This window comes from Jaculus jaculus, chromosome 4 (genome assembly GCF_020740685.1).
Source record: "Jaculus jaculus isolate mJacJac1 chromosome 4, mJacJac1.mat.Y.cur, whole genome shotgun sequence".
Classification (NCBI taxonomy): Eukaryota; Metazoa; Chordata; class Mammalia; order Rodentia; family Dipodidae; genus Jaculus; species Jaculus jaculus.
In genome coordinates, this window is record NC_059105.1 from 88,781,026 (window position 1) to 88,925,204 (window position 144,179).

Consider the following 144,179-nt stretch of genomic DNA (forward strand, 5'->3'; position numbering starts at 1 on the left):
CTGTTGGCAATTACAGTCAATTCCCAATGATTCATGAGTTTTATTATAAACCAGATTCCCACAACAGTCATAATGACCCTAACACACCAACTTCCCAAGAGGTCTGCCTGCTTCAAAAAGAAAAAAAAAAGTATTAAGACTTACACAGTTCAGTAAAACTCTACCCTTCTCATCTAGTAGTGCCGCTGATGAAGCATTTCTGAAGGACAGGAAAACATTACAGGACTAACATATCCTTTGGATCCTATCATAAATGCATACTGGTTAGGGCTATCCACAAGCGTTAAGATGGGCTGAAAGCAACTGCTAACTTACCAGCAGAGCGCCAACTCTTAAACCCCACATTACTTCACAGGGCACCTAACAGGGCCACATGCTTCTGCCTCAGCTCAAGGTCCTTCAGTATCATAGCAAGTATGTAACACCAACACCATGAGGACTTAGGCATACTTCAACAAGGGAAAAGTATCTTGTAGCGTATGTGCATTTGAACAGCAGGATGACCAAAACTGGGAGGATCCATATTGGAAAGCAGTTCAGTTCAGTGGCAGTGATCACGCACCAGACTGGAAAGAACTATCTTCTATGCAACAGAAAACCGACCAAGTACAGCATGTGAGCGCATGATGTTCCTTCCACTAGGCGCGTTTCTGGACACTTAATCTCATTTCTCTTTGTCATCTCCTTTAGAATTTTTAAAAAGATTTTTTCCAATGATTTAATATAAAAATTCATTTTAGCTCATGGGAAGCATAAACAAAAACATTTGCTCTGTTTTATAAAAACGGACTCAGTAACACTGCTATCCTTTGGTTTCTACAGTCAAAATTGATTTGTTTTTAACTCCAGTTCCCTTTTAGAAAATTCTCATTTTCTATAAAAATAAGACAATTAAACTATGTGTAAAAATAGTTACTCTGAAATCCATTCGTTTCATGACACTATATGTAATGAAGAGGAAATTGGAAATTATCTTCTACTGTTTAAGAATCAAAACTTTTAGTGAGAATTTACTGCTGGAAATGCTAGAACACTGGATTAACATTTTGTTGGCATTTTTTGAGACAGGGTTTCAAAACAGCCCAGGCTGGCCTCAAACTTACTATATAACTAAGGGTGACCTTGAACTCATGGCCCTCCTGCTTGCCCACCATAAGGTTAGAACTGCATGCATCACCATATCCAATTGGTATCTTAAAATAATCACCCTGGTATCTGAAGAATACCAACTGCAATACAGTGTTAATGGATAGAAATGTTCATAGGGACTACCAGCTAATTTCAAATTTAACAAATGGCTTAACTTCATCATTAAAAAGTCAGCTGAGACTCATGCCTATAATCTCAACATTTGGAAAGCTGAGGCAGGAGGACTGCTATGAATTCCAGGTGTACCTGAGTTATACAGTGACTTCTAGGCCAGACTGAGCTATATATCCCAGCTCAAAAATCAACAAAAAACATTACTTGAAGCTTACGTACATTTTCTTAAGTGTTTTTAGAAGAGTTCTTTAAAATAGGTTATTTGAATGTGAGGAAAATTGACATCATAACCAGGAATTCCAATAAGAATGCATTTTTGCAAAATAAAATTATTCAAACTCTTATATTTTGGTTTTCCGAGGTAGAGTCTCACTCTAGCCCAGACTGACCTGGAATCACTATGTAGTCTCAGGGTGGCCTCAAACTCATGATGATCCTCCTACCCCTGACTCCTGAGTGCTGGGATTATAGGTGTGGACCACCACGCCCTACCCTGTTACAATATTTAAAGAATCAAACTAATCAAACTCCTTTAAATTCCATTTTACAACGAAATGGTAACTTTCGACGACATAACGTAACAGCAAATTAGTCAACTGAAGTCCTCACTGGAATGACAAGCATGCCATTCAATCAATTTCAGGAGTAGTGTTTTGTTTTGAAATTTGCTAAGAAAATCACAGGCAAGACTTAGCTGAAGGCTGAATGTACTTCTAATATTTGAAAACCTAATTTGGTATCAACAAAAAGCAAAACAGAATCCACATGCCCACAAAAAAACATTAATCAGCTTCATTAACAAGGCTCTTTTACACGTGAGTCCTTAACTCTTAGTTGTGCCTATTAATAAATCATCCATATATTTTTTTAAAGGCCCCAAGAGCAAAAATTGTACCTTCAACTTTCTGAAAAACTTTAGGGGCTGGGACTACAGCTCAGTGGCAGAGCACTTTCATAGCCAGACCCACTGTGAATCTAGGCTCCAGCCCAGGGATAAAAAGGGCATGGTTTTGGGCTGGAGAGATGGCTTAGCGGTTAAGCGCTTGCCTGTGAAGCCTAAGGACCCCGGTTCGAGGCTCGGTTCCCCAGGTCCCACGTTAGCCAGATGCACAAGGGGGCGCACGCATCTGGAGTTCGTTTGCAGAGGCTGGAAGCCCGGGCGTGCCCATTCTCTCTCTCTCCCTCTATGTGTCTTTCTCTCTGTGTCTGTCGCTCTCAAATAAATAAATAAAAATTAAAAAAAAAAAAAGGGCATGGTTTCCCCACCTGAATACCTTCCCAGTGACTCTCACAATCAATGTTTACAAAACTCCTAGCCTGGGTGACAAATTGCCTCTGAAAATCCCTTACATTTAATGAAACCTCAGCCTTTCTCACTAAATTAGTCAAAGCTAGGAGGAATGTCATTAAGGATGAAATGTTAGCTCATTTAGAGTTTTTCTTAAGTCAACTGAGCCAGCTTTCCAGGGAAGGTCTCACTCTATACCAGGCTGACCTGGGATTCACTCTGTAGTCTCAGGGTGGCCTCGAACACACAGTGATCCTTGTACCTCTGACCCTGGAGTGTGGCACCATACCTGCCCTGAACTTATTTTTTATTTTCCTTTCTTTACCTAAAAAATCTCCAACTAGTCAGGCGTGGTGGCACAGGCGTTTAATCCAAGCACTCCAGACGGAGGTAGGATTTCTGTGAGTTCAAGGCGAGCCTGGGCTACAGCAAGATCCCAACTTAAAAAACAAACTAGCAATATATTCAGAACCCCATCATTTTGGCCAATGCTTTTTTTTTTTTAAAGACAGGTCTCATTCTGTAGGCCAATTACCCTGTCTCAGCTGGGATTAAAGGAATGAGTTGCCATGTCCGGTTTTTTGTTTCTTGTAATTCCAATTATTAATATATTTTAATGTGCTTTAAGTATATAGCTCTATTCCTGAGTACCTTCAAACAGACTAAGAGTCCACAGGCAGATGGATGTGGTGGCTCATTCACTCAGGAAGCAAGGATAGAAGAATCACTATGAGTTCAAGGCCACCCTGAGACTATACAGTAATGTTGAGGTTAGCCCAGACTAGAGTGAGACACTACCTCAAAAAACCGGGGAAGGCAGCCGGGCGTGGTGGCGCACGCCTTTAATCCTAGCACTCGGGAGGCAGAGGTAGGAGGATCGCCGTGAGTTCGAGGCCACCCTGAGACTACATAGTGAATTCCAGGTCAGCCTGAGCCAGAGTAAGACCCTACCTCGAGGGAAAAAAAGAAAAAAAAGAAAAAAAAAAAACAAACAAAAAACCGGGGAAGGCAGGGAGGAAGCCCATGGGCAATGCCAACTACTGTACTTTTAATCTTCAAGTTAAAAAAAAAATTAGCAGTATTATCACTAATAGTGTAAACCTGTCTCATCCTGTACTATTTCAAATTCAAAATCAAGCACTGCACTATTCACTGGGAGCTTCCAAACTCACTGAAGTAACAGCACCTTCAGTAATGGACTCATGTAAATGTTAAACATTTAAATCCACTATGAAAACCAAAACAGATTCCACAAGTTATCAGAAATTACACACTTCTTCTATTACATACTTCTAAGTCGGGCATGGTAGCTCACGCCTTTAATTCCAGCACTCGGGAGGCAGAGGTAGGAGGATCACCTTGAGTTTGAGGCCACCCTAAGACTACATAGTGAATTTCAGGTCAGTCTGGGCCAGAGTGGAGACCCTACCTTGAACCCCCCCAAAACAAACAAACAAACCAAAAAAGACTTTTCTGTTATATATACTGGTGAAACAGATTCCAACTTGGAACATTAATGCTCTTTGAAATCTTAGCAGTCATTCAGGAGGAAATGTGCAGAAAATTTTAAGGCAAGTGTACTGAAAGCAAGGTAACTCAATGGCATACCTATAGCCATAGCAAGAATGAAGACAAAAAGCTGACCTGTTGCCTCGCTGAAGCATAAATTAATGTATCTGTGCTTTTCTCAAATTCAGTACTAAGTATTTCAGTGAGATTTCCTAATGTACTTTTTAGCTGTGTAGAAATTAATTCCAGTAGCAAGTTTTTAGTTCACATACAAGTTAAGGGATGCAGAAGGAAATGAGCTACTTTTCATACTGTACTATGTTGATGTCACAGTACTCCACTACCATTCCCTTCTTAATATCTCCTCTCACTAAATGTTCATTTGTTTCTCTTTACTTTTAATACTGTGATGAGTAATGTAAACAATTATAATTTTTTTCCTTTGAAGTAGGGTCTCACTTTAACCCAGGCTAACCTGAAATTCATTAAGTAGTTGTAGCGTATCCTCAAACTCACAACGATCTTCCTACCTGCCTCTGGAATTAAAAGCATGCACCACCATGCCTGGCCCTATAATTGTTTGTAAAACTAGTTTATTTCTACAATCCTCAGTGCAACAATAATCATCCTTGGAATCAAAAATATCTAATGACAGATTGATGATTATGAAGAAAACCACACAAACTTTAATAAAGACTGGCAGGAAGTCTGTGTTGGACAAAGGAGACTTAGAAGTGACAAACTTTCTACAACTTAATGTAGTGTTCAAGCAGTAGTTAGGTTTTAAATTAAGTTTGAAACTAAGATCCCTTACAGATCCCGATGAGAACAAAGAAGATATGATCTCAGTTAAAAAAAAAAAAAAAAAGATGTAATAAAAAGTGGGCATTGTGGCACACACTGCAAACTCAGCATTCAGGAGGTCGAGACAGGAGGATAACATGTTCAAAGGCAGCCTGGGCTATCTAGGGATCCTATTGCAAAAACAAGTATGGGAAGTCAGACATTACTACTAGTTGATAAACTTTACCAATGGTTTAATATACACCCTGCTTTTAAAAAAGGAAACCATATAAAAAGGCAGGTCCACATTCCTTCCAAGTGTTTTTTTCAGTACATGTGGAAAAAACACAAGGTACTCTATACTTCTTATAATACAACTTGTAATAAAAATATTCAGACAAACTCTCCATTAAGAAGAAACATGAGGCACATTTCCAGTGGCTGGTATCTTCTTCCGAACCAAAAGAAAAAAGGAGGGGTGCAACATGAATAGTGAAGTTGTCAAGTAACATTTTCTGTCTCAATAATTTTAATCATTATGGACCCTTCAGAAAATAAAGTCATGCTTAACTACGGCTATGAACAAAATACAAAACATCTGTAATTTTATTTGTAGATAAAGAATCTATAAATATCCACAGCAAGTCCATGAAGCACTTCCACTGCCCAAATGGATATTTCAATATTAAATATATACAAAATGTTTCTATTCAACAAAACCAAGATATTCACAAAACGCTGCAGAAAAACTCATGCAATTAATGAAGGTTGAAATTTATAAATTAAAAACAGTATTCTATACATAATGTACAGTTGTGCACTTACAAAGTAAATACTACGCTGCTTAAATTTTCACTGGAAAATGCAAGGCTGCAATCTTAGTAAATTCTGCACTAAACCATTAAGAATACGAACATTTTGGTATTTTTCTCAAAAGTTCTCCAAAGTAGTCATCTGAAGGAAAAAGTTCCATTCTTTTGCACCTGATAAGTGTTTAACCAAGAACCAATTTCCTAAGCCTCAGGCACAAACTGAGTAATTTTTAAAAGTATAAACACCTCTATCAGCTCAGCAAAATTCAAAAATTTCAATTTTACTCAAAATATTATGTATGACAAGCTTCACAATATATGCACTAACTTAAGAAAGTATGAAAAACGTATGCACATTTCTACTGCTGCTTTCAAATTTCAACAACATTTAAACTTCTTGAGAAACAATATACAGTAGCCATGAAAATATGGTTGGGGAGGATTTAACTAATGAATTTACTTAACAGAGTAATTCATTGCCTTGTAGTATTTGTTACTGTCAAATTTTCAAACAATTTCCTTTTAAACTGTGCAGTATTTGAGAACTTGTTTTATCAAAAAAAATCCAGTGATGCTTCAAACATTCACATCTAAGTGGAATCTTCACAGGTTGGTGATCTCCAACGTGACTGTAGATTTTTTATTATCGAGTTTGCCATATAGCCGAGTTTCTCATGTATTTCAAAGAGCTGGCTTCCCGAGTAACTGTAGAGGTCTTCTGAATCCAGCTGCAACGCAAGAGCACTGACCTGTGCCACGAGATTTTTAGGTAATGGGGTTGCTAAAGGAACAGGGTCCATCAAATCTGAGAGAAGAAAAAAAAAAATCAAATCCAAACCAGTTAAGAATTGAATTATATCTCCTATCAAGTTAAAAGATGTTAAAAGTAGCCCAGTTTTAAACATAGAAAGGACAGTAACAAACGTCAGGAAAATCACTCAAAACTCATTACTCTGTACATGTTGTTACTGGAACAAAATAGGCAGTCTAACTTTATTGGATCTTGATGGACTACTGTGATGACAACTAGAGAAACTATATACATTTAAACTCAAACATGTGCGTGTGTGTTATGTATGTATTTACTTATTTATTTTTGGAGGTTGGGTCTTGCTCTAGCTCAGTCTGACCTGGAATTCATTCTGTAGTCTCAGGGTGGCCATGAACTCAGGACAATCTTTTTACCTCTGCCTGCTGAGTGCTGGGAAGATATGGCTACATTGTAATTTTATCACACATTTAGCATCAAGGAAAAAAGACAACTTGAATAAGCTGTCTTAATGAATCACTGTCAAAATTAACTCAAAGCATAAGGAAAACTTTTTCTTAAGAAAGTTTGCCTTCAAAATGAAATCAATGCACTCTGTTAAACATACCTGAGGTCACTCTTTCTTCATCGGTCAACAGAGGTTTATTTTCTACTCCATTTACTGCCTTTTCAGAAATATCAAAAACTGGAATCTCTTCAAGTCCACGAGATTTCACCTTGATTATACATTCAAATCAGTAATAAGCAAACCCAAAACTTATGTTTAATAACAACAATAATAACACAAACATAAGATAAGAGCCTATTACATGAAATATCTGGTCAATAGTTTGTAATTAACTCAGTTCGTTCAGCTAATAAATAAACTAGTAATTACATAAAGATAGTATTATCTAAAGTGGATCAGAAATTTATAGTATTACATAATAGATACCCCAAGAAACAATGGTAGCTGAGGAAACAAGTTACACACATTCAGGGTTGTGGGGAAGCAAAATCTCAGCAGAAATCACTATGGTTAAGTAGTAAGTAGTTATCTTTAAATACATCTTCAGAGCACTGACAGAGCTCATGATAGAGCACTTGCCTAGCGTATACAACTGAACCCAGGGCCAAAACATTCACAGGGACACCCATGCTTTACATTGGTTAGGAAAATACTACTTTCAGAAAGTTACCATGACTCAACAACTTTTTGTTGTTGTTGTTTTTCAATGTAGGGTCTCACTCTAGCCCAGGCTGACCTGGACTTCACTATTTAGTCTCAGGGTGGCCTTAAACTGTCACAGTGATCCTCCTACCTCTGCCTCCCAAGTGCTGATGTTAAAGATGTGTGCCACCACACCCAGTTCAAATTTTATTCAATGAATATATCCAAAAAACATGAAAACACATGCCCATGCAAATATGTGAATATTCACAGCACTTCTTATAAGAGCAAAAGGAGAAAACCCCAATCTACGTCCATCACAGTTGAGGATAGCTAAAATTAAACATGGTCCATTCATACCTGGAATACTGCTGCTCAGCTTTTAGTTTGTTAATACCCTATTGTTAACATCCAGAGTATGCAAGTGTACAAAGAAAATGCCTATTATTGGTTGACTGCTTTGGGCTAGGGGATGGAAAAGAGTAGCAGCCAGTAATTTCAGGGCTTCTTCTTAAACATTTTTATTTCAAGTTTCATGATTAGATCATGAGGATGGGTGTTAAAAATCTGTGAATACACAGAAAGCTACTAACAACTGCATGGGTTAAATGTATGTGAATTGTATCCAAATAAACCTACTTACAAATATATGTACATCTATTTAAGCATCAAGTATATAAAGCTAAATATATAAAAATAAATATGTATATAAAATTTTCAGACATCTTCTTAGGGCCCATGAACACAACAAAATGAGTCAATAATTCAGTAACTCCACCCATCAAGATTAGAAAGTACTAGTATGGATTCTGCTTTTTTTTCCCCTCCCTTTAAGGCATGCACCACCATGCCCAGCTGGTTTCTGATTTTGACTTGCCGAACAGGTTGTTGAAAATTAGAAATATAATGTCAAAATACATGAAGGTTTTAGGAATACTAGTCATGGAAGCAAGCCCCAGTTGGTGGAAATGAAAGGCGAACAGAGTTCAACTGAAAGACTAAGCTTTTACCTGCTGCTCGTGGTACAGTCTGAGAGCCTTTTTTACATTGGACACTTTTGGAGAACGGATAGGAAGGGTTTTTATTTCAGATGCTGTAAGTGTACTCAAATCACCAATTGTTTTTATATTCTTGGCTCTGATAAGTTGTCCTAGACCTCTTGCCCTGAAAAGGTAAGAAGGACAAATAAATTACAGTTTTTCCGATGAGCTATTTTTAAAATTTCTCTATCAAAACTCAGGTCACAGTAAATTTACTTACATAGCCCACCTAGACCGCAGTGTGATGGGCACATATATGGTAAATTAAAAATTTCTATCTGGAACCGGGCGTGGTGGCACACGCCTTTAATCCCAGCACTCGGGAGGCAGAGGTAGGAGGATCACCGTGAGTTCAAGGCTACCCTGAACTCCTAGTGAATTCCAGGTCAGTCTGGGCCAGAGTGAGACCCTACCTCGAGAAAAAAAAAAAAAAAAAAAAATTCTATCTGGGATGTTTTACCAGACTCAATTATAAGCTGTGGCAACATAGTGACTATTTGGTGCCTTCTGCTTTGTACAAGAACTCTTAATTCACTGACTGATTTGAGGGCTTCTTGCCATTGAAAACAAGCAATAGATGCTGGTACCACTTCTTGCATTATGGCTTTCATGGATGGCTTGGGGACTGAACCTGGGCAGGCAAGTGACTTTAACTGCAGAGACTTATGTATATGTTTAGTACAAATTATTCCTTGGAGGAACTGAAGAAATGTACTAAAAGAAATTACCTGTCTCATAAACTTCCTTTAACAATACTCTGAAATGGTGATAAGAACAGTTGACAAGCAAGCATTAAATTTTTTAAACTTTCCTGAGACACAAAAACCAAGAAAGGACTCCCAAAGTTTACCTGTGTGCTTCTTGTATGTCACTTAACTTATTTAGCGGTGCAATTTTGGTGGTTTAATCTTTACAGACTTTAGTTTGTATGCATAAACAAGATAATGTAAACCAAAGGACTCAAGTAGCAGGCCGGTATTAGGCAGTTATCTCTTTAAGATAAATGCTGCAGGTGGTGTGGTGGCACAAGCCTTTAATCCTAGCACTTGGGAGGCAAAGGCAGGAGGATCGCAATGAGTCCAAGGCCACCCTGAGACTACAAAGTGAATTCCAGGTCAGCCTGGGCCAGAGTGAGACCCTACCTCTTAAAAAAAAAAAAAAAAAAAGTAGCGTGGCTCATATAATAATTAATGCTACTATCACCTTTGGTTAGAAAAGCTTCTCTTCAGTTGATAGTGACTACTGGGGATATTCAAACCTCATAAAGTACTGAGAATTGACAGTTGAAGGTTCAACACTTAATGAGGCATCTCTATCAAACCCTCCAGAGCTGAGAGACCATTCCAGAAGAAGTGGTAGAAAGAATGTAAGAGCCAAAGAAAGAAGGGTGCTTTGAAATGCACTGTATTCATGACCACACAGGAGCTGTCATTACCTATAACACCTGTATAATACAAGCCCTCCTCCCAAAATATAATGTTTAGAAGCACAGCTAGTTGGAAACAGGGGTTCAGTAGAGAGAAGCTAGGAGAGGAGGGAAAGGGGTTATGATTAGGGGACTTTGAATACATGTATGTATGAAGGTTATCAATAAAAAGTTAATAGAGGCAGGAATTTAGCTATGAGTTTCAGGCCATCCTATGTAGTGAATTCCAAGTCAGTTTGGGCTAGAGTGAGATCCTACCTCAAAAAAAGTGGTAGGGTGTGGTGGCAAACACTTTAAATAGCACTGGGGAAGCAGAGGTATGAGGATCATTGAGCATTTGAGACCAACCTAGGACTACGGAGTGAGTTCTAGGTCAGTCTAGGAAGAAGAAAGAAGCCAAAGGACTTATGTTTGGTTCCCAGGACCCACATAAGCCAGATACATGAGGTGGCACATGTGTCTGAAGTTCATCTGCAGTGATTAGAGGCCCTGGTGTGCCCATTCTCTTTTGTCTATATCTCTTGCAAGTAAACAAACAAACAAAAAACTGGGTGTGGTGGCACATCCCATTAATCCCAGCCACTCAGGAGGCAGAGGTAGGAGGATTGCCATCCTACATAGTGAATTCCAGGTAAGCCTGGACTAGCGTGAGACCCTATCTCAAAAAACAAAAAGAGAAAGAAAGAAAATGCTAGTGATGTGTATCAGCAGCTGTGGATTGCTTTGCTTGTGTAGCAGGTGTAAAGCCCTAAATTCAATTAGTGCTACATGCAGAAAAAAAAAAATCTCAATACTGTAAAACTGGTCATAAGGCCATTATTTGTTGAGTTTGGAGAGATGGCAGAGGTTAAGGTGCCTGCCTGCAAAGCCTAAGGACCGGGTTCAATTTCCCAGTACCCATGTAAAGCCAGGTGCACAAGGTGGCCCATTCTCTCTTATCTGCCTTTATATTATCTCATAAATGTTTTCTTCTTTTTTTCCTGAAAGCCCATGATTTGAGAGGTCATAAGATTTGGTCAGAGATACTTCTTGGAGTAGTCAGTGGTAATTGCAGAGAGACTTGTAACTCTGGTGAAGAGCAAGTGACCACTGAATGCTCAATCATACATCTTTATCACCCCCTCCAAGGCTCAGTAAAGACTGAAGAATGGACAAAAAGACTAGAGGAAGGTGGGAGACTGCTGTGTGTATCCTGAATTCAGTACTGCACACTCTTGAACTGAGAGCAGCTCTGCTTATTAGCACAAGATCTGTACAAGACTGGGCGAATCCATATCCTATCATGGAGCCCATCACTTCCTAAGGATTATACACAGTGGGTTGATGGGAAAGGAGTGACACTTTCTTCAGTGGTCTTAGTTTTGGTAAGGTATGCACACTTCTGGACAGAAACTCAATGAAACACTAATGAAAACTCATTAGGTAGCAACAGAAGGGGACTTAAAAGTACAAGGGGAAACTGGGCATGGTGGCACACACCTTTAATCCCAGCACTCGGGAGGCAGAAGTAGGAGGATCGCTGTGAGTTCGAGGCCACCCTGAGACTCCATAATGAATCGCAGGTCAGCCTGGGCTAGAGAGGGACCCTACCTCAGGAAAAAAAAAAAAAAAAAGTACAAGGGGAGCAAATTGGGAAGAAATCAGTGGAAGAGGAGAGGAAAATGGAAGAGGGTGTGAGTATGATTGAAATACATTATGTACATGCATAGAAGTATAATAGAACTATTATGACTAAAATATGCTAATAAAAGCATTATTATTATTATTTATCATTTGACAAGAGAGAATGGGCAAGAACTCAGGCAAACAAACTCCAGACACATGTGCCACTTGTGCATCTGGCTCATGTGGATCCTGAGGAATCCAACTTGGGTCCTTTGAACTTGCAGGCGAGCACCTTAACTGCTAAGCCATCTCTCCAGCCCACAAAAAACATTTAAAAAATCTTTAGTACATTGCACCTGAAATATGTACTGGCAAGAAGGTTACATAAGTACTTACCACATATTTGACGTAATCTGAGGTAAAATGATGTCCACTGGTGCTGCACAGTTCACCAAAGCTGGGTAAACACTTTCGGACGGGGACAGCAGGCATTCTTTGGTCATTTCTGTAATCTTAGAATAAGTTTAACAATCAGTATTGAGCAGAAGTTGCCTGAATAAACATGAAATATGAAGTTACATGAAAACTAAAGCACTTCTTACTAAACACTTCTTTGAGCTCTTAAATTTAGAGCTCCGTGATCCTGGGGACAGAAATCCTTTGGATGCAGTGGCATTATGCTAGACAGAAGGAGAGAAAAAGACACTCAGAACCCTAGACAACTATAATTTTACAATTTATTTTTACAGCTAATACTGCAGTCATCTTTTTCTTCTGATATCAGGAAACGTAAGGGAAGTAGGTAAGTAATCACTTGTTGGGTCATCACTGCCTCTTGGCACTTCTTCACATCAACTTTCCATGAAGTGCAGACACATACCCAACCCAAAGAAGACTGCTTCACGACCTTCAACGCATTCACATCCACTCTGTGTGCAAAGATACAATGTGTATTTTAAAGCCTATGGCTTACCTTAGATTGTACAGTAGGTGAGGTTTTAACACTTTTTATTATGGGAGAACTATTTGAAGAATGAGACCTAACAAGAGAGCAGCGCCTATCAATGTCATCTGCTAATCCTGCTTGGTATATTGGATCTGCAAATGAGACACGGCGAACCTGAAAACACAGGTCAGGTTTTCATTAAAAAGATGGTATCACAAATTTTCATTAGAAGTCGAATAGGGTTTACAAGCTTATTTTAGTAGCAGCTCACTTTCACATATTACTAATTATAGTACATTCAAATTACATCTTAAGCTAGCTCTGCACAATTTAGATTACAAAACAGGGACAATTGTAGAAACTTAAGGAAACTGTATGTAACAGCTATTAACTGTATTTTGTGGGAGGTTTGGTGGTACATGCCAGTAGTTTCAAGAATCAGGAGGCTGAGGCACAAGAATATGCAGTTTGAGGGTGGCACTGAGTTATATAAAATAAGGCATTATGACAAAAGACAAAACCCTGTATGGTTTTAGTAACCCATGAATTTTTATATAGAGTACAGAAAATAAGGTAGACATAAAAGGCAGTAATGATTGGCATTTAGTATTCTGTCCAACCATTTAAATATTTTATTTGGGGCTTGAGAGATATTTTAGTGGTTAAGACGCTTCCTTATGAAGCCTAAGGACTCGTGTTCAATTCCCTAGTACTCATGTAAGCCAGATACATGGTGTTGCATGAGTCTGAAGTTTATTTGTAGTGGCTGGAGGCCCTGGCATACCATTCACTCACTCTTTCTTTCAAGTAAATAAAAATAAATAAAACTTTATTTGGTGTGTCTGTGTTTCCTTGTGCACTTGCCATGGAGCACATGTAAAGGAGAGAGACAACTTGCAGGATCAGCCCTCACTTTTCACCTCCTTTAACGCAGGGCTTCACATTGCTCCCCACTGCTTTTGTTGGACTAGCAGGCCCCCGAACTCACAGCAATCCCCCCACTGCTTTTGTTGGGCTAGCAGGCCCCCGAACTCACAGCAATCCCCCCACTGCTTTTGTTGGGCTAGCAGGCCCCCGAACTCACAGCAATCCTCCTACCTCTGCCTCCCGAGTGCTGGGATTAAAGGTGTGCGCCACCATGCCCGGCTGAGACACAGTCTCTCTTGCTTGGAGCTCATCAATTAGGCTACACTGGCTAGTCAGTGAGGCCCCAGAGTCCTCCTTTGTCTTGACTCCCAGCACTGGGATTAGAAATGTGTGCACCACCACATGGGTATTGGGATTCAAACTCCTCATGTTTGTGAGCCTTGCCCAATAGCTATCTTTCCAACCTCAGTGCGACAATGCATAGGTCACACTTGAGCAGGGCCTAATGGCTAATGCATGCCTTTAATCCCAACACTTGAGAGATGGAGGTAAGAGGAACTCCAATTGTGAATTAGAGGCCAGCATGGACTACAAAGTGAGTTTCCAAATCAGCTTAGAATAGCATTAAACTCTGCTTCAAAAACAAGCAAGAAAAAAGTTCAGGACTAGACGTAGTGGTAACGGAGCTTGCTTGCAAAGCCTAAGGACGCAGGATCAATTCCCAAAACCCACATAAGCCAGATAACACAAGGTGGCACATGCATTTGGAGTTCAGTTGCAGTGGCTAGAAGCCCATGCCCATTCTCTCACTCAATCTTCCTCTTTCTCTCTCTCTCACACATACTAATAAGTAAGTAAAAGATCTGCTATTTTCTTTTAAAAAAAGAAGAAAGTTCAAACTTGAGAACTACACAACTGAGTTATATGAGGTGAAAGAAAATCCTGTTTTAAATGATTTTGTTTTGGGTCATAATCACAGCTATTCTCCACAGCATGGAGAACATCACTATTACATTAACCAGGGAACAATTTTTATCTTAACCTCCCTTGTGGTTAATTTGGCCTTCTCCTGATCCTGCTGCCTCTTCAGCAATTTTCTGCCAGCAAGAGCCATTGTTATCTTCTAAATGGATTAATCTCTGAATACTCAGGACAAGAATGTTCAATATATTTTTGAAAGTGAAAAGATTACAAAGAAAAGCCTTAAAAATGAGCCTACTGGCCAGCGGTGATGCCACTACCCAGAATCTCAGCAACTCAGGAGGCAAAGGCAGGACTGACCAGCCTAGACCACATAGTAAGGTTCCTACATCAAAAACGGAAAAAGGAACTGGAGAGATGGCTTAGCAGTTAAGGCACTTGCCTGCAAAGCCAAAGGACCTAAGTTCAATTATCCAGGACCCACATAAACCATATGCCCAAGGTGACATATGTGTCTGGAGTTTGCAGTGGCTAGAGACCCTGGTGCACCCAGTCTCTCTCTCTCTCTCAAATAAATAAATAATTTTAAGGGGGGGGGGCCTCAACATGGTTACGTATGCATTTAGCCCCAGCACTTGGGAGGCAGAGGTAGGAGGATCGCAGTGAGTTCAAGGCCACCATAAGACTACATAGCAGATTCTAGGTCAGCCTGGGGGTGGGGGTGCTTGTTGCAGCCAATCATCACTGTCATATACAAAAGCAGATCCAACTTCAAAATTAAAATGTAAAGTGTCAAATAAACATCTACTTTACTATAGAGGATCATTTTTTTTGTGTAAGCATGGGTTACTTCTTTTCATTCAGTCAATAAACTGCAAAACGAAGACCCACAAGCAAAAGCAGTACGGAATAGCTGAGCACAGGACATGAGGAATATTCTAAATGAGGGCCTGAGGTTGTACCTCAGTGGTAATGTACATCCCATGCATGTGCAACAGACTAGATTCCCAGATGATCAAAAGAAACAAAAAGATGGGATGGGGTAGCCAGCGTGATGACATGCACCTGAGTCATCCCAACACTGGAAGCAGAGGTAGAAAGTCTGTAATGCTGTCTCGAAACACTAAGGACTGATAGCTTAAGTATGTAATCCAAGCACTATGGGGCTGAGGCAGATTGCCACAAATTCCAGGCCAGTCTGTATTGAAATGAGACCCTGACTTAAAAAAAAAGAAAAAAGTTATAGCCCAGATTGACAAAGTCATAGTCTATGAATTTTTTTTTTCCAGCTAGGTAAGAGTTCATGTACAAACTTTAAGGGAAAAGTTATGTTCCAAAACATGAATGTAAGTGCTGAACTCATTTTGTCAATAGTAGTTAGTATTGCAAGGCTTGCTAAATCTATTTCCAGATAGTGTATTAAAAAGCATGAGGAGCAGAAGTCCTAAGTATCTTGGCAGTTGTGCTAAGTGAACAATGTGTACACCTGTATGAAGTTCTTTAGGGCTGGAAGATGGTCTACCTAAAAGTTCCAATCTCCTTCCTATTCTTTCCATAATCACCATAGCAAGACATCAAAAAATGCATTCATGTTTCACTATATGGACAACATTCCCACCAAGTATTAGACTCATTAACATTCAGAAACATTCCTCCTACCTTGTTAAGAGGGGACACGATCTCATCTTCTTGGGATCTTTTTAGTCCTCTCTTTAAAATGCTGATGGATGGAGAAGCCAATGGAGACCAGACACAGCGGGCCTGTATGCCACTGGGACTTTCATTTGCTGACACAAGTAAAGGATCGAGTTCTCGGGATTTTTCAGGAGATGCATTGTTTTCTGACATCAGTTCAGAGACAGTCCTTTCAGATGACAGAGTGTCTGGTAATTCCTCCACTGTCTCTGAAGTATGGTCAACTTCCCGCAAAATGTCATTTCTCACTAAGATTTTATTATCATTAAATTGTTCAGATTCAAGTTCAATGTTTGGTTTTGTTTTATAAGCACCAGCATTTCCATCTTCAGCACTCACTTTAAGTGTGTTGGGAACAATCAATCTCTCCATTTCAGCTTCTTTGGATCTAGAGGTGTTAGTAGTCTTGTCCATAACCTCCTCAACACTGACAGCCTTAGAATTCACCTGGCCTATCACTGTTTCTTTGTCAACCTCCATTTCAGCACTGGTTTCCTTTGATGAACCCACTTCAGATTCACTACCCCCCCCCTGGTGTACCCCACTAGGTATGTGCTCAGAAATCTCAGTGTGCGCATTTATTTTGACCGGTGTGCTATTACCAGGAAGACCAACACATGAATTAGCAGCTGTAACTTCAGTAATCTCTTCAACTGTGCCTAACTGGGGTTCATCACTTTTCTTTTCCTCTGTTGCCACTTCTTCAGAAATATCAACTTGGGCACCCTCTTTCTCAGAAAAGCCAGACTCGTCTATATTCAATTCCATGGCCTCTACTTCCTCTGGTTTTGGTTCTGCGAGTACTTGGCATGCATTTTCTTCACCAATGATGTTCTGTTCTCTTTTCAGGATAGCTTCTAGATTTTCTTTGGTGTATGTAGAATGTTCCTGTGAAATATCCTTGGAATCTCCTAAACACTGGTTCACAGCTTCATGTTCCTCACTGGAAGGCTTGTGGCCTTCAGGGGAGCCTTCACTAGAATGTGTAGCACAAGTTTTATCTTGCACAGCCACTATCTCAAGAGGAAGAGGTTTTGGTGTATTCTCTTTTGATTCGCTTTCTGGTATGATTAGCAAACCATTAGCATTATTCTCCTCTTTAAGATCCAAATGAAAATTCACACTGGGTTGTTCACCAGCAAACTTTGCTTCTGAATACTGATTAGCTTCACAAGTTCTGGACACAGTCCCAGGTGTTAGCTCATCTGTCTGTGTTTCAGAACTCTTTATGTCAGAATTTTCTGTGGTCTTTAATCCAGTGAATGACTTTTCCTGAGGTTGTGATTTTTGCCCACAGCAGTCACAACCTTTAGATTTCCTCACTCTCCTGCTTCTCTTGTGCTGGCATTCAAGTGTTTGGATACGTTTCTCAGAAAGCACAGGTGTGCCTGGTGTCCCTGTTTTTGAAGATTCTCTTGCACTGCTATCTGAATCACCCTTCTGAAGTCTCTTACATGCATTTCTAGTCCTTAGGTTTGATTCTGGCACAGGTGGACTTGTAAACGAAGACTCTACACTTTTGCTAGCCTTACTTTTTTCCTCAAACGTATTTGGCACATCAGTAACTTGCAGTGAAGCTGAAGACACGGCCGAATCCTGAAGGGGTTCAGAAATGCTTTCATGTTTTTCACTAGTCTGAGCGCTTATGTCTACATCAACTTCAGGAACTGCTGTACAATCCTGTGCCTGACTTTCAGTTTTTACACATTCCTCAACTACTTTTTCTTCTTGTTCTTCAATTTCAACACTGTCACTGCTTTTGTTTTTCCATTTTCCAGATCTTTTCTTTCTAGACATTTCTTCTTTTGCCTCCGAACTATCAGATTCTGAGTTTTCAATGCTGGAAAGCAATCCCTGAGATGCTCTTCTTGTTTGATAGCGTGTCCGGCTCCTTAAAGGTTTCTCAGACAACTTATCTATAATGTCCTGGCCACTATCTCCCTCAGAACCAATATTTTCAAGGTCTGGTTTTCTTCTACTTTGGTCAATTTCAGCACTAACACAGGTTTCACCTAATGTTTTCTCATGTAAATTATTTCCTTTCTCAGTTAAATTTTCCTGTATTGTTTGTCCAGAAATTAGTATTTGCTTAGGTAACTTGTCATCATTCACATGCATGGGACCCTTCTGTGGTGGTTTTTCTTCCTTCCGTCTCTCTTTTTTTTGCTGACTGTTTTCTTTATCTTGGCTATCAGTGGAAGACTCTACTAACTCTGAGCGCCGCCTTGAGGACCTTCTGAGGGTTTTTGGATTTGGAACTATTGAGACTTGACTGTCTTCATTTACTGTTTGATCTGTTGGTATGGCTACTGGGGGTGTGTTTTCTTTGGAGTCCAAATTTGTGACTATGTTTTTCTCTTCTGTAGTTTTATTTTCCATTACAGCATTTTCTATCGCTGGCTTGGGTTTTGTATCTTCATATTCTTCAGTAGAAAGATGGTCTTGACTATCTGGCACACCTTCTGTTTGGCTGGGCAAATCAGGTGAATTATTTTCTAAAGTTAGCATGCTTTCAACAGATTCCTGGGTATGTGCCTCCTGTTCAGACTGCACTGAAAGCTTAAATTTTTTATTCCCTGACTGTTCAGTTCTACTACATCTCCGGCTTGATCTCTTAATACCATTCACTAATTTTTCAGAACCGGATTTTGAGTGAGTTACTTCTCTTTTCCTTGTTTTTGGTGGAGTATCTGTTTTAGTTGTGTTTTCCTGGTTAGTTCTTACTGTAATAGTGGATGACATATCATTCAAAGGCGATGGGCTGAAAGGTCTATTTTCTGAACCATCAAACTTCTCCAAAGTAATAAAGGACTGCCTCCTACTTGTAGGCTGTGGAGGAGTTCCAGAAATAGTGGCATTAGAAACTGAGCTATTGGTGGTCACCAATGAACTTTCTGAACTTGATGCACACTCAGCTGACATTTTCTGGGATGACACCGATGTGTTTTTCTTGGCACTGTTACAACTGTTTGGTATTCCTGGGCTGGTTTCAACAGCAGAACTGCACTCATCTGGTAAAGAGCCCTTTTGAAAATGTCCGTCCACGCCACAGCTTCCCACGACATCACTCTCTGTTTGATCCTCCTTCATAAAAAGCACATACATATAGCACATTACACAAAGAACAACAAACCTGACTTTCAAGATAAACTTAAATATACAATTTTGGTAATTTAAGAGCTAATCATTAACTTTCAATACACCAAAAATATTCCAAAACTACTGGCAAATAACCACTAGCATGTTCTTAACTGTAAATGCTCAGGCCAAGAATGTGTGGCATCCATGTAATTCCAAAACTTGGTAGGCAGAGGTAGGAGGATCAGGAGTTCAAGGTCATACAGCTTGAGCTATATGGCTTTTCTGCATTCCTGTCTCTTGAGTTGTATATAATTTATTTTAAACATACACATAATTCTATTAATGTGTGACTAGAAGTTAGATTATATAATAAATATTAAAATTAACAAAAGTTAAGACTTATAAACAACATTCCAACAATTAAAAAGGTTTCACAATAGAAGGGTTATTTTACAAATATCAAAATGTGAAATTTGGCATTACCTTTATCACCGTCTTGGAAACGTCCCTTGGAGTTTCTGTTAATGAGGAACTTTCCCTAAAACAAAATAATTGTAAAAATTGTAAAAACTATTTTTAATCATTTACTAATTTTAAAACTAGCTATGAAAAGCTCCATACTTACATAGATTCATCCTGGCTAAACTGGGCAGAAAATAAAGTATCTTGTGAAACATCCAAGTTATTATACAAAGCAGGGATGTCATGCCTAAAAAAGTAAAATTTACACAACTTTACAACTTTAAAATTTAAATTTACAACTTTAAAAAACTCTAGTGATAGTGTTGGAGAGATGTCTTAGTGGTTTAGGCTCTTGCCTGCAAAGCCCAAAGACCCAGGTTCAATATCCCAGTACCGACATAAATCAGATGCACAAGGTGGCTCATATGTCTGGAGTTCGTCTAAAAGTGCCTACAGGCCCTAACCTTTCTCTCTACTTTTTTCTCAAATATATGAAAATAAATATATTTTAAAAAATTTAAAAATATTGCCGGGTATAGTAGTGCATGCCTTTAATCCCAGTACTTGTGAGGCAGAGGTAAGAGGACTGTCCTGAGTTTGAGACCACCTGGAAACTACATAATGAATTCCAGGTCAGCCTCTAGCGAAACTACCTCAAAAAACCAAAAATCTAGGCTGGGCATTGTGGCATACACCTTTAATCCCAGTACTTGGGAGGCAGAGGTAGGAGGATCACCTTGAGTACAAGACCATCCTGAGACAACATAGTGAATTTCAAGTCAGCCTGGACTAGAATGAGACCCTACCTTGAAAACCAAAAAACCTAGTGATAATCTTACAATTAAAAATTAAATTGAGGACTGGAGAGAGAATCCAGCACTTGAAGGTACTTGTTTGCAAAGTATGAAAGTCTGACAGCCAAGGACCAATCCCCTGTAACCATATGAAGCCAGATGCAATGTGGCACATGTGTCTGGAGTTTATTTGCAGTGTCAAGAAGCTCTGTTGTGCCTTGTCCATTTCTCTCCCCACCTCCAAAAAAAGAAGAATAAAAATATTTTTTAGGGGCTGGAGAGATGGCTTACTGGTTAACCCATGCAAAGCCTAAGGACCCAGGTTAAATTCCCTGTAACACACATAAGCCAGATACACATGAGTTTGGAGTTCATTTGCAGTGGCTAGAGGCCCTGATGCATGCACTTGCCATCTCATAATTGAGCTGGGACTAGTGGTATACACCTTTAATCTCAGCACTCAGGAGGCAGAGGTAGGAGGATCACTGAGTTCAAGCCAGCCTGGAACTACAGAGTGATATCCAGGTCAGCTTGGGCTAGAGTGAGACACTATCACAAGAAATAAAGAGAAGAAAAAAATTTAACTTTATTACTCTACTAAACAGTCTTTCATAAATGATATAAAATCAAGACCTAGATAGCTATTTCCCCTTCCAACTTAACCAGGTAAAAGGATTAAGTTTAAAAACATTTGGCTTATGTGATCTAGGCTTTGATATAGAAAAATATTTGGCATAGTATTAGATAGATTTAAGTATTACCACTTTTTTCTTCCAAGGTAAGATCACGCTGTAGCCCAGGTTTACCTGGAAATCACAGTGATCCCCCTACTTCAGCCTCCCAAGTACTGGGATTAAAGACGCACGCCACCATGACCAGCAAGATTTAACTATTATGAAATGTCATTATGTACAGTTCATCTTCTGCCACTAAAATTCAATATATAAACACTGAGTGCAGCTCAGCAGCTGAATGCTTGCCTACCATGTACAAGGTCATAGATTAGGTCCTGAACACTACAGAAACACAGTTTAGTAAACACATTCTTAGTACACGGCACGAAATCTAAGCATAAATACAAACCGTTTTGTTTTGAGTACTTCCTTCTGGTGTTCAGTTAGTATCCTTTCTTTTGCCACTTTCTCTTCTGTAGGTATAAACACAAAATCCGTGGAGTTTTCTTCTTCCAAAAGCTTATCACTCTTTACTTTGGGAGTTGAGTCTAGTTTTAGCTGTAGGTGTTAAAAAAGGTAATTGCACATTTGCGTTTCTAAATTATTTCCCAATATTTCTGTTTCCTGATAAGTCTCGTGAGTAGTTTTTCAATAAAGAATATGAAGTTTAGCTGGGCATGGTGGCAACTGCCTTTAATCCCAGCACTTGGGAAGCAGAGGTAGGAGGATCGCTGTGAGTTCAAGGCCACCCTGAGACTACATAGTGAATTCCAGGTCACCCTGGGCTAGAGCAAGATCCTACCTCAAAAAAACTATATTATAAAATAAATGTAAAAGAACAGGAAGTTTGCAGTTGGGAATGGTGGCCCATGCCCTTAAATCCAGCAACTAGACAAGAGGTAGGAGGATCACCCTGAGTTTGAATCTAGCCAGGGGACTATAGGTAAGATGCAAGTCACTGTGGGTTAGTGAAAGCCTACCTTAAAAAGAAAAAAAAGAAACAATAGGAAGTTTAAAATTCACACCATACAAGCTTTTGAAAAAACAGACAAACCAAAAAAAAAAAAACAAAACAAAACAAACAAAAAAAAAAAACCTAAAGTCTCACTATATATTTCTTTTTGGCCTCAAACTTCAGATTCTCCTGTCTCAGCCTGAGTAACTATAAGCAATGCTGGGAATTACCTTAAGCTTAAGTATTTTGCACATTTATTTCTCTGCACTAAGAAAGAAAGAATGGGCTGGAGAGATGGCATAGCAGTTAAAGCACTTGCCTACAAAGCCAAAGGACCCAGGTTCAACTCCCCAGGACCTAAGTAAGCCAGATGCACAAGGTGGCATGTCTGGAATTTGTTTGCAGCTGCTGCCCTGACATGTCCATCGTCTCCGTCTTCTTCTCAAATAAATAAATAAAATTATTTTTAAAAAAGGAAATGTCGGGGCTAGAGAGATGGCTCAGTGGATAAAATGCTTGCTACTCAAACCAAAGTACGAAGTTCAATACCCAGATCCCACATAAGAAGAAGAGCCCTGGGGGCTTCTGCAATACCAAAAAGGCTGAAGGCAAGATAGGGGGTGAAGGTGAAGATTTTCCAGAAGCTTGTAGTGAAAACAACAAAGAATAGCAGAGAAAGAATTGAGAAACTCTGCCTCAACTGAGCTGAAACTGGCCTTTGTGTGTCTATGTATAAGCTTACATAAGCGTGCACAGAACACACAAACCACGTGATTTTAAAAGATTTTTTTTAAAGGGGAGACTCTTCATCCATGGCTTCTAGATTTATATGCAATTCTAATAGTCCATCTAGAGCTCAACCATTACCCCATAATCCCTTTCCATAACTTTCTCTTCCAGTGAAGGGTTGTATAGTTTATCTGGGTGTGGAGGAGCATGCCTTTAACCCCAGCACTTGGGAGGCAGATGTACGAAGATTGCCATGAGTTCAAGGTCACCCTCAGACTAGTTAATTTCAGGTCAGCGTGAGCTAGAATGAGAACCCACCTCAAAAAAACAACAAAAGTTGTAGGTTTTAAGTTACAATATATTTCATTTTAAAAATTTTAATATTAAATATAATTTTGGAAACATACTTTGGCTGGTGTTTTCACATTTTCTTTTTTATCCTTTTTCTGTACCAAAAATGAATCTCTTTTTCCACTGGATTTTCTTTCCATGCCACTTATCTTGACATCTAACTGTGAATTTTCTGTCTGTTTTATTAAAAAATAAATATTTGGTTAAATAAAACTAAATTTTGCTTCTTTTGTTTCAGATTCTGAAGTACAATTGAATGAATACAGATCACATATTATATAAAATTCTTTTTGTCTATTCCAGTCTACTGAAAACAAAGTCACTGCTGAATATGCAATTCAAAAACTGTCTAGATTTTATAGTTTTTCTACATTTAATTTTATGAATTCTAGAAATAAAGCATGCTACAGACACATTACAAAATAAATTATAAAATAATAAAGACAATATGAAAAATAAATCTAAGAAAAAATAAACACTGTAGAACAAAGATTGATAAATTACACAGGATGAAAAATTTTAAAACACCAAGCTTGTATGTATAACCTCCTACTGCCATATACATGGGCTAGGTGTGCTAAGTGGTAGAGTGCTTATTTAGTTAGTATACTCTATCACTCTAATAGTGGAGTGCAAGACTAGATTACCAGCACCATAAAACACAACAAAATTTAGTAAATAAATAATCTTAGTTCTAAAAATAAACTTATAAATTACTGCATGAAATCTAAGCATAAATACAGAATTCAAGATTAAAAGCCAGAATGTGTATCTTTTAAATGGTACATTATAATGAATAAATCTTAGCAACTTACCCTGTTTTATGAGGTGAGAATTACTTTAGCCAATCCTAAACAACTAAATAAAGTCCTACTATATATATCATTTCAGCAAACAGAAAACCATTTCCTAAGGAAGCCACACTTCATGAGTATATGGTACCCATTCCTTGCCTCCTCTCAACACCTACACCTTGAGAGAGCAATCAAATATTATCAAAGTAAGTTTGGTCTGGTCTACATTGAGACCCTACCTCAAAAAATCAAAAACTAAAAAAAAAAATAAATGAATAAATAAAAATAAAAATAAATAAAAAATTGTTTGGTCATAAATCGTACCATTACAGCAGAAATGTTATTTCTGACTAAGAAACTTGATGCTTAAAACACAAACAAAAAAACGGCTAGAGAGATGGCTTAGCAGTTAAGGCACTTGCTTGCAAAGCCAAAGGACCCCAGTTCAATTCCACAGGTCCCTTATAAGCCAGATGTACAAGGTGGCACAGGTGCCTGGAATTCATTTGCCCATTCCCTCTCTCGCTCTCTCTCTCTATATATATATAAATAAAAATATATGAGAGAGAGAGATAGAGGGTGGAAGGAAGGAGGGGGGGAGAGAAAATAGCTGCACGTGGTGGCCCATACCTTTAATCCCAGCACTGGGGAGAAAGGGTAGGAGGACTACCATGAATTTAAGGCCAGCCTAGGATGCAGATGAGTTCCACATCAGCATGGGCTAGACTGAGACACTACCTTAAAAAAAAAAAAAAAAAAACTAAGAGATTGGAAAAATAAGGTCTAATGTACTTTGATGTTGACTAATAACTAGTATTTTGATTATGAAATTAATTTTTCATTGTTTATTCATATATTAAAAGTTACAATCTTTATTTAGCAAATAGTACATATAAAGGACCTGAATTTCAAACAAAAAATCTTGGGATGGATAGATAGATGGTTCAGCAATCAAAAGTACTTTCTTGGTTCAATTCCCCAGTACCCACAGAAAGGCAGATGTACAAAGTGCTGCATGCCCATGCACCTTGAGTTTGTAGCAGCAAGAGGACTCGGCACACCCATATCCTTACTCTCTTTCTCTCAATGCACTCAAACTAACATGAACCTTTTTGTTTTATTTTTTTCTTTATTTTTAATAAGAACATTTTTAAAGGAAAAGAAAATTACCAGTTAACTTTTGCCCTTAAGTTAAACATGGTGGCATACTCCTTTAAACCCAGCACTAGGGAGACAGAGGCAGGTAGGAGGATTGCTGTAAGCTCAAAGGCAGGCTAGGATTACAGAGTGTGTGCTAAGTCAGCTTGGACTAGAGAGAGAGCCTATCTTGAACAAAACAAAAAACCCTGTGCCCTTGATTTACTTCAAAACCACACAGGGGTGGGTGATAGTGCACACCTGTAATCCTTGCTTGGAGACTGGAACAAGAATAAGTTGCAGGCCAATATGGACAGCTTGGAGGCCTTGTCACAACTTAGAAACAGTGTGGGGGTATTGAGGGTATAGCATCAGTATAGGGAACCAATGCTCAGTTACAGCATGACAGGTATTTCTGGCCAGAGCACTGACATCATGCCATAGATTGCTTTCCTGTTCAGGTTTTACCTGTTGCTCACAACAAACTACTCACACATAACTCAAAAGTTAAGAAACCACCAACTTACTGTGTTGGAGTAGGGTCCACTGGATTCCTCCATCATTTCAACATCCTCCAAACCAGGCAATAGAAGCAAAACATTTTCTTTGGCTTGTCTTAGTACTGGTCTTTAAAAAGTATACAGACATATATACCTTCAGTTAGCAATGATAATGTCAGCACAGCACTTGACTATGATGAGACAGAGTCTCATGAATCCCAGGCTGACCTTGAACTTCAGATCCTCCCTCCTCCAGAGCTCCTGAATACTGGGAATGTAGACACCATGATTCCCACCCAGGGCATTGTGCATGTTAGGCAAGCACTGTGCAACAAATCTACAACTTTAACTGTAATTATAATTTTTAAGCAGCAAATAACATCTGGCTTAAATACTGTCTATATTTAACAGTTTGTGAAAATTTTCAAACAAGTGTTACATTAGTTATCCATGCATAACTGTAACAATCAATTTTCTGCTGGTTTCTTTTATTGTTATTTTTGCCTGCCGCCCCACCCCCGGGTGTGTGTGTGTATAGATGTGTATGCATGCACTTGTGTGGAGGCCAAATGCTGATGCTAGGTGTTCTACTCAATTGAGCCCTTTTAATTTTTTGAAACAAGTTCTCTCACTGAATTCAGGTTCAACTAGACAAGCTAGCCAGCCAGCCTCCTATGTCTGCTTCCCCAGCAATGGGATATAAGTGCATGCCACCACACACAGCACTTTATCAGGGTGCTGCAAGCTGAATTCAGGGCCTTGTGCTTGCAATAGAAACCACTTTGCCCACTGAGTCATCCCGACAGCTTTGTTAAGGCTATTTTAAAAAAAATTCTTTTTGCTATTTTGAGGTAGGTTTCACTCTAGCCCAAGCTGACCTGGACTTCACTATGTAATCTCAGAGTTACATCAAACTCATGGCAATCCTACCGCTGCCTCCGGAGTGCTGGGATTGAAGGTGTACACCACCACGCCCGGCATGTTAAGGGTAATTTTAAGTTGCACTTATTGGTTCGGAAAATAAAGCTAGCCTAAGGCCTACAGAGGCAAAACCATGTCTAATAATTACCATTTACTCCAATAAAGTAACTAAACCATCCTGTGCAGTTGTTCCCCACAAGAATTTTGTTAAAATAACCACCTAAACTACCTCAACAGAACAAGCAGTGGTAGTGATAAAAAGTTCTGGTTGGCTTACTTTAACTCCTCAGGATAAACCAGCGCTATCACTTTAGCAAATGTGGCATTCCAGAACACAGCACTCTGTTTTCGAATCTGTTTATTCTTGTGCAGGAATGTTATGCATAGTAATGGGGACAGTTCTTCAAGAAGTTCACTGTCATAAGCTCCAGTATAGCTGAATTGTAGACAAGCAATCATTTCTCCTAGTAATTTTTCTAACTAGGAAAAATGAAACACATAAAAGTATACTCAATACCAACTTTGCAGAACATGTTATACACACACACACCTCTTTATGAACTGACCAATTACTGGGTAAATTTTAAATATTGATGTTGCAACTTCATTTTGAGGTTGTTTTCTATTACAAAAAATATTTCTTATCATTTGCCAAAGAAATTAATAATTATTTATAGGAGATTTATTATTAAAAACTTAGGGCCAGCATGGCATGGTGGCACATGCCTTTAATCACAGCACTCAGGAGGCAAAGGTAGGAGGATTGCCAGGAGTTTGAGGCCACCCTGAGACTACATAGTGAATTCCAGGTCAGCCTGGACTAGAGTGAGACCAGACCCTACCTCAGAAAAAACAAACAAACAAAACAGGGCCAGGTTGGAGATGATTTAGTGGTCAAGGCACTTGCCTGTGATGCTCAAGGACCAAGGATCAACTCCCCAGAACCCACATGTGCCAGATGCACAAGGTGACACATGCAAACAAGTGGCGCGTGTGTCTTGATTCAAATGGCTAAGGCCCTGGCATGCCAATTCTCCATCTCTTGTAAAAAATAAAATACAATAAACGCACTACTCATCCAAGAGAGATTATACTTGAAATATATGGATTATGATTTTTCTGTATGCACATTTGTGTATGTCCATGCACACAGCAGAGACTGACAGGGAGAGCCTGGCATCTGAAGCCAAGCTGAATGCTTTCCTAGCAAGCAGCTTTAACTGCTAAGCCATCTTGCCAGCCTAAAATCATATGAATTTAAAGTAACATATTAAATTTTTAAATACCCTACTTTTACTGTGGCACTATCATTTAATATTAACAATGGAATATAACCATCCTTTCAAAAATCAAAATGTTTAAGGAAGATTAATTATACCTAGCATTTTTTTTTTTTCATCAAGAAAGTCTATTTTTGTGGACAATTGTCTATTTACCTTGTTATTCAGACAACTATACACCTTAGGAATTTCATTAGGCCTAGGAAGAAACACATGTTAAGAGAGTTACCATTTATATTTTATGATCTTAACACTGTACTACCTAGCAAGTAAAGCCTCAAAATAGATAACATAACTATAAAAATAAGTAGCTATAAGTAAAGTAACATAAACTATCCCAACACTTAAGAAAAATTTGCCTTATGTACAAAAACCTCCATCTTTATAAAGTGAATCATACAAAATATTTGGAATAGAAATGAGCATGGTAGCAAACACCTTTAATTGTAGTACTCAGGAAGCTAAGGTAAAAGGATCCTAGTGGCTTTAATGCGAACCTGGAGCTACACAGTAAGTTCCAAGTGAGCCTGGGTAAGACTCTCCTCGTATACTTGTAATGAGGTAATAAATTTTAAAAAAGCCAAGGTATTCAGTTCAGGGGTTTTGAGGATGTGCTCTGTACAATCTGTTCCTTAAATCCTTCTCCATGAATGTACTTTACAAATAATAGCTATTATGATTGAATAACACAAACAATTCAGAAGGGCAGAGCACTGCATTTGCCCAACATCTGGGTTCAAAGTGTAGTACCACCCAAAACACCACCAAAAAGGAATTCAGAGGAATCCTTTCAGAATGTATTTTCCCTTCCAGGTTCTAGGGCATTTTACTCTTTGCAAATAGAAAAGTTCATAAACACTAATTCAATCTTCTGGAGTACAATTCCAAAATTAAAGGAATATCCTTTAAAGCAACATTTTCACTTTATTAAGACTCTTGCTGTACAAAGTGGCCAATGCCAGCAATGCTTTATGTATAAGTGTTAAAACTGTGTTATTATAAAAAGAAAAAAAAAAGCTGTGTATTATGATGGAAAGAAACTAGAGAACCACTGGGGTCTAACAGAAATTGGGTAAAAACTTCAACTGCACAGTTACATGTTAAATAGGTCTTATATGCACAGTGCCTCAAGTTCCTGAAGTATGCTTGCTTTTTGATGGTGGCTTTTGGCTTTCTCTCTCTGCTTGGACCTATGAAAGCAAGCCAGCTTCTTCTGCCATGAGGGAACTTACCCTCTATCTTCAATAATTCTCTTCCTCCATAAAAGTGCCTGGTTTGGAGGTTCATTTCAGTGACCTGAAGCTGTCTGATACAGAATGTATACTTGCATATATAAGCAATTATAAAAAAATGCAAAGCTGAAAACTTCAAGGGGAATACACAAAATAAGACTTCCAAATTCTACCTCAAAATTCTGTATTACTTCAGTTGTTTTAAGCAAAGAATATTTTAGTATGTCCTTCATAATATGACAAAAAGACAACAAAATTATTATTACCTCTGTTTAAATAACATATATTTAATTACAAGTTAGTAAGCTGAAAGTACTTACTTTGGGTTTTCATACAATAATGCCAAGGGTCTTGAAAAAGTTGCAACTACTTTTCGTATCATGGAAGACAAAGAGATATGTCCAAATATATTGGAAAGCATGTTGATGATGGAGTTACCAACAGCAAGCAGTGCGTCAGAATGGTTTTCCTTGAAGCTCAGTGTGTGGAAAGAATGGATCACTCTCACAATAAGTTTAAATAAAGAAGCCAATTTCCCTAGGGGTTCCTTCTTCTTTTTGGACCAATCCGAAGACCTCTGGGGTGCTAAGACATAATTGATTAAAAACCTAAGAAACTTTGAAAATGTCACTGTTCACTTTTATATCTCATTTTAAAATGCTAAATATCAAGCTGGACGAGCTAGCACATGTCTTTAATCCCAGCACATGGGAGTGACAGGCAGGAGGATCGCTGTGAGTTAGAGGCCACCCTAAGAGTACATAGTGAATTCCAGGTCAGCCTGGGTTAGAGTGATAACCTATCTCAAAAAAACAAAACAAATAAATAAGACAACAACAACAAAAAAACAAAATATAAAAAAATGGTAAAAGTCAGTGGAGGGGGGATACAGGAAGGAAAAAAGGCAGTGCTGTGGGAGGAGATTATGATCATAGTACAATGTCTGTATGTATGGAAGCTTGTCAGTAAGAAAGTTAACAAAACATTCTGCTAGCCAATGAAAAGCTAAATACATTAAGCACACATGTTCTTGATTTAATTGATGCCTTAAATAACCTTGAAAAAAGATGTACCATTAATGAATTCATATCACTAGACTACACAGTGAATTCCAGGTCAGTCTACAGTGAGACCCTACCTCAAAAACAAACAAACAAAAAAACCCTAGAGTGTTAGAGGTTATAGAAATGGCTGAGAGATTAAGGTGCTTGCTTGCAAAGCCAACTGTGTAGGTTCAATTCACCAGTAGGCATGTAAAGCAGATTCACAAAGTGGTGCAGTTCATCTGCAGGGGCTAGAGACCTTCGTGTACCCATTCATATTATCCCCCCCCTCGTTTGCAAATAAATAAATATTTTTAAAAACTATTGGTAGTTTGAATTGTAACTGGCAGGGACTCACTCCAGCCCAGTGGCATCAAATTCACAGCAGTCCTCTTATTCATCTACCCTAGTACTAGGATTAGAGGGGTGACTCACAAAATAGAATGTTTGAGGTCCATACATCCCTAACAAATAAAAAACAAAGAGAAATCCTTAAAAAGAATACAAGGAAATTACTACCACTTCTCAAGCTTTAACAACTACATCAAATTTTACAAACAGTGATTTTCCCTGTACTCCCCTTAGATTACTCCTCTCCAGATTCTAGCTACAGGAGGAATAAATCCATAGTTCTCTGCCACATTAGAGTCATATCAATTTGAAATACTTTTCTCTTACACAACTAACTCAAACTAGTAATATCAGATTTCAGAAGACTTTAATTCTGGGTTTATTAATCATTAGTATCAGTCAGCCTGGTGGAGCACACCTTTAACCCCAGCACTCGGGAGACAGAGGTAAGAGGACTGCTATGAGTTCAAGCCCAGGCTGAGACTAGAGTAAATTCCAGAATTCCAGGTCAATTTGGGCTAAATTGAGACCCTACTTTGAAAAACCAAAACCCCCACCCCCAAAAAAAGAAAGAAAAAAGAAAAGAAAAATAAATAGTATCATGATGAAATGAGAATCAAGTTGCTATAAAATGAAGTCAACTTTCTTTCCCAGAACTGGATTCTTAAATCATGATCAAACAGTGGAAAATGATAAGCATGTTGAAGATAAAGTGATAGGATGTCAAGAGACTATCAGAAGACTTATTGCAACATGACCATCCAAACCATAAATACACTTAAGAGTAAGGGCAATCTCTTTCTCACTGCTAATGTATGTTAAGTACAACGAAAGTAAATGTGTGATATTACAAACCAACCAAAAATTCCCAGCTGCATTCAGCTGTAGAGATCCAGAAGCAATAATATTTCCATAGCAGTGATAGAACCCATTTTTTATACTCCAATCTATGCTAAAATGATTATTTCTGGGGAAAATGTCTGATTCTAGGATGTGTAAAGGTTATTGGGTAGGAACTGGGGATGTAGCTCAGTGGTAAAGTGTTTGCCTAGTAAGCCAAAGTAGTTGTTCAATCCCCAACACAGGAAAAAATAAAAGTTTGTTGGAAACTATTTCAAAGGGGATACTGATGGCTAAAATCTGGGATGCTTTGAATTCATTATAGCCCAAATAATAAAATAAAAATCGAAGAGTCCACACCTGTAGAAATATCAATTTGAGCTGTTACCTTATTTCAATACAAATTTATTTATTTATATACCAGCCTGGCATGGTGGGGTTTGCTTTTAATCTCAGTACTTGGGAGGCAGAGGTAGGAGGATCTCTGTGAGTTCAAGGCCACCCTGAGACTATGTAATGAATTACAGGTCAGCCTGACCTAGAATGAGACCCTACTTCAAAAAACAAACAAAAAACCAACTTATATACCTACATGAAACTGACTGCACAGAAATTACTACCTTCAGTGGAATATGATGGCTGTGCCTATAATCCAACCACTCAGGCTGAAACAGCAGATCAATACAAGTCTAGGATACCAAGTGAGAACTTGACTCCAAAAACCAACAAAATCTCAAGCAAGTAGCCAAAAAATAAAAAGGAAAAGAAATCATCATACTGTTTCAGGTAAAATACATCAATGAGTAAGTAATGTTGACTCATGAAATGCATAAAGAACAAGGTATTTTGGGACTGGTCTTGCAGCTCAGCGCATAAAGTGCTTGCTTAGCAAGTACAAAGCCACTCACAGGTACCCAATCTCAGGACCACACAGGTCAGGAGATGAAGAATGAGGATGGAAATCTAACATTAGCCTAGGCTGCATGAAAAATCAAACAAAACTAAAGCAAGATATTTACACTACCACATATGCTATTTTACATACTATTAATATGCTCTCTTAAGCATTTATCACTGAAGTATTTTAAGTATTTGCCACAATAAGCCCTCTGATTGTTAAGTATGCACTTATTAACTTTCTATTTCTGTTCAGCCATTTCATATAAAGGGAGGACACTGAAAAACCCTCCCTCTTAAGATCATGGCGCCTTTAATCTATCCCACAAGCATAGCCACTAAATTCTATTAGGAGAAGTTGTGGTAGTCAAATGGGAAAAAACATTATACTAGAAACTTGGCACATACTGAGTTTGATTCTCAGCCTTCTGGATAAGACTAAGTGTAGGAATGGTAACATCATCAGGAATAAGGAATGCATTAAAAGAACCACACTAGGGACTGAAAAGATGGCTCAGAGGTTAAAGCACTTGCCTGCAAAGCCTAAAGACCAAGGCTCAATTCCCCAGCACCCACATGAGGCAGTTTGACCATATATCTCCCAATAGAATCAGATGTTTTTTAAAAGCTTGTAACTTGGATTTCCAGCAGTCTGGCTGGAAGAGGTGTCACTGGGAGGTAGATTCTGTGGTCCAGCCTAAAGGTATACAGAGTAGTCTAAATTTTGCCTGGGTCCCTGCTATTTTGTGCTTGCTTGTGGAGCTGGTATGTGGTTTTTCTCACTGCATGGATCTGTTAAAGGGGGCAGCTTCAAATAAATCCTTTTCTCCCACAAACTGTGTCTGTTTGGAAATTAATCCCAGCAACATGAAGCTGACTACACTACCATGTAAAACTAGATGCACAAAGAGGCATATGTATCTGGAATTATTTATATTGGCTAGAAGCGCTGGTGTACCCCATTCTGTGTCTTCTCTGTGTGCAAATAAGTGAATAAAATATTTTTTAAAAAAGGCCACCCTGAGATGACAGAGTTAATTCCAGGTCAGCCTGGATCAGAGTGAGACCCTACCTTAAAAAAAAAAAAAAAAATTAGCTCTATGGTATTCAGACAAAAAAAAAATATGAAAACTGAGTTCACCCTGAAGATACACTTAAAGTACAGTCAGTCTTCAAAAGTGCTCCACCAACAGGTGCAATAATAGCATGTCTGTTATGAGGGAACCAACCATTCTCTAATTGGACTGGAGGAGGCCCACTCCATGGAAGAGAATACATGCCTGATACCTATGATGGGGCAAAATCAAGAGCCCTAACGGTATAATGCCTGCTAGTCTCTGGCTAAATGCATATATTATGCTCATCAAACTGCCTGGTAGGTGTCTACACACTTTTCTTATAGTTCATACCCATATATTAATGCTACTATCACTTTTGGTCAGAGAAGTTTCTCTTTCAGATGGTGATGACTTCTGGGATGACTCAGAAGTCACCATAGTGCTAAGAAGTGACAGAGGAGTTCTCAGCACAGAAATATCTTATCACACATTCCAAGACTCAGGGTCCACTGGCGAAGAAGTGGTAATAAGAATGTAAGACTCAAAGGAAGGATAGGACTCCTGAATGCCCTCTTCCAGACACAAATGGCCTGAATATCCATGAACTTGGCATGCCTGGCATGACCTATGTAAGACCAGTACAATAGGAGAAAATGATGATGACATCAACATAAAGGAAAAGAATGATGGAGACAGGGAGTGTGAAGATGATGAAGAGTGTGAAGTATGATGGAGAGTGGAGTTGTGAAGGGGAAAGTGGGGGGAGGGATGATCATGGTTTTATGGAAGTTGTCAATAACAAACAATTTAAAAGTGTTCCATGTCTTGGAGGTGGCCATACGGATGCTGGAGAAGGATGACTGCAAGAAGCAGGATGCCCTGGTGTCTCTGTGGCAGCAGCTTGAAGTCCTCAGGGCTCTCAAGCATGAGCTTGCCTTTAAGCTGCAGAGTTCAGACTTAAAGTGAAACAGAAAAGTGAATTAAACACTCGCTTAGAAGAGAAGACCAATCAGATGGCTGCTACTATTAAACAACTGGAACAAAGATTGCGCCAGGCCAAGCGAGGCTGCCAGTCTGCTGAGCTGGACACACAGCTGTTCAAGCAGGACTTCAGAGACAGCTTGCAGCTGGAAATGGAGGAGCTCACCAGGCAGTGGAACCAGCTTGAATTAGAACTGAAGCAAGAGAAAGAAATATGGATGTACAACAGCCAGAGCCTTGCAGCAAAGGGGTCCCAGAAGCCAGAGCCCAAGGATGGAAAGCACAAAATTCAAGAGGAAAATTAACGTGCTGTGGCTGAGCCTGCTTCTCTAAGACCAGTGGGCATTCCAGTAGAGAAGAGCACATCTGGGAAAGGACAGGCCAGCAGGTACCCAGGAAGGGCGGCAGGTGGATCTCAGAGGTAAAGCGTTATGCTTAGTCCTGGAGTCCCTCCTCACTGTCCCTTCGCCAAAACAAAGTCACAGTGGTAGCTTTAATGGGAGAACACGGATGTTGGCCGAGGTATAAAGGTGACGCATACCACCCATGTGCCAGGCGCTGCTTGTCCCCTCTTTACTCCCACTACCACCTCTTTAAAATGCCTTCACCGAACTGTGAACCCAAACTCAGGAAAAACAGATTAAAGATTAACATACATTTTGAATGTATTAAAAACATACTGTAAAAATTTCAGGACCAGAATTATGTGGTCGGCCTACAAAGGCTTTCATATCTGAAAAGAACATTATTTTTTCACATGATGGCTTCGAAAGTATCTGCCCTTTGCAGAATCTCCTGCCACAAAACAAGCCTTGTTTCTTGCCCAGTCCCTCCCTCCACACCATGAAGGAAAGAGCAAGACATGCAAAGAAACAGGAAGGTTTAAGCAAAACTAAGCCACACAGAGATTACAGCAAGTCTACTCTGTGCTAATGGCCTGGAGCAGTTAGCTCAGTGTTTACTAAAGTGTCCCTTCAGTACAGAATCCTTACTCAGAAACAGGATCAGGACCCCTGGTGGGAAACATCTCTTCAAATCAAAAGGTGTGGGAAAGTGGATAGAGCATTTCCTTCCCTCTCACAAGGGAAGAACTTGTGGGATGACTTTGATTGCGTTGTATGAAGACAGAAGAGGATCTGACTCTGTTTGCTGGTTTAGAATTCTGGGGTGGGAGCACCCTGAAACATATTATCTGATAATTCTGTCTCTGGAAAGAGTATAGTCTGAGGAAATTGTTATTCCAGAAATCTGGCCTGTTGGCAAACTAAAGGTTACGAGTACTGGGGTAAAATAACAGAATCCTGAAAAAGAAAAGAAAAGAAAAAGTTCCATCTCTAAAGAACATAAGACAACACTGAAGACATGTTCTAGGTTGTTGACTTGTCCACAACATGCTTAAGACTGAGTGAATAAAATAATCCCAGGGCAGTCTAGAGGAATGGCTTAGCAGTTAAGACATTTGCCTGCAAAGCCAAAGGACCCAGGTTCGATTCCCCAGGGCCCACGTTAGCCAGATGCACAAGGGGGTGGACGTGTCAGGAGTATATTTGCAGTGGCTGGAGGCCCTGAGGAGCCCATTCTCTCTCTCTCTCTCTCTCTCTCTCTCTCTCCTCTGTCAAATAAAAAAAAAAAAATTAAAAATAATCATAGGCTGAGGTAAATGATCCCAATAAGAGGGCATCCTAAGCTACAGAGTTCTAGGTGGCCTGGCCTAGAGTAAAGCCTTGCCTCAAGGAAACAAACAAAAACATCTGACTTTCTATAATTTGACTCACAATTTAAATTAACCTATTAAGGACTGGTTAAATTTTCAGAATTTTAAATTTCTTACAAGGACTGGAGAAATGTCTCAGCAGTGACCTGAGTTTGCTCACCCCCAATACCCATGTCTGTAGTTCGTCTGCAGCAGCAACAGGCTCTGTTGATTCTCTCTCTCAAATGAATGGATAGAATAGGTCAGATACTTTTTAAAAATTCTATATTTTTATATATATATATTTACATATGCCTCTGTAGCTTAGGATGCCCTCTTATTGGGATCATTTACCTCAGCTTATGATTATTTTTAATTTTTTTTTTTTTATTTATTTGACAGAGGAGAGAGAGAGAGAAAGAGAATGGGCTCCCCAGGGCCTCCAGCCACTGCAAATATAAAAAGGCTGACCTGGAATTCACTATGGAGTCTAAAGGTGGCCTCAAACTAATGGCGATCCTAACTCTGCCTCCTGAGTGCTGGGATTAAAGGTGTGCAGCACCATGCCCAGCTAAAAATTTTTTTTAATACTTTATTATTTATTTGAGAGAGAAGGGTAGGCAGAGAATGAGCACAACCCAAGCCATCTAGCCACTGCAAACAAACTCCAGATATGTGAGTCATCTTGTCAATCAGGCTTATGTGGGTACTGGGGAATCAAACCTGGATCCTTAGGCTTCACAGTCAATGCCATAACCTTTGAACCATCTCTCTTTAGACCAAATAAATTAAAATACACAAAATAATTTTTTGGCAGTTAGCAAACAGCTTTTGTCCAGGTACTTTGCAAGTTGAGGTAGGAGGATCACTGTGAGTTGAAGGCATCCTGGGTTAACAAAGTTCCAGATCAGCCTGGGCTAGAGTGAGACCCTACCTCCAAAACAACAAACAAACAAAAAACATAACTGACTATCGTCACAATTTTTTTGTTCTTTTATATTTGAGAGCGACAGAGAGAAATAGGCAGATATAGAGAGAGAATGGGTGCTCCAGGGCCTCCAGCCATTACAAAAGAACTCCAGATGCATGTACCACCTTGTGCATCTGGCTACCGTGGGTCCTGGGGAATTGAGCCTTGAACCAGGGTCCTTAGGCAAGCACTTAACCACTAAGCCATCACTCCAGCCCAAACTTCACAATTTTTAAAAAGTATTTTTATTTGAGAGCCGGGTATAGTGGCTCATGCCTTTAATCCCAGCACTCTGGAGGCAGAAGTAGGAGGACTGCCATGAGTTCAAGGCCACCTTGAGACTACAGAGTCATTTCCAGGTAAACATGGAACCAAGTGAAACCCTACCTTAGGGAAAAAAAATTATTTGTGTGTATTTGTGGCGGGGGGTTATGGGCACACTCGGATCTCTTCTTACCATAGACAAACTCCAGATGTATGCACTACTTTGTGCATTTAGCTTTAAGTTTACTGGGGAATAAAACAAATGCTGGTAAGTTTTACAAAGGCCTTTAACCAGTCAGCTATCTTCCCAGCCCTCTTTTCAATTTTGATATCAATTCCATAACTGAAATAATACAAAGCTTCCAAGTAAGAACATTTGAAAGAATGGCTAAAACCCTATTATGTGGTAACGTGAATTGTTATGCAATCTTCTGATTAGAACATTTATCTTTTGATGTTGTAGAAAGTGCTACAGGCATGCAGGGCAAAGTGGCGCACAACTTTGATCCCAGTACTTGAGAGGCAGAGGTAGAAGGATCTATGTAGACTATATAGTAAATTCCAGGTCAACCTGGGGTAGAGTGAGAGCCTACTTAAAAAAAAAAAAAAAGTAGTAGAAACATTGTGTATGTACAGGACAAAGGGAGGGAAAATGCATGGAAGTTTCTAACCTAGCAACTGACAAAGACTATAAGTTCATAATTAAGTTGGGGAAAAAAAATTCGGATAAAGAAATAAAGGTAAATAAGATACTTACATTTAATTTGGGGCTGATATTTAATATCACATGGTGAGAAGTCAATGCACTCAACCATGACAGTAATAACATGAGCAATCCTGTCCAAGAATAACAAATTCTAGGAAAGAAGAAGTACCATAATTAGTAGCTTCTAGGAAATTAAACAATACTCAATAGTAAGCAACAAAAAAATACGTTCTCTTAAGCCAGGAGTGGTAGCACATGCCTTTAATACCACCACTCTGGAGGCAGAGATATGAGGATCACCGTTAGTTCAAACACTCTGTAGTTGAATTCTAGTTCAGCCTGGACTAGCAAGATCCCACCTCAAAAAACAAACAAAAAACTCTTACAATGAAAATAAAAAATATAGTTGTAACTGTTCTGTGATAAACACAATAATTTATGCTCCTCAAAATTAAGAGCAAACAACTAATCTTCATATCCAAAGATTCACCGTCAACCTATGAATTCAGTATATAATTGTAAAACTTATAATTATTTTGGGGGGGAGGAGGTAGTACTTGGGATCAAACCCAGGGCCTCACAGCCTATGCAAGGTTTGTACATTCCAAAGCTATGCTCCCACCCAAACAAAATCACACTTATCAATTCTTGAAAATTATACAATATTTATTAAATCCAGTGAAGACAAACATCACACAAAAAAATGGCTTATGCTTCTCTAGACAAGTCTTCCTCCTCAATCCAACTGAAAAAAGAAAAAAAAAAAAAAAAAAAGATTCCTCAAAGACTATTTATAAATGTAGGGGAGACATGGAAGCTGAGATAGGATATCTCCATGAATGTGAGACTGGCCTGGGGCTTTAAAGTGTCTATGTCAGCCTGGGCTAAAATGAGATACTATCTTGAAAAACAAAAACAAAAGCGTAGGGGAGTAAAGCAGATAGAAATTAAAAACTGGAATGCATAAAATAAAGGGGACTGGTATAGGATGAAGCAAATTCTGATTTGTACACCAGCCTGGACTTCACCACAAATCCCTGTATCAAAAACGCAAGGATAGCCAGACATGGTGGTGCACGCCTTTAATCCCAGCACTTGGGAGGCAGAGGTAGGAGGATCACTGTGAGTTTGAGGCCACCCCGAAACTACATAGTGAATTCCAGGTCAGCCTGGGCTAGAGTGAGACCCTACCTCGAAGGGGGCAGGACTAAACAAAGTCCTAGATTCTATCTTCAGCACCACATAAAGCTGAACATGTTGAAACACACCTCTAATCCCAGCACTCTGGAGTAGAAGTAGGTCAACCTCAGCTATAGGCCTATCTAAAATATATAAAAACTCTATTTCAAAAACAAAAACAAGCTGGGTGTGGTGGTGTACACCTTTAATACCAGCACCTGGGAGGTAGAAGTAGAGGTAGGAAGGGCAGCCTGGGCTAGAAGCTACTAATTATGCTACTACTTCTTTCTTAGAAAAAAAAAATCTAATAAATTGTTACGGGTTTATACATTGTTATTCCTTCAACTTGGAAAGGACATTTATTGTCAAGCAGTATTGCCATGCTATAATGGCAATATACTACTATATTTGGTGTTTACTGCATCTCTTTCTAGCTGTGGTTAATCTACACTCTCAACTCCACTGATGAAAACACCTAAGGACACATTTCTCAGAAGGTATCTGCATAACTGTACTGGGAGGGAAGAATGGACAAAGTGAACACATAGACACACATATGGATGTGGAGATGCAAGCAGCTTACATGTCAACCTATGATGCTTAATAAGGGAACCAAACTTTCCAGAAACTGTATATCCTTCGTGAATTCTGGATTCTTCTTGGATTCTGAACAAAACTACTTCTAAAACAAAACATCCAAGAAGTTGGCTTCAAAGATCTAACAGGTAAGTATGAGGAAGTAAATTCAGGATAGTCAAGCCTTAAACTAGTAAACAAAATGGAATAGGCACAAGAATGCACAAAGTCAAATAGTACATGATGGACCTTCAAGATCAGAAAGAGAAAAGTGGCCAAACTCACAGAAAGGGCTTCATCTTCTGAACACAACATTATCTTCGAAGAAAGTTCTTCACAGCACAAATTCTCTTCGGCTGTTGCCACCAAAGCAGCACAGCGAGCAAAGGCTCTATATAATTCTGACCACGTTTTAAGTAAAGTCTTCATGGCAGCCTAAAAACAAAATAATTTTATAAATACATACCGATATATCAAACAGGTAATAAAAACAATGAAATCTAAAGTAGAGAACACTAGTACAAAGGGACCTTGTAATAATTCCCCCCAAAAGTTCAACATGAGAATATCCAAGTACCAGCAATTACCAAGGGACAAAAGAACTCTCCTATTCTTTCCCCCTACATTAACAATGAAAACACTTAAAATTATACCAATTATTTGCAAGAAAAAAAATTGCAAATTCCCTACCCACCAAAATGTGATAAGGGGCTGGAGAGATGGCTAAGCAGTTAAGCGCTTGCCTGTGAAACCTAAGTACAATGATTGTGATGGGGAAGTAATATGGAGAATGGAATTTCAAAGGGGAAAGTGTGTGGGGGGGGGAGGGAGCGAATTACCATGGGATTTTTTTTATAATCATGGAAAATGCTAATAAAAATTTAAAAAAAAAAAAGGAAAAAAAAGTGATAAGGGGCTGGAGAGATGGCTTAGCAGTTAAGCGCTTGCCTGTGAAACCTAAGGACCCTGGTTCGAGGCTTGATTCCCCAGGACCCACGATAGCCAGATACACAAGGGAGTGCATACGTCTGAAGTTTGTTTGCAATGGCTGAAAGCCCTGGAGTGCCCATACTCTCTCTCCTCCTGTCTGTCACTCTCAAATAATAAAATAATAAAAAGAAATGTGATAAGACCTTACCATGGGAAATCTCTGTACTGAAAAAATATGGTTTACTGGCAGAATCAATGCACCATAGATGGCACTGAAATTATGTTCTAAGGCATCCCCTTGATTCACTTCATTGGTCTGAAATAAAGAAAACAATGAAGTTAGGTAATTTGCCATGACATTCTAATCATGATACCACTACTTACTATATGCAACAGAGTTATGAGTATGTTTGTAATGAATATATTCATGAGATGTTGCACTTGAAACCTGTGTGTCTGGTTTTACATGAGTACTGGGAAATGAACCTGGTTGCATTAGTTTTGCAGGCAAGCCCCTTACTGCTAAGCCAACTCTCCAGCCCAGATGTTGCACTTTCTTTACCTTTGGTACCTGAGCATGACTTAAGAAGACCTCTGCAGAGTAATCAAGTTAAGATGAGGCTATGCTGGTGTGGGGTGAGGTAAAATCCAAGGAATGGTACTTTTGAAAGAGGAGAAAAATTGTGCTTGCCGCACAACCACAATTACCTGAGTTGAATCCCCAGCACCTGTGTAAAAGCCAGGTGTGACGCAACATCAACCTCTGGTCTCCGTGCACACCCACCCCTATGCACATGTATGCATGCAAAAGCAACAGAGAGACAAGGGTGTGGGGGGTGGGGTGGGGGGGAGAGAAGGCTGTGTAGGCAAACAGAAGACAAGGGGAAGATTTTACCATGTGAAGATGGTGCAGTTACGTGGCTATAAATCAAGGTCAGGATTGCTAGCCCCTCTTATGAACAGATTTATTCTTCAGAACTTGGGAAGGATCTAGCTTTGCCTAACTTTTAATTGTGTACTTCTGGTCTCCAGAATTGTGAGAACATAAGCTCCCATTGTTAAGGCTAGAGACAGAACTTAGTAGTACAGTGCTTGTTTATCCTTGGCATAATCCCAAACAACAAATATAGCCACAAAACACAAAAAATTCTTCATTTTAGCTGTCTGTTTGTCCTAAAACAGAATACCAAGGTGATTGTGAAGGGTCATACCTATAATCCCAGCATTCAAGATTACTGCCAAAAGCCCAAGGCCAACCTGGGGTAAAGCTGAGTTCCTAGGAGCCATGATACAGAGTGAGACCTCGACTCAAAATAATAAAAAACAAAGATAACAAAAAGAGTAGAACTATAGAAAATGGAAGCCAGCTTACTCTTGGAAAGTTCCAGGACAGTAAGGGCTACACACACTGAGACCCTGTTTGAAAAGTAAGTAAGGGCTCCAGAGATGGCTTAGCATTTAAGCTGCTTCCTGTGAAACCCAAGGACCCAGATTCGATTCCCCAGTCCTCATGTAAACCAGATGCACAAGGTGGCCCATGCATCTAGAGTTTGTTTGCAGTGGCTAGCGGCCCTGGCACACACATTTTCTATTTTCTTCTCTCTCAAATAAATAAATATGCAAACAGAAAAGTTTAGATTTGGAAAGAACCATGTATCATACCTGATTAATCCAGCCAGTTAATGGAGTGACTATACTACTCCACATTCTCCAGAGGTGCTCCTTGTTTTCTATTTGCTTTGCATTTTGATTAATAACATTTAGTACAGAGTCACTAAAAGCTAGTGGTGAAGTTGGACCAGAAAGCACACAACCTACAAGAGTTTCCAGATTGAGAAAAAACCTAAAAAAAACCATGAATATCCATAAGCACTTTATGAAGATACCAATAACATCTTAACAAAATTCTAAAACTCAAGGAAAACAATAAATGATAAATTTCAAGTTTTTCTTTTTTGAGACAGGGTGATCTGCACACAGTTCAGGCTGTCTTTTCTGTCATTCTCCCATACTCCTGGGTCTAGGATCATAAGAATGTACCACTATGACAAGTTTTTAAAAAATGATTAAAAAAAAAAAAAACTGGGCACGGTGACACACATCTTAGATACCAGCACTTGGAGGCAGAGATAGGAGGATGTCTGTGCATTCAAGGCCACCCTGAGACTACATAATGAATTCCAGGTCAGCCTGGACTAGAGCAAGACTATACCTCAAAAACCAAAAATAAATAAATTAATTAATTAAATAAATAATAATTTTTAAGATTGTGGCATGAGGCATGGTAGCACATACATGTATCCCAGCACTGAGAAATCTGAGGCAGGAGGGTAAAGAGTTCAAGGCCAACCTGGGCTACATACCAAACTTCAAAAAAGAATTTTTTTAACCATTTTAGCATGTTTCTTACATCTGTAAATCCAGCGTTAAGCAGACAGTGGAAAGCTTGCAAGAGTTTAGAGCCAACCAGGGCAACAAAGACCCATGGTTGCCATGGCTGTCCCTGTGACCTCCACACGTGTCCAAATACAAACAGACAAAATAATGAACACCAAATATATGAATTACTATATAAATAAAAAAATTTTCATTCATTGCCTCTTTCTAACAAAAATAACAAAACCTGGGCTGGAGAGATGGCTTCCTGCGAAGCCTAAGGACCCAGGTTTGATTCTTCAAGTCCCACATAAGCCAGATGCACATAGTGGCACATGCATCTGGAGTTCGTTTGAAGTGGCTAGAGGCCCTGGCCTGCCCATTCTTACTCTCTCTGTCTCAAATAAATAAATAAAAATAAAATCTTTTAAAATAACAAAAACTGAGATGGTGGCAGGTTCCTATAATCCCAGCACTTGAGACAGAAACAGAAATATCAGACACTCACGGACCATCCTTAGCTGCATTGGTAGTTTGAGACTCTTGAGGAGTGGCAGAACATTAAAATTTCAAAATAAGTCACAAACTCACCTTTCATCTTGTAGGCCACATTCCAACAGGTTGTTGTTGAAAATTAACTGGATTAAGAACAAAGCTGGGGTTCCCTGAAGAAAGGAGAACCAAGTTACTATTCTCAGTTCTAAGAATATTATATTTGTTTTCTATAATCACACATTTAACATGACTATTTCAGCATGAAAATTTAACTTTTGGCATTATTTAGAACACAACAGCAGCAGCAATTTTATTTACTACACACATTGCCTGGCATGGTGGTATTCATCTCTTATGAGTCACAAGAAACAGTAGGTTGGCATATGAAGCAGGAAGACGCTGAAGGTCAAGGCCAACCTAAACTCTATATAAAACCCTATGTCCAAAAGCAAGGAGAAGAATCACAGTACTTTCATAAAAGAAAATCTGGCTATGGCAGGATGATTGCTGTATACATGCCAGCCTGGAATACATAGCAAGTCCCAAGCCAGCCAGGGACTGAGTGAACTGTCAAAAAGACAAAAACAAATCAATCTGTTAGGCTCTAACCATGATTATTTTGACAATGTAGCAAGGGATAGTGAGAGTCCACATACAGATTACTAACCTAAAACTTACTTGGCTCACTATCTCTTGCTCTTGTAACCAAGAAACCATTATCAAGTTAATATTACTAGGCTTACAAAATTTTTAGGAATGACAAGCTCCACCTCCGACGGGCTAGGACAAGACCACATCTATATGCAACATATGTAATTATCCACAGTAATCTATTACTTTGTGAATCAGTTTTATAATTTGGTCAACTCAGGTCAGTGGGCTTTGTAGGCAAGCATCATAACCACTGAGCCATCTCTCTAGCCCTCAATCTTTTTCTTTCTTTCCATATGTGGTATGTACACACATATATGTGCATTTATGGAGCCCAATAACCTCCCTTGTGGCAGGAGTTGCTCTCCTGTTGTAGACCAGTGTGGGATGTCTTCTTCCACCTGGCAAATCTATTGAGATGGAATCTCTTTATACTATTTCCAAGATTGTGGGGCTCTGTTGATTCTGGGATCTCTGCTCCCCCGTGGGACTACGGTTATAGGCACTCGTGACCATACCCAGCTACTTTACATGATAACTGGAGATTTGAACTCAGGCGGTCTCAGAACCCCTTGTGCTTGCTCAGGAAGCACACTGAACCACCAAGCCCTGTCTTCGGCCCTATTTTTGCCATCTTTATCTTATCACACTAAGATACTTGCATTAAGAATATCCATATTAGCAACCTGATATGCTGGTGAACCTAATACTTTTCGAGGAAGTTCTTTTATTGTAATCTCCATGAGGATCTAAAAAAGATAAAAGGTTTTTACAATAGTTAGCCATAATGTCAGTTTAGTAGTGTCAACTACATTTTCATCAATTACAAGTAATATTCATTTATATTTATTAAGACACATAGTTTAAGACTGAACCAGAGTGAGACCATACATTGAAAAACCAAAAAAAGGAAAGATGCTATTAAGTAATAGTATATATGTTCATATTAAAGTGTTCAAACATGAATATAGAAAGTGACACAGACCTTTTTACCTTAAGAGCCTTTGTATCAAAATAGATGCTGCCACATGAATTAATGTCTATAATTTGCTTTCAAAACCGTTTTTAAAAGGCTTCTGTTTTTTTTCATACTTTTAGAAAGAAATCTTCAGTGACTTATATATGCAACAGTGTCAGAAAACAGTACTTCAAAGGATTGCTAAGTAAAAGCTAGGTCAAGGATTGCTAAGGAAAATCAAATGGGCCCACCAAGTTCTCCAAAGTCTATTGGCTTTACACAAATATGTACTTAATGATGAACTGTTAGTGAAAATATTCTATCAAATCATTGACACATACTCATATTAGTAGCATTTTTGCTTTATGCCTGGACTATACTACAGTGAATACGTACCCAACCATTAACTACTATATTCCCTCTTTATTGAGGGAAAAAATGGAGGGGGGGGGAAAGAGGACAAATAAATTGCCCAAATTCACTGTGCAGGGCAATGATTCAACCTAATCTACTCTAGAATCCTTGTTAGTAATCACAGTATTAGGCAACCACAGTACATTTGACTAGCAGTCCATAAACATATACAGAATTAAGTAAGGATAGCATTTTTCCATAAGCAACTTATTTGGAGCCTACTAATATGAAAAATTATAGATACAATTTATTTTTTCTCTATTATACTTAACATTAACATATTTAAAAGCCAGACATGGTGGTACACACCTTTAATCCTAGCACTTGGGTGGCAGTAGTAGGAGGATTGGCCTAAGTTCAAGGCCATCCTGAGCCTAATTATTATTGTTAAGGTCACTACCTTGGTTAAAGACAATGTGCTGTATGTAGGAGGCAGCCAACACTCTTGGACATAAGGAACATTTAAGTTTCTTCAGTTCATATCTTTACAACTTTGTACAGTTGAATCTTTAAAATCAACTGAAAACTTTACAGCTTCTCTAAAGCTATTTCTTATGAGCTGGTAAACACATAATGGGATAAAGGTTTGCCCGACTGATCTATACAAGTGTCAATACAAACTCAATTTCAAAATTAGACTTTGTAAGCCAATATATAGATATTCTTACCAGAGTTTTAGAAACAGGAAATACTTCCGACTTCACTATATTTTCCAAAGACTTTAGTAGGAGAGTCAAAACATCAGAACCTGGTCTCTCTTTGTTTCCTATCAAAAAGCAAAAAGGAGTTGAGACTACATAGTGAATTCCAGGTCAGCCTGAGCTAGAGTGAGACCCTACCTCAAAACACCAAAACTAAATAAATAAAATACAAAATAAAACTTACACATGAAAGCTAAGTCATCGTATCAATGCAACAGCACTTACCTGATTCGGTAACTGACTTCACCAAGCTAATTAGCTCCTTCCAGATAGCAATGACTACTGCATCTGTCAAATAAAATAATTTCAGTATTGTAAAGACCTCTTCTCCCCTTTTTACCTTTTACTAAATAACAAATCGAACACTAAAAGACATCAAAGGGCTGGAGAGATGGCTTAGCAGTTAAAGCATTTGCCTACTAAGCCAATGAACCTTGGTTTGATTTCCCAGATACTATGTCCAAATGCACAAGGTGGCACATCCATTTGGAGTTCGTTTGCGACAGGTGAAGTCCCTGGCGCACCCCATTCTCTCTCTCTCATAAATAAATTTTTTTAAAAAAATAAATAAGTTAAAAAATAAAAAAAGATATTAAAGTAAGAAGTGGGTTAATAGAAGAGAGGGTAATGGAGCTATTATAATCAATATATTATATACACATATGAAATTATAAAAAATAAAAATACTAGCTGTGAGTAGTATTTCACAGCTATAATCCCAATACCCAAGAACTACAGTAGAAGAATTGAGAAAAAATAATAATAAAAAAAAGAACTACAGTAGAAGAATGGCTGGGAGTTCAAGGCCAGCCTCGACTACATAGTGAGTTCCAAGTCAGTCTGAGCTAGAGTAAAAACCTGTCTCAAAAATAGTTTTTGCCGGGAGTGTTAAGCACACCTTTAGTTCCAACACTTGAGAAGAGAGGTAGGAGGATCGCCATGAGTTCGAGGCCAGACTGAGACTACAGAGTGAATTCCAAGTCAGCCTGGGATAGAGTGAGACCCTACCTCGAAAAATCAGTAATAATAATAATGATGATGATGATGATGATGACACCACACACACACACACACACACACACACACACACACACACACACACACACAGACACTAGGCAATGAGTGGCACCATACAGGTATCTGCTACTTTATCTTCTTTTCATACACACTTTTAATTAAGTTTCTTTTAAATATTTACCTGAAGCATCTTTTCCAACTGCAACAAAGCTATCATGAACAGCCGTGATAAGTGTATGTGCATGTTTAGAGAAAAAAGAAGGGCTGCTGATTAATGCATGTTCAAGTGGCTCTGAAAGGGGGAAAATAAAAGATTATTAAGCGGAACAGGGATTTATGAACTTCTCAATATAAAGATTTTACGACATCAATTAAAACACATATTTCACATACTATTGGGCTGAGGGGAAACGACCTCCTAACCAAAAAAGTAAAGTTCTCATTTTTTTTTTAAAGATATATATATTTTTATCGAGGTAGGGTCTCACTCTGGCCCAGGCTGACCTGGAATTAACTATGTAGTCTCAGGGTGGCCTCGAACTCAGGGCGATCCTCCTACCTCTGCCTCCCAAGTGCTGGGATTAAAGGCGTACGCCACCACGCCCGGCCGAGTTCTCATTTTAAATACATAAAATTATTTTAGAAACAGATACCTAAAGAAAACAAAAAACAGATACCTAAACTCAATATAAGTTTGTGTTGTTTAGCAAAACTGAAGACTTCTGGACCCAAAAAAAAGTGAAGCAGCATTTCGAGTCCCAAAAGCTGAATGGATGGGACTGTAGCCATTCCACCTGGAGTTGAACTCAGGTTCATGCGTGGAGTTACACCAACTCCATATGGCGAAGCACCTTTTAAAAAAAGAGAAAGATCAAGTTATACAAGCTTGTATTTCATTATCAACACATTGTACCTTCAAAAACAAACACAATGGTCAGGCATGGTAGACTAGTCTTAGAAAAAGAGTTTAAGTTCTGAACAGAAAGCAGGACATGGTGGTATGTATATTCCTTTAATCCCAGAACTCTGGAGGCAGAGGTAGGAAGATCACAGTGAGTTCAAGGCAACCCTGAGAATACACAGTGAATTCCAGGGCTAAAGTGAAAATCAACCTCAAACAAACAACAACAAAAAAGGCTAGAGAGTTGGCTAACAGGTTAAGGAGTTTGCCTGCTAAAAGCCTTAAGGACACAGGTTCTACACCCCACAAAAGCTAGATACACAAGGTGGTACACATGTCTGGAATTTATTTGTTTATAGTGACTAGAGGAGCTGGCCCACTTATAACATGCCTCTTTCTCTCAAATAAGTAAAATATTTTTTTTTGACAAAACACAGTATGTGCTTCTCAATCATTACTCCAAACCTTGAAATTATTGACATGAAGGTTTTTCTGTAATTTGAATACTAATTATTTGCTTGTAAAAATCAGTTGGCCCCAGTTTGATTCTCCATATCCAAATAAAGCCACACAAAGTGGCACATGCATCTGGAGTTTAAATAGGACCTAACACAGCCATAGTCACTCTCTCAAATAAATAAAAATATTAAAAAAAAAATTCAGTGGGCGGGCATGGTGGCACACGCCTTTAATCCCAGCACTTGGGAGGCAGAGGTAGGACGATCGCCACGAGTTCGAGGACACCCTGAGAATACAGAATGAATTCCGGGTCAGCCTGGGCTAGAGACCCTATCTCAAAAAAAATAAATAAATTCAGGAATAGGGCTGGAGAAATGGCTTAGCAGTTAAGGCACTTGCCTATGTAGCCTAAGGACCTAGGTTTGAGTCCCCAGAACACACATAAGCCAGATGCAAATGGTGGTACATGCATATGGAATTCATTTGCAGTGGCCAGAAGCCCTGGTGCACCAATTCTCTCCCTCTCATAAATAAAAAAAGTAAATAAAAATATTAAATAGGGCTGGAGAGATGGCTTAGCGGTTAAGTGCTTGCCTCTGAAGCCTAAGGACCCCGGTTTGAGACTCCATTACCCAGGACCCACGTTAGCCAGATGCACAAGGGGGCACATGCGTCTGGAGTTCGTTTGCAGTGGCTGGATGCCCTGGCAAGCCTATTCTCTCTCTCTCTTTGCCTCTTTCTCTGTCTGTCACTTTCAAATAAAAAAAAATAAAATACAAAACAATTTAAAAAATATTTTAAATAAAATTAATTTAGGCCTAAAGGCTCACATTAATTAACAGCAAAAAAACCTATTTCCCAATTGTATATTTACTAAGTTACATCTTACTTATGTTAAGATCCATTTTTTAAATAAATGATTTAAGAGTCTGGTTTGATAATGAGCACAGAATTTTACACTACTTAATATCAGCCAGTTGGAGCTGTCAGTTGATAAAGCATTTGGTGTAACATAGTAGGAAGCAGACCATGGTGGTCCACACTTGCACTAGCTGTCAAGACGCTGAATGAAGCAAGACAGATTATCATGGCCTGGGCTCATAGGCCCTGTCTCAAAAAAGAAAAGAAAAGGCCACATTCATTTTTCCCAACCACTATAATGCAATTAAAATATTAATAAGTAACCAAGATAATGACAATAAATAGCCAAGAATGACATGCAATTCCAACACTCCATAGAAGCACAACAACCAAGAACTCAACCCAGCCTAAGCTATGAGACTGCTTCAAACAACAAAAGCAAAGAAAAGAATTTGTTGGAAAGAAACCTCTTACCTTTGTGTACAGAATTCATGGGACTTAAGCCTGGAGAAGCACACACACGGGATGAACTGCCTTGAGGTAAAGCACTAGAATCAAGGCTTATGGTGTTCTGAATCAGAGGCACACAAACCTATGAGGGTCAAGAAAGCAAAGTATCAAAAATCTGTATAACTGACACATTTTCATTTAAAAAGGGGGGGAGAGGTTGAGACATGGCTTAGCGATTGAGGTGTTTGCCTGCAAAGCCAAAGGACCCAGGTTTGGTTCCCCAGGACTCATGCCATGTAAGCCAGATGCACAATGCACAAAGTGGTGCATACGTCTAGAGTTTGCGGCAGCTGGAAGCCCTGAGCACCCATTCTCTACCCCACCACTCTCTTGAATAAATAAAAATAAAATGTTAAAAAATTTATTCACTTACAAGTGTGTGTGTGTGTGGGGGGGGGGGGGTTCATGCCAGTGTCCCCTGCCTGTCTGGCTCTATGTGGGTGGCTGGGGAATTGAACCTGGGTGAGCAAGCTTTACAAGCAAATACCTTTAACCATGGAGCTATTTCCTCAGCCCCTAAATTCTCTCCCTCTCTCTGCTTCTTTCTTCCTATCTGTCTCATAAATAAATAAGCTTTCTGGAGCACGGTGGTAGTGCATGCCTTTAATCCCAACACGTGGGAGGTAGAGGTAGGAGGATCGCCATGAGTTTGAGGCTACCCTGGACTAGAGTGTAACCCTCCCTTGAAAAAATAAAAACAACAGCAAAAAAAAAAAAAAAAGCTATCTTAATTCTTTTTTTTCTTTCTTTCTTGGCTTTTCAACGTAGGATCTCACTCTGGCCCAAGCTGACCTGAAATTCATTATGTAGTCTCAGGGTGGCCTAAATCTCTCAGCAATCCTCCTACCTCTGCCTCCTGAGTGCTGGGATTAAAGGCGTGTACCACCATGCCCAGTGCTATCTTAATTCATTTAGATAAAGGAAGACATCCCAAATGCACAAGTCTAAAAAACCCCAAAAGCAAAAAATTTTATGAATGTCTGACATCACAAATAGAGAATTATTTAAGTTACCAGTCTCATAAAAAAAATGCCATTCAAAATATAAGTCCAATAGGAACACTGTAAAAACTACCTTCAGAGTACAGGAAGATAGCATAATATGATACAAAGGATTTTGTGTTTAAAGTAAGGTCCTATTCCTATATAACATATATTCAAATATCCAAATATATGAAAACAATCCGAAATACAAAACACCTCTAGTCCTAAATATTTCAGAACAGATAAGCTGTATTTAATTTTATTGGCCATTTCCATGTATAAGGTAAAAGCAATTTATTTTATTTTATTTTTTCGAGGTAGGGTCTCATTAAAGACATGAGCCACCATGCTTGGCTACAAGTAGTATTTTTTTAAATTTTATTACGTGTGTATGTGCCAGGGACTCTTGTCAATGCAAACAAGCACCAGGTGTGTGTGACACTTCTATGTACAAATTAAATGGGTGGCTTGGGAACTAAACCCAGGTTGCCAAGCTTTGCAAGCAAATGGTTCTAACTGCTGCACCATCTTCCCAGCCCCCAAGCTGAGATTAAGTAAATATTTTTTTTTTCCCTTTTCTTTTCAAGGTAGGCTCTCATTCTAACCCAGGCTAACAGGGGAAACAGAGAGAAAAGAAGAAAAATGGGCACAACAGGGCCTCCAGCCACTGCAATTCAACTCCAGGGACATGTGGCACCTTGTGCATCTGGCTTAATGTGGGTACTGGGGAATTAAACCTGGGTCATTAGGCTTTGCAGGCAAGCACCTTAACTGCTGAGCCATCTGTGTAGCCCTAGCTGGTTTTGCCCTGAGTATTATCTACATTTTCAGTTCTAAATCCCAGAGAGAAAAATAAGTAACATGGGCAAAATAAAATGGGTATATAGCCCAGGCTAACCTCAAACTACATAGCTAAGGATGACCTTGAACTTCTGATCTTCCTTCTTCCACCTCCATAGTACTGTAATTACAAGCAGGATTATGTATGTGGGCCACCATGCCTACTTATATACAGGGAAGGAACCCAGGGTTTTGTTTATGCTAGGGAAGAACTCTACCAACTAAGCTGCATCCTAAGCTGTTTTCAAGCTTTTTCTTTTGGGAATAGAACCCAGAAGCAGGAACAGCACACTATTGCCATTAATCTATGTTTCCCTAGCCGTTAATTTCTGTGAAAAGCACACCAGAAATTACTAAGTAAGACAACTTAGTTCATTTTTAAGATTATTCCATTTTCAGTATCTGCTAGTCACTGAGTTCTTCTAGATAACAGATTATTTATCTCATAATGGCAGAAAAAATTCTTACCATGACTATTATGAAACAATGCCCATTTTCAATTACATATTATATAAACCTTAAAAGGCTTCTGTCAGAAACTAAGAACGAGGGTAACAGATGACTCCACAGATAAGCCACAACCCAGGCTCAATTGTCCAGTACCCACATAAAGCTAGATGCATGAGGTGGTGCATGCATCTGGAGGTTGTTTACAGAGGTTAGAGGCCCTGGCATACCCATTCTCTCTCTTTCTATGCTTGCAACTAATTAAATAAATAAATAGGATAAGCTTAAAAACAACAACTAAAAATGAGGGCTCAATGGGAACATACCTACCAAGCACATGCAAAGTACTATCCATAGTACCACAAAAGGTGGGGTGGGGAGGTAGCTCAGTTGGTAGAGTGTTTGCCTGGCATGCAAGAAGCCCTGGGCTTGATTCCCAGAACCATATAAAATGAGTACAATACATGTCTATAATTCTACATCTCAGGAGATGGAACCAGAAGAATCAAGTTCAAAGTCATACTCATCTACACAGTGAGTTAGGGGCCAGCCAGGGATATAAGAGACCTTGCCTCAAAAAGAGGAGACTAAGCCAGGTGTGGTGTGCACGCCCTACCCAGCAAGCAGAAGAGGCAGAGGTAAAAGGATCGCCATGAGTTCAAGGCCACCCTGAGAATACATAGTGAATTCCAGGTCAGTCTGGGCTAGAGTGAGACCCTACCTCGAAGGAAAAAAAAAAAAAAAAAAGAGGACTGGAGTGGTAATTAATCAAATAAGCAACTGAACCGCAAGCATGAGGACCTGGATTAAATCCCCAGTATCCATACAGTCCAAGCATTGGTGGCATATGTTTGCAATCCCAACCCTGGGATGATGAAGACAGGTGAATCCTTAAGACTTAATGGCTAGTTAATTTAGCCTAATCAATGAGTTTCAAATCCAGTTAATTTCAGGGACCCTGCCTGAAAGTGGGGATGGGGCTGGAAAAATGGCTCAGCAGGTAATAACACTTAAGAGGTAAAGCCTACCAGCTAGGGTTTAATTCCCAAGTTACCCACATAAGCCAGATACAAAAAATGGTACAAGCAAATGGCATTCATTTGCAATAGCAAGAGACCTGGCACACTGCTAAGCCCCCCCAAAACACACATGTGCCAATAACATGTTTTTAAAGAATAGAGGGGCTTTAACTCAGGAGTTAAAAGTTGCTTGCTTGCAAACCCTGATGGCTCAGGTAAAGGCAGATGCACAAAGTATGAAGTTTGTTTAAAGTGCCAGGAGACCTTGGCCACAGGTACATGCTCTCTAACACTAGGGTTGTCCTTTCCACTATGCACAAGCAAACGTGTACAAACATATATATATATTTTTGATTTTTCAAGGTAGGGTCTCACTCTGGCCCAAGCTGACCTGGAATTAACTACGTAGTCTCAGGGTGGCCTCGAACTCACGGCAATCCTCCTACCTCTGCTTCCCAAGTGCTGGGATTAAAGGTGTGTGCCACTGGGCTGGAGAGATGGCTTAGCGGTTAAGCGCTTGCCTGTGAAGCCTAAGGACCCCGGTTCGAGGCTCGGTTCCCCAGGTCCCACGTTAGCCAGATGCACAAGGGGGCGCACGCGTCTGGAGTTCGTTTGCAGAGGCTGGAAGCCCTGGCGCGCCCATTCTATCTCTCTCCCTCTATCTGTCTTTCTCCCTGTGTCTGTTGCTCTCAAATAAATAAATAAAAAATGAACAAAGGTGTGTGCCACCAATGCCCGGCTCACTGGAGAATATTTTATAAGAGTAGAAAAACTCTTGAGCTGGCAAAGTACCATTTATACTCTGGTCTACTGACAAAAAGCAAAAATGACACGAGAACACTGGTAAGAACTTACGAACACATTAATAATTTTTAAAGCTATAGTTAGTACTTATGTTACCTGTTCAAAATTACTGGGGAGTTGAGGTCCAAGTCTCATCAGTAAGTACCACCAGACTTCTAATTTTGTTAGTGCTAGAGTTTCCGTTCTCACATGGATGGAGCTCAAGGGCTGCATTAATAACTTGAGTCTTTTTGCGCTACATAGTATATCTTAAAAAAAAAACAAAAAACAAACACACAGGTCAACGATTATGGCAGCAAGAGAACAAAGAGGAAACCTAAGCCAAATACTTCTCCAGGGTTATAGAGATCACTCAGTAGTTAAGGTACCTGCTTGTGAAAACTAAGGATCCAGTTTTAGTTCCTCAGGACTCACGTAAACCATATGCACAAGGTTGTGCATGTATCTGGAGTTAGTTTGCACAGGCTGAAGGCCCTGGAGTGCCCACCAATATTCTCTCTCTCAAATGAGTTAAAAACTAATATAATGTTATATTAAAGAAAAAACCTTCTCTTAGGCTGTAAAATGGCTCAGTAAGAGCATGCTTGCAAAGCCTGTTGCCCTGGGGTTCAGTTCCCTAACACCAACATAAAGCTGGATGCAAAAGTGGGTGCATCTGTGATCCAAAGGAGCCTACAATGGGAGGTAAAGAGACAGGAAAATCTAAAGCCCCTGGCAAGCTTGTATGACACTCATTCATATTCTGGCAGTTAATTAGCCATAGCAAGAGACCCTTTATCACTAGGATCCAACCAAGATGGAACACAGGCACCTTTAAGTTGCCCTCTGACTGACACACTCAGTCTCTCTCTCTCTCTCTCTCTCTCTGTCACACACACACACACACACACACACACACACACAACTGGCCAATACATTAACCCCCTACACACACACATGCAAAAGGAAATTTTAAAAAGTTTTTCACTATGACATACTCCAGTACAGCTGGACCAAAATGATTTTCCCACCAGGTAAAATGTGACAATGTCTATAGTATTTCTGGTTGTCACTATAGGGATGGATGCTACTGATTTCTAGTGGACTCAAAAGGCTGTTGTAGGGGCTGGAGTATTCTGACAATTGGTGATGACTCAGTACTTAAGGTTCTTACAAAGCCTGATGGCCTGGGATCAATTTCCCAGTACCCATGTAATTATCAGATGCACAATGTGGTGTATTCTTCTAGAGTTTGTTTGCTAGAGGCCCTGGCACAACCATTCTCTCACTTTCTCTTTCTCCTTGCAAAGGGAAGGAGAAAGTTAAAAAATTTGTGACAGGAATGGTAATTCATGCCCATAATCATAGCTCTCAAGGAGGCTGAAGCAGAAACATTAGAAGTTGAAGGCCAGTCTGTGCTACATAGTGAGCTGTAGCATGATTTACATGGAACAGTTTGAAAACCAACAAAAAATTTAAATAAATAAATAAATAGACAGATAGGTAAGGGGTTGAGGAGATGGCTTAGCAATTAAGGCTCTTGCCTGTGAAGCCTAAAGACCCAGGTTTGATTCTCCAAGACCTACATAACCCAGATACACAAGGTGGCGCATGCATCTGGAGTTCCTTTGCAGTGGACGGAGACACTTACCTGCCCATTCTTTGTCTGTCTCCCTGCCTCCCTTCCTCCACCCTCAAAATTAAAAATAATAATATTTTAAAAAAGAAATAAAACCAGGCATGGTGAGTCATACCTTTATCCCAGAACCCAGCACTGTGGAGGCTGAGGTGGAAATTTGAAGCCAGCCTGGACTACAGAGTTCTAAGTAAGCCAAAGTGACAGTGAGACTCTGACTCAACCAGGCGTGGTAGCTCACACTTTTAAAGCCAGTATTAGGGAGACTACAGATTCAAATGTAACCAGCTGCTTCAAGCTCCTGTGACCATGCCTTCCCTGCCATGGACTGCAACCTAAAATTAAAATAAAGCCTTCCTCCTTAAAATGCCAAAAGATGACCACCACAGTGACCTACATGAGTCCCTTCTCAAAAAAAAAAAAAAAGAGAGAGAGAGAGAGAGAGAGAGAGAGAGAGAGGGCTCAGTTGTTAAGGTGCTCGCCTGCAAAGCCTAAGGACCTAGGTTTGACTCTCCGGTACCCAATGTAAAATCAGACCTACAAGGTAGCACATACATGTGCAGTTTACAGTGGTGTACTCTGTCTATGTGTGTGTGTCTATCTGTCTCTCTCTCCATATATATATTATTATTATGTATATGTAGATGTATATTATGTATTATGTATATGTACATGTAAATGCATATACCTCTCTCAAATGAAGATAATTTTTTTAATGGAGGGACATTTGAACACTAAGGCCAAAAAGTTATTTTTAAAATACCAACTGGTAACTTAAAAAAAGAAAACCAGCATTACTGGTTAGAGCCACTGATTACAATTTAGGAACCTAAATATAAATAGATTCATTTAGATTCAGGTTTACTATCCTACTGAACAGTGATAGTTTAAAAACATCATACATCGAGGCAGAGGTAGGACGACTGCCATGAGTTCGAGGCCACCCTGAGACTCCATAGTGAATTCCAGGTCAGCCTGGGCTAGAGTGAGACCCTACCTCAAAAAATTAAGAAAACAAAAACCAAAAAATAAATAAATTAAAAACATCATACAAAATCTGGACATGGTGGCGCACACCTTTAATCCTAGCATTCCAGAGGCAAACTGAGAAGGATCACTGTGAATGAGGCCACCATGAGACTACACAGTGAATTCCAGGTTAGCCTGGGCTAGAGCGGGACCCTACCTCAAACAATGTACCAAGCAGGGCATGGTAGTGCATATCTTTAATCAGCCCACATCTTTAATCCCACCACTGGGGAGGCGGGGGTAGGAGTTTCAGGCCAGCCTGAGACTAATTCCAGATCAGCCTGAACTAGAGAAAGACCCCCACCTCAGAAATCACAAAAACAAAAACCCACATTACAAACAAAATCAAGTTTTTTAAGCAGTATCTGTAAAACCAGATGTATACCATGAGTAGGAATGGGGTAGAGAAAATAAGACATTTTGGAAGTGGAGAGATGGTTCAGTAGTTATAAGCACTTGCTTGCAAAGCCTAATGCCATGAGGTTAATTCCTCAGTACACACATAAAGCCAGATGCACAAAGTGGTACATGCATCTAGAATTTGTTAGTAGTGGCAAGTGGCTCTGGTATATATACTCTTCTCATTCTCTCTCCTCTTGCAAATAAAAAGGAAGGGGAGGGAGGGAGGCAGGTAAGCAAGCAAGCTTATTCAGTTATCTTGTTACAAAGACTTAAGAAAAATTTTTATCAGAAAAAACATGCATTTGATGGAATAGCTTCCAGCAATACTTCTTAGAGCTACATTCAGCTATTCAATTAACACATCCATTAAGAAAATCAAGACAGTATTGTATATATGTAATTACAATGATTGTAATGGGGAGGTAATATGATTGAGAATGGAATTTCAAACGGGAAAGTGTGGGGGTGGGGAGGGAGGGAATTACCATGGGATATATTTTATAATCATGGAAAATGTTAATAAAAATTTAAAAAAAAAAAGAAAATCAAGACAGGGCTGGAGAGATGGCTTAGTGGTTAAGGCACTTGTCTGCAAAGCTAAAGGTGGCACATGTCTGAAGTTCGTTTGTAGTGGCTGGAAGACCTGGTGTACCCGTTCTCTCAAAATAAATAAATTTTTTAAAAAAGATCAAGACTTATAGCTTGGGATGTGATCAGTGGTAGAGTGCTTGCCCACTATTCACGAAACACTGGGGTTCAATCCAACACCACACACATAAACATAACCCCACACACTGGGAATCTAACTTCTCCAGTACAGGATAATTCCTTTTGTAAACTCTTATTCTATTCCCACCTTCCTTCACAATGATATTCTTACAGTAGCACAGTCTCCATATAGTCACTCCTGTCATAATGTCTATTATCAAGAAATCAAAAGACAGTAAACGCTGGCAAAGATGCAGGAAAAGAGGGGCCCTTCTACACTGTTGGTGGGAATGTAATCTGGTACAGCCATTGTGAAAATTCAGTGTGGTGATTCCTGAAACAGCTAAAAACAGATTGACCATATGACCCAGCTATACTACTCCTAAGCATATATCCTAAGGACTCATCACTTGCACACCCATGTTTATTGCTGCTCTATTCACAATAGCCAGGAAATGGAACTAGCCTAGATGTCCCTTAATTGATGAGTGGATAATGAAAATGTGGTACATTTATACAGTGGAGCAATAAAGAAAAACAAAATTATGAAAATTTCAGGGAAATGAATGACTCTGGAAAGGATTATACTTAGTGAGATAACTCAGGCCCAGAAAGCCAAGTACACATGTTTTCTCTCATATGTGGATCCTAGCTACAAATGTTTAGACTTGTATGTAAGCTGGAATAAAACTCAGTAGCAGAGGCCAGTAAGCTGCTAGACAGGGGATAAAAGGGAGGGAAGAATTTAAAGGTATGGCACTATATATCTAAGTAGATGAACACATTATTGGGGGTGGAACAGTCTTAAGTGAGGTCAGAAGAGATTGAGTAAAGGAAGAGTCAAAATCTAAGTGGGGATGAGTAAGTCATATGAAAACCTACTTGTTTGGATAACGGTGTACCCAGAAGCCAGAGCATTACTAGAAAAATGTCAGTGCCAGGGAAGGGATACCTTCCAGTGAGTTGTTGGCCAAGGAGGTCCCTGATGTCCCCAAAACATTATGTGCCATTATCAAGGCTCTTTCTCACCGGTAGTAGATGGTAAGATTGTATTACAGAAAGTTTCCACATGCTTGGGCTGCAAAGTCACTAAGAAATCCTGCTGGAGCTGAGCTGAAAACCTCTTCCCTATAGACCAGCTCTCTGAAGCTGGAAAAAGCTTTGTGGCATGCACCTCCAATGGGAACAATAGTGTCATGTTTGTTACGGGAGAAACCAACCACTCTCAACTGGAATGGAGGCCCACTCCATGGGAGGAAATATATGCCTGGTACTGAAAAACTGTGACAGGGTAGTCATGAGCCCTAGGGGTATAGTACCTGCTGGTGTCTGACAAAATGTATATATTATGCTCACCAAACTTCCCACTAAGGCCTTCTCTTTATATTCATACCCATATATTAATACTGCTCTCACTTTTGGTTAAAGAGCTTCTTTATTCAGATAGCAGTGAACTTGGGATGACTTAGAAAGCACCACAGTGCTGAGAGGAAGTGACAGGAGTGCTCAGCAATGAAACATCTGTATCACACCTTCCAACGCTCAGGGTCCATTGTGGAAGAGATGGTGGAAAGAATGTAAGAGCCCAAAGAAGTGAAGGACTCTTTACAATGCAGCTTCCCAGACACAAAATAGCCTGGATACCGATGACCTCACATTGCCTGGCACTCCCTACACATGACCCTCATAAGATGAAAGGATGATGACATCAAAATAAAGAGACTAACTGAAAGGAGAGGATAATATGATTGAGAGGAGTTGCTAAGGGAAAAGTGAGGGGGGAGGGAATTATCACGGTTTATTGTCTATATGGAACTTGTCAATTAAAAAAAATTTTAGGGAGGAGGATACTGAATAGGTTGATATTGTATATATGTAAGTACAATGATTGTAATGGGGAGGTAATATGATGGAGAATGGAATTTCAAAGGGGAAAGTGTGGGGGTGGGGTGGGAGGGAATTACCATGGGATATTTTTTTTTATAATCATGGAAAATGTTAATAAAAATTTAAAAATGAAAAAAAAAAATTTTAAGCCGGGCATGGTGACACAGGCCTTTAACCTTAGCATTTGAGAGGCAGAGGTAGAGGATTGCCTTGAGTTCAAGGCCACCCTGAGAATACATAGTTAATTCCAGGTCAGCCTGGAGCAGAGTGAGACCCTACATTGAAAAAAAATTTTTTTTAAGGTGTATGTCACCATGCTTGGCAATAAAAAGGTTTCTTTAAAAAGAAAACCATGTGAAGCCAGATGTATGTGTGATCTAAGCATACCTATGTCAATGGGAGGTGGAGTCAGAATCTGGAAACTTGCAGACTCTAGACTGGGGCACAAGTAATTGTAAAATGAGAGATCCTGTCTCAAAAGGAGAGTACAAACCTCCCCCCAACCTAGGTGTCCTCTGACATCTACAAAATCTACAAATGCTATAATGTTTGTAGGGGTGTGTGTGTGTGTGTGTGTGTGTGTGTGTGTGTGTCTGCGCGTGTGCGTGCACAGGCAGACACACACACACACACACACACGATACATTAACATATACTAATTTTTCTAAATTAACTTTCCTAAAATAGTCATATCTGAGCTATCAATGATTTTAGAGATGCATTATAAAATATTCAGTACTAGACAGTCAGACTGTATTTTTCACTTTGCTCAAATTCTGAAGTTGTATCAGCAACTTCTAGAAATATCTTAGAATTCTATTTTCACTGCAATTATTCTTATTACCTTAAAATGGAGTAAATGATAGGAAAGTTTCAATAAAGTCCAAAAACATCAGGAAAGTATCATTATTTAACCTTTGCTCAAAAGTAAAATGAATTCATGGGGAGGTAATATGATGGAGAATGGAATTTCAAATGGGAAAGTGTGGGGGTGGGGAGGGAGGGAATTACCATGGGATATATTTTATAATCATGGAAAATGCTAATAAAAATTTTAAAAAAATTTTAAAAAAGTAAAATGAATTCACAGGAAAACTATGAAATTGGAGGGGTGGAGAAACAAGCAGTGATAGACCACTTGTCCAGTAGGCATGAGGATATAGGCTCAATTTCCAACACCAAACACAAGAATCCTAAAAACCTGGCTAGCCTGGTCTACAGTGAGTTCAATGATACCCTCAGCTACATAGTGAGACACTACTTCAGAAAAACAAACTGCAAGAGTCCTGAAAAAAGAAAATGGTTGGAGAGATGGCTTAGCAGTTAAACAGCTTGCCTGCAACACCCAAGGACCCTTGCTTGATTCCTGAACATCCACAAAAGCCAGATGCACTGTTCTTTCTCATATGTGGATCCTAGCTACAGATGATTGGGCTTCTGTGTGAGAAGGAAAATACTTGGTAGCAAAGGCCAGTAAGTTAAAAAGGAGACATAAAGGGAAGAGAAAGGAAGGGAGGAGGATACTTAATAGGTTGATATTGTATATATGTAAGTACAATGATTGTAATGGGGAGGTAATATGATGGAGAATGGAATTTCAAAGGGGAAAGTGTGGGGGTGGGGAGGGAGGGAATTACCATGGGATATTTTTTTTATAATCATGGAAAATGTTAATAAAAATTTAAAAACTTTTTATTAAAAAGCCAGATGTACAAGGTGGTGCATACTTCTGGAATTCGTTTGCAGTGGCTTAAAGCCCTGGCACACCCATTCATACTCTATATCTGGACCCCCCTCTCAAATAAACAAACAATTTTTTAAAAGATATAAAAAAGAAAAACAAAAGCAAGAAAAATGGGAGAAAAAAACAGTAAAAACCAAAAAGAAACCTTCAGAACAAAAGAAAAATTACAACTATTTATATACCTGGATTTAAAGCAAAATTATCTATTAAGCTCTTCCAAGCAATGAAAGCTATTTTTTTAATCATAGGAACTCCACTACGAAATCCCAGTTCTTCCAGCTGTAATAAAGAATTGATGAAGCTGCCACTGCGGTGCAAGGTCTAAAAAAAGGGGAACAAAAAAAAACAAAACAACAAATTATTTGTCTCCATGAAACATTACATAGCCACTATTTTCATGTATTTGTCTATTTACTTGATAGGACTTGCAACTCATCACTGATAAATCACATTACCTAAAAACAAACAACAAAAAGCCTTGTTACACATTATAAAAGATAGTCTTGTCTTGAATTTGAGAAAATACCGACCTATATATTCATTCAAAATTTATTGCCACAAAACATAACATAATTTTCATGAATGAATGCTGGAATTACAGGGATGTGCCACCACATCCAACCAACCATATATAACTTTTTAGTATATGTGATTGTGCATGTCATGGTGCACAGAGGTCAGAAGAAATCCAGAGTGTTGGTCTTGGGCCCCACCTTCTCTGAGGCAGGCTCTCTCTTGTTCTTCACTACTGTGCCACCAGACTAGCTGGCTCTTCAGCTTCAGGGACATCTATCTCCACCTCCGATCTTGCTGTATAAGGGCTAAATTTGATCACCAGCACCAATGAAAATAACAAACGTAGGAAGGGAGGTTAGAAGATGGCTGTGTAAATGCTTGCTTTGAGGACCTGAGCTCAGATTGCCCAGCATCCATGTAAAAGCGGGAAGTGGTGGTATGCGAGTGTTATCCCAGGGCCCCAGAGACAGAGACGGGAAAATCCCCACAGTTCAGGATCAATGAGACTCTGTCTCCAAAGTAATTTTTAAAAAACTAGAATAATTAAGGAGTGAGGATGTAACTCACTTACTAAAGTGTTTGCCTGATATGCATGAAGCCCTGTGTATGATCCTCAGCACCATATAAGGCAGCAGAAATGCTGATACCTGCCTGCAATCCCAACACTTGGGAGGTGGAGGTAGGACCAAGACCAGCTAGGTGTGAAGGCACACAACTTTGATCCCAGCACTCAGGAAGCAGAGGTAGGAAGATCGATGCAAGTTCGAGAACAGCCTAGGACTACAAAGTCAGTTCCAGGAAGGCCTAGGCTACAGTGAGATCCTACTTTGAAAAAAAGAAAAAAGTCCAAGACCATCCCTCAGCTAGACAGCAAGTTTAAACCTAGAGACTACATGAATCAGAATGTTAACCTCTGGCCTTCAGACCCATGCACATCTGCGTGCATACACACATGCACCCATAATACAAGCACACATACATGCACACATGCACACCCCACATATGTACACATGCAAAAAAAAAAAAAAAAAAAAGGAATGAGATGAGCTTAGCAAGACAGTGCTTAATTACAGTGTTGGTCACCAGCACTGAGAGAGAAAAAAAGTCATCTATAATGCAACTAGGCAATAAGGAGTTTCAGCTCCATAGCTCCATTAAAATCTTGGGGGGGGGGGGTGGCACTGGAGAAATGGCTCAGCAGTTAAGATGCTTATGTGCAAACTCAAACAACCAAGTTCTATTTCCCAGTACCCAAAGCCAGATGATGTGCCACGTGGTGCACAGTCTGCAGTTCATTTGCAGTGGCTAGAAGTCCTGGTTCACCCATTCTGTTTCTCTATGCTCACAAAAATAAATAAATAAATAAAATAAAAATTCTTTTGGGAGCCAGGCATGCTGGCACAGGCTTTTGTAATCCCAGCACTTTTAGGAGGATGAAGTAAGGGGTAAGAGGCTACCTTGGGCTAGAGACTCTCCCTCAAACAATCCAAAATCTTAAAAAAAAAAAAAAAAATCCAAATCTTGTGGGACTGGCATATGTGAAATCTGTCACTGACAAAACATCATCATGTGACACATAATGGACTAGCTCTAACAGCAGCTGAAAACTTAAAAAAGCTATGAAGCATTGCTGAAACAAAGCATCCATCCTCACATACAGGACTTAACAAAGTTGTTTAAATGGCAACATTACTTAAAGCAATCTACAGACTGAAAACAATCAACAAATTCAATGCAATCTCAAGATTCCAAGTCTTTAAGTTACAAAAAAGTCTGGCTGGAGAGATGGCTTCACAGTTAAGGTTTGCCTGCAAAGAAGGATCCCAGTTCGATTCTCCAGGTCCCACATAAACCAGATGCACAAGGGGGAGCATGCATCTGGAATGTGTTTGCAGTGGCTGCCATGCACAGGCTCTGGTGTGCCCATTCTCTCTCAAATAAATAAATAATATATATTTTTAAAAAGTTAACTCTCAAATCCATATGGAATTGTAAAGAACTTCAGTAACAGAAAAGAGCAAATCCTGAGCCAAAAAAGTTGAAATTCACATAATGATTTCCAAACTTAGTACAAAACTAGAGAAATTAAAGCATGGGGATCCAAATTCAAGCCCTAGCACCCACCTAAAAAGCTGGGCAATGCTGACAGTGACAACTGGGGAGACTCAAAAAAAATTTCTCAAGGTGGTAAGAGTAAATGACTATTGAGTGCTCAGTACCAAATGAAACATCTCTATCATCCCCACCAAGACTCAGAGAACAATGTAGAAGGAGAGTAGGAAGAATTTAAGACCCAAAAGATGGGAAAGTATGCTGTGAATACTGTCTTCCAGACATGATATGGCCATTACATTCATGAGCTCACAATGATTGTTGTTACCTGCAAAATATTGGGTCCATCAACATTTCATCATGGGTTGTGGAAGAGGGGGTGAGGTCCCCATCTCTCCCTGAGGAATTATTGGCAGCTAATGGTTGCTGGAGGAGGAGGAGACATTTTCTTCAGTGGTATAGCCACTGATAAGTTATATGTGTCCTGTTAAATACAAACACCCCCACATACTCATGCAGGCAATCTTAATTAAACTGAGTGGGATACACATCCCAAAGTAGAAGTGGGACCAGTAGAGAAGAAGGGATTCTGTGAGAGGAGGAAGGAAAAGCGGGTAATAGGTGGTGATTATGAACAAAATACATTATATTCATTTATAAAAATTGTCAGTAGTGAATCCAAGGTTAGCCTGATCTAGAGTGAGACCCTACCTTGAAAAACCAAAAAATAAAATAAAATAAAAGTCAGTAAAACAGCTAGATAATAGTGAAACATGGTTTGCCTATAACCCTAGCAGTAAGTGAGGTGGACAGAAGATTACTAGGGTTTGCTGGCCAGCCAGACTTGCCAAAAAATAGCAACCCCCAGGTTCAGTGAGATACTCCACAAGGAAATACAATGGAAGAGCAATAGAGAACCAGTTGTCCTACTATGCCCTCCAAAGATACATACCCAACAGATGCACATGCACATCTCCCCCCTCCCTCTCTCTCTCTCTCTCTCTCACACACACACACACAGACACATTTGACCTACATGTCCCAAAAAAGTTCTTTTATGTCAGGTGTGGTGGCGCACGCCTTTAATCCCAGCACTTGGGAGGCAGAAGTAGGAGGATCGCCGTGAGTTCAAGGCCACCCTGAGACTACATAGTGAAATCCAGGTCAGCCTGGGCTAGAGTGAGACCCTACCTCAAAAAACAAAACAAAACAAACAAACAAATAAAAAAAAAAGTTATTTTACAAAGCTAAAACATGGAGCTTGGGTGTACCTCTGTAGTAGAGTATATAAAATATATGACATAATGTTTCACATGTGAGGCCATGGATTCAAGTGCCAGCATCTCAAAAAAGAAGTAAAGAAACTTGGTAATTGCATAAAGACAGGTATACAGACAGAATAGTAGTAGAAACCAAAAATAAACACTCAGAAAAGGGTGTTAGGACTCTTCAATAAAGCATTCTTTTCATCAAATGGTGCTGAAGAAAATGAATACACTTACAGCAGAGTGCTGCTGGTCTTTTACCTTACATATTATTCAAAATTAGTTCCAAGCCAGGAGTGCGGACGCATGCCTTTAATCCTAGCACTTAAGACACAGAGGTAGGAAGATTACAGTGACGTCGAGGGCAGCCTGACACTACACAGTGAATTCCAAGTCAGCTTGGGCAAGAGAGAGACCCTACCTCTAAAATAAACAAATTCAATTCAAGAAGGTTTAAAGATCCAATGTTAAGAACAAAAATAAAACCATAAGGAAAACAGGAATAGGGTGCTGGCTCAGTGGTTAAAAGGTACAGAGACTGTCAGCCCAGGTTCAAGCCTTCAGTTACCCACACAAAGCTTGACAATGATTTGTTTTCAGCAGTATGAGACCCCTGGAACACACGGTACCACACATGCATATACGCACAAGGCACACAATAAATAACTTTGAAAAAAAAAACTGAGTTGGGTGAAGTGGTGCTGGCCTTTATTCCCAGCACTTGGGAGAAAGTGGTAGGAAGATTGCCACGAGTTACGAGGGCACCCTGATAATACAGGGTAAGTTCTCAGTCAGCCTGGGCTAGAATGCAACCCTACCTCAACTCCACCCCCCACCCCGCAAAAAAATTAAAAAGATTCCTGACATTGGATTTAAGAACAACTTCATGTTCTTACAACAGAAAAAATACTTGAATTCAGCAATCTATGCAGAAAAGGCTGAGTCCTGGCTCAGTGGGAAGTTCAAGCTTAAAGCGCTAGGTCTGGTGAGATCCTACCTCAAACCACAAAAAATAAAATAAAATAAAATAAAGCAAAAGATGGTGTGGTGGCTCACACACCTTTAATCCCAGCACTCGGGAGGAGACAGAGGTAGGAAGATTGCCTTAAGTTTGAGGCCAGCCTGAGACTACATAGTGAATTCCAAGTCAGCCCGGGCCAGAGTAAGATCCTATCTCAGAGGGGAGGAAGAAAAAAAAAAAAAAAAAGAAGGGCTACAGATAGGATGGCTTAGCGGTTAAGGCGCTTGCCTCCAAAGCCTAAGGACCCAGGTTCAATTCTTCATGCCCCATGTAAGCCAGATGCATATGGTGGCACATGCATCTGGAGTTTGTCTGCAGTGGCTAGAGGCCCCTGGTTGTATGCATTCTCTCCCCCCTCTAATAAATAAATAAATAAAATACATCACACACACACAAAAAGCAAAAGCACAACTTACAGAATGGAAGAAAATGTCTATAAATAACAAAATTGACAAGAAATTACTACTCAGAAAATATAAAGAACCACAGCTAGGCACATGCCAGTATTTGAACACTGATAGGAGCATCACCACACACTCACCTACAGCCTGGTGCACACAAGAGTTCTGGGCTAGCCAGTCTACACAAAGGGATTTTCTTCCAAAAAACATAAACAAGCATAAAAAGAACCACAACAAAACTAAAAACTAAAAGTAGAAGCAAAGGTCATGACAATTCTATACAAGTTTAAAAATATATATATTGGGGGCTGGAGATGGCTTAACAGGTAAAAAGGCTCTTGCTGGCTAAGCTTCAAGGCCTGCCTTAGTTTCATTCTCCCCAGGATGCACCATAAAGCCAGATGCACAAACTGGCACATGCACTTGGAGTTTGTCTGCAGTGGCACGAGGCCCTGACATTTCCATTACTTTCTCTGTCCTGACAAATAAATATAATATGTAAAAGATAGATACAGTTGACCAAAGTTCATTTGAAAAGATCAAGAGAAGGGCATGGTGGCTCATGCCTATAAGCACAGCACTAGAGAGGCTAGGGCAATTACAGTAAGTTCCAGACCAGCCACTGCTACAAAGTGAATTCCTAGACAGTCTAAGCATAGAGCAAGACTATCTCAGAGAAACATAAATAGTATTGTCAAGGACACTGAAACTGGAGTCCTAAGGTATTAAAGATGGGCATATAAAATGGTGCTGCTACTGTGGAAAGGTCAGTTTCTCAGACAATTAAGCACAGAAGTACAATATGACTCAGTAATTTTATTCTTAAGTGCATATGCCAGAAACCTACATGTAAGCAAACTAGTAAGCTTATTAATTCACAATAGCCAAATAGTGGAAACAGCTCCAATGTCGACCCAGGAAAACAAAATGGGTTATTTATACAAAGGTACAATAAATTGTAAGAATAAAGTTGTGGCCTGCATGGGACTTAAAAACATTATGCTTACTGAAATAAATCAGACACTGAAGGGCAAATATAATGACTCTACTTAATGGGATATCTAGAGTAAGCAAATTCATACAGACACACAGTTGAATGGAAGAATAAGGGATGAGTTGTTTAGGAGTGGTTTCTGCTGGAGATTGACACTTTAACTATAGTGATGTTTACCCAACCCTGAGTTTAGTTAGTACACATTTGAATTATATAAATGGTTAAAATAATTATGTATAGGAAGTTAAAAGACAGCTCAACAGTTAAAGGCAATTTGCTTGCTAAGTCTGACAATCCATGTTGGATCCTCCAGTAACTAGGCAAAGCAAAGACACAAAATGGTATGTGCATCTGGAATTCATTTTGCAGGGGCAAGAGATCCTGACATGGCCATCCACTCTTTCCATCTATCCTCCCTTTCTCTCCTTGCAAATAAATAAAAAATATTTTTAATAATTATATGTATTTACAAAAAAGGATCCACTCTCCCAAAATAAACTGACTTACACAACATGTGATTTTTCACTCTTTATATTACTTACAATATTTACATTCTAGTCACCTCACACACTGACTTTGGAAATATTGGTCATCATCACCCTTATGAGAAACCCTTATGAGAATTTGAGTCTCTGGTCACAAAAGGTTGGTCAACTGTTTCTCTATTTTTGTTTCTCCATTAAAAGGACCTTCTGTATTTAGCTGGGCATAGTAACGCATCCCAGCACCCAGGAGGCAGAGGTAGGAAGATCACTGTGAGTCCAAGGCCACCCTGAGATTACATAGTAAATTCCAGGTTAGCCTGGGCTAGAACGAGACCCTACCTTGAAAACCCCCCAAAAGGACCTTCTTTATTGCCTACCATCAACTTCAAACCTGAAAACGTATTTAACAGATACTTTCTCAAGACACAAAACCACCTTCCTGCACTTAGGAACACTAACCAGAGGGGCTGGAGAGATGACTCAGCAGTTAAAGGCACTTGCTTGCAAAGCCTGACAGCCTAGATTTGATTCCCCAGTACCCACACCAAAGGCCAGATACACCAAGTGGCACAAGCAGTTGGTGTTCATTTGCAGTGGCACGAGGCCCTGGTGTGTCCATTCTCATTCATTTATTCATTCATTCTCTCTCTTCCCCCCCACATCCTTGCAAATAAATAAGCATATTAAAACAAAGCTGGGCACGGTGGCGCACACCTTTAATCCCAGCACTAGGGAGTCAGAGGTAGGAACACCATGAGTTCAAGGGCACCCTGTGACTACATAGTTAATTCCAGGTCAGCCTGACCCAGAGTGAGACCCTAACTTGGGGGGGGGGGGGTGAAGCACATTCTCCAGCACCCACATAAAAGACTAGGCATGACTGTGCAATCCTGTAAGCACCACACTGAGGAAGGCAGAGACATGAAGATTTCTGAGACTTCCTGGTCTGTGAGAGACTATCTCAGGGAAATAGGTAGAAGCGCAATAGGGGAGGACACCTGATATCTTCCGCTAGCCTCCAGCGTGCCCTAGAGGTACATGTATTATACACTCCCCAAAAAACATATACACAACTAAAATTAAACATTTTCTCCATAAAGTGTCAAAACATTAGGAATTGGAGGAGGTAGGAGGAGGATCGGAAAAAAAAAGCACATTGTATTTTACTGCCATAAACAAAACAAAACAAAACAAAAGTTTTAGCCAAGAGTGTTGGCACAGGCCTTTAATTCCAGCACTTGGGAGGCAGAGGTAGGAAGATCACTGTAAGTTCAAGGCCAAACAACTACACAGGCTAGTGAGAGACCCTCACTTGAAAAAAAATAATAACAATATTCAAACAAAATACACATTTAAGTAGATTGTACTTTGCCTTATGCCTGGAGGCCACTTTAAAAAGTAAAATCTCCAATGGTAAGCGCCAATATGATCCAGGCACAGCGGCACATGTCTTTAATGCCAGCACTTAAGAGGCAGAAGAATCACAGTGAGTTCAAGCCCAGCCTGGGTTACAGTAAGAAAAACTGTGAGAGAGGATAAATGTGCAAGAAGCTAGTCATGACTAGGACACATACAGATACAGGATAAAACAAAAAGGCAGAGTGAAACCTGGTAGCCAAATAAACTCACAGAGTGACTCAACTTTTTTGTCACTCTGCCATGTGTACAAAGGATGCAAAAAGTCAGACAAGACTGACATGAGGTTTATAAATAAACTTAAAGTACTTAAGGAAAGGTTAAAAAAAAAAAAAGGGCCGGAGAGATGGTTTAGCAGTTAAAGCACAAAGCCAAAGGACCTACATAAACCAGATGCACAAGGGCACCAGGACTTTCTTGTCAGCAGCTGAAGGCCCTGGAGTGCTCTCTCTTTTCTCTCTGCTTCTTTCTCTCTCACACACAAATAAATAAAAAAATAAAATAAAATATTTTTAGCCAAGTGGCACACACCTTTAATTCCAGCCCTTGGGAGGGAGAGGTAAGAGGATCACTGTGAGTTTGAGGCCACCTGGAGACTACGTAGTGAATTCCAGGTCATCCTGAGCAAAAGACCCTACCTTGAAAAAACAAAACACAAAACAAAACAAAAAAATTTAAAAAGCATGTTAAGCTCATACCTATAATCCCAGATCTGGGCAAGCTTAGGCAGGATTGCTTTGCAACAGGTAAGCCTAGGCTACCTGCTGAGTTCCTAGACAGCTACACCTATATCAAATTGAGTTTGTCTTTTAAAAAAAAAAGTGCTCGCTTCAGCAGCACATATACTAAAATTGGAACCATACAGAGAAGATTAGCATGGCCCCTGTGCAAGGACGACATGCAAATTTGTGAAGCATTCCATATTTTTATGTAATTGAAAATATACTATCTAATCTGAGGGCATCTCTTAATTTTTAGATAGCATAAAAGGTAAAACCCAGCATTTAAGCAGTCCATTTAAAAAGAATAGACTTGGTACTGTGAGATATTGCTGATAGGTTCTTCTAGTGATGGGTGCCACACATAGAAGTATCTCTAGATAAGGGACTTCAATGCACTGTGAGCTTGTTTCTGAATATAGAGTAGGAGAAAGGAAAATGTATTTAAAAGAATTACGAGAAAAGAAAATGTGAGTTTTACAGGCAGAGGGATGGAATACAATGTTTGGTGTTGCTATGGACTGGCAGCATGGCCTTGCTGGCACGCAAAGCTCCTCGCATGGCGGTTTGCTTAGACTTTAAGAGCTATCAGGTATGACTGTCACACTAAGTTTTGTTAACATACACACTACATGAATGTTACATCCTCAAAATAGTGAAGAGAAGTCTTTACTAATTCCAGTTGACCCAGCTTTTATACAGAACCTTCTTAGAACTCCACTTTTCAAAACCCCGTTTGAGTCTTCCCTTCTATTTTAATGGTTGTCATTTTTCCCTTTTGGAATGGAGTTGATTTGAGGAGGTAACCGTATTCTGAGAAACTAACTTAGAAGAGGGAAGTATTGGTCAATTTAAAATTCACAAGTAAAACATACAAAAAATCCCTGGTTTTCCAGACTAAAATTCGGAAATGAATTTGAATAGCAGCATTAGTGTATTAAGATTTTAGCAAAGTACAAAATGAAGTCTAGGATTTATGTTTAAATGCTGTGTTTATAGCCACACTTTAAAGCATTGTCTAAAGTTCCTGTGTTCTCAACATATGATTTTTTTTTTTTGTTGTTCTTTTTTTTTTTGAGGTAGGGTCTCATTCTGGTCCAGGCTGACCTGGAATTAACTCTGTCATCTCAGGGTGGCCTTGAACTCATGGCAATCCTCCTACCTCTGCCTCCCAAGTGCTGGGATTAACGGCGTGCGCCACCACACCCGGCTCAACATATGATTTTTAACTACCATCACTTTAATCCTTAAATTTAAAATAGCTGTACCATGGTATATATGTTCAAATTTAAACCTTTTTTAAAGTGTGACACATGAACTTCATGCAAGTTGGCAAAAGTTCTGGTAATAAAGATTATACTTGTTTCTTTTTACGTACCGTGTTTAGTATTGAATCCTCTACCAAGAGAGGCTTCCTAAGATGAGTGACGTCATTATTTGTCTCAATGTCTACAACCTGTGATAAGAGTTTTTTTAAAGGGCTTCATGTGAACTATATTGTATTGTTTTCTAAGTATTTTTTAAAAGGTAACAAAGTTATGTTTATGTACTAATTGTGAAAGCCAAGAAAAGTTGATGTATTCATTAGGTTTTGATGAAATGGATCAGTTCCTTTTAACCATTGTATAGTAAGGATAAAACACTAACTTGATGTGTATTCAATTTAAATTGTTATGTATTTTGTAATTGCCAAGAAAATAAACAGTTTTTGTACATTTGATGGTTTTTTTCCCCAGCAGCCTCCATCTTTATTGTTTTACTGTGGAGCTTTCCTGTACCAAAAAGAATGTTGGCAAATGCAGCCTTCAGCACAAACACCTTTTTAAATGAATAATGGTAGCCTAAAACTTAATATTTTTATAAAATGTTATAATATTGTTTTGTGGATAATTGAAATAAAAATCTCATTGAATGCATCTATATAGCTTTCAGTTGATAATCATATTTTCTCATTATTTTCTTTCTTCTTCTTTTTTTTTTTGTGTGTGTGTCTGTATTTGTGTTTTGAGATAGGGTCTGTCTTTAGCCAAGGCTGACCTGGAATTCACTATGTAATCTCAGGTTGACCTTGAACTCAACAGTGATCCTCCAAGGCATGCGCCACCATACCCCCTGGTGCTGGGATTAAAGGCATGGGCCACCACATGCAGCTTCTCATTAATTTTTAAAAATTTGATGAGTTTAATTCTTCCATTGGAAAAAAGTGTTACTTATAACTTCTGAGCACAGTTAAATCAGTTCTTTATTAAATTTAATACACTATTGAATTCATTCCTGTAGTTAATTTTCAGTGTCTGTTAAGTGGTAACTCCTTCCCTAAAATTTTATCAGCAAATACAGTCAATGTGCTGCATAGAAAAACCACTGATTCGAGTGGCTATCCACAAGAAGTGTGTATGAAGAATGTAGAATAGAGTGACCACTTTTGACTATAAGGGACTTAATTTTCTAAAATTGTACGTGTAGCCGGGCGTGGTGGCACACGCCTTTAATCCCAGCACTCGGGAGGCAGAAGTAGGAGGATTGCTGTGAGTTCAAGGCCACCCTGAGCCTCCATAGTGAATTCCAGGTCAGCCTGGGCTAGAGTGAGACCCTACCTCAAAAAACCAAAAAAAAAAAAAAAAAACAATAAAATTGTATGCGTATGTCTGTGTGCTGTATAATTTTCTTGTTAAGTGGACAGTAAAACACTTGTGATTATCAGTACTGTAATTTTGCTAATTATTAATTACTTTTATTGTCACATCATCAATACTTACTGACCCTTTTCTGATTTCCAAAAAAATAGTATGTAATGTACATCCTTTTAAATTTCTTATTTCTGTAGCATAGTAAAAGTGCCTAAGCCGAAGAACGTTTTTCTAGTTTGTTGTTTGGTTTTTAATGTTACATGTACTCTTTGATGTTTAAATTGTGCATTTGTGTTTTGTCAAATCAATTCCTTTTTTTATGCTTAGAAAACACTTATCCACTTAAACATTAAATATTTCATGCCAAAAAAAAAAGTAGGGCCGGAGAGGTGGATTAGCAGCTAAGGTACTTGCCTGCAAAGCCAAAGTGCCCAGGTTCAATTTCTCAGTACCAACCTAAAGCCAAATATAAGATGGCACATGCATCTGGAGTTGTTTGCAGTGGTTAGAGGCCCTGGCACACCCATTCTCTCTATCTGCCCATTTCTCTCTCTCAAATAAGTAAATAAATAAAACAATCACATATATACACATATATATATAGAACATACAAGTTCAGGAATTATGGACTTGTTCATTAATTGTGACACTTACCTTTCCAAGAAGCTTGATAAACAATGGCCATAATTTTAACACATATGTCTCATTTTTATTTATAAATAGCTTTTGAAGTTCCGGAATTAATTTCTGTAAACAAAAGTAAAGAATTTACCAAATACTTGAATAGCTAAAAAAAAATGCAATTATTAAAATCTAGAAATGTTTGTAAAAAGCTTATTCTCAGCCAAGTAACCTTTTCCATAAGAAAAGCTCCAAAAGAAACCTAAAGAAAAACTCAAGCATATAGCCAATCTGAAGTTTTTATGTAGGACCGAAAAGGGGGCTCAATGGTTAAGGGGTTTGCCTGCAAACCATAATAATCTGAGTTCAATTCCCTAAGTATCCACCCATGTCAAGCCAGATGCATAAAGTGATGCATACATCTGGAGCTTTATTTATAGTGGCTGGAGGCCCTGGCACACCCATATCATTCATTCATTCATTCTTTTTTTGTTTCTTTTTCTCTGTGTTTATATCTGTCTTTCTCTGCTTGAAAATAGGTAATTTTTTAAAAGTTTTATGTAAAAAAAAAACCCTGAAGCTGGGATGATGGTACCTGCAGAGGCTGAGATAACTGAAACACCATGAGTTCCAGGCCAGCCTGAGCTGGAATGAGATGGCACCTCGGTAGACGGGGAAGAAACAGCCCTAGATCCTACCAATAACATGATCATCTTAGTAGACGTGACCATCCTACTAGGATCCCATCCACAAATTCAGCTCTTTTTTTCCTGACAGCATAAATTTATAAAGTACTTAAACTTCAGTAAGCACATCAGTAACTAAAGGTCAAATGATACTGTCATTAATCTTTAATCTCACACTAAGTAAGTTAGTGTAAAAAACACACCAACAGCTCCATTGCCAAAGACAAATAAAACTTAATTCACATATGGTATTTAAAATGAATAATCCAGCCAGGCGTGGTAGTGTACGCCTTTAATCCCAGCAATTGAGAGACAGAAGGAGTTCTGAATTCTAGGTCAGCCTGGGCTACAGCAAGACCCTACCTAAAAAATAATAATAATAATAATATAATAACCCATAAACCTACTAGAATAAACCAATTCTTGGAGATGATGGAGTCACTTTTACTTATATTATTTTTACTTGTTTGTTTATCACTTCATTACTTTAAGCACTCCCCACAGGCTTCCTGAATCTCAAATTTTTACTCTGGAAAGTTTCCTAGCTGCCTATATTACTGTTCTATCTCCTATCTAGGTTCAACCACCCTGTTTTCTCAATTGAGCTAAAATAATCCCTTCTTAAAATTCAAGTCAAAAAAAATTAAAAAAATAAAAATTAAAAAAATTCAAGTCAATGTTGATTTCTTTCACACTCAGAAGATGCAAACCAGCTGCTGGAGCTGGGTGTGATGCCACTCTTTTTTTTTTTTTTTTTTTGTTTTTCGAGGTAGGGTCTCACTCTGGTCCAGGCTGACCTAGAATTAACTCTGTAGTCTCAGGGTGGCCTTGAACTCATGGCGATCCTCCCACCTCTGCCTCCCGAGTGCTGGGATTAAAGGCGTGCGCCACCACACCCGGCTTAATGCCACTCTTTTAATACCAGCATTCAGGAGGCTGGGGAAGGAGGATCACTATGAGTTTGAGACCAGCCTGATATTGATACAAAGAAGGTATTATTATATGGAGTATGAAATGTCCTCCAGGAAGCTGGGAGACAAACGTAAGGAGGATCTCTGTGTTTGAGGCCAGACTAGACTAGCATGAGACCCTACCTTGGAAAAAAATTTAAAAAAGCACGCTGGGCGTGGTGGTGCACACCTTTAACCCCAGCACTCCAGAGGCAGAGGTAGGATCACTGTGAGTTCAAGGCCAACCTGAGACTACAAAGTGAATTCCAAGTCAGCCTGAGTTAGAGTGAGACCCTACCTCGAAAAAACCCCCCCCAAAAAAGAAAGAAAGAAATGCCACCCACAGGCAGATAGAGAGAGTATGGGCATGCCAGGATCTCCAACCACTGCAATCAATCTCCAGACACATGTGCCACCTTGTTCATCTAGCTTATATGGCTACTGGGGAATCGAACCTGGGATCTTAGGCTTTGCTGGCAAGTGCCTTAACCACTAAGCCTGAAAAGGCCCTTTTAAATCTTGTTTTCTTTTTTAAGTTTGTTTTATTTATTTATTTGAGAGAGTGAGAGATGGAAAGAGGGAGAGAAAAAGAGAATGGGCATGCCAGGGCCTCCAGCCACTGAAAACAAACTGCAGACACATGTGCCACCTTGTACATCTGGCTTATGTGGGTCCTGGGGAATCAAACCAAGGTCTTTTGGCTTTGCAGCCAAACCCCTTAAGTGCTAGGCGATCTCTCCAGCCCCTAAGTCCAGTTTTCTGATCTAAGTGGCTTACCCTATTATTATCCACATGGCTAATTTCCACACCATCTTTAAACTCCTCAAAATGCCCTTTTTAAAAAATAATTTACTTTTATTTATTTGACAGAGAAAGGAGAGAGAAAGAGAATGGGCGCACCAGGGACTCCAGCCACTGCAAATGAACTCCAGATGCGTGCGCCCCGGGGAATTGAACCTAGGTCCTTTGGCCTTGCAGGCAACCGCCTTAACTGCTAAGCCATTCCTCCAGCCCTTTTACCTTCACTTTCTACTACATACTACTATCTTTTTACCATAGACTGGAAAACACAAGCCTTTGGTTCACTAGTATAGTAGCAGTGCCTAATAATGCACTCCCTATTTACTGTTCAATAAATGTTACAAGAGCAAAACTAAGAACTGAAACAATAATTAGGACTAGTTGTCTTATGTTCAACAATTTTCTATCTACTGAGCTTGTACAGTAATTACTCAAATAGCACAGATTCAAACACTGCTCTGCTTCATAAAATATGCTGCAGTAAAAGGACACAGTGAAAAAAGCAAAGAGGCAACCCACAGAATGGGAAAAAATCTTCACCAGCTATATATCTGATAGAGGATTAGTATCTAGGATATACAAAGAACACAAAAAGTTAAATAAGGGCTGGGGAGATGGCTTAGCGGTTAAGCGCTTGCCTGTGAAGCCTAAGGACCCCGGTTCGAGGCTCGGTTCCCCAGGTCCCACGTTAGCCAGATGCACAAGGGGGCGCATGCGTCTGGAGCTCGTTTGCAGAGGCTGGAAGCCCTGGTGCACCCATTCTCTCTCTCTCCCTCTGTCTTTCTCCCTGTGTCTGTCACTCTCAAATAAATAAATAAATAAATAGATAGATAGATAAATTTTTTTAAAAAAGTTAAATAAGGAATCAAACAAGCCAATCAAAAATGGGCTATGGAGCTAAATAGAGCATTCTCAAAGGAAGAAATATGAATGGCATATAAGCATCTAAAAAAATGTTCTACGTCACTAGTCATCAGGGAAATGCAGATTAAAACTACATTGAGGTTAAGCCGGGCGTGGTGGCGCACGCCTTTAATCCCAGCACTTGGGAGGCAGAGGTAGGAGGATCGCCGTGAGTTCAAGGCCACCCTGAGACTACAGAGTTAATTCCAGGTTAGCCTGGACCAGAGTGAGACCCTACCTCGAAAAACCAAAAAAAAAAAAACTACATTGAGATTCCATCTCACTCCTGTCAGATTGGCCACCATCATGAAAACAAATGATCATAAATGTTGGCGGGGATGTGGAAAAAGAGGAACCCTTCTACACTGCTGGTGGGAATGCAATCTGGTCCAGCCATTGTGGAAATCAGTGTGGAGGTTCCTAAAACAGCTAAAGATTGATCTACCATATGACCCAGCTATAGCACTCCTAGGCATATATCCAAAGGACTCATTTCATTTCCTTAGAAGTACATGCTCAACCATGTTTATTGCTGCTCAATTTATAATAGCTGGGAAATGGAACCAGCCTAGATGTCCCTCAACAGATGAGTGGATAATGAAGATGTGGCACATTTATACAATGGAGTTCTACTCAGCGGTAAAGAAAATGAAGTTATGAAATATGCAGAAAACTGGATGGACCTGGAAAGGATTATACCAAGTGAGGTAACCCAGGCCCAGAATGCCAAACGCCACATGTTCTCTCTCATATGTGGATCCTAGCTACAAATGACTGGGCTTCTACGTGAGAATGAAAATACTTAGTAGCAGAGGCCAGTAAGTTAAAAAGGAGACATAAAGGATAGAGAAAGGAAGGGAGGAGGATACTTAATAGGTTGATATTGTATATATGTAATTACAATGATTGTAATGGGGAGGTAAGATTATGGAGAATGGAATTTCAAATGGGAAAGTGTGGGGGTGGGGAGGGAGGGAATTACCATGGGATATATTTTATTATCATGGAAAATGTTAATAAAAATTAAAAAATTTTAAAAATAAAAATAAAAAAATATGCTGCAGTAAAAATGAATCGAAAATTCACTTCTATACTATTATACGAGAAATTTGTCCAAACTAAAAAGCAATTCCCTTGCTAGGCAAGGTGGTGCATGCCTTTAATCCCAGCACTCAGGAGGCAGAGGTATAAGGATCGCTGTGAGTTTGTGGCCAGCCTGAGACTACACAGTGAATTTAGGTCAGTCTGGGATAGAGCAAGACCCTACCTTAAAGAAACCCAAATAAGCAAATAAATAATAAATAAATAAAAATATTTTTTAAAAAAAGCAATTCCATCCTGGCCTTGTTTTGTTTTCCCTTAAGGTTGAACCCAGGACCTTGTATATACTAAGCAAACTCTCACTGAACTATATATACAGCTCAATTTTTTTTTTTTGCTTTAAATCAAAGCTAAACTTCTAAATCATAGTGTGATTACAGCAATGAGTCAAGACTGAATCTTTTTCCCAGACTGACTTTTAAGGGTAACCTCTAACACAGAATATAGAAAATTCTTACAATACTTACAGTAGTCATAAGGTGCTCAGTAATCAATGCAATTTCTTGCTGTTTCTGAAGCAACAATGGCATTCCCATCTCCAGAGCAGTGGCTCCTCGCAAATGTACCTTCTGTGCCGAATGAACCACTAGTGGTATGACCAATTTGGCCCACCTCACTGACTCTTCAGCCATTGGAATTGGAGCTTGTTCAATTAGTCTATAATAGAAAAACCAATGACTAATTAGCTTGACCTCTTTCTGTACCGCTTTCTTGCTTTCAAAAGAGGTGGAGAGAAAAAAAGGGCGCACCAGGGCTCTAGCCACCGCAAACGAATTCCAGATGAGTGTGGCTTACATGGGCCCTGGGGAATCAAACCTTGGTCCTTTGGCATTATAAACAAAACACCTTAACTGCTAAGCCATCCCTCCAGCCCAAAAATAGAATTTTTTTAAAAAAGAGAAATGGCTGGGGATGTAGCTCAATTCCAATTCCATGGTAGAACAATTAACGTCATACTTGGAGCTCTTCTAGACTTAATCCTTATACTGGAAAATAAACATTTCACAGAAATATACCTAGTGATGCTCAGTTGTTTTGGTATACAAATATGTACAGAGAAACAGATTTTTACTTGCATTATCTGTCCTAAGTATCTAAATAAAGTCAAGACTTTTTGCAGGGCATGGTGGTACATGTCATTAATACCAGCAGAAGCAAAGGTAGGAGGATCATTGAGGGTTTGAGGCCACCCTGAGATTAGAATGACTTCCAGGTCAGCCTGGCTAGAGCGACACCATACCTGGAAAAACAAAAAGTCTAGACTTTTCCTGAAGTCTCCCCCCACCCCCGCCACCATGGCAATGGGGATTAAACCCAGCACACCTCATGCATGAAAGGCAAATGAGCACTATTACTACTGAATAACACCTCCTGATTTCACAAAAGTTTTAAATATGGCAAGCAAACTCTTCTGCATAGCTTGAAAATTTTGAAATTGTTAATAGTGTATTTTAAATTATTTATTTATTACAGAGAAAGAAAGGGAGAGAGAATAAGCACACCATGGTCTATAGCACTGTAAACAAACTCCAGACACATGTGGTACCACATGCATCTAGCTTACATTTTTTTCTTGCAGTACTCAACTCTAGGCCTTGTGAATGCTAAGCTTACAATCTACTACTAAACCATGCCCCCAATCCCTAAATACACCTTAATATTTTTTATGTGTGCATTCACACATGTGCAACCAACAGCATGTGTGAGGAAGAGGACAACTTCCTTTCTTAAGCTTTTGAGAAATTCTCCTGTGTCCCACCTCATGGTAGGCACGCTAGATTTATACAACTTGTGTCTTCTTACGTGAGATTTGGGGACCCAAATTCAGGCACTCAAGAGCTGCATGGCAAGTCCTTTACTTATTGAGGCATCTCCTGAGTCCAAAAATAAGCATTCTAACACAAATAAAATGCAAGAGCTGAAGAGATGGCTTAGCTGTTAGTGTTTGCCTGTGAAGACTATGGGCCCAGGTTAAGTCCCCAGTACCCACATAAGCCAGATGCACAAGGGTGCACATGCCTTTCGAGTTCATTTGCAATGGCTAGAGGCCCTGGTACACTCATTCTCTCCCTCTCCCTCTCCTCTCTCAAAATAAAGTACAATACAATGACTCAATCATAACATCAGAACACTAAGTAAGCAGTTAAAGCAAACAGCTTAATAAATGAAATCATTAAAGTTTAAAAACCAAGGAAAGTTTGTGCTGTCAGCATGCCTGTTCAAGAGTAAAGGCCCACTTCTAAGTTTATTTTTCAAGGCCTTAAAAGTCAGGTGTGGTGGTGCATGGCTTTAATTCCAGCACTTGGGAGGCAGAACTGGGAGGATTGCTGTGAGTTCGAGGCCACCCTGAGACTGCACAGTGAATTCCAGGTTAGCCTGGATCAGACCAAACACTACCTCAAAACAAACAAACAAAAACAATCAAAGCCTTGAAAAAGTCTTAACACACAATTTTTTGAATCAGAACTTTGTTTTCTCTCAACAGGAACATAACCAAGACTTAAAGATCAATTCAGTAAAAATAAACCTATAAACACAGTATCTTCCTAAGTTTTCTTTTTCATTAGTTTTTTTTTTTTTGTCTAAAGGCTATTCCAAGTCTGTTAACATTTATCTCATATTTAAATATAAAAACTCCAATGCCTTAAGTAAATTATAAATTTACAAAAACTATTCTAATTTACACTGCAACCAAATGCATACCTTATGATAACATTTAATGCTTCAAAATCAACAACAGCCGAATGTATCTCTCCTTTATTAAATACTTCTTCCAATGAATCAATAATACTGGACACCTGAAAGACAAAACCAATAAATACAAATCAAATAAGCCAGAAGTTTCATGAACACATAGTTAAGACATACAAGAACTACACTCACCATTTTGCCAACCACTTCAGTAGGAAATGTCTGTTTGGATATTACCCAAAGTGCTCTGGTACATATATTTTTGTCTGAGCTCTTAATGATACTGTTCAATTTTAAAAGCAGTTCTTGAGTATTTGCCTCTGAAAAGCAAGCAGTTTTAATTTTAATTATGTAAAACAGTGACAATCTTCCAAATCTCAATTATCAAAGTAGAAAAAAAAAAACAAATGGGGGGAAGAACACTCTTCACAAAATACACACAAATGGGAAAACAATGTTAGAGCAAATACTGAGCAGTCTCCAAATCAGTTTTGTTTGTTTATTTATTTATGAGAGAGGTAAAAGGCAGACAGAGAAAGAATGGGCACACCAAGACCTTCATCTACTGCAAACAAACACCAGACTCATGCACCACCTTGTTCATCAGGCTTATGTGGGTCCTGGGGAAGTGAACTTGGGTCCTTTGGCTTTGCAGGCAAGCACCTTAACCGCTAAGCCCCAAATCAGTTATTTTGTGCACCTAAATTAACGATAGGTGCCATTATGAAGATAGCACTTTTCGGGAAGATGTTATAAATGCTAGAACTGCTCTAAAATTAACAACTCAAGGCAGATGTGGTAGTTTATCCCTTTAATCCTAGCTGAGGCAGGATTATTTTGAGTCAGCCTGGGCTATAGTGACACCCTGCCTCAAAACAGGGGAGCCTGGGCCAGGGGAGATGGCTAAGCAGGTTAAGGCACTTGTCTGCAAAGCCTCACCAACCCGGGTTTGATTCCCCAGTACCCATGTAAAGCCAGATGCATGAGGTGGCACACGCAACTGGAGTTTGTTTGCTGTGTCCAGAGGCCCTGGCGTGCCCATTCATTCTCTCTTCTTGCAAATAATAATATTTTTGAAAGAGGTGGGGCTGGGAAAATGGCTCAGCACTTAAAGGCACTTCCTTACAAAGCCTACTGGTCTAGGTTCAATTCTCCAGCCACCCACATAAAGCCAGACACAAGAAGGGTCCATGGCAAGCATGGTGGTGCATGCCTTTGGTCCCAACACTCCTGAGGCCAAGGTAGGAGGACCACTGTGAGTTTGAGGCCCACCCAGAGACTACATAATGATTTCCAGGTCAGCCTAAACTAGGAGTAGGAGAACCTACTTCCAAAAACAACCATCAAAAAAAAGTTTGTTTTTCATAGCTATGGTGCCTATTTTATGCTTGGGAATCAAATTCACATTTTTATAGGTCGTGAACTGCATCTCCTCTATCACTGGGCTCTAGCACAGTATACAGTCACATTTCAACAGCCTCATTTAGGTTTGAGAAGTGGCACAGCGGTAGAATGCTTACATAACAAGGACAAGGTCCTGGTTTTGATTACTGTAAATTACATATAACTTCATTTTCTGGAGCTAATTTCACAATGTAAAATTTAGAACTATATATATATAAGCCACTGTTTATTTCATAGGTAAATCCTAAACTAGGCATAACAGATTCAGGAGCATAAAGCAGGAACAGTAATCTCAAGACCTAATAAGCTATATAGCGAGACCTTGTCTCAAGAAGTTTTTAAAAATGTAAATCCTAAAGTATACATTATTAAATTAACCCACAGGTAACAGTACCGTAATAATATATTATTTATACTTTAAGTACAACAAATACTAGTGGTTATAGTAAATTAGTCTACCTGATAATCCTGAAGCAATTTTGGGATTATATAAACAAAATCCCAAGGCTTGTAGGGCAGCACTACTCAGCTCTGAATTTTCACTCGAAATGTGAGCCTACAAAAACAAAAAACATTTATAGCACACAAAGAGAACTGTAAACAACTTCTACAAATGACAGTTATAAAACAAATTCAGTACTGTCATCAAAACAATCAAAAACGATCCAGAAGCTAGCTACACAATGAAGAACACTTCTAATCTGAAGGGGTAAGAAACAGAGGGAAAGCCGGGCATGGTGAACAGTGCCTTAAATGCCAGCACTGGAGGAAGCAGAAGGAGGATCATTACATAGTGAATTCCAGGTTAGCCTGGGCTAGGGTGAGACCCTACTTCAAAAACACAAAAATTCTTTTTTTTTTTTAAATTTTTATTTATTTGAGAGTGACAGAAAGAGGCAGAGAGAGAGAGAGAGAATGGGCAGGCCAGGGGCTCCAGCCACTGTAAAGAACTCCAGACACATGTGCCCCCTTTTACATCTGGCTAACACAGGTCCTGGGGAATGGAGCCTTGCACTGGGGTCCTTAGACTTCACAGGCAAGCCATCTCTCTAGCCCCCAACATAATTTTTAAAAAAAGGTGTTTTTTTTTTTATTTATTTGAGAGAGAAAGAATGGGTGGTCCAAGGCCTCTCCAGTCACTGCAAATGAACTCCAGACGCATGCACCCCCTCGTGCATCATCTGGCTTATGTGGATCCTGGAGAATCGAACCAAGATCCTTTGGCTTTACAGGCAAATGCCTTAACCACTAAGCCATCTCTCTAGCCCTGATTGTATTTTATTTTTTTATTTTTTATTTTTTGGTTTCTCGAGGTAGGGTCTCACTCTGGTCCAGGCTGACCTGGAATTAACTCTGTCATCTCAGGGTGGCCTTGAACTCATGGCAATCCTCCTACCTCTGCCTCCCGAGTGCTGGGATTAAAGGCATGTGCCGGGCTGGAGAGATGGCTTAGCGGTTAAGCGCTTGCCTGTGAAGCCTAAGGACCCCGGTTCGAGGCTTGGTTCCCCAGGTCCCACGTTAGCCAGATGTACAACGGGGCGCACGCCTCTGGAGTTCCGTTTGCAGAGGCTGGAAGCCCTGGCACGCCCATTCTCTCTCTCTCTCTCTCTCTCTCTCTCTCTCTCTCTCTCTCTCTGTGTGTCTGTTGCTGTCAAATAAATAAATTAAAAAAAAAAAAAAAGGCGTGTGCCATCACGCCCGGCTCTCTAGCCCTGATTTTAAAACTCTTAATCCCTTTGTCATACATAAAGGAATTTTGTACAGGGAACGGTGGCACACACCTTTAATCCCAGAAATTAAAAAGGCAGAGGAAGGAGAATTGCTGTAAGTTCAAGCATAGTGAATTCCAGGTCTGCCTGGGCTAGAGAGATGGCTTAGTAGTTAGGGTGCTTGCCTACAATGCCAAAGGACCATATTTGAATCCTCAGGACCCATGTAAGCCAGATGCACAAGGAGGTATGTGCGTCTGGAGTTCGTTTGCAGTGGCTGAAGGCTCTGAAGTGCCCAATTGCTTACTCTCTCTATCTCCCTATCTCTTTCTCTCTCTCAAGTAAATACAACTTTAAACATTTTAAAACAAAAAAAAATTTGTTTTTGCAAGATGCCTAGGGGTCAAAACTGGAGTCTTGTAAGCTAGTACTCTACCACCGAGCTGTATCCTCACTATGTCTTCTCAGGGTGGCCTCAAACTTATGGTGATCCTCCTACCTCTACCTCCCAAGCACTGGGATTAAAGGTGTGCGCCACCAGGCTCAGTTTTTCCATGTTTATTTCGGCTCTATGCACAACAGCTAGGAAATGGAACCAGCCTATATGTCCCTCAAATGATAAGTGGGTAATGATATGCTTCATTTATGAAGTTTTATTCAGTTGTAAAGAGGACTGTTCAAGAACAATTTTAACCTCTACCAGCATAGAACTTAAAACCCACATTTGCCAAATGGAGTCTCAATGTATCAATGTAACTCTGTGCCATCTTTTCTGGTACTATTTCCTACTCCAAAGTAATTTCTCTTCATTATCTACCATATCTGAGTCAAATAGCAAAGAATACTCAATTGTTATCTTGAGCAGAAAGAATGGTAAATGTCGGTTAAGATATATGACATACACTTCCAAAGGGCACTTTCTATTATAATTAAAAACTGACATTCCCCAACAAGGAGGGTCCCTGAGAGGGGGGAAAGACAGGGAGAGGGCTAACGATGGTACCAAAATGGCTGTATACACTGTGTAAATAACTAATAAAAAAAAATAACTAGAATGATGGCTTACAGGTCAAGACGCTTGCCTGCAGAGCCTAAGGATCCAGGTTCAATTCCCCAGTACACATGTAAGCCAGATGTACAAGGTGGTGCATACGTCTGGAGTTTGTTTGCAGAAGCTGGAGGCCCTGGTGACTCACTGTGTCTCTCTACCTGCCTCTATCTCTCAAATAAATAAATGAAAATTAAAAAGAAATACTTTAAAAAGTGGGGACTGGAAAGATGGCTTAGCGAATTAAGGCACTTGCCTGCAAAGCCTACCAACCTAGGTTCAACTCCCCAGTACCCATATAAAGCCAGATGCAGGTGGTGAAGCCATCTGGAGTTCATTAGCAGCAGCAGCTAAAGGCCCCGCCATGCCCATTCTCACCATTCTCATTCTTTCTCCTTACTGTGTCTGTGTGCAAATAAATATTTTTTTTAAAAAAGGCACTGGAGAGAAGGCTTAGTAGTTAACGCACTTGCCTATGAAGCCTAAGAACCCAGGCTCAATTCTCCAGGTACCATGTAAACCAAATGCACATGGTGGCACACGCAGCTGGAGTTTGCTTGCAGTGGCTAGAGGCACTAATGCACACATTTTCACTCTCTCTCCATCTCTAATAAATAAATAAAAATCATAAAAAAAGAAAAAGCCAGGTATGGTGGCACACACCTGCAATTCCAGCTCTTGGGAAGCAAAAGTAGGAGGATCGCTTTGAGTTTAATGCTAGCCTGAGAGTACATAGCGAGGTCAGCCTGGGCTGGAGTAAGACTCTGCTTCAAAAAATCAAAAACAAGACCAAGAAGAAAAAAGAGCCAGCGGGCATGGTGGCACATGCCATTAAGCCCAGCACTTGGGAAGCAGAGGTAAGAGGAACACTGACTTCAAGGACAGCCTGGGACTACAGAGTGAGTTCCAGGTCAGCCTATGCTAGAGTGAGACCCCAATTCAAAGAAAGGAAAAAAAGAAAAAAAAGAAAGCAAGCAAGAAAGAATTCTAAACATCAACATAAAAATGGACCTAGTGTGGAATTTTATGTAAGAACTTTATTCAGAAGAGCACACTGGCTCAAAATGCATGCAATAGGGTCCCTGATCCCATATGCTCTCTGTTATTAAATATATGAAAGTTCATATCTTCACATTAAATACACTGCTGACAGTAAAAGCTGGATAATAAATGTAACTTAATAACACTTTTAATCAACATGTATAGCTTTCTGCTTATGTAAACAAAACATGATGCTCCAACAATTTAAAAGTAGCCAGTACTTCAAAAGCTTTAAAAGTTAGCCAGTGCAGCATGGTGGCACATGCCTTTAATCCCAGCATTTGAGAGGCACAAGTAGGAGGGTCACTGAATTCCAAGCCAGCCTGGGACTATATAGTGAATTCCAGGTCAGCCTCAACTAGAGTGAGACCCTCTACTTTGAAAACAAACAAACAAAAAGTTAGCCAGGAATCAAGATAGAAATATAGTATTTGAAAGAAATGACTCATAAGCACAAAAACAAGGTCATAAAAATAAGAATTTCAAGTTCTGAGCCTGGAATGTAGCTCAGATTATAGACTACCTGCCTAACACGCATAGGGCTCTGGGTTCAAATGCATGGTATAAATGGGGAGTGATGTCAAAAGCCTATAATCTTAGCACTTGTGAGGTGGAATTAAGAAGCTCAACATCATGCTATGCTACCTATCATGTGGAAGTCAGTCTGAGCTACAAACCACCTCCAAAGGAAGAAATAACAGATGTTTCAAGAAGTGGGGGGGGGGGGCTGGAGAGATGGCTTAGCGGTTAAGTGCTTGCCTGTGAAGCCTAAGGACCCCAGTTTGAGGCTGCATTCCCCAGGACCCATGTTAGCCAGATGCACAAGGGGTGCATGCATCTAGAGTTCTTTTGCAGCAACTGGAGACCCTGGCACACCCTTTCTCTCTCTATCTCCCTTTCTGTGTCACTCTCAAATAAATAATTAAAATAAACAAAAAAATTTTAAAAATAAGAAGTTTGGGGAATGTACTTCATTCAGCCTTTTCATTCTAAACCAAGAATATTAAAGTGTTGGCCAGGCACGGTGGCATACACCTTTAATCCCAGCACTTGGAAACCATTACCATGAGTTCAAGGCCACTCTGAGACTACATAGCACACAGTGAATTCAGGTCAGCCTGGAACACAAAGAGACCCCATCTCAAAAAACAAGTAAAATCACGGAAAATGCTAATAAAAATTAAATAAATAAATAAATATTTTTTAAAAAGTTCAAGCCAGGTGTGCACATGCCTTTAAACCCACCACTCAGGAGGCAGAGGTAGCCCTGAGTTCGAGGCCACCCTGAGACTACATAGTGAATTCCAGATCAGCCTCAGCTAGACTAAGACCCTACACCTCAAGAAAAAAAGTTCATTATCAAGGAAAAGTCATAAAGCTATTGAGCAGTCAAATGAAATTAACAGATTCTTAGTTTAATGTTAAACTATTACCACCTCCTTGTAAATAAGCAAAAAATGCAAACTAAAATAACAACTTTGCAAACAAGCAAATTAGATGGCCTGGAACTTACTATAATACCAACACATGGAAGGCAGAGGCTGGAAGACCCCACCTGGTCTATTTAGTGGACTCCAGGCCAGAAAGGATTACATATGAAGACTCTGTCTCAAACAGCACAAAAAATACATACACACTCTAGCTAAAGAATAGACCAAAGACAGTTTCCAGTAACTTACTTATAAGTATATTTCCAAGAACCACAATCATCTCTGATCACTACTTTTAAGGGCACAGGCTCTGGACTGAAATGGCTGAGAGCAATTTTAGGCAAATTAAACCAATTTCCAACCCTACAAAGGAGCTAAAGGAGTGAACACAGCGCTAGAAAGGTAGCTCCCTGGCAAACAGATATAGCATCTGGTTTCTAGAGCACAGAACAGTCACCCAAAAAACAACAACAAAAAAAAGTAAAGCCACTGGGTGTGGTGGTGCACAACTTCAGGCAGCAGAAGTGGGAGGATAACAATGAGTTTGAGGCCAACCTGGGCTACAGTGAGACCCTACCTTGAAAAAAAATACAGTAATCCTATGTTATTGCTGTTATTTTCCTAATCTTATTTATGAGAGAGAAAGCACGCACATATGCAGGCAAGGTAGGCAGAGTGAGTATGTAGGGACTTCAGCCTCTGAGCACCTGGTTTTACGTGAGGACTGGGAAATCAAACCCAGGCCCTCAAGCTTTGGAAGCAAGTGCCTTTATATGCTGAACCATCTCTCTAGCACATTATGTTAGATTCAAAGTTTTATTAGTCCAACAGGCAATGTTACCTTCAAAATGAAAAATTAAGAATAGAAAACTAGGGCTGAAAGATGGCTTAGAAGTTAAGGTGCATGCCTGCGAAGCCTAAGGACCAAGGTTCAAATTCACCAGGTCCCATGTAAGCCAGTTGCAAATGGTGGCACATGCATCTGGAGTTCGTTTGCAGTGGCTAGAGGTCTTGGTGTGCCCATTTTCTGTCCCCCCTCCCCCAACTCTGTCTGTCTCTAATAAATAAGAATTAAATAAAAAATAAGCTGGGTGCGTGCCTTTAATCCCAACACTGGGGAGGCAGAGGTAGGAGGATCACCAAGAATTCCAGACTACATAGTGAATTCCAGGTCAGCCTGAGCTACAGTGAGACCCCCACCTCAGGGAAAAAAAAAAAAAAAGAAATCAAACTATGAAAAAGTCCCTCAACTGATGGTGAATAATGATACAATGGAGTTCCACTCAGTGGTAAAGAAAAATGAAGTTATGAAATTTGCAGGAAGCTGGATGGATCTGGAAGGTATTACACTTAGTGAGGTAATCCAGGCCCAGAAAGCCAAACTTCACATGTTCTCTCTCATATGTGGATCCTAGCTACAAATGATTGGACTATGTGAGTAGGAATAAAACTCAGTAGCAGAGGCCAGTAAACTAGAAAGGGGATATAATGGAAATAGAAAGGGAAGGAGAGGGGACTTACTAGGATGGCATTGTATAAATGTTAAGTAGAAGAACAGATTGATAGGGGTGAAAAGGCATAAGTGAGATCAGGGTAAGAGACTGAATAAAGGAAAGGTGGAGGGAGGGCTAATCAAAATCTAAAGGATATAAATAAGTCATATGGAAGCCTATATTTTTGGACAATGGGACACTCAGAAGCCATAGACTGTTTCTAGAAAATTTTCAGTGCCAAGGATGGGTTATGTTCCAGTGAGTTGTTGGCCAGGTAAGTCCCCAATACCCCCAAAACATTACAGGCCACTGCCAAGGCTCTTGATTTCCCACCAGAAATAGATGGTAAGACCCTACTGCTGAAGACTTGGGCTGCAAGGTCACTGAGAAACCCTGTTGGAGCTGAGCTGAAAACCTCCATGTAGACCAGCTGACAGAAAGCTGGAAAAAGCTACAATGCATGCAGCTCAATGGGAGAGAGAGAAATCACCAGTGAAGATACTCAACAGTGGACACTGCAAGCCTTATATTTGGCCACCCAGACCAAATGAGCCAATGGGTACAACAGCGGCATGTCTGTTATGGGGGAAACCAACCGCTCTCTAATTGGACGGAGAGCCACTCCATGGGAGGGAATACATCCCTGATACTGAAAACCTACAACAGGAGTACTCATGAGGCCTAGGAGTGTAACACCTCCTGTTGTCTTGCTAAATGTATGTACTATACTCACCAAACTGCCCAGTAAGCACTTCTCTTAATGTTCATATATATTGATGCTACTCTCACTTTTAGCTAGAGAACCTTTTCAGATAGCAGTGACCTTGGGATGACTCATAAGGCACCATGGTGCTGAGAAATGACAGAGGAGTGCTCAGCACTGAAATATTTATATCACATCTTCCAAGGCTCAGCGCCCATTGCAGAAGAAGGGGCTGGAGAGATGGCTTAGCAGTTAAGCGCTTGCCTGTGAAGCCTAAGGACCCCGGTTCAAGGCTCGATCCCCCAGGACCCACGTTAGCCAGATGCACAAGGGGGCGCACGCGTCTGGAGTTCGTATGCAGTGGCTGGAGGCCCTGGCGCGCCCATTCTCTCTCTCTGCCTCTTTCTATCTGTTACTCTCAAATAAATAATTAAAAATTTTAAAAAATTGCAGAAGAGGTGGTGAAATGAATGTAAGAGCCAAAGGAAGGGTAGGACTCCTTACAATGTGCTCCTCCAGACACAAAATGGCCTGGATATCCATGACCTCCCAGTGCATGACACTACCTACACAAGACTATCATAATAGGAGGAAAAGATCATGACATAAAATAAGAGACTAATTGAGAGGGGGAAAGGCTATGATGAATGAAGTTTCAAAGGGGAAAGTGGGGTAGGGAGGGAATTACCAAGGGATATAATTTACAATTATGGAAGTTGTCAATAAAAAAAATTAAAGTTAAAAAGAGAAAGTATAAAAAATGATACAGACCTGTAAAACTGTGTAGAGCCGAGAAAGATTTTTCTCAATCTCTATAATGACTTCTTTTCCTCCTTCTCCAGTCATTCGACTTTAAAAAAGGGACAAAAAACAGGCTTAAGCAAAGGGCAGAAACAATACAGTATCGTAATCACTCTCAAGCTCTTGTAAATAAATTCACCCAGGTCTTAAAAATGATAAATGATAACAATTTTAGGCAAGTAAATAAATGAAAATAAAGTGCGTAAAAACCAACTCTGGGGCTGGAGAGATGGCTTAGTAGTGAAGCACTTGCCTATTAAGCCTAAGGACCCCAGTTCAAGGCTCCATTCCCCAGGACCCGCGTTAGCCAGATGCACAAGGGGGCACACGCGTCTGGAGTTCGTTTGCAGTGGCCGGAGGCTCTGGCGCACCCATTCTCTCTCTCTCTCCCTCTGCCTCTTTTTTCTGTCTCTCAAATAAATAAAGAAAAAAAATTAAAAAAAAAAAACAACAAACAATTCTGTGTCAGGCATCTACCCGGTCATTTCAGCACGGGGCAAGACCTAAGCAGGAGGATCACAAGGTTCCAGGCTCCCCTGAAAAAAAAATCAGTAAGACCATCATACTTTTTTTTTTTTTTTTTTGGCCAACATAATGTACTCAACTTTTGGTGTTTTATTATATCAAAATCAAACAGAGGCTGGAAGGATGGCTCAGCAATTAAGGCACTTGCCAGCAAAGCCAAAGGATCTAGGTTTGATTCCCCACAACCCATGTTAAGTGAGATGCACAAGGTAGTACAGGTGTCTGTCTGTAGCAGTTCGAGGCCTTGAAGTGCCTATTCCATCCCTTCCTCCCCTCCTTCTTCCTCTCGCAAATCGAAGGGGGAAAAAAGACTTGGGAGGCAGAAATAGGATGATCACAGTGAGTTCAAGGCCATCCTGAGACTACATAGTGAATTCCAGGTCAGTATGGGCTAAAGTGAAACCCTACCTTAAAAAATAAAATAAAGATTAAATAGGATTCCACCTCCTTGGTCCACGAATTTATTTACTTGCATAAAATTGTTAGCCAAGATTCAGGAAATTTTTTTTTTCTATCATTGTGCAAAGAAACAACGGGCTACTGCTTTAGTTCTCTAGGCTGGAGAATTGGCGGATTAAAGCGTTTGTCTGCAAAGCCAAAAGACCAAAGTTCGATTCCCCAGAACCCAAGTACGCCAAATGCACAAGGTAACACATGGGTCTGGAGTTCGTTTGCAGCGGGTGGAGGCCCTGCCGCACCCATTCTCTCTCAAATAAGTAAATGAAAATAAAGTGCTTAAACCCCAATTCTGGTGTCAGGCTTGGTGGCTGGCAATTACCCGGTCATTTCAGAACGCGGCAAGGCTGAAGCAGGAGGATCACAAGGTTCGAGACCCCCTGGCCTAAGAGGAGAGCACGACCCCCCAAATGCGAAAGAGAATTCAGGATGGCCACTTTCTCAATCATCTGAGACGATTTACACACACGCACACGTCCACCAGAAACTTGCCTAAGTCGGCGTTCTCCCCGCCCGCCCCGAGCAGTGGCAACGTCACTCGGCAGGCGCGTCGCCAGCACCAGGCCACGGCGTCCTCCCGCCGGCCTCACCTGGTAAGGCTCAGGTACGCGTCGGTCCGCTCTCCGTGGGACACCGAGGCGTCCTCCAGCGTCTCCAGCAGCGGCTGCAGCGGGCTCTGAGCCGGGGCCGTCATGTCGGCCGCAGTGAGGTCGGGACCGGAAGAGAAGGAGCGAGCCTAGTGACCGAGGAAACCGGCCCGGCCCGCAGGCCGCTAGAGCCCCCGGCCCACCTTCCGGACCCCGGCCCACGCCGCTCGCGCCACCACTTTTCCCGGGCAGCTTTCAACGGAGGGAGGAGCCCGGCGGGGGACGGGCGAGCGTGGCGTGCCGCCGCGAGGGGGCAGAGGCGGAGGCGGCGCTGGCGCAGCGCGCGCCCGGGACTCAGCGCTCCCCCTCCCCACGCACGGAGCTCACGGCCGGCTCTCCTCCGCCGCGATCCCCGCGGGCCCCGCACGCGGACGCGGCTTGCAGGCCCGGGCTCGCGCGGCTCTCTCCCGCGTGCCACCCGCTCCCTCCAGGACCAAGATGGCGGCGGGGGCGGGCCCAGGAGCGCGCGCGGGAGCCGGGCAGGCCTGGCGGGAGAGGCTCGAGCCAATCCAACAGGCGGCGGCGGCGCGCCGGAGTCGTCGATGGCTCCCCCAAGCCCCGCCCCTCCCGCCCCGCCCCGCCCCTCGGGTCACCTTGAGGCGGGGGTGCTTGCCCCAGGCTAGACGCTTGGATTCCTGAATGGTCCACGTTCAGATGACGTGAGTTTACTTGAGTCCTCGCACCAAGTTTTCAAACTCACAAATCCGCACTTTGGCAAAAAGAGATAACAGGATCCGGGCGTGGTAAAACACGCCTTTAATCCCAGCCCTTAGGAGGCAGAGGTGGGAGGATCACAGTTCAAGGCCGGCCAGAGACTCCATAGTGAGTTCCAGGTCAGCCTGGGCTAGCTAGAGTGAGACTCTACCTGGGAAAAAAAAAAAAGAGAGAGAAAGAGAGAACACACCTGCTGCAATTTGAGTGGGTGGATGTATGTATGTGTATAGTGTTTGGTGTTTTGTTCTGTTCTGTTTCGCGGTGCTGGAGACCCAATGGCCGGCCTTGAGGCTCTACCCCCATGCCACCCCCCTCCCCCCCCCCAATGGACTGTTCCACAAAACAGTTTACCAAGCTAGCTCGCTCCCCTCTCGGGTTTAGCAACCTAAGAGACTTAATTACTTTGTCTTCTTTTCTTCCACTGTAGGTGAGGCCCGTGGTTCTCAGTCTTAAACTTACATAACAAAGTCCTTGGAATGATTGTCATTAATGTGGAGATTTCTGGACACCGCCCTTCCACTTTGTAATTCAGTTGACTGCTCACCGGATTTTCAGTTTTCTATGAGGCCCAATTGTTGATGGGTGGGAGTTGACCTGTGCTTGAAGGAACCACAGTAAATCTTTACTGAAGTTGCTCTCCTTATTAATATATTGCTCCTCATTTCATGCGTCCCCCAAGCTTTCTCTACAGCAGACAGGATTGTATCAATTATATATCAGACACAAGACTTTGGGGTCAAAGATAGGTGTATAATTCCAGCACGTGTCAGGTAATGGCTGGAGGATCAGTTCAATGTCACACCTACCTACCAAGTTTGAGCCCAACCTGAAGTATTTGGGAATCCCCCCCCCAAAAAAAAATCAAAAAGGCACTCTAGGACAGATGGCTCAGCAATTACCTGCAAAGCCTAATGACCTGAGTTTGATTCCCTAGTACCCACATAAAGCCAGATAAACAAGTTTGCACATGCTTCTGGAGCCTGCTTGCAATAACTAGAGGCCCTGCTACACCCATTCTATCTCTATCTCTATCAGTCTGTCTCCCTCTGTTGCAAATAAATTAATTTTTTAAAATTATTTATGTATTTATTTGACAGAGAATGAGGGAGAGAGAATGGATGCACCATGCCCTCCAGCCAATGCAGAGGAACTCCAGACACATGCGCCCCCTTGTGCATCTGGCTAACATGGGTCCTGGGGAATTGAACCTGGATCCTTTGGCTTTGCTGGCAAATGCCTTAACTGCTAAGCCATCCCTCCAGCCCTTAATTCTTTTTAAACAACACACTAAATTTGCCTTACAGAAGCTATCTTATCCAGTCTTTATCCAATCATATTCCTTATGTAGTTTATGCTTCTCCTAGCATTAACCTCTCATTATGTATCTTTCTAACCTACCTACGGCTTGTTTTTTGAGGTAGGGTCTTATTCTAGCCCAGCTGACCTGGCACTCTGTAGTCCCAGGCATCTTCCTACCTCTGCCTCACCACCCAGGTCTGAATTTAAAGGCATGTGACACCACTCCAGGCCCAACCTAGGTTTTTTTTTTTTTTTTTTTTTTGGTTTTTCGAGGTAGGATTTTACTCTAGCTCAGACTGACCTGGAATTCACTATGTAATCTCAGGCTGGCCTCGAACTCACAGCAATCCTTCTACCTCTGCCTCCCGAATGCTAGGATTAAAGTCGTGCGCCACCATGCCTGGCTTCCAACCTAGGTTTTTGTTTGCTTACCTCCTATGAATTTTGTGAGAATAGAGGTACTGCTTTATTTGTTTTCTGGGGGTTTTTACACCTTAACTTCTCACTTTTACTTTTTTTTTTTTTTTTTTTTTGGTTTTTCGAGGTAGGGTCTCACTCTAGCCCAGGCTGACCTGGAATTCCCTATGTAATCTCAGGTTGGCCTGGAACTCACTGTAATCCTCCTACCTCTGCCTCCCGAGTACTGGGATTAAAGGCGTGCAGGCTGATTTCTCACTTTTAAAGGGCTAGGAGGTCATGAGATTTGTACCTTCTTCAAATATAAGCTTCTAAACCAGGTGTAGTGGGGCTTGCCTTTGATCCCAGCACTTGGGAGACAGAGGTAGGTGGATCACTGTGAGTTCCAGGCCAGCCTGGGCTACAATAAGACCCTATCTTGAGAAAAATAAAATATATATAATTTATTTTTGTTTGTTTGTTTTCATTTTCATTTTCTGTTTTTTTTTTTTGTTGTTGTTGTTGTTTTGTGTTTTTTTTTTTTTTTTTTGAGGTAGGGTCTTGCTCTAGCCCAGGATGACCTGGAATTCACTATGTAGCTTCAGCGTGGCCCTGAACTCATGATGATCCTGGTACCTCTGACTCCCAAGTGCTAGGATTAAAGGCATGTGTACTACACCCAGCCATATATATATTTCTATGTTCTGCCTAAAATGTTTTGTAATATTTTATCCTCACCCCGTGCCAAAAATCCTCCAGCAATTCTCATCTTTTGCCAACTGTTGGCATAGCCTGCAAGTCTATTAGTGATTGGGCCATTGCTCATGTTCATCTCCACCTTTACACCCACTTTGTCAGGTTCTAAACAGTCCACCAGAATTTCTAACTTTTCTATAGCTTCCCCACCCTCCCCCACCCCACCTGGTTCAGCCAGCCCAGGCTGACCTGGAATTCACTATGTAGTTTTAAGAGGGCGGCCTCAAACTCACAGAGATCCTCCTACTTTTGCCTCCTGAGTGTTGGGATTAAAGGCAAACACCAACACACCCAAATTTCCCCCCGCCCTTTTTTTTTGTTTTGTTTTTCGAGGTAGGATCTCACTCTGGCCCAGGCTGACCTGGAATTCACTATGTAGTCTCAGGATGGCCTCGAACTCATGGCAATTCTACGACCTCTGCCTCCCGAGTGTTGGAATTATAGGCATGCACCAACATGCCCAGGTATTTCAATTTTTTTTTCTTTTTGAGGCAGAGTGCATGCGCCACCACACCTGGCTGTCTTATCATTATTATTATTTTTTGTTTGTTTGAGGTAAGGTCTCACTCTTGTACAGGCTGACCTGGAATTCACTATGTAGTCCCAGGCTGGCTTTGAACTCACGGTGATCTATCTCTGCCTCCCAAGTGCTGGGATTAAAGATGAGTGCCACCACACCTGGCTCTGTCATCGTTTTAATTAATTAGATTATTATTTTATTATTATTATTATTTTGGTTTTTTGAGGTAGGGTCTCACTCTAGCTCAGGCTGACCTGGAATTCACTATGTAGATTCAGGGTAACCTTGAACTCAAGGCAATCCTCCTACCTCTGCCTCCCAAATGCTGGGATTAAAGACGAGCGCCACCACGCCTGGCTCTTATTTTTGGTTTTTGAGGTAGGGTCTCCCTCTAGCTCAGGCTGACCTATGTAGTCTCAGGGTGGCCTCAAACTCGTGATGATCCTCCTACCTGTGCCTCCCAATTGCTAGGATTAAAGGCATGTGCCACCATGCCCAGCTCTCATCATTTTTTTTCAAGGTAGGGTCTCTTTTTAACCCAGACTGGTCTGGAATTCATATGTAGTTCTAGTTTGGTCTGGATCTCACATTGATCCAACTACCTTGGCCTCCCAAATGATGGGATTAAAGGTATGCTCCACCATGCCTGGCTTCATCTAATTTATTAAACTTATTGTTTATACAATACCTTGTTATATAGGGCACACAGGTTTTGAATTTGGGATTCTCTTGCCTCAGCTTTCTGAGTACAGGGATTACAGGTATGTACCATCATACCCAGTTGACACATAACTTTTTTTTTTTGTGAGAACGACAGACGGGGGGGGGGGGGGGACAGAATGTGCGCGCCAGGGCCTCCAGCCACTGCAAACAAACTCCAGACGCGTGCACCCCCTTGTGCATCTGGCTAACGTGGGTCCTGGGGAATGGAGCCTCGAACCAGGGTCCTTAGGCAAGCACTTAACCGCTAAACCATCTCTCCAGCCCGACACATAACTTTTTAAAAAGGGAAAATCTAAGTAAATTCCAGGTCAGCCTGGGCTAGATCCATGCCATACCTCAAAAAACTACACACAAAAAAATACACAAATAAGGCCAGGGAGATGGTTTAGTGGTTAAAGGCAGTACTGAAGAACTCAAAACTCATCAAAGTGCTGAGAAGAAATGAAAGTGGAGTGGTCAGCACAAAGTAGAATCTCTATCACACCCTCCAAGGCTCAAAGAAAATTGCTGAAGAGGTAGCAGAAAAAATATAAGAGCCAAAGGAAGGGGAGGAGTGTTTTGCAATACTGTCTTCCAGACGTATGTGTCACCTTGTGCATCTGGCTTATGTGGGTCCTAGATAATTGAATCTGGGTCCTTTGGCTTTGCAGGCAAGCCATCCATCTCTGCAGCCCTGTTTTTTTTTTTTGTTTTGTTTTGTTTTTTTTACACATTACTGTTTTGGGTTGTTTTTTTTTAAATTAATTAATTAATTAATTAATTAATTAATTATTTATTTATTTGAGAGCGAGAGACACAGAGAGATAGAGGGAGAGAGAGAGAGAATGGGCGCGCCAGGGCTTCCAGCCTCTGCAAACGAACTCCAGACGCATGCGCCCCCTTGTGCATCTGGCTAACGTGGGACCTGGGGAACCGAGCCTTGAACCGGTGTCCTTAGGCTTCACAGGCAAGCGCTTAACCGCTAAGCCATCTCTCCAGCCCTGTTTTGGGTTTTAAATTAAGGTCTTTGGGGCTGGAGAGATTACTCAGTGGTTAAGACGCTTGCCTTCAAACCTAAGGACCCAGGTTCTATTCCCAACTACCCATGAAAAGCCAGTTGCACAAGATGGCACATGTGTCTGGAGTTTGTTTGCAATGGCTAGAGGCCCTGGTGTGCCCATTCTCCTCTCTTTCTCTCAAATAAATACATAAGGGGTGGGGAGATGATACCAAAATAGAAAAGAGCTAGTTGGAAAGAAGCAATTTAGTAGTTGGGGTATAGGGAAGGAGAGAATGGAGGGTTGGAGGTGGGGATTAGTATATTGTCTATATGTATCGAAGTTGTCAATACTTTTTTGAAAGCAGACATGTGAGCTGGAAAGATGGCTTAGCAGTTAATGTGTTTCCCTCTGAAGCCTAAGGACCCAGATTTAATTCCCCAGTACCCACATAAGCCAGATACACATGGTGGTGCATGCTTCTGGAGTTCATTTGCAGTGGCTAGAGACCATGGCATATCCATTTTTTTCTCTCTCCCTCTCCTTCCCTCCCTCTCTCATAAATAAATACAAGTAAAAAAATACCTAAAAAAGAGTAGCAGACATGTGGACCAATGGAACACAATAGAAGATGTAGAGATAAACTCACATAGCTATGGACACCTAATTTATAACAAAGGTACCAAAAACATGCTCTGAAAAATAAACGGCCAAGACTGGCATGGTGGAATACACCTTTAACCCCAGCACTCAGGTGGCAGAGGTAGAAGGATCACCATGAGTTTGAGGCCACCCTGAGACTACATAGTGACTTCCAGGTCAGCCTGGACTAGAGTGAAACCTACCTTTCAGTGAGTTGTTGGCCAAGGAGGTCCCTGATGCCCCCAAAACATTATAGGCCATTGCTGAGGCCCTTATTTTTCTACCAAGAATAGATGGTAAGACCCTATTACTGAAGACCCCACATAGTTAGGCTGCAAGGCCACTGATGGAACTGATCTGATAACCTCCTCCATGTAGACCAGCTGACAGAAAGCTGGAAGAAGCCATTCTACATGCAGTTCAATGGGAGAAAGAGAAATCACCAGTAAAGATACTCAACAGTTGACACTGCAAACCTTATATTTGGCCAGCTATGCCAAATGAGCCAATGGTGCAATAGTGGCATGTCTATCATGGTGGAAACCAGCTGCCCTCTAATTGGATTGGAGGCCTACTCCATGGGAGGGAATATATCCCTAACACTGAAAATTTAAAACAGGGGTAGTCATGAGCCCTAGGGTGTAACGTCTGCTGCTGTCTGGCTAAATGTATATACTATGCTTATCAAACCACCCAGTAAGCACTTCTCTTAGTGTTCATACCCTTATATTAATTCTACTCTCACTTTTGGTAGAGAATCTTCTCTTTGCAGATGGCAGTGACCTTGGGATGACTCAGAAAGTATCAAGGTGCTAAAATGACCACAGTGCTCAGTACTGCAACATCTCTATCACACTTTCCAAGGCTCAGGGTCTAATGTGGAAGAGGTGGCGGAAAGAATGTAAAAGCCAAAGGAAGGGTACGACTCCTTATAACATGCTCCCTCCAGACACAAAATGGCCTGGATAGCCATGACCTCACAGTGCCTGACACTACCTACACAAGACCATCATAAGAGGATGAAAAGATCATGACAGCAAAATAAAAGAGAGACTGATTGAGATGGGGAGGGGATGTGATGGAGAATGGAGTTTCAAAGGGGAAAGTCGGAGGAGGGAAGGTATTACCATAGGATATTTTTTATAATCATGGAAGTTGTTAATAAAATTTGAAAAAAAAAAAGAAAAATAGCCCTTTTAATAAATGATGCTTAATAAATGGATATCTACCTGCAGAAGAATGAAAGTAGATCCATATCTCTTACCTGGCACAAAAATCAACTGAAACTGGTTCAAAGACCTTAATTAATTAATTAATTTTGAGAGAGAGCCAGAATGGTCACCCTAGGACCTCTAGCCAATGCAAATGATCTCCAGATACATGTGCGACCTTGTGCATCTGGCTTTATGTGGGTACAGGTACTGAGGAATTGAACCTGGGTCCTTAGGCTTTGCAGGCAAGTGCTTTAACCAGTGAACCATCACCCCAGCCCCCCAAACCTTAATTTGAAACCAGAAACGGTACCATAGCTGGAAGAAAACATAGGGAAAATACTTCAGGATATAGGATGAGGTAAGATTTTGTTGTTGTTAACATTTTTCTCTAGTCCAGGCTGATCTGGAACTCACTTTGTAGTCCCAGACTGGCTTCAAACTTACAGCAATTCTCCCACCTCTGCCTCTTAGGTGCTAGGACTAAATGCATGTGCCACCATGTCCAGCAAGAAATTTCTTTATAGAACCCCAGTTGTGGAAAATAGCCCAAAGAATTGACAAATAGTACTGCATATTATTAAAAAGCTGCACAGCAAGAGACACTATTAACAGGGAGAACAGACAACCTACACGAAGGACAAAAATCTTTGCCAGTGATACTTCAGAAAAGAGATTAATATCTAAAAGACATAACAAACTGCAAAAATTAACCCTCTCCACCCCCCCCCCCAAAAATACCCTGCCAATTGGGCTGGAGAGATGGATTAGCAGTTAAGGCACTTTTCTGTAAAGCCAAAGGACCCAGGTTCAATTCCCCAAGACCCACATAAGGTAGATACATGGAGTGGTACATGCATCTGTAGTTTGTTTGCAGCAGCCAAAAGCCCTGGTGTGCTCTCTCTTCCTCTCTTATAAATAAAAAAGTTTAAAAATGACAATCAACAAATTGGTCAATAAACTGAATACACATTTTTCTAGTTAAGAAATACAAATGGGCCAAGCATGATGACACATGCCTTTAAACCCAGCACCCAGGAGGCATTTAAAAGGGTTGCTGTGCAAAAACAGACATGTAGATCAGTGGAACAGAATAGAGGACCCAGATGTAAGCCTAAGTAGCTATAGTCACCTGATATTCGATAAAAATGCCAAAAATACTCATTGGAGAAGAGACAGCCTCTTCAGCAAATGGTGTTGGGAAAACTGGATATATATCTGCAGAAGTATGAAAATGGATTCTTCTCTCCCGCCATGCACAAGAATTAAGTCCAAATGGATTAAAAACCTTAACATCAGACCTGAAACTCTGAAACTACAAGAGGAAAAAGTAGGGGAAACCCTTCAACATATTGGTCTTGGCAAAGACTTTCTGAATACAACCCCAATTGGTCAGGCAATAAAACCACAGATTAATCACTGGAACCTCATGAAATTACAAAGATTTTGCACTGCAAAGGACACAGTGAAAAAAGAAAAGAGGCAACCTACAGAATGGGAAAAAATCTTCGCCAGCTATATATCTGATAAAGGATTAATATCTAGGATATACAAAGAACTCAAAAAGTTAAATAATAAGGAATCAAACAAGCCAATCAAAAAATGGGCTATGAAGCTAAATAGAGCATTCCCAAAGGAAGAAATACGAATGGCATATAAGCATCTAAAGGAATGTTGTACGTCACTAGTCATCAGGGAAATGCAGATTAAAACTACATTGAGATTCCATCTCACTCCTGTCAGATTGGCCACCATCATGAAAACAAATGATCATAAATTTTGGCGGGGATGTGGAAAAAGAGGAACCCTTCTGCACTGTTGGTGGGAATGCAATCTGGTCCAGCCATTGTGGAAAACAGTGTGGAGGTTCCTAAAACAGCTAGAGATTGAGCTACCATATGACCCAGCTATAGCACTCCTAGGCATATAGCCTAAGGACTCATCTCATTTCCTTAGAAGTACATGCTCAACCATGTTTACTGCTGCTTAATTTATAATAGCTGGGAAATGGAACCAGCCTAGATGTCCCTCAACTGATGAGTGGATAATGAAGATGTGGCACATTTATTCAATGGAGTTCTACTCAGCGGTAAAGAAATATGAAGTTATGAAATTTGCAGAAAGATGCATGGACCTGGAAAGGATTATACTAAGTGAGGTAACCCAGGCCCAGAAAGCCAAGCGCCACATGTTCTCTCTCATATGTGGATCCTAGCTACAGATGATTGGGCTTCTGCGTGAGAAGGAAAATACTTAGTAGCAGAGGCCAGTAAGTTAAAAAGGAGATAAAAAGGGAAGAGAAAGGAAGGGAGGAGGGTGCTTAATAGGTTGATATTGTATATATGTAAGTACAATGATTGTGATGGGGAGGTAATATGATGGAGAATGGAATTTCAAAGGGGAAAGTGTCAGGGGGGAGGGAAGGAGTTACCATGGTATTTTTTTTTTTATAATCATAGAAAACGGTAATAAAATTTTAAAAATTAAAAAAAAAAGAGAGACTGATTAAGAGGGGGAGGGGATATGATGGAGAGTAGAGTTTCAAAGGGGAAAGTGGGGGGAGGAAGGAAATTACCATGGGATATTATTTACAATTATGGAAGTTGTCAATAAAAAAACAAACAAACAAATAAGAAAATGAAACCAGCCTAGGTGTCCCTCAACAGATGAATAAGTAATGAAGCTACAAAGTGTGTGTGTGTGTACAATTCAGCTGCAAAGAGAAAGGAAATTAGGTAACTTGTAGGAAAGTAGATGCAGGTGGAAACATATTAAACTAGATGATGCAGGTCCAGAAAGACAAATACCATATATTCGCGTTCATATGCCTTCTTAGCTTCTAAATGTTAAACATGGAACAAGGTAAAAATGACTGTGAGTAAAGGGGTTCATAATCCAGGAGAAAAGAGCCTTTTATTTTATTTATTTATTATTTTTATTATTATTTTGGTTTTTTTGAGGTAGGGTCTCACTCTAGCTCATGCTGACCTGAAATTCACTATGTAATCTCAGGGTGGCCTTGAACTCATGGCGCACCTCCTACCTCTGCCTCCTGAGTGCTGGGATTAAAGGTGTACACCACCACATCCTGCAGAAAAGAGCCTTTAAAGGAAGGTGGTTAGGAAGACAATAGAACCATGAGCTGTTAAGTAGAAGGGGACATGCTGGAGTGTGGGAGGGAAACAGTGTATCAGGTAAAGGGAGCCCAGGAAGATAGGAGGCAAAGGGAACAAAAGTCAGCCAAAACAATGCATGGGTCAAAATGCCATAAAGAAGTATATTACTTTCTGTGGTGGTTTGACTCAGGTGTCCCGCATAAACTTAGTGGTTCTGAATGCTAGATTCCCAGCTGACGGAGGTTTGGGAATGAACGCCTCCTGGAGGCAGTGTATTGTTGGGGGTGGGCTTATGGGTGTCATAGCCAGTGCCCCCATGCCAGCGTTTGGCACACTCTCCTGTTGCTATTGTCCACCTTATGTTGGCCAGGGGGTGATATCTACCGTCTGTTCATGTTGTCGTTTTCCCTGCCATAGTGGAGCTTGTAAGCCAAAATAAACCGCTTTTTCCTACAAGCTGCTCTGGGTTGGGCAATTTCTACCAGCAATGCGGACATGACTGCAACACTTTCTAAAGTAATATAAAACTCAAACCCCACTGAGGAGGGCTCTCAGTGGAATGCGGGAGGGAAGAGAGTGATGAACCAGTCTGACTTCATCTTAGAGTTACGAGTCATTTTATTGTTAAATCAAAATAAGCTTCATTTCTGGTTCTGTGAAACTTAATTTCTGTTAGGTCTAACTGTACCTTGACTACCTGCCCAGAACTTCCCACCCTGGACCTTCCTGGACAAGGCCTTACCTCATACCTCTCAAGATGTCAGGTCAAGTAATTGTGAACTGCTATTTGCTTCTGTATTTTTGTTTTTGTTTGTTTTTGGTTTTTGCTTTATGGTTTATGGTTTTTGGGTTTTTTTTTCTTTTCTTTTTTTGAGGTAGGGTCTCACTGTAGCTCAGACTGACCTGGAATTCACTATGTAGTCTCAGGCTGGCCTCGAGCTCACAGCAATCCTCCTATCTCTGCCTCCCAAGTGCTGAGATTAAAGGCGTGTACCACCACACCTAGCTTGCTTCTGTATTTTGCTTGCCAAGTTCCCTGTTGGAAATCTCTCAACCTAACCTTATAGTTTGTGAATTATAAAAACCTGCCTTCTGTTTTGCTCAGGGCTGTTCTCTTAAGCCCTGAGACAGCCAGCTGGCCAGCTTCTAGATGCATAATACAGCTTGCTTCAATTTGACCAAATATTTGAGTCAGTGGTTTCTTTGTGTTGTGGGTTTAACATATAGAGGCCCCAGAGAGGCCCTCCTAAATTCTGAGGCTGGACCTTTGCTCCAGGACTCTGGGACTGCAGTGCTGCCTCCACTTGAGACTTTTCAAGGCTCCAAGGCAATTGTCAGAATGAAGTGCGTCACTAAAAGCAGCCAGCAAGCACCTGTTTGAGGAGGCAACCCAGGGTAAGTTATAGTAAAGCATCTCCTTCTATGACATCTGCTATTAGTTCTGGTGGGCTCCCTTCTGGGGACAGTGAGGTGCCTGATGAGGCACATGAACTCCTGCCCAGGGCACTAGCCAGCCATCGCACTGCCCACTGGGTTTTTTGGTGCCTGGTTTTTGGTCCCATGGCTTGTTCTGTGTTTTGTTTGTCTCGTCTGCTCTTTTGTTGTAAGTCTTCCCTGATCTGGACTTGGGGTGACTGAATGGATAGATATAATGGGTAATAAGACAAGCAAGCATGACACTCCTTTAAGTTGTGTTTTAAGAAACTTTAACAAACTTTACCCCCCTTTCAGTACAGACCCTAGTTCTTTAATTTCCCTGCTTGATTCTGTTTTCTTTAACCACTTCCCCACTTAGGATGACTGCCAACAGATTCTCCACTCTCTCTTCACCATGGAGGAGAGGGAAGAAATCCTGCAGAGGTGGCTGAAGCTCTGCATAAGCACTCTCACTAATGACCAGAGGACAGTAGCAATTGACCAGGTTTTACCCAAAAGGCGACCAGGATGGGACTATGGGACGGAAGAAGGTAAGAGGTCTCTTGGTGAGTACAACCAGGCTCTATCGGAGGGTCTTAAGCAGGCAGCTCACAAGCCTACTAATCTATCTAAAGTAGCTGAGGTAAAACAGAGCTCAAACGAATCACCTTCAGCATTTCTCGAGTTCCTCAAGGTAAGTAACCTGGCTTTTGTAGTAAAATAAAAAAAAGAGAATTATTAGAGATAGCTCAAAAGGTGTTTAACAATAGAGATGGCAAAGATGGTCTGCTAATGAAAATAAATAGGGCCATGATGGCTGCACTGTATACTCCTGGCATTTTCAATTCTGGGCAAACACATGCCACATATGACAATAAGAGGAAGCCCCAGCTACCAAGTCAGTGTGATTACTGCAGGGAACTGGAACACTGGAAAATGAATGTGCCCTGTTCAGAGACCATAGCTGATGCTGCAAATCTAGTAAAAGAAGTAGACAAGCTTATTTTGGGGCAGACTTTAATCATAACTGCTCTTCATGGTGGAGGCCCTAGGAGGGATATCACCAGCTGCTGGATATCAAATGCCCGTCTCACCCAATACCAGGCTCTGCTCTACAGACTGACCTTTGACAAATTCACGACAGTCAATCCTGCCACCTTGCTGTCTGATGACAACCCTGAAACACCAGTCCATGACTGCTTGGAAATGTTGGACATCATCCAAGGTACCTGACCAGACCTGATAGACATTCCTCTCACCATCAGAGATGCAGACCTTTACATGGATGGCAGCAGTTTTATCCAGGATGGAATAAGGTATGCAGGGGCAAGAGTAGTTATAAGCCAAAAAGAAATTATTTGGGCACAGGCTTTGTCCAGGGACTCATCAGCCCCAAATGCAGAGATCATTGCCCTGACTCAAGCACTAAGGTGGGCAGAAGGAAAACAGGTGAACATCTACACAGACAGCTGCTGTGCTTTTACTACAGCACATGTACCTGGACAGGATACAGAGGGACTTTTAACTTCAGATGGAAGGCCTATCAAAAGTAAACAGGAGGGCTAGAGAGATGGCTTAGTGGTTAAGGTGTTTGCCTGCAAAGCCAAAGGACCCAGGTTCAATTCCCCAGGACCCACATAAGCCAGATGCACAAGGTGGCACATGCATCTGGAGTTTGTTTGCATTGTCTGGATGTCCTGGCATGCCCATTCTGTCTCTCTGCCTCTTTCTGTCTCTCAAATAAATAAATAAATTTAAAAAACAAGTAAACAGGAAATCATTCAATTGCTAGAGGCTATCTGGCTACCAGAAAAATTCACCATTATGTACCAGCCTGGACACCATAAGCTCAACAAAACCATCAAGGCTGATGGACTCTGCGAGGTGGGAAAATTTGCATGCCAATACTATTGGGGTGAAAATGGTTAGCTTACCTTCATCAAGCAATGCATTTATCTCCCCAAGAAGACTTCAGAACTCATTTTACCCCATGTCTGGCATCCTGGACATGGAGAGGTACTCAAGACATCTCAGACCATCGTATGACCTGTGTACAGGTAAATGCCCAAAATATATACTTCCACGGTGAAGCAGAAGTCAAGGTACTGTACCCAGTGAATTTTGGGAACTGGACTTTACTGAAATTACACCAGGACTATATGGATATAAATACTTTCTGGTTTTTGTCAACACTGTTTTAGGCTGGTAGAAGCCTGTCTAACCTGAGCGGAAACAGCTCAGGTAGTAGCTAAGAAATTAATAATGGAGATTATTCTCCAATTTGGCCTTCTCATGATTTTGGGGTCTGACAATGGCTCAGTCTTCATGGCTAAATTATCTCAATTAATTTCCAAGATTCTTTATATAAATTGGAAACTATGCTGTATGTACCGTCCTCAGATATCAGGAAAAATAGAAAGGATGAATTGGACATTAAGTTACTGGTGGTAACTGGGTAGATCTCTTGCCTTTTGCCCTATTTAGGGCCTCCTGCATGCCTAACCAGGAAAAATTCACCCCTTATGAAATAGTCTATGGGCAACCTCCTCCTGTGATTCCCAGAATACATCAAGATCTTCTAGGAGACTATCCAATCTCTGAGACACTTAAGCGGTTACAGCTAACCATGGATAAGATCTTTTCTCAGGTTCAGGCTGCCCAAACTGTTGGATCCAAATCACCTGACCACTCATTCCAACCCAATAAAAGTTGCTGGTATTCCTGCTTGGGTCCATCACTAACACCTTAACAAGGCATCCAAAGAAACAACGGGAAAAGTACCCAGTTGTAGGAGAACGTGGCCCTTTTAAGATTTCTAAGGTTTAGTGTTTAGCTACTAATCTATTCTTGTTTTCCTTATGGCTATGGATGTCATAACAATAACTTTAACCTGTTGAATTGTACGCATACCCTTGGGTTTTAGCTATGAAAACCCCAACAAACTTCCCAAATGGGAATGGGAACTTAGACTAACTGGGACTGAGAAAACATTAGATAAAGTTATAACCACTGACCAACTTCAACTAAAGACAGATTTATGTAAACTGTTCGACAGCCTTGATGTTCGAATTCATCCAAGAGGTGGACAAACAAGCATTAGAAAATAGAGATGTGGGAATCTAAACCAAGGAAAGCTACCTGCAAGGCATCTTGATATATGCCTGTCCTGCCAAAGGAGACAGAACCTGTAGCACAAATGATGAAATCATTGTGCATTTTGGAGATGTGTAAGTATTCAGCCTGGGAAAAGTCCAAATTTGACCTTATCATTGTAACTCCTAACCCTAGGTGATATACAGGGACAAGGACTATGTATCACATCCAACCTTTCTAATAACTTGGCACCTCTTCATTCAGATAATCATGCTACCGATCCTCAAAATCTACCTGCAAAGGTACCGAGAAAAAGCCATTGTTTCTCCCTGCCCCCTCTGGTGCCTGGTGGGCATGCACCAATGGTATTACACAATGCCTGTCAGTCTCCTGTATTGCACATGGAACACATCCATTGTTTTGTGTCCTTACATTCTTCCTCCAGTTTATGTTTATGATGGAGATGCAGGCTGCTTACATTCAACTATAACATCAGACCACCCCGATCCAAATGAGTTCCCATTCTGGTTCCACTGTTGGTGCAGGAATGGCAGGGTCAGCAGCCTTAGGAACATCAATACTAGTCCTGCAAGACCATGCATTCAAAACCCTAAGCCCTCAAGTCAAACAAGACCTAGGATATTTAGAAAAAAATCAGTTTCTGGGTTGGAAAGACAGGTAGACTCTTCAGTAGAAGTAGCGCTATAGAATAGGAGAGGCCTTGACTTGCTTTTCATGAAACAAGGAGGGCTATGTGTGACCTTAGGAGAAGCCTGCTGCTTCTATGCAAACCAATCAGGTGTAATTAGAGAATTCAACTGGCCCCCCCTGGCTAATTACTTTTATTTCAGCTGCAGCAGCTCCCCTAATATTCCTCTTGATGTTATTCACAATTGGACCTTGTGTATCACAAATTTTATTTCTCATTAAATAGAAAGTGCTAAAATATTTACTCTCCATTGGCATTATCAGCCTATACAATAGTCAGAACTAACCATTCCCTATCAAAGATTCGAAGACAAGGCATGGGGGGGGGGGATGATGAACTAGTCTGACTCCATCTTAGAGTTAGGAGCCATTTTATTGTTAAATCAAGATAAGTTCTGCTACTGTGAAACTTAATTTCTGTTTGGTCTAACTATATCTTGACTACCTGCCCAGAACTCCCCATCCCTGGACCTTCCTGGACCAGGCCTTGCCTCATACTCTCCTAAGATGTCATGTCAAGTAATTGTGAACTGCTATTTGCTTCTGTATTTTGCTTGCCAAGTTCCCTATTGGAAATCTCTCAACCTTACAGTTTGTGAATTACAAAAACCTGCCTTCTCTTTTGCTCAGGGCTGCTCTCTTTTTTTTTTTTTTTTTAAATTTTTTTTTTTGTTCATTTTTTATTTATTTATTTGAGAGCGACAGACATAGAGAGAAAGACAGATAGAGGGAGAGAGAGAATGGGCGCGCCAGGGCTTCCAGCCACTGCAAACGAACTCCAGACGCGTGCGCCCCCTTGTGCATCTGGCTAACGTGGGACCTGGGGAACCGAGCCTTGAACCGGGGTCCTTAGGCTTCACAGGCAAGCGCTTAACCGCTAAGCCATCTCTCCAGCCCCAGGGCTGCTCTCTTAAGCCCTGCCTTTGGGTGAGATAGCCAGCTTGCCAGCCTCCAGGTACACAATGCAACTTGCTTCAATTTGACCAAATATTTGAGTTGGTGGTCTGTTCTTTGTGTCATGGGCTTAACAAGAGGATATAAGAATATAAAGGTTTTGTTTAGTTTTGGTTTTCAAGGTAGAGTATCAATCTAGCCCAGGCTGATCTTTTTTTAAAAAAATATTTTATTTTTATTAATTTATTTGAGAGAGGGAAAGAGAAAGAGAGAGAGAGAGAGAGAGAGAGAGAGAGAGAAAGAGAGAGAAAGTTTCAGTCTGGTTCGCATTGCTGGTAGAAATCACCCAACCAAGAGTAGCTTCTGGGAAAAAGAGGTTTATTTTGGCTCACAGGCTTGAGGGGAAGCTTCATGATGGCAGGGGAAAACGATGGCATGAGCAGAGGGTGGACATCACTCCCTGGCCAACATAAGGTGGACTACAGCAACAGGAGGATGTGCCAAACACTGGCAAGGGGAAACTGGCTTTAATACCCATAAGCCCGCCCCCAACAATACACTCCCTCCAGGAGGCATTAATTCCCAAATATCCATCAGCTGGGAACCTAGCATTCAGAACACCTAAGTTTATGGGGGACACCTGAATCAAACCACCACAGAGAGAGAGAGAGAGAGAATATATATGGGCGTGCCAGGGCTTCCAGCCACTGCAAATGAACTCCAGATGCATGTACCACGCTGTGCGTCTGGCTTACATGGGTACTGGGGAATTGAACAGAGGTCCTTTGGCTTTGCAGGCAACTGCTTAACTGCTAAGCCATCTCTCCAGGCCCCCCCCCCCTCAATCTTGAATGCACTATGTAGTCTTAGGGTGGCCAGGAACTTATAGCAATCCTCCTACCTCTGCCTCCCAAGTTCTGGGATTAATGGTGGTTTGATTCAGGTGTACCCCATAAACTTAGGTGTTCTGAATGCTAGGTTCCCAGCTGATGGATATTTGGGAATTAATGCCTCCTGGAGGGAGTGTATTGTTGGGGGCGGGCTTATGGGCTTTATAGCCAGTTTCTCCATGCCAGTGTTTGGCACACTCTCCTGTTGTTATTGTCCACCTTATGTTGGCCAGGGGGTGATGTCCACCCTCTGCTCATGCCATCGTTTTCCCCTGCCATCATGAAGCTTCCCCTCAAGCCTGTGAGCCAAAATAAACCTCTTTTTCCCAGAAGCTACTCTTGGTTGGGTGATTTCTACCAGCAATGCGAGCCTGACTGCAACAACCACCATGCCTGGCTTTCTTTCAAACAAATTAGGGCATATTAGTGCATGCCTTTAGCCCCAGCACTCTGGAGGTAGAAGTATGAGTATTACTGTGAGTTTGTGGCCAGCCTGGGACTACAGTGAGCTTCAGCTGGTCAGCCTGGCCTAGAATGAGACCCTATTATGATAAATATATAGCCAAAATTATACCAAATTGGGAAAAAAGCAATGCATTTCCACTAAAATGAGGAACAAGACAAGGGTGTTCACTGTTCTCAGTTTATTTAATATAGCACCTGAAGTCTTAGCTATAGCAATAAAACTAGAGACACAAATAAAAGTGATACAAATTGGAAAGGAAGAGGTCAAGTTATTATTATTATTTTTTGTTTTGTTTGTTTCTCAAGGCAGGGTCTCACTCTGGCTCAGGCTGACCTGGAATTCCCTATGTAGTCTCAGGGTGGCCTCGAACTCACGGTGATCCTCCTACCTCTGCCTCCCAAGTGCTGGGATTAAAGGCGTGCGCCACCACGCCCGGCTGGAAGAGGTCAAATTATTATTCACACTTTAGGGACCCTAAAGACTATAAGCAGATAGTTGGAGCTGATAAACACTTAAAAATTTTTTTTTGTTTATTTTTATGTATTTATTTGAGAGCGACAGATAGAGAGAGAAAAAGAGGCAGATAGAGAGAGAGAAAAAGAGAATGGGAGCGCCAGGGCCTCCAGCCACTGCAAACAAACTCTAAACGCATGTGCCCCCTTGAACATCTGGCTAGCGTGGGTCCTGGGGAATCGAGCCTATAACCTGGGTCCTCAGGCTTCATAGGCAAGTGCTTAACTGCTAAGCCATCTCTCTCAGGCTTCATAGGCAAGTTCTTAACTGCTAATCCATCTCTCCAGCCCTGATAAACACTTTTAGCAATGTAACAGTATACAAGATTAGCACACAGAAATCAGTAGCTCTCCTATATACCAACAACAAATGTGCAAAGGATGAAATCAGGGGAACACTCCCATTCACAAATGCCTCAAAAAAAAAAAAAAGTAATAAAATACCTTAGAATAAACCTAACCAAGGAAGTGAAGGATCTTTACAGTAAAAAATTTAAGATACTCAATAGATAAATTGGATAAGACACTAAGAAACGGAAAGATATTCTTGGATTGGAAGAATTAATGTTGTGAAAATGTTAATTTTTTTATTGACAACTTCCATAATTATAGATAATAAACCATGAAAATTTCCTCCCCCCTCACTTTCCCCTTCACAACTACACTCTCCAACATATCCCCTCCCCCTCTCAATTGGTCTCCCCTTTATTTGACATCACCATCTTTTCCTCCTATTATGAGAGTTGTGTGTAGGTAGTGCCAGGAACTTCAAGGTCATGGGTATGCAGGCCATTTGTGTCTAGAAGAGTGCATTGTAAGGAGCCCTACCCTTCCTTTGGCTCTTGCGTTCTTTCCACCATCTTTTCTGCAATGGATCAAGAGACTTGGAAGATGTAATAGAGATGTTTCAGTGCTGAGCATTCCTCTGTCACTTCTCCTCAGCATAATGGTGCCTTTTGAGTCATCCCAGAGGTCACTGCCATCTGAAAAGAGAAACTTGTCTAAACAAAAGTGAGAGGAGCATTAATATACTGGTATGAACATTAAGAGAAGTGCTTACCAGGCAGTTTGATGAACATAATATATATATTTAGCCAAGTATTACACCCTTGAGCTCTTGACCTCCCCCATCATAGGTTATCAGTATCAGGCATTGTGGTGGTTTGATTCAGGGGTCCCCCATAAACTTAGGTGTTCTGAATGCTAGGTTCCCAGCTGATAGAAACTGGGGAATTAATGCCTCCTGGAGGAAGTATATCGTTGGGGGTGGGCTTATGGGTGATATAGTCAGTTTCCCCATGCCAGTGTTTGGCACACTCTCCTGTTGTTATTGTTCACCTTATGTTGGCCAGGGGGTGATGTCCATCCTCTGTTCATGCCACCATTTCCCCCTGCCATTGTGGAGCTTCTCCACAAGCCTATAAGCCAAAATAAACCTTTTTTTTTTTCCCCACAAGCTGTTCTTGGTTGGGTGATTTCTACCAGCAATGTGAACGTGACTGCAACAGGCATGTATTACCATGTATGGAATGGACCTCCAATTCAATTAGAGAGCAGTTGGTTTTCCCCCATAATAGACATGCCATTATTGCACCTATTGGCTCATTTGGCCTGGCTAGCCAAACTTAGGACTTGCAGTAGCCACTGCTGTTTATCTCCACTGATGACTTCTCTCTCTCCCATAGAGCATCACACAGTGTTGTTTTTTCTAGCTTTTAGTAAACTGGTCTATAGGAGTAGGATTTCAGCTCAGTTTTAGCAAGATTTCTCAATGACCTTGCAGTCTAAGCATGTAGAGTCTTCAGCAATAGAGTCTTACCATGTATTCCTGGTATTAAAAAAACATGGCAATGGCTTGTAATGTTTTGGGGGCATTGGGGACATTGTTGGCCACCAACTCACTGTAGGGCATCCCATCCCTGGCACTGAAATTGTTTTAGAAACACTCTATGGCTTCTGTGTGCACCATTGTCCAAAAAAGTAGGTATTACAGTCAGGTTCACATTGCTGGCAGAAATCATTCAACCAAGAGCAGCTTAAGGGAGGGGAGAAAAGGTTTGTTTTGGCTTACAGCTTCAAGGGGAAGCTTCATGATGGCAGGGGAAAATGATAGCATGAGCAGAGGGTGGACATCACCTCCTGGACAACATCAGCAGGAGACTGTGCCAAACACTGGCAAGGGAAAACCGGCTATACTACCCATAAGCCCACCCCCCAAAATACACTGCCTCCAGGAGGTGTTAATTTTTACCTCTCCATCAGCTGGGATCCTAGCATTCAGAACACCTAAGTTTATGGGGGACCCTTGAATCAAACAACAACATTCCATCCCTGGCTTCCATAAATGGATAACCATACATGATATAAAATACAGTGTATTCAGTCCAACTTTAAAAGCCCCCACAGTTTTTATCAATTCCAATGATATTGAAACATTCCCATAGTCTGAGATCTTTTAACTGAGCCATAAAACAAAACAAAAAAAAATCCAACCAAAACCCATAATGGCACAGAATAAATACTCACACTGCAAAAGATGGCATTGGGCATAGCAAAGAAATATTCAACCAATACAAGATTTAAACAGGGAAAACACCAAACTCTGTAGCTCCAAGTCCAACAGCTCTACTCAGTAACAAATTTCCAAGTCTGATAATTCTAACCAGAAACAAGTCACTGGAGTTCCAATTCTGCCCCTCCAGCTAGACTACTCACAGTCCTGGAAAACTTCATCTGGGGCCGGCAACTCTTCTTAGCAACCATCTTGTGATCCTGGCATCTCCACTGCAAACCACAGTTCATCCTCATGGCTCCATCAGGTCTCCATGCAGGCATCCAGCAAATCTGCTTCACACTGCCCATGGCTGTTTCAAAAACATGGGACTGTGTTGCAAATTCAATGACCATCTCTTTCCTGCATTGCTTCTCCTCCATAATACCAGGTGGGGTGCCAATTTTTTTGTTAACCCATGGGGAATAAAGCAAACTGAAGAATAAGACACTCCTTCACCATTCAGGCCCCTTCAAAAGACTGCATTCTTTCTGTTGTCTCAGTGTAGTTCAACAGACCTAATCTCAATGGTTGTAATCTCTCATACAATTGCAGCTGAATGGGCATAAGTTTTGGCCCAAAGATTTCATTTTTTTCTGTGCTATAGTCCTCTGATCATGCCATTCCATTTCTACACAATGCAACCCTGCACCAATTCTTAGGACATGGGTATAACAGCAAGCCTCTCACACAAACTGCTTCAAGCCCAGTCTAAGCAAAACTCTTTTTCACCCTCAGAAGCCAAACCTCATAGTCCACAGTTCCTACTGCATTCAGTTCTTTTAACTCTGACCAGAATAATCAAGCTGTACTTACAGCACTATAAGGCTTCTCTTAGGCCAAGGTTTTAAATCCTTCCACACTCCTCTTGAAAATCAGCTCTAAAAGGCCAAAGTTGGACTTCCAGTTAAGATGGTGGCATAGATACCATGCCAAAGCAGCCTAGGGGGGAGAAAGACCAAAAAAACTCAGCAAAATACACACTATTACTAAAAAGTGAGGTGTATAGGAAACTGAAGCGGCAGCAGAGAAGTAGAAGAGTTCCAGAGCATCCAGAGCCTGCACAGGCGGGTAAAGCGGCCCCAGCAGCTCCGCCAACTGTGGCGGCGGGGCGCACCAGAAAGCCGCCAGACTCACCTCCAGCTGCAGGAAAAACCAGGTGCGGGATTTTCCCCTCACACTGGCGCTCTCCACAACTCAGGAAATGTGAAGGGAGAGCGGCAGTGAGCAACGGAGGAGCAGACCTCGAGGTAGAAGAACACGTGGAGCAGCGAGAGAACCAGAGCAGCTGCAGCTCCCTCTCCTCCCCCACTGCCTGAGCCCAGCTCCAGCGAACAGAGCAGTGGTTCTAGGACCTGGACTCACAAACTTGAGCTGACAGTGGGACCCAAGCAGGAGCAGAGTCCGGCAGCAACATCAGTGCCTCTGGCACCGGTAACAGCGGCCCCAGCAGCAGCAGACCCAGGAGCAGCAGGAGCAGCAGATCCTGCAGCAGCAGCTTCAGTGGCAGCAGCAGCAGTGGACCCAGCAGCAGCAGCTTCAGCAGCAGCAGTGGCTCCAGCAGTGGCAGCTACAACAGCAGCAGCAGAGGCAACAGACCCAGCAGTGGCAGCTTTAGCAGCAGCAGTTCCAGCAGCGGGGTTGCTGATCTGCAGGGCCACAGTTGCCAGGCTCGGTTTGCCCTGCAGGAAAAGCCAATGCCCAGCTCCAGAAATCAGAACAGCAGCCCAACGACCCAGGCAGCAACTTGACTGAGACCAAAATCATTCAAGGTAACTGGGATTGAACCAGGGAAGGGTCTCACTTGGTCACAAGCTGACTTGGATCCCTCAACAGACCAGAAATCTTAAACTCTTTATTGATAGAGGATCTGGTTGTTATAATAACTACTCTTGCATACATACTTGGGGCTGTTTTTGATTTAATGTGTACAGTGTTTAGTTAACTTTTAGAATCCACCTGTATTTTATTCCACTCAACCTACTTGAATACTCCCATAGCAGGGAAACTCAACCCCTAGGAGCACCTTTGTAGATACTGAGAATCTTAAGAGCCACACCTAACACCTTAAGCTCCTACCCTGAAGATATATAACATCAAATCAATTGATACAGCTAAGAATACCCAGCTAGCTAGAAAATCCAAGCATTAACTTAATCCAAGGTGCAAAAATATATACATTATAACACAAGAAACACTAAAAAGCAAGATGAAATAAATCCACCTAAAAGTATTAATGCATCAGAAATGACCTCCAGTGAGAACGAGTTAGAGGAAATGCCTGAGAAAGATTTCAAAAGAATGATTGTAAATATGTTCAAAGAGGTCAAAGAACAAATCAAGGAATCAAAGAAGAAATCAAAGAGGAAATCAAAGGAATCAAAGAAGACGCAAGACACCAATTTAATGAAATAAAGAAGGCAATAAAAGGCTAAAGCTGGATCTGGTGTTCTGATCAGCTATGCTGGATGCAGTGGGGCCAGGGGGTGGATGAGTTTTCTGTTGCTTTGTTGGATGCCTGGAGCTCAACTGGAATTGCTCAGCTGGTCCCGTTTGTGATCTCCATCAGCAGCTGCTCAGCTGGTCCCTGCCGTTTTCTCCTTTAGGTTTCTCAACTTGGCAAGGAGGCTGGTGTGAGTGGAAAACCCGTTCACCTGGTTTCTGCTCCTGTCACTCCACACTGGACTGCCTGTCCAGTGCCTCAGTGGGACTCTAGCCAGTTTCCTGCTAGTGTGTTTTCAGAGGGGCCCACCACACATCCCCGGGCTGGCTTTTAGCTCTGCCCAGTAGGTTTGCCACCCAGTGCCAAACTCCCAGTAAAGTTTTTGCCTAGCCTGCTGCCCCTGGCCCTGCCCCTGCACTCCTGCCACCATCCCTAACATCACCCTTGCTCCCAGTGAAAGCCATGTCCCCGTGAGGGTTTGCCCTGTGACTCACTGCCCCCCTCCTGGGTCTATGAGGGCTGTGAATATGATGGGGAGGGCCTTCTGACAGGAGGGGGGGGGAGAACCCAAAAATTTAAAAAATATTTTTTTTATTAGAGAGAGAGAGGCAGATGGAGATAGAATGGGTGTGTCAGGGCCTTTAGCAGCTGCAAACAAACTCCAGACATATGTGCAACCTTGTGCATCTGCCTTATGTTGGTTCTGGGGAGTTGAACCTTGGTACTTTGGCTTTATATGCAAGTGATTTAACTGTTAATCCCATTCTCCAGCCCATGGCTTAATTTTTTTTTTTTTTTTTGTTTTTGTGGTAGGGTCTCACTCTAGCACAGGCTGACCTGGAATTCACTATGGAGTCTCAGGGTGGCCTTGAACTCACAGCAATCCTCCTACCTCTGCCTCCCAAGTACTGGGATTAAAGGTGTGCAGCATCACACCTGGCTTAAAAATATTTTTTTTAAGTATTTTTATTTATCTGTGAAAGAGAGTATGGGCACATCAGGGCCTCTTGCTATTGCAAAGGAACTCCAAGCTCGTGTGCCACTGTGCATTTGGCATTAGGTGTTTGCTGGGGAATAAACCCCAGGCTGGCAGGCTTTGTAAACAAGTGCCTTTAACTGTTGAGCCATTTTGAAAAATAGTCTTACTGTAGCACAGGCCTACCTGGAACTCACTCTGTAGCCCAGGCTGGCCTTGAATTTTTGGAGATCTTTCTTCAGTCTCCAAAGTTCTGGGAATACAGGCATGAGCCACCATGACATCTTTCTGAGTCTAACATTGTGCCTCACCTTTCTGAGTGCTAAGATTTCAGATGTGTGTCACCATACCCAGCTTGAGACTCTGGTGTTTAATGACTGTTAGACCTCTTACTTTGGAGGCTTACCATGTGAATATGCTTCTGCATTAACCTCTTTGTTCTGTCATTGCTTTGTGTTTGTTATGCTTTTCTTAAAAAAATTTATTTATTTATTTATTTATTTGACAGAGTGGGAGGGGGGAGAGAATGGGTGTGTCAGGGCCTCTAGCCACTGCAACCAAACTCCAGACACATGCACTACCTTGTGCATCTGGCTAACGTGGGTCCTGGGGAATCAAACCTGTGTCCTTTGGCTTTGCAGGCAAACACCTTAATTACTAAACCATCTCTCCAGTCCTGTTATGCTTTTTAAAATCTATATTTATTTATTTATTTGAGAGAGAGAGGGGGAGAGAGAGAGAGAGAGAGAGGGAGAAGATGGGCATGCCAGGGCCACCTGCCACTGCAAATGAACTTCAGATGCATGTACCACTTTTTTTTTTTTTTTTTCAAGGTAGGGTCTCACTCTGGTCCAGGCTGACCTGGAATTACATGCACCACTTTTTGTGTATGAATTTACATGGTAAATTAAACTCAAGCCATCAGGCTTTATATAAACAAGTGCCTTAACCACTGAGCAATTACTCCAGCCCTGCTTTTTTTAAAAGAATAATCATTTATTCAATTAAATATAACGAGAGTTGGCTGGAGAGATGGCTTAGCGGTTAAGGTGTTTGGCTTCAAAGCCAAAGGACCCAGGTTCAATTCCCCAAGAGCCATGTAAGCCAGATGCACAAGGGGGCACATGTGTCTGGAGATGGTTTGCAGTGGCTGGAGGCCCTGGGACACCCATTCTTTCTCTGTCTCTCTCTCTGCCACTTTCTGTCTCTCAAATAAATAAAAAATTGTATTTATATATAGTGAGGGGCTAGGGGCATACCTCAGTGGTATTGTGCTTGGCTAGCATGCATGATGTCCTGAGTTTTATACTGAGAATTAAAGAAAAAATCCAGGTGTGGTGGCGCACGCCTTTAATCCCAGTACTTGGGAGGCAGAGGTAGTAGGATCCCTGTGAGTTTGAGGCTACCCTGAGACTACATAGTAAATTCCAGGTCAGCCTGTGCTAGAGTGAGACTCTACCACAAAAAACCAAAATAATGATGATAATAATAAATAAAAAAGAAAGGAAGAAAGAAAGAAAGAAACAAAGAAAGAAACAAAGAAAGAAACAAAGAAAGAAAGAAACAAAGAAGGGCTGGAGGGATTGCTTCATGGTTAAGGCATTTCCCTGCAAAGCCGAAGGACCCAGGTTCGATTCCCCAGGACCCATGTTAGCCAGATGCACAAGGGGGCGCATGTGTCTGGAGTTCTTTGGTAGTGGCTGGAGGCCCTGGCACACCCATTTTCTCTCTTTCCCTCTTTCTCTGTCAAATAAATAAACAAACAAACAAACAAACAAATAATAAAATAAAATAAAATAATAAAAAAGAAAGAAGCCAGGCAAAGCATGGTGGCATATGATTGTAACCCTAGCATTTGGGAGATGGAGGCAGAATGATCAGAAAGGCAAGGTCATCCTCTGCATAGTGAGTTTGGGGCCAGGCTGAGGTACTCTCTCAAAACTCAGGCCCTGTCTCAAAAGAAAAAAAAGAGGGCTGGAGAAATGGCTTAGTGGCTAAGGTTCTTGCCTGTGATGCCTAAGGACCCAAGTTTGATTCTCCAGTACCCATGCAAACCATATACACAAGATAGAGCATGCATCTGGAGTTGGTTTGCAGTGGCTGGAGGACCTGGTGCATCTACATTCTCACTGTATTTTCTTCTCTGTCTCTATCAAATAAATAAATTAAATATTTTTTTAAAAAAAGAGAGGAGGAAGGAAAGAGAGACAGAAAAAAGATATAGGTTAATATAAATACATTTTTAAACATCATTTTTATTAATTTATTTGAGATATAGGAAGAGGCAGACACACACACACACACACACACACACACACACATATTGAGAGAGAGAAAAAAAATATGCCATGGCTTCCAGCTACTGCAAACAAACTCTAGACACATGTGTCACTTGTCCATCTGGCTTATGTGGTATTGCAGTCAGGTTCACATTGCGGGTAGAAATCATCCAACCAAGAGCAGTTTGTGGGAAAAAAAGAAGTCTATTTTGGCTTTCAGGCTGGAGGGGGAAGTTCCATGATGACAGAGAAAATGACAACATGGGCAGAGGGTGGACATCACCAACATAAGGAAGAACATAACAACAGGAGAGTATAGGGAAACTGGCTCTAACACCCTTAAGCCCACCCCTAAGAATATACTCCCTCTGGGAAACATTAATTCCCAAATCACCATCAGCTGGGAATCGAGCATTCAGAACACCTAATTTTATGAGGGACACCTGAATCAAACCACCACATGTGGGTATTGGGAATCGAACCTGGGTCCTTAGGTTTCTCAGGCAAGTGCCTTTACTGCTAAGCCATCTCTCCAGCCCCCCCCCCCTTTTTTTTGAGGTAGAATCCCGCTCTATCCCAGGCAGGTGTGGAGTTCACTATGTAGCCTCAGAGTGGCCTGGAACTTACGATGATTCTTCCGATTGCTGGAATTAAAGGCATGTCCCATCACATTTGGCTAAACAATCACCAAACATAAACACAACATTCCCTCCACATCTTCTTTTTTTAAAATTTTTTTTTATTTTTCTAGGTAGGGTCTCACTTTGGTCCAGGCTGACCTAGAATTAACAGGGTGGCCTCAAACTCATGGCAATCCTCCTACCTCTGCCTCCCGAGTGCTGGGATTAAAGGTGTGTGCTACCACACCCAGCTCACACCTTCTTTTTTTTGAGATAGGTTTATTCATTTTCTGGCCAGTATGGGCCAGTCTACCTGCCAGCAATCTCCTGGGTTTTCCTACCTTCACTTCCCATTGAGGATCGGGATTACAGATGTCTGTGCCATTTTGCATCTGGCTTTATGTGGGTGCTAGATAATTGAAGTCAGGGCAGTAGGTTTGCAACTAAGTGCCTTTAGCTGTTGAAATATCAGCCCATTCTCTCCTATTTTTTTAAAATATTATTTTATTTTATTTTTGGTTTTTTGAGGTAAAGTTTCCCTCTAGCCCAGGCTGACTTGGAATTCACTATGTAGTGCCAAACTCATGGCAATCCTCCTACCTCTGCCTCCCAAGTGCTGGGATTAAAGGTGTGTGCCACCATGCCAAGCTTGTTTTTAAGTTTTGTTTTTTTTTTAATTTTTCGAGGTAGAGTCTCATTGTAGCCCAGGCTGACCTGGGATTAACTATGTAGTCTCAGGGTGGCCTCGAAATCACAGCAATCCTTCTATTTCTGCCTCCCAAGTGCTGAAATTAAAGGCATGCGCCACCACGCCTGGCTTTCTCTTTTGCTTTTTTTTTTGTGTGTGTGTGTGTGTGTTTTCCAAGATAGGATCTCACTCTAGCTCAGGCTGACCTGGAATTCACTATGTTGTCTCAGGGTGGCCTCGAACTCTTGGCAATCCTCTTACCCGTGCCTCCAGAGTGCTGGGATTGAAGGTGTGCGTCACTATGCCCGGCAATTCTCCTTTTGCTTTTTGAAACAGAGTCTTGCTGTTATTTATCCCTGGCTGGCCTGCCACTTGGCAAGTCAGAAAGTCCACAAGAGTGGAGACACTAAAAACCCCTCTGTATCTCACTTTGGCCTGAAGTGGCTAGATTTGAGTCAACCCCCCTCTCCTACATTATTCTAGGGTTTTAGCTTCTGAAGAGGAGAATATTAGGTAGTGAGGTACACATTAGTCTTGGAGGTCATTGAAGGATGGGCCCAACCTCGTCTTTCCCAAGTGACATTGGAAAGGGCACCATCACAATTGTCCCTCTATGGGATTTAAAACCATATGATAGGGAAGAGGCACTTCCTCTTGACCAGAAGAACAAAGTCCTCTCTCTGGTCCTGGGTGAAGACTTGTTCTTTCCATTAACAATGCCTTGCTTTCCTTGCCATAATGAAGCTTCTTCTTGAAAAAGTAAGCTGACATAAACTCTTTCCTCCCCTCAGCTACTCTTGGTAGTATCCCAGGCTGGCCTGGAGCGCACGGGAATCTTTTTCCCTCAGCCTTTCAAGTGCTGGGATTAAAGGGTGTGCCACAATGCCTTACTGATAAACACTTTTTTTTTTTTTTTTTTTTTTTAATTCAAATTGTTTTATCTTTGCACTTTTTTTTTTTTTTTTGTTTGTTTTTCAATGTAGGGTCTCACTCTAGCCCAGGCTGACCTGGGATTCACTATGTTTACTATGGAGTCTCAGGGTGGCTCAAACTCACTGCAATCCTTCTACCTCTGCCTCCTCCCAAGTGCTGGGATTAAAGGCATGTGCCACCATGCCCAGCTACTTGTTCTTTTATAGTTGCTGTGAACAACTAGTCCAGAAGCAGTTAAGGAGGGTAAGGCTTTGTTTCAGCTTATGTTTCCAGGAGATATAGTTCATTATGGTGAAGAAAGGCTTGTCACATTACAGCCAGAGTCAGGATACAGAGAACAAATAGGAAGTGGGGCTGGGCTATGAAAACCTCAAGGCCCACACCTTAGTGACCCAATTTCTCCAGCAAGGCTCTCTACCTCCTAAGGACTCCACAACCTTCAATCAATGCCACCATCTGGGTCCTAAGTGAGTGACACCCTTAGCCAAAATAAATGTGTTAATCTAATACTATGAAAAGTTCACTATTATTTCAGATTCCACATTACCTCGAACTTTATGAAATTATTGCTTGGGCCGGGGAGATTCCACATTACCTCGAACTTTATGAAATTATTGTTTGGGCCGGGGAGATGGATCAGCAGTTAGAGGTGCTTTCTTGGCCTGGAGAGATGGCTTAGCAATTAAGGCACTTGCCTGCAAAGGCAAAGGACCAAGGTTTGATTCCCAGGACCCACATAAGCCAGATGCACAAGATGGCCTATACATCTGGAGTTCATTTGCAGTGGCTGTATGCCCTGGCATGCCCATTTCTCTCTTTCTCTCCACCTGCCTCTTTCCCTTTCTCTCTCTATAAAAAAGAAATAAAAATAAAAATAAAATATTTTTTAAAAAAGAGGTGCTTGCTTGCAAAGCCTTTTGGCCTGGGGTTCAATTCCCTAGAACCCATATAAAGAGAGATGTACAATGTGGGGCATGCATCTGGAATTAGTTTGCAGTGACAGGAGGCTCTCTGTCTTTCTCCCTCTAATAAATAAAATATTTGTCAAAAAAGAAAGACACTGTTGCTGGGCTTGGGAGATAGCTTAGTGGTTAAGTGTGTTGTGCTATTCTTAAGGCTGGAGGTAAGATCCCCAGAACCCACATAAATCCAGATGCAAGTGGTGCTTCTGTCTATAATCTGACATGCTTACAAGATAGAATCAGGAGAATCCAGAGGCTTGTGGGCCAGCTAGTTTAGTGTTCATAGTGACAAACAAGAGAGACCCTGTACACTGGACATAGTGGCTCATACTTTCAATCCCAGCACTGAGGAGGCTGAGGCCAGAGGGTCGTGATATGTTCAAGCCCATGACAATTGGGATAAAGAGTGAGACCTTCTTTTAAAATAAGAAAAAAACAGACTTGAGAGATGGCTTAGTGGTTAAGGTGCTTGCCTGTGAAGCCTAAGAACTCAGGTTCAAATCTCCAGGTCCCATGTAATCCAGATGCACAGTGACACATGTGTGCAGTTGCACAAGGGGGTGCATGTATCTGGAGTTTGTTTGCAGTGGATGAAGGCCCAGGTGCACACTTCCTCACACCCCCACTGTCTCTCTCTTCTTCTTAAAAAAATACAAAGATCTTGTTTCAAACAATGTAGAACTGACATGACCTACACACACACATACACTATGTCATTCACATCCATACTACACCTACACCATATAGATACATATGTACACACGCAAAAGAAATCATTGTCCAGCTATGATTAAGGGTGCACACTTGTCATTTTAGCTATTAGGAAGCTGAGGTAGTAGTATTCCCACAAGTCTGAGGCCAACATAGGCTATAATGTGACCCTGCAGAAAGAAAAAGACAGAAAGAAAGAAAGAAAAAAAGAAAGAAAGAAAGAAAGAAAGAAAGAAAGAAAGAAAGAAAGAAAGAAGGAAATTTACTTCTCAAATTCTAGTGCTATCAAGACCTGCATAATAGGAGAAAAAAATAATATAAAAACAGAGGACAGACTAGTTGGAAAGAAGAAGGAATTCAGTGGAAGGGGGCTTCAGGAGTGGAAAAATGGAAGGTGGCTGTAGGGGACTACGATCATAGTATATTGTGTATATGTGTGGAAATAGTCAATAAAAAGTTTTAAAAGATTCTGGAATTATATCAATTAATTGTATTCAAAGTTATTTATAAAGGCTATTTAAAATCTATTCACTATCTGGAAATAAGAATAGTTAAACTTGGGCTGGAGAGATGGCTTAGCAGTTAAGCACTTGCCTGTGAAGCCTAAGCACCCCAGTTCGAGGCTCGATTCTCCAGGACCCACATTAGCCTGATACACAAGGGGGCACACGCGTCTGGAGTTGATTTTCAGTGGCTGGAAGCCCTGGCGTGCCCATTCTTTCTCTCACTCTCTATCTGCCTCTTTCTCTCTCTGTCACTCTCAAATAAATAAATAAAAATGAACAAAAAAATTTTAAAAATTAATAAAAAAAGAATAGTTAAACTTATATTTAACAAAGCAGACTTCAAGTCCAAATTAGAAGAAGTAAAGATCAACATATTAGTAATGGGCACAATAAATCCATAAGATGATTATAGCAAGGGGAGATGATAGAGGAAAGGAGGGGTAAGGAGGAGAATTAATAAAAACTAAAGATGTTATGAATATGCCATATGGAAACCAACTTCTTTTTTAGCTAATATATAGATAATTTTTCAAAAACAGACAGTTTAGACAGAAGTATCCTATGGGGTTGGATAAAGCTATTGGTTGTTATAGAAAAATCCCAGTGCCACACATGAGATACTTACCAGTCAGTTGTTGGTCAATGAGACCACCAAGACTCCAAAAATAATGCAGTCTATTACCAAGGCTCTTGGTTGCCCACCAGAGATAGACATAAAACCCTATTGATGATAATACCATATGCTTTAGCTAGAGCTGAGCTGGTAGCCTTCTTCCTTCTGACTAGTTGTCATAGTGCAAGAAAGTACTATGCTGCTGGATGGGGGAGAAATGTCATCAACAGTCTGAACCAACAGTGGACCCTGCAAGTTACACAACTAGCCAGCCAGGCAAGATGTGCCCACTTAAGCAATAATGGTATATCTGTTATGGAGGTAACAAAATCCTCTCTGATTGGATTTAAGGTCCATTTCACAAATGGAAATTAATGCCTGGTAACTTCAAACTTAGTCAGAAGCCGATGGCTACTACTGTTGTGGTGTACACCTTTAATCCCAGCACTTGGGAGGTAGAAGATCACTGTGAGTTCGAGACCACCCTGAGACTACATAGTGAATTACAGGTAGAGTGAGACCCTACCTCAATAAAACAAAAGAAAATTTTTATTTATTTATTTATTTATTTATATTGTTTTCTCAATTTTTATTAACATTTTCCATGATTGTAAAACGTATCCCATGGTAATACCCTCCCCCCCACTTTCCCCTTTGAAATTCCATTCTCCATCATATCCCTTCCCCATCTCAATCAGTCACTCTTTTATATTGATGTCATGGTCTTTTCCTCCTATTATGATGGTCTTGTGTAGGTAGTATCAGGCACTATGAGGTCATAGATATCCAGGCTATTTTATGTCTGGAGGGAGCACGTTGTAAGGAGTCCTACCCTTCCTTTGGCTCTTACATTCTTTCCGCCAACTCTTCCGCATTAGACCCTAAGCCTTGGAAGGTGTGATCGAGATTTTACTCCAGTCACTTCCTTCCAGCATTATGCTACTTTCTGAGTCATTCCAAGGTCACTGCTATCTGAAATGAGAAGATTCTCCACCCAAAGTGAGAGTAACATTAATATAAGGGTATGAATAGTAAGAGAAGTGCTTTCTGGGCAGTTTGATAAGCATAGTATATACATTTTTCCAGACATCAGCAGATGTTACACCCCTAGGGCTCATGACTACCCCTGTTTTAAGTTTTCAGTATCAGGGATGTGTTTCCTCCATGGAGCGGGCCTCCAGTCCAATTGGAGGGCAGTTGGTTTCCACCATGATAGATGTGCCACTATTGCACCTGTTGGCTCATTTGGCCTGGCTGGCCAATTATAAGGCTTGCACTGTCCACTGTTGAGTATCTTCCCTGGTGGTATGTCTTCCTCCCATTGAACTACATGCAGAATGGCTTCTTCCAGCTTTCTGTCAGCTGGTCTACATGGAAGAGGTTATCAGCTCAGTTGCAGCAGGATTTCTCAGTGGCCTTGCAAGTATGTGGAGTCTTCAGCAATACAGAAATTTTTTAATAGGCACAGTATAGAATAGCACATCCCCATGCCTCCTTCACTCATACCTAACAAACATTCAGCTTTATGGTGATGGTGGCTGGTCCCTAAGACTAGCCACAGGACTCTGGGGCCCAGCGAGGGTGTTCGGCAAAGGCAGACAGAATGTGTACATGAGAAAAAGCCCATAGGACTACATACATTTATCACCTTGATGACATGACTAGTGATTTCTTTCTTTTTTTAAAATTTTTTAATTTTTATTAACATTTTCCATGATTATAAAATAAAATCCCATGGTAATTCCCTCCCTCTCCCCGACACTTAAAAGAAAAATTTTAAATATTAGTATTGCTTTCAGTTTTGGTTAGACAGCTTGTCTTTTCAGATGATGGTGACTACTTGGAAGACTCAAAACTCATCAGCATGCTGAGATAAAATGGTGGTTAGGAGTTCAACACTAAATGAGATATCTCTATGACACACCCAGACCTCAGAGACTATTGCAGTTACCTTTTTGTTGCTGGATAACAGTACTCGAGCAAAAGCAACTGATGGGAGGAAAGTTTTTTTTGGGGGGGTTGTTTTCAGCTTACAGTCTTAGGGGGAAGTTTCATGATGCAAAGGAAAGCATGGTATGAGCAGAGGCAGGACATCAGTTCTGCTGCAGGAGGTAGAAAACAGCAGCAGGAGAGTGAGCCAAATTCTAGCAAGTGGGAGCTGGATAGAACACCCATAAGCTGTCCCCAACAACACACCTTCTCCAGCAAGGCTTCAACTCTGTAATTGTTATCAGCTGCGTACCAAGCATTCAGAACATGAGCTGTGGGGATGCATGAACATATGTGAATTCACCCCAGCTATGGCACAGATGACAGACCAATCATGCCCAAACCAGTTTTGGTGAACCATTGAATTTACTGGAGTTATTTATGTAGTAGGAAAGAAGCTAAAAGTTGAAATGATTCACTGAGTTACTGTAAAAGTTAATTGCTGATTTCCAGTCAAGATGGTGACTGCCTAACTGCACCGTACCTCCCTGAAAAAGAAAGGCAAGGCCTTAAGGGTTCACTGGGTCCTTTAAGGGAGAGCAATCACTAATAGATCATCAGTGGGAGGACGTAGAGGGGAAAAAAAAGGGAATCACCGATTCCCTTGCTCGTGGGTAGCCCACCAGTCCCCCAAGCCCCCCAAGCAGTCGCTGTACCCATAGTCCCAGCTTCAGAATACTCCCACACTTATAGTAAGAAAGGGGAACCAGGCCAGCATAGTTCCACTTGCCTCACTGCACAGGGGCACTCACCCTGCTACCCCTGCCCACAAGCGACCTTGGGCAGACTCTGCCCACTGGCCCACTTGAGCTCAGGCTCAATCGGTCCATCTGCCCGCCATATTCATGCTGCCCATCCACTTGTGCAAGCTTAGCCTGCTCTGTCCATTTGCCCGCTGTAGCAGACGGCTTCAGGTTCGCTGAGATGAACTTCCAGACCAAGAACAGTTATGGAAGAAGGGATTTATTGAAGCTTACAGATCCAGGGGAAGTTCCATAATGGCAGAAGAAGCTGGCCTACCTTCATAGTCCCAAGCAGACGGAGAGAAGCACAAGCCTAAAACCCAAAAGCCACAGCACACTTCAGGAACTCCAGCTAGGCACACTTTGCAAATCCTTAGATTGTAATCTGAAACCCACCACCACACCTTAAGATCCACTCAGCGACACTGCCTCCAGCTAGGTGGCTGCACATGCAAACTACAAACAAATAAACAACTGAATATATTGGGGGCCATCTATTCAAACCACCACACCTGCTTACTGCTCTGTCCGCCTGCCCATCCACGTGTGAGCTCAGGCCCATTCCACCTGCCCATGTGAGCTCAGGCTCACTCTGCCTGTCTGCCCAAGCCAGCTCAGGCCCAACCCCCAGTCTGCCATGCCAGCTGCCCGGCAGTGTCCCACTGTGCACGAATTCAGGCTGCTTCAGTGTCGCAGTGTCCCACCATGCACGAGTTTAGGCTGCTTTGGTGCTTGGTGCTTTGGTGTCCCTCCATGTGTGAGCTCAGGCTGCTTTGGAATTTCACTGAGTGAGACCTCAGGCTGCTTTGGCATCTGGCCTCAGGTTGCTTCAGCTTCCCACTGCATGTGAGCTCAGGCTGATCCCCCCACCCACGTGTTGTTCAGAACCACTCTGCCCATCTGCTTGCCTGCCTGTTAGCACAGTCCAGCTCCCCCAAGAGGCACCACTTCCCCCACCCATCGAGACCACAGTCCTACTCTCCCTGCCCATACATTGATGGGCAGACCACAATGCAAAAGAAATAACATGAAAAATAAAATTCAAGTAAATTCAGTAAGATCACCCAGTCCTACAATGAATGTCTCTAATCAAAACATAGAAGAGACATTAGGATCAGAACACAAAAATGAGGCTATGAGCAATGCAACCCTGACCAAGCTACTGGTAGAACTTGCAGAAAAGCAACAAAGGACCAATAATCATATGGATGCTGCCATCACTACACTAGACTTAATAAGATAAGAAAATGGAAGGAGTTCAAAGACAGTTAAGAGAAACAAAGGAGAGTGAAAAAAAAAAAGAGGACCTCAAAAATCAGCTGGCAATGCTAAATGAAGACATAAAGAAATGCAAGGAGGAATTCTAAGACACATCAAGAAAATCAGCAAATGATCTGAAAAGGGAGCTTGACAGAGGAATGGAAACTATACATAGAAAAGTATAGGAAATGCAAACCTAATTGAACATGTCCAAAACTCTTTAGAAGCTCTCAAGAATACAGTCATCCATGTAGAGGTTAGAAACTCCAATCTGGAAGACAAGACAGAAGAAACAGTTTGAGAATTCAAAAGTTTCAATATGTTCAAAAGTTTCTATGAACAGAACATGAGGGAATTATGGGATACCCTTAAATGTCCTAACATCCAGATCATGGGAATACCAAAAGGGGAAGAAATTCAGACCAAAGTAATGGAGACCTTATTTAACAAAATAATCGAAGAAAACTTTCCCACTCTCTTAAAAGAAAGGCCCATCAAGATACAAGAAGTTGACAGAACTCCAAACAGATTGGAACAAAGGAGAAACTCTCTAAGACATATTGTCATTAAGACTCTAAACATTGACACCAAATAGAAAATCATAAAAGCAGCTAGGAAAAAATAGCAAAATCACTTTTAAAGGTAACATTTTCCATGATTATAAAAAAATATCCCATGGTGATATATTTTATAATCATGGAAAATGTTAATAAAAATTAAAAAAAAAAAGAAAAAAAAAGAAAATGCAAACTTTTAGGCCTATGCTATTCAAATTGACAGCTGACTTAATGAAACTCACTGAGTAAACTTGGCTTTTTTCATTTATCCAATGTAAACACACTGATAGCCCAATATCTTTGCAAATTTGACACCATATTTGCCAACCATAACATCTTTGCAAACAATGGACAGCGTCAACCCTTGCTGCCCAGCAACAATTTTTTAAATGTATTTATTCAGAGAAGATGCCAAGTGAATTTAAAAATTATTTCTCATAGTTCAAGAATATTTTTAGCAACCTGATATCTGAATGCCTTACTCTGTGTAGATGTTAGGAATGACCAGATTTTTATAAAAATTATTAGATTTTTGTAAAAATGTTAGAATTTTTGTGAAACCATTACAACAAAACTCTGAGACAGTTAAGTCATGTGACTTCCTATCATCAAAATTCATTTATTCAGAATGCTTTTGATGAAGTAATGTAAAGTAGGGAAAAATGTTTCTAGAATTATTAATTTTAGGAACACAAGTGTGCATAGTGTCACTACAATTGTTTAAATTGTTCACTTTCCTCTCTGTACACTGTGTAAAGATATATAAATTTCTTTTTATTTAAGGCTCAAAAAAAAAAATATCCCATGGTAATTCCCTCCCTCCCCACCCCCACACTTTCCCCTTTGAAATTCCATTCTCCATAATATTACCTCCCCATTACAATCATTGTACTTACATATATATAATATCAACCTATTAAGTATCCTCCTCCCTTCCTTTCTCTTCCCTTTATGTCTCCTTTTTAACTTACTGGCCTCTGCTACCAAGGATTTTCCTTCTCACACAGAAGCCCAATCATCTGTAGCTAGGATCCACATATGAGAGAGAACATGTGGCGCTTGGCTTTCTGGGCCTGAGTTACCTCACTTAGTATAATCCTTTCCAGGTCCATCCATTTTTCTGCAATTTCAAAGGGGAAAGTGTGTGTGGGGGGAACAGTATTACCATGGGATATTTTTTATAATCATGGAAAATGTTAATAAAAACTGAGGAAAAATTTAAAACATTTCTTTATTTGTAAGCAGAGAGAGAGAGAGAGAGAGAGAGAGAGGGAGAGAGGGAGGGAGAGGGAGAGAGAGAGAATGGGCATGCCAAGGTCTCTAGTTGCTGCAAATGAACTCCAGATGAATGAGCCACTTCATGCATCTTACTTCATGTCGGTACTGGGGAATGAAACCCAGGTCATTAGGCTTTGCAGGCAAACACCTTAACCACTGAGCCATCTCTCCAGGTCCTCATTAAAACTCCTCAACTTTCACTGATACTGGCAGTGAAATGATCTTTCCAGAGAATTTCTATATCTCTGGAGACCCCAGTGAGATTTTCCTTCACCATGGCCCCCTTTGGTCAGGAAGGGCTGCTGCTCCTGGTCCTCCCAGCCTGCCAAAGGCCCCTGAAACTGGGAAGCATGTGCCCCCCCATATAATTGGAGGAGGTCTCCTTCCAGGTGGCCCAGGGAGACTGTGAAACCCCAGACTGGAGCTCCTGAGTGGAAGGAAATGAAACTGAGTCAGACATCTGGACCAGGTAAGAACTCCCTGGGGAAACTGTAAATTGGAATTGCAACTAGTCAGGTCTGGAAGAGCTGGCACACACTGTTCCCTGCAAGAGGAATCCGGAGCCTCAGTGCAGTTCTGAGGTGACAGCCCTCTTTCCCTCAGGAGAACCAATGTTTTTCTAGTCAGGACTGATGGCATTAGTAACTATCTAAATAAGGACCGATGTTGCTCCAGTCTGTGTAACTAGCTGGGTCAGGGTTATAAATGAAATAAGAAAAATTGTTTAACTCTAAATAAATAAATAAATAAATAGGGGGGTGATGGTCATCTGGAGTCTATATGAAAAGTATACTTGATATAAATGCGTGTACAAGTATGTACGTGGCTCGCAGCTGCAGACCGATTTCTGTGCTGCGCAGCGCATGCTCAGAGAGGCTTTGTCTTTGTGTCTGTTCTGCAGCACTGCCACAGTGGGAAATTCATTGTGGGGGAGTCCTCCACCAAGCCCACTGTCCTAGACTGCATGGTCAGAAACACACCATCCTTCAGATCGGAATATCCAGGCGATTATAATACTAAGATGACACCAGGAAAAATTAAAGGCCTCTGTAAGTTAGGAAGGCCGGCTTTTAATGTCAAATGGCCCCCAGAGGAAACACTGAAAGTAACTCAGATTAGAGACAGGAAAAAATGCAAGATTCTCCTACTCTTAAAATGGCATGATTAGGGAGCTACCCTGTAGCCCAGAAAGAAGTCCAAAACTGTCCATGGGGGCCGGGGGTGGGGTGGGGGGCGGAACCATCAACCAAAGGAAAAACATCTCAGCTAGAGTCAGAAGCTTCAAGACCAGAAATCACCCCCACACAGCTGCCTCTTAACACACTCTCCAGTAATGAAGTACTGGCTGGCCGAATTTATAATTGGCTAAACCCAAGGCCACAGAACTGGTAGATGGACGTAATGTTGTCTGGACTACAGGGGAATTCCACCACTCCAGGGCCCGACACTGAGAAAGAGGTTAAATCATGGAAAAGACAAACCAAGATAAAAGTCTCACTTCAAGGTTTTACAAAGGCCTCTGACCTACAAGAATATGAGTGAAAGTCACTTAGTCCCTAAACCCAAACAATGCCTAACAGAAGAGGCAGGAGATCCCCTCCACACTAGCAGAGAAGGGTTATACTGTCCTGCTGTGTCCCCAGAGGCAAAAGGTCAATCAGGAATAACTCTGGGGCTAGTCCCAGGCAAATGCTAGAAACCTGAGGAACGCATCTGTCTTCCTCTCACATGCTGCAGCTGGGGCGGCTCTCCAAGGCAAGGACAAAATGGGGACTGCACATGAGCAGGCGCCTGCAATTGCAATGTGTCACTAGTGCTTCCCCTGCAGGCCTTGAGCTGCATGCTGGCCAGGCAGCCCTGGCCTAGGAGGGGAACCTGACACACGAGTCTCATTGTTGGACAGGGAGACAAGGCACAAACCTCTCTGGGCTTATGCCGCTCCCAGGGAAATCCCTGATGGCTCTGCTTTCCTGACTTCCCTGCCTTGCAGAGCCAGGGGGAGCTGCGGGCACAGGGGAATCTCTGGGTCCTGGTCCCAACATGATGATGGTTGAGTCCCAAATTGCTGTGGGCAGATGGGGACTTATATAAAATTTCTAACTGTTTTAAGTTTATTTTTCTATGCATCTATGGAACTGCTACCAGACAACAGCTCCAAGGTTTGTATTTAGATTGAGAAGTACTCAATACTGAGTTTATCACAAAATTTCTAAAACTTCTAATAATGTGCTTTCTTAGTTTTAAAATATGCATTTCAGAAGCTGATAAAAAGAGCTGGAGAGGAGGCTTAGCAGTTAAGCACTTGCCTGTGAAGCCTAAGTACCCTGGTTCAAGGCTGAATTCCCCAGGACCCACATTAGCTAGATGCACAAGGGGGTCCATGTGTCTGGAGTCCGTTTGCAGTGGCTGGAGGCTCTAGCGTGCCCATTCTCTCTCTCCCTCTCTGCCTGTCATTTTCAAATAAATAAATAAATAAATAAATAAATAAATAAATAAATAAATAAATAAATAAATAAAAGAGGTTCCAAAACTCAACAAATGATAAAATCTATATATATATTCTGAGTAAAGAATGTAAGTCAAGCCTGAACTCCTCTTTTTTTTTATTTTTTAATTTTTATTATTTATTTGAGAGCAACAGACACAGAGAGAAAGACAGATAGAGGGAGAGAGAGAGAATGGGCGCGCCAGGGCTTCCAGCCTCTGCAAACGAACTCCAGACCCGTGCGCCCCCTTGTGCATCTGGCTAACGTGGGACCTGGGGAACTGAGCCTCGAACCGGGATCCTTAGGCTTCAAAGGCAAGCGCTTAACCGCTAAGCCATCTCTCCAGCCCTGAACTCTTCTTTTATAACTAAATATTTTTTTTTAAATTTTATTTATTTATTTGAGAGCGACAGACACAGAGAGAAAGACAGATAGAGGGAGAGAGAGAGAATGGGCGCGCCAGGGCTTCCAGCCTCTGCAAACGAACTCCATAGGCGTGCGCCCCCTTGTGCATCTGGCTAACGTGGGACCTGGGGAACCGAGCCTCGAACCAGGGTACTTAGGCTTCACAGGCAAGCGCTTAACCGCTACGCCATCTCTCCAGCCCTGAACTCTTCTTTTATAAAAGATTATTTCCAAGACCCTTTTGAGGACAATAGGAAAAACACTTAAATGATCATATTTATAGGTTTTATGATAAGGACAGTTAAAAGTTTTGATGGTAATTATAATGAGATTAACTAGATAAAAGGATAAACTGAAGAAAAAACTTTAAATGTTAGATATTAAATGTTTGATAAAAATTGTTAGAGTGGTTACACAGTTTATAAGGAAAAAGTATGTAGATGAAGGTATGAGTAAATTTAAACAGAAGGTTTAGAGATAATGTTGATTAAGTCTTAAAGTGCTTGATTAGATTACAGACTTCTTAAGATTAAGATAACTATTAGTCTATTATCTTTATCCTTTTATTAGCTTATATCAGACTAACAAAGGATGGCCCTAGCTGGTTACAGGATGTTATGATACTCAGGTTGTAAATTTAAACTTCAATTTACTGATGTTAATCTGGTCATAATAACAGTTATAAAGTTATAAAAGACTGGCTTTATAGTTCTCAACCAAGTTCCTCTATTTGTAACTTTAAGATGGTTCCTGTCTTGTTCATACTGTTTTACTAGATGATTATCACTGAGATTATTATATAAGTCTTACAAAAGGTGATTTAATCATTGTTACTTTGTTCTTAGGAAAACTGAGTAAACTCCTTATGTTCTAGGAAAGCCTGCTACAAACAAAAATGTTAACATAGTTTGTGTAAGCCTCATATATTCTAACAGTTGTAAATATTGCTTTATGTTAAACTTAAAAAAAATGGTTCAATGATTAATGGTACTTGATTTAAAAAATGTCTGTCATGTCTCTAATGTATGTTAAAATCAGGCTAATTTAGCTCAACAATGACCAGGTTTGGATTTTTTTTTTAATTAATTAATTATTTATTTTTTCTGGTGTTCAATGTTTTTTTTAATTTTTTTTTAAGCCACCACTCCAGTCTGCTTTATATATATTGATTTAAAAAAATTTTTTTTTAAAAATTTTTATTTATTTATTTATTTGAGAGCGACAGACACAGAGAGAAAGACAGATAGAGGGAGAGAGAAAGAATGGGCGCGCCAGGGCTTCCAGCCTCTGCAAACGAACTCCAGACGCGTGCGCCCCCTTGTGCATCTGGCTAACGTGGGACCTGGGGAACCGAGCCTCGAACCGGGGTCCTTAGGCTTCAAGGCAAGTGCTTAACCGCTAAGCCATCTCTCCAGCCCGATTTTTAAAAAATTTTTATTAGCATTTTCCATGATTATTAAAAAAAATCCCATGGTAATTCCCCCCCCCACACACACTTTCTCCTTTGAAATTCCATTCTCCATCATATTAACTCCCCATCACAATCATTGTACTTACATATATACAAAATCAACCTATTAAGTATCCTCCTACCTTCCTTTCTCTTCCCTTTATGTCTCCTTTTTAACTTACTGGCCTCTGCTACTAAGTATTTTCATTCTCATGCAGAAGCCCAGTCATCTGTAGCTAGGATCCACATATGAGAGAGAACATGTGGCGCTTGGCTTTCTGGGCCTGGGTTACCTCACTTAGTATAATACTTTCCAGGTCCATCCATTTTTCTGCAAATTTCATAACTTCATTTTTCTTTACCGCTGAGTAGATCTCCATTGTATAAATGTGCCACATCTTCATTATCCACTCATCTGTTCAGGGACATCTAGGCTGGTTCCATTTCCTAGCTATTATAAATTGAGCAGCAATAAACATGGTTGAGCACGTACTTCTAAGGAAATGAGATGGATATATGCCTAGGAGTGCTATAGCTGGGTCATATGGTAGATCAATCTCTAGCTGTTTTAGGAACCTCCACACTGTTTTCCACAATGGCTGGACCAGATTGCATTCCCACCAGCAGTGCAGAAGGGTTCCTTTTTTTCCACATCCCCGCCAACATTTATGATCATTTGTTTTCATGATGGTGGCCAATCTGACAGGAGTGAGATGGAATCTCAATGTAGTTTTAATCTGCATTTCCCTGATGACTAGTGACGTACAACATTTTTTTAGATGCTTATATGCCATTCGTATTTCTTCCTTTGAGAACTCTCTATTTAGCTCCATAGCCCATTTTTTGATTGGCTTGTTTGATTCCTTATTATTTAACTTTTTGAGTTCTTTGTATATCCTAGATATTAATCCTCTATCAGATATATAGCTGGCGAAGATTTTTTCCCATTCTGTAGGTTGCCTCTTTGCTTTTTTCACTGTGTCCTTTGCAGTGCAAAATCTTTGTAATTTCATGAGGTCCCAGTGGTTAATCTGTGGTTTTATTGCCTGAGCAATTGGGGCTGTATTCAGAAAGTCTTTGCCAAGACCAATGTGTTGAAGGGTTTCCCCTACTTTTCCCTCTAGCAGTTTCAGAGTTTCAGGTCTGATGTTAAGGTCTTTAATCCATTTGGACTTAATTCTTGTGCATGGCGACAGAGAAGAATCTATTTTCATCCTTCTGCAGATATATATCCAGTTTTCCCAACACCATTTGCTGAAGAGGCTGTCTTTTCTTCAATGAGTATTTTGGGCCTTTTTATCGAATATCAGGTGGCTATAGCTACTTGGGCTTACATCTGGGTCCTCTATTCTGTTCCACTGATCTACATGTCTGTTTTTGTGCCAGTACCATGCTGTTTTTGTTACTATGGCTCTGTAGTATAGGTTAAAATCAGGTATGGTGATACCACCAGCCTTAATTTTGTTGCTCAGTATTATTTTAGATATTCAAGATTTTTTGTGATTCCAAATGAATTTTTGGATTGTTTTTCTATTTCCATGAAGAATGCTTTTGGAATTTTGATAGGGATTGCATTAAATGTGTAGATTGCTTTAGGTAAGATTGCCATTTTCACAATATTGATTCCTCCAATCCAGGAACAGGGGATATTTCTCCACTTTCTAGTGTCTTCTGCAATTTCTCGCTTGAGTGTTTTAAAGTTCTCATTGTAGAGATTCTTTACTTCCTTGGTTAGGTTTATTCCAAGGTACTTTATTTTTTTTGATGCAATTGTGAATGGGAGTGATTCTCTGATTTCATCTTCTGTGTGTTTGTTGTTAGCATATATGAAGGCTACTGATTTCTGTGTATTTATTTTGTATCCTGCTACATGGCTGTAGGTTTTGATCAGCTCTAACAGTTTGCTGGTAGAGTTTTTAGGGTCCTTTATGTATAGAATCATGTCATCTGCAAATAATGATAACTTGATTTCTTCCTTTCCAATTTGTATCCCTTTTATGTGTGTCTCTTGCCTTATTGCTATGGTTAAGACTTCCAAAACTATATTAAATAAAAGTGGATACCCTTGTCTTGTTCCTGATTTTTGCTTGTTTTTTTCAAGGTAGGGCTTCACTCTAATCCAGGCTGACCGGGAATTCACTGTGCAGTCTCAGGGTGGCCTCCAACTCACGGCAATCTTCCTACCTCTGCCTCCCTCCCGAGTGCTGGGATTAAAGGCGTGTGTCCTCACGCCTGGCTCTGGCTTTATTCTTAAACTATGTTTAATTAATTTCAGTCGAGGTTTTACTTAAGTAGTTGTCTCATTTCTGGTATCTTAAGTTCATTGCTTATAGATATATTGATACTTAAGATATGTTCCCTGCTCTAGAAAAATGATCTTAAACTCTGCTACCAGTTTGGGGGGTAGTTGGTACCTATATAGGTATACAAACTAGCCAAAGTTGTTTTCAAACACCGATGCCATGTTTTTGTTTTTTTTTTTCTTGTGTGTGTTTTTGTTTTTTGAGGTAGGGTTTCACTCTAGTCCAGACTGACCTGAAATTCACTATGTAGTCTCAGGGTGGTCTTGAACTCAGGGGATCCTCCTAACTCTGCCTCCTGAGTGCTGGGGTTAAAGGTGTGCACCACCACGCCCAGCCCAATTTTTAAAAAATATTTTATTTTTATTTATTTGAGAGAGAGAGAGAGAGAGACAGAGAGAGGGCGAATGGGCCTGCCACGGTCTATAGTCACTGCAAATGAACTTCAGATGCATGTGCCACCTTGTGTATCCGGCTTACGTGGGTCCTTGGGAATCAAACTGAGATCCTTTAGCTTTGCAGGCAAGTGCCTTAACAACTAAGCTATCTCTCCAGCCCTCTCCAGCCTCCACACAATTTCTATATCAAATCAATTGATTGAAAGTTGTGGGTGAAATATAATTTCCAGGGCTGATAACATGTTCTGCTTATACTTATAACTGACAGATACTTAAAAGATAAAATGTATATATTTTCTATGTTACAGATATAGTTTACATTGTCATCTGACAACTAAACTTAAACACTAATCAAAATGATTTTAAACTATTATGTGATTTTCTGGCCAGATCTGCTCTGCTAACCAGATACGTTCTACACCTTTTTAACTAAATATGTTTTGTAAATCAGATATGCACAGTCTCTCTGAGTGATTAACAACCATATATAACAGCCAAAGTCAACTGAAAACATCAGAGTTAAAAATAACCAATATTAGGGCTGGAGAGATGGCTTAGCGGTTAAGCACTTGCCTGTGAAGCCTAAGGACCCCGGTTCAAGGCTCGGTTCCCCAGGTCCCACGTTAGCCAGATGCACAAGGGGGCGTACGTGTCTGGAGTTCGTTTGCAGTGGCTGGAAGCCCTGGCGCGCCCATTCTCTCTCTCTCCCTCTACCTGTCTTTCTCTCTGTGTCTGTCGCTCTCAAATAAATAAATAAAAAATTTAAAAACATATTAAAAAAATAACCAATATTAGCCGGATGGACATGGTGGTGCATGACTTTAATCCCAACACTCGGGAGGCATAGGTAGGAGGATTACCATGAGTTCAAGGTCACTCTGAGATTACATAGTGAAATCCAGGTCAGCCTGATCCAATGAGACTTTGCCTCAGGAAAAAAAAAAAAAAAGCCAACCAAACAAACAAACAAATAATATTTTAGTTCCTGCTCCCAGGTCAGAAGGCCATAGGTGATGATGGGACACTTGCTAATTTCTAGCCTCTGGTAAGTTACCTGTCTTTTTAATCAGGGAGTACACGGAGACCTGGATATGGACTCCAAATTAATGTATTTGCAAAAGGAGGGTCATATCAGAGGGAAATCAGTCCTCTAGGCATCCCAAAAGAGAGAGGGCTACTTGGTCAGCATGACCTTGACTTACCCAAGCTGATGACAATACCGAGAGTCTTAGAACTCCTTATAGGTCCCTGAAAGTCTCTTCCTCTAAAATAAAATACATAGTTAATTTTGGCTGCCTACATGGTCTAAGAGAATGTAACTATAAGATATTACAATATAAACCAAGATTCAGACAAACAGACTGCTCTGCCTGATACTGGCTTGCAGTACTAAGCTATTAACTCATGCCTTCTGCCTCTGCCTGGCCCTGATTAATCAGCCACTGTTTGCCTTTAAATCAAAGATCCAAAAATTGTCCTCATTGATTATGCTTGCTGGATAGTTATTGATTCATATTTGCCCAATCTCTCCTTGATATGTCTTATTAGAAGGAGGTATATTACTAGGGACAGATCTCAGAACCAAGCTTTAAAGTACATTTGGAGCAAATCTAGAGCCTAGCCTTAAAATGTAAAAACAATTTAAGGTTCTGGCTGTTTGTATTTGCTAATGTTGGTGGTGCTGGTTGTTTGATGGTATCTCTGCTTAGATTTATAGAGGGGGCTGGAGAGATGGCTTAGCGGTTAAGCACTTGCCTGTGAAGCCTAAGGACCCCAGATCGAGGCTCGACTCTCCAGGACCCACATTAGCCAGATGCACAAGGGGGCATACGCATCTGGAGTTCGTTTGCAGTGGCTGGAAGCCCTGGCGCGCCCAATCTCTCTCTCTCTCTCTCTCTCTCTCTCTATCTGCCTCTTTCTCTGTCACTCTCAAATAAATAAATTAAAAAAAAAAAGATTTATAGAGGTAAGGTACATTCTCCTGCCATTGATGATGCTCCCTTAAAATTTATAACACAGGGACTGGGGAAATGGATTAATGGCTAAGGCGTTTACCTGCAAAGCTTAAGGACCCTCGTTGGATTCCCCAGGACCTAACACAAGGGGCACATGCATCTGGAGTTCATTTGCATTGGCTAGAGGCCCTGGTATGTCCATTCTCTCTTTCTCTCTGCCTCTTGCTCTCCCTCTCTCAAATAAATAAAGAAATAAAATAGTTTTAAGAAGAGGAAAAAAAAATTGTAACACAAAGGGATCCACATACTCTTGGGAAATTGGGTCCACATCCATCAGCCAGGAGGTATAAACTCATCACTCCAGAGTCAAGAAGACAGTGTCCTCAGCCAATTGTTACTGCAAACAGGTCACCAGGGACCTAGAGGGTCCCCTCAAAGTCAGGTTCTGGAGGACATCTGCCTCTGCCAAAAAGACTGTGGCCTTCTTCCAGTCACCTGAAAACTGACTGGTCCACACATGGCAGACCCTGAGAAATTCAATATGTGATACTGAAAAAAATCAGACACATGGGTAGGATCCTAACTTCTTCCATTTGCTGGACTGACCAGCTTGTTTGATAACCTCATGGGATCCATAGAAAAACTTTGGTTCCAAAGGACTTTTTTTTTATTTTTCTTCAAGGTAGGGTCTCACTCTAGCCCAAGCTGACCTGGAATTCACTATGGAGTCTCAGGGTGGCCTTGACCTCATGGCAATTCTCCTACCTCTGCCTCCTGAGTGCTGGGATTAAAGGCATGTGCCACCATGCCTGGCCTAAAGGACTTTCATGTCTTTCGCCCCTGACCAGATACAATTCTTTACTATTGCCTTGTCTTATATCCTTTTCCTTCCACAAGAATATCTGCTTCTTTTTGAGAAGTGTGGTAAAATCCCTTCCCTTTAACTGCAGGAATGTCCTGTGCTCTCCTCTTCCTCATAATAGGCTTAGTCACAGTCACTCCTGTTGACTTCTACAGAGAAGGCCCTCCTGACTTTCTTTCTTTGGCTTTATAATAATTCTGTTGGGTTGCCATCCATATTTTCAAGGACAATAATCATATACCAGTTTCTGCTGCTGATAATTAAATACAAAATTTAATGGTAACTGTCAGTTTTCCCAATGGCAAATGACACATCTTGGCCCTAAAAGTCATGCTTATCCAACACTCTGGAGGTCTTACAGCTGATGTACCCCCAGATCTTGGTCCTGCCCTCTGTATGAACTACATGGGACACTAGTTAGTTCTTTTAATGGGGCCTCTCATAATAGTTATGCTGGGATTTATATTAAAACCTTATGTTCTAAATACTCTGTCCAGGTTCATTCAATCTAGGATAAAAATAATTAAAATACAGGTGATATGCCAGATATACAGGCCATTACATACAAAATCATAAGGTGTTATGATGATAAAGAGAACTTGTGGTAGAAAAGAAGCTAAAAGTTGAACTGATCACTGAGTTACTATAAACAGTTACTGTCAACAGAAGGAAAAAAATCCCGTAGACAGAACTGTCCAAAAAGTGTGCAGAGAGACATAAGAAGGAAAGACAGTTTAGCCTAAAACAAAGTAAAATGGAGTTTATTGTTAGGGTGGCCTGACTACAGAAATGATTGATATGCAAATTGCCACATCTTTTTTGTTCACTTACCTCTCCCCTTGGCTGTAAAAACTATAAAATGGAAATGAAATCTCAGCTTGGGGTCAGAGCTTCTTTGAAGAGCTATCTCAAGCTCTTTGGCCCCCAGGTAAAACCTCCTCCACTTTCACTAGTACTGGCTAGCATTGAAATGATCTTTCCAGAGACTTTCTACAACAAAGTACAGAGAGAGGTGTTGCTTACAGGAGAATGGGTGACTCCAAGGCAGCCACATCACCAAAAAGCCCACTCAGAAAAATGGATGGACCTGGAAAGGATTATACTAAGTGAGGTAACCCAGGCCCAGAAAGCCAAGCACCACATGTTCTCTCTCATATCCTAGCTACAGATGATTGGGCTTCTGGGTGAGAAGGAAAATCCTTGGTAGCAGAGGCCAATAAGTTAAAAAGGAGACATAAAGGGTGGAGAAAGGAAGGGAGGAGGGTATTTAATAGGTTGATATTATATATATGTAAGTACAATGATTGAGATGGGGAGGTAATATGATGGAGAATGGAATTTCAAAGGGGAAAGTGTGGGGGGGGGAGGGAGGGAATTACCATGGGATATTTTTTTATAATCATGGAAAATGTTAATAAAACTTAAAAAAAAAGCCCACTCAGTATAGGCGAGTGCTTTCAGAAGCTGCACCTCTGCAGCACACTGCACAAGCGGCAAGCAGCTCGGCTGGTCAGAGAGTCTCCAACACACTACGTGAGTGCAGGCAGCTCAGTCTAAGAGTCATGAACACAGGGCAGCGCAGAGCAAGTGCAGGGGCTTGCAAGCCTTTCCCAGACTTGTTGATTCCCTGAGTCTATGGAGCTTCTTTTCTGCCCCAGGAAGGAATATTTCCGTTTCTAATTAACATAACCTTGGGGCATGGTTGTGTGACATTTATTTATTTCCAAGGAGAGAGAGAGAGAGAGAGAGAGAGAGAGAGAGAGAGAGAGAGAATTAATTAATTAATTAGTGGGTATACCAGGGTCTCTTGCCACCACAAACAATCGCCAAAAGCATGTGCCACTTTATGCATCTGACTTTAGATATGGGCTCTGGAGAATTGAACCTGGGTCCTTAGGCTTTCAGGTAAGTGCCTTAACTGTTGAGCCATCGCTCCAGCACCCTGGTTATGTGATCTTTAAGTTTTATGTTTCCCAGACTTAGACTTTATTTCATGAATCAGAGCCTTCTTCCTCTCTTCAGTTTGAAGGAACCTGCTACACAACACTCCTCCTCATTCTAGCTCTTACATGTTTTCTGTCCCTTCTTCCACAGTGTTCCCTGAGCATTGGAGGGAGTGAGACAGATGGCCATCTAAGCATTGGGCCACTATGCCATGACAATAGTCACTTAGTGTTAGGAGTTGTTCAGTTGAGTCTTTCCATTAGCAACCACTGCCAACTGCAAGAAGTTTTTTTTCTCTGACCAAGGCAGACAGCAGCAGCAGTAGTAGTAATTCTTTATAAGGACAAGCATAGATGTTTAGCAAATGATTTTACAGGACCATCATATCCATCTAACAAAAGTAATAGGAGTAGATTCCCCACTAGGGCCTATGACTTCCCCAGCCATTGGCTTTTGATCAGATTTACAGCACCAGACATGAACTCCCTTCCGTGCAGCAGACTTTAAATCTAATCAAAAAATTGTTGGGTGTACCCACACAGTTGTGCTGCTATTACACAGACAGGCATCTCTTACTGCCAGCAGCCTACATAGCACCTTCTCATACTATGAAAGCCAGCCAGCAGGGAGGGTACTTCCAGCTTAGTTCAAGCTTAATTTTTCTAAATCCTGTACACAAAACATGCCATGTCTTCAGCAATAGGGGCTTCCTGCCATTTTGGCTGCAGTGCAACCAACAGTGGCAATAACCTTTCTCATACTGGAGGCCTCTTGGGCTTCCCTGGCCAACAACTCTTAGGGAGATGGCCCATCCCTGGAATTGTGACTGACTTTAGTTTTCTGAAATTGCAGCTGTTAAGCTGATTACTGCTATTAAGGGTGGGCCAACTGCATTGCATTGGGATAATGGGAATGATACTTGAGGGCGAAACCTACCCATGAAAGGCTCAGATGAGTAAGAATACAAGTTCTTTTGTACGGAGGCAGCTTGAAGAAAGAATTTTAAAGAAACCTGATCTTCAAGGTTTATTTCTTTCCGCTCAGCTCCTGGGTTTACAAATTTGGCTATACCATTTACATGTTATTGATTTTGGAAGAAGGGAAAATACAGGGAAGTGGGTCATGAAGTGCACACAGTTCTGAAGCCTAGTAAGGCTATTGGATGAAGTTGAACTGCTTCCAGAAGCCACTTAAGATGTGTCAAAGTGAAGCAGGGATGAAATCACTAAATGGAGACCCAGTAAGGCCATTGTACGAAGGTGAACCAGTTCCAAAAGCTGCTGCCAATATGTGGCATGTGAAGCAGGGTAGAAATCCCTGTATGAAGACCAGCTAAGACCATTGTAAGGAGCTATGAAGATGAACCATTGTTTGAAGTGTACACCCAAAGATGTTTTGGATGTACCAGGACTATGGAATGGCTGCCATGGAGAGCTACTGGCTTGGAACAGAATTTTCCCCAGGCTGCTCAGCCCAGCTGGGTGGTGGTAGAATTGTAATCCAGAGATTTTCATTGTTAGAATGAATTTTGAGAATGAAATATGATAGTTAGCTATCAGAAAGAGCTGCAAAAATTTTTCTTATGGACCTTACAAATAGCTTTTCTGATATTATTGCTGTGAGATATTAAATTTCTTACTTGTCATGTACTTTTAAGTTAATCTTTATTTTTAATTTTTAAGATTTATTTTATTTACATGAGAGAGTGAGAAAGAGGCTGATAAAGAGGGACAATGGGCACTCCAAGGCCTTTAGCCACTGCAAACAAATACCAGACGTATGTGTCACCTTGTGCATCTGACTTATGTGGGTCCTGGGGAATCAAACCTGGGTCCTTTGGCTTTGCAAGCAAGTGCCTTAACCACCAAGCCATCCCTCCAGCCCTTAAGTTAATCTTACGGTTGAGTAATTCACCTGCTTAAATGTGAATGTGACTAGGTGTCCTCTGCTTGGTATACCTTTGGTTTGAACAGCACAAATGACCAATATCAACAAGCAATGTTTAAAGATGCTGAGTGATCTTAATATATGATCCATGCTCCTTTCCTCAGAGGCCTGGCTGGACTCTACTCAGAACAAACATACACACATAATAAGTGCAAATCATAATGTTGTGCACAATGAAGTCAGTAACTATGGGCCCACAATCTGTTGAAGGCAACAGGTGGGCTTAAGGTGATTGCTCTTGTGATCAGAAGGTATGTATATTTTAGATAAGCAGAGTCCAGCAGGTCATGTCCCAAATCCCTTCCTTTTAACACATGTTTAACTATTATCCAAAGCCAAAACTTCCTTACTGGCTAGAGAGATGGCTTAGTTATAAGGCACTTGCCTGGGAAGCCTAAGGACCCATGTTCAACTCTCCAGATCCCACATAAGCCAGATGCACAAAGGTGAGGCAAGCACAAGGTGACACATGCCCACTAGGTGGTGCAAGCATCTGAAGTTTGATTTCAATGGCTGAGGCCCTAATGTGCCAATTCTCTCTCTCTCTCTCCCTCTGTCTCTCTTTCTCTCTCTCTCTCTTGCTTGCTTGATCTCTCTCCCTAAAAATAAACAAACAAACAAACAAACAAACAAACAAATAAATAAATAAATAAATAAATAAATAAATAAAATTTCCTTACCCTTTGTTCATGCAATTTGTTGGCTTTTGTCTGTTCAGTAAAAGTGCCAGTGAATACTTGTATGCAGAAGAGAGGAGGCCACAGCTGCAGTAAACGTCAGAACAGCAGTGACAGCAGATGCAACAGGTTGACAAATGGCTTAAACTAAACTTCTCTTCAGTTTCTTTTTAACTCAGGCTTCTGCTAGAGAAAACTAACCCACTTCTGAGAGGGGGCTATCAGGAGTTAGCTCTCTCACCTCTCAGGCTCTGTTCTTAGAAGCAGTTTGCTCACTTCTGGATAGGAAAGTTCTAGAGGTTAGTCATTCTTAAATCAAGACTGTGTCCTCCCAAATAGGGCATTTCATCACTGGTTATGGATATTGGACTTTTGAACAATGTTAAAGTTGGTAAGGACTATGAAGACCTTTGAAGCTGGACTAAATGGAATTGACACTGTGGAATTATCCTGAAGCTATGGGGGCTGGGGCAGAAAGTGGTGGTTTGAATATGAATGTATGCTCCCCCTT

General features: G+C 40.9%; 1 protein-coding gene, 1 long non-coding RNA gene and 2 other non-coding genes across 9 annotated transcripts; 2 read left to right on the plus strand and 2 right to left on the minus strand.

The window, feature by feature from the left end:
- Nucleotides 1–5,070: 5,070 nt before the first annotated feature.
- Rif1 (replication timing regulatory factor 1) lies at nt 5,071–91,925 on the minus strand. Of its 6 annotated transcripts, none has more exons than XM_045146828.1 (35): nt 91,746–91,924; nt 90,145–90,223; nt 82,409–82,505; nt 80,738–80,865; nt 80,558–80,652; nt 78,322–78,511; nt 73,447–73,539; nt 61,476–61,614; nt 54,005–54,156; nt 49,780–49,897; nt 47,762–47,935; nt 47,266–47,376; nt 46,293–46,355; nt 46,035–46,132; nt 44,681–44,743; nt 43,440–43,513; nt 42,135–42,315; nt 40,681–40,788; nt 39,828–39,977; nt 37,839–37,938; nt 29,305–29,569; nt 27,909–27,951; nt 26,750–26,952; nt 25,579–25,678; nt 23,177–23,296; nt 21,495–21,643; nt 19,781–19,864; nt 19,639–19,693; nt 16,039–19,158; nt 12,619–12,765; nt 12,248–12,325; nt 12,042–12,157; nt 8,585–8,738; nt 7,032–7,140; nt 5,071–6,460 (listed from the first exon to the last, which is right to left on the minus strand). In XM_045146828.1, the coding sequence occupies exons 1-35, from the start codon at nt 91,847–91,849 to the stop codon at nt 6,246–6,248; spliced, it is 7,275 nt and encodes a 2,424-aa protein (XP_045002763.1). In that variant the 5' UTR covers nt 91,850–91,924; the 3' UTR covers nt 5,071–6,245. The 6 variants fall into 6 exon arrangements, with proteins under 6 accessions (XP_045002763.1, XP_045002762.1, XP_045002766.1 ...); XM_045146827.1 differs by having other exon boundaries at nt 44,657–44,743; XM_045146831.1 differs by lacking the exon at nt 12,619–12,765 and having other exon boundaries at nt 44,657–44,743; nt 91,746–91,925.
- On the minus strand, nt 32,358–32,494 carry LOC123460522. The gene has a single exon (XR_006637069.1). It is a non-coding gene; the product is annotated as a small nucleolar RNA SNORA29 (small nucleolar RNA).
- Nucleotides 70,265–70,371, plus strand: LOC123460369. Its single transcript, XR_006636934.1, has one exon. It is a non-coding gene; the product is annotated as a U6 spliceosomal RNA (small nuclear RNA).
- Nucleotides 91,926–92,384: 459 nt separating the features above from the next.
- Nucleotides 92,385–93,163, plus strand: LOC123460038. Its single transcript, XR_006636747.1, has 2 exons — nt 92,385–92,461; nt 92,944–93,163. It is a non-coding gene; the product is annotated as an uncharacterized LOC123460038 (long non-coding RNA).
- Nucleotides 93,164–144,179: the final 51,016 nt, after the last annotated feature.

Coding starts and splice junctions, on each gene's coding strand:
- Rif1 (XM_045146827.1), bottom strand. CDS start 91,849: ATGACGGCCCCGGCTCAGAGCCCGCTGCAGCCGCTGCTGGAGACGCTG. Junction 43,514..44,656: donor CTAATATGGATATTCTTAAT/GCAAGTATCTTA, acceptor TCCTTTCTTCAG/GGAACCCCAGCTTTGTTCTT. Junction 19,694..19,780: donor TTTAGCCAGGATGAATCTAT/GTAAGTATGGAG, acceptor ATTTTGTTTTAG/GGAAAGTTCCTCATTAACAG.